The 141919-nt window shown below is 36.3% G+C and overlaps 14 protein-coding genes, 2 non-coding genes and 2 pseudogenes across 27 annotated transcripts; 12 read left to right on the top strand and 6 right to left on the bottom strand.

The window, feature by feature from the left end:
• Positions 1–6886: 6886 nt before the first annotated feature.
• On the bottom strand, positions 6887–9325 carry LOC135150351 ((+)-delta-cadinene synthase isozyme C2-like; annotated as a pseudogene).
• Positions 9326–10006: 681 nt separating this feature from the next.
• Positions 10007–11527, bottom strand: LOC108208206 (oxoglutarate-dependent flavonoid 7-O-demethylase 1). Its single transcript, XM_017378709.2, has 4 exons — positions 11188–11527; positions 10858–11105; positions 10435–10759; positions 10007–10368 (listed from the first exon to the last, which is right to left on the bottom strand). Exons 1-4 carry the CDS (start codon positions 11434–11436, stop codon positions 10126–10128), a joined length of 1065 nt encoding a protein of 354 aa, XP_017234198.2. The 5' UTR covers positions 11437–11527; the 3' UTR covers positions 10007–10125.
• A 7917-nt stretch (positions 11528–19444) lies between these two features.
• LOC108208753 (probable disease resistance RPP8-like protein 2) lies at positions 19445–22739 on the top strand (annotated as a pseudogene).
• Positions 22740–24591: 1852 nt separating this feature from the next.
• Positions 24592–27901, bottom strand: LOC108205749 (putative disease resistance protein At1g50180). Of its 2 annotated transcripts, XM_064086415.1 has the most exons (3): positions 26746–27901; positions 25734–26620; positions 25418–25611 (listed from the first exon to the last, which is right to left on the bottom strand). In XM_064086415.1, the coding sequence occupies exons 1-3, from the start codon at positions 27845–27847 to the stop codon at positions 25561–25563; spliced, it is 2040 nt and encodes a 679-aa protein (XP_063942485.1). In that variant the 5' UTR covers positions 27848–27901; the 3' UTR covers positions 25418–25560. The 2 variants fall into 2 exon arrangements, with proteins under 2 accessions (XP_017231292.1, XP_063942485.1); XM_017375803.2 differs by having other exon boundaries at positions 24592–26620.
• Positions 27902–38927: 11026 nt separating this feature from the next.
• Positions 38928–56699, top strand: LOC108207041 (protein RECOGNITION OF PERONOSPORA PARASITICA 7). Of its 2 annotated transcripts, XM_064086414.1 has the most exons (3): positions 38928–39984; positions 54610–55496; positions 55609–55776. In XM_064086414.1, the coding sequence occupies exons 1-3, from the start codon at positions 38979–38981 to the stop codon at positions 55657–55659; spliced, it is 1944 nt and encodes a 647-aa protein (XP_063942484.1). In that variant the 5' UTR covers positions 38928–38978; the 3' UTR covers positions 55660–55776. The 2 variants fall into 2 exon arrangements, with proteins under 2 accessions (XP_063942484.1, XP_063942483.1); XM_064086413.1 differs by having other exon boundaries at positions 54610–56699.
• A 120-nt stretch (positions 56700–56819) lies between these two features.
• On the bottom strand, positions 56820–60416 carry LOC108207040 (G-type lectin S-receptor-like serine/threonine-protein kinase At4g27290). The gene is made up of 7 exons (XM_017377506.2): positions 58952–60416; positions 58618–58740; positions 58397–58545; positions 58024–58234; positions 57644–57881; positions 57406–57556; positions 56820–57310 (listed from the first exon to the last, which is right to left on the bottom strand). Exons 1-7 carry the CDS (start codon positions 60240–60242, stop codon positions 57011–57013), a joined length of 2463 nt encoding a protein of 820 aa, XP_017232995.1. The 5' UTR covers positions 60243–60416; the 3' UTR covers positions 56820–57010.
• Positions 60417–68953: 8537 nt separating this feature from the next.
• On the top strand, positions 68954–70718 carry LOC108208382 (putative disease resistance protein At1g50180). The gene is made up of 2 exons (XM_017378913.2): positions 68954–70082; positions 70469–70718. Exons 1-2 carry the CDS (start codon positions 69077–69079, stop codon positions 70591–70593), a joined length of 1131 nt encoding a protein of 376 aa, XP_017234402.1. The 5' UTR covers positions 68954–69076; the 3' UTR covers positions 70594–70718.
• Positions 70719–72927: 2209 nt separating this feature from the next.
• Positions 72928–76545, bottom strand: LOC108206033 (2-succinylbenzoate--CoA ligase, chloroplastic/peroxisomal). 2 transcript variants are annotated; one of them, XM_017376197.2, is made up of 10 exons: positions 76225–76545; positions 76064–76136; positions 75370–75535; positions 75162–75260; positions 74985–75082; positions 74629–74822; positions 74319–74446; positions 73686–74068; positions 73362–73576; positions 72928–73283 (listed from the first exon to the last, which is right to left on the bottom strand). In XM_017376197.2, exons 1-10 carry the CDS (start codon positions 76425–76427, stop codon positions 73154–73156), a joined length of 1689 nt encoding a protein of 562 aa, XP_017231686.1. In that variant the 5' UTR covers positions 76428–76545; the 3' UTR covers positions 72928–73153. The 2 variants fall into 2 exon arrangements, with proteins under 2 accessions (XP_017231686.1, XP_017231685.1); XM_017376196.2 differs by having other exon boundaries at positions 75162–75278; positions 76225–76541.
• Positions 76546–81310: 4765 nt separating this feature from the next.
• Positions 81311–83508, top strand: LOC108206573 (pirin-like protein). Its single transcript, XM_017376915.2, has 7 exons — positions 81311–81542; positions 82035–82084; positions 82202–82240; positions 82368–82396; positions 82484–82546; positions 82651–82754; positions 82841–83508. The coding sequence occupies exons 1-7, from the start codon at positions 81313–81315 to the stop codon at positions 83322–83324; spliced, it is 999 nt and encodes a 332-aa protein (XP_017232404.2). The 5' UTR covers positions 81311–81312; the 3' UTR covers positions 83325–83508.
• Positions 83509–87160: 3652 nt separating this feature from the next.
• LOC135150350 (uncharacterized) lies at positions 87161–87922 on the top strand. The gene has a single exon (XM_064086616.1). It carries the CDS (start codon positions 87161–87163, stop codon positions 87920–87922), a length of 762 nt encoding a protein of 253 aa, XP_063942686.1.
• Positions 87923–96855: 8933 nt separating this feature from the next.
• Positions 96856–99408, top strand: LOC135150349 (F-box/kelch-repeat protein At3g23880-like). Its single transcript, XM_064086615.1, has 2 exons — positions 96856–96981; positions 98305–99408. Exons 1-2 carry the CDS (start codon positions 96856–96858, stop codon positions 99406–99408), a joined length of 1230 nt encoding a protein of 409 aa, XP_063942685.1.
• Positions 99409–109113: 9705 nt separating this feature from the next.
• On the top strand, positions 109114–110779 carry LOC135150253 (pirin-like protein). The gene is made up of 7 exons (XM_064086412.1): positions 109114–109232; positions 109446–109495; positions 109594–109632; positions 109756–109784; positions 109876–109938; positions 110047–110150; positions 110231–110779. Exons 1-7 carry the CDS (start codon positions 109114–109116, stop codon positions 110712–110714), a joined length of 888 nt encoding a protein of 295 aa, XP_063942482.1. The 3' UTR covers positions 110715–110779.
• A 3209-nt stretch (positions 110780–113988) lies between these two features.
• LOC108207038 (disease resistance protein RPP8) lies at positions 113989–114948 on the top strand. The gene is made up of 2 exons (XM_017377504.1): positions 113989–114532; positions 114587–114948. The coding sequence occupies exons 1-2, from the start codon at positions 113989–113991 to the stop codon at positions 114946–114948; spliced, it is 906 nt and encodes a 301-aa protein (XP_017232993.1).
• Positions 114949–124015: 9067 nt separating this feature from the next.
• Positions 124016–130956, bottom strand: LOC108209047 (protein CLMP1-like). Of its 9 annotated transcripts, none has more exons than XM_064086410.1 (6): positions 130730–130952; positions 129347–129505; positions 128067–129285; positions 127902–127980; positions 124905–124977; positions 124016–124313 (listed from the first exon to the last, which is right to left on the bottom strand). In XM_064086410.1, the coding sequence occupies exons 3-6, from the start codon at positions 128224–128226 to the stop codon at positions 124293–124295; spliced, it is 333 nt and encodes a 110-aa protein (XP_063942480.1). In that variant the 5' UTR covers positions 128227–129285; positions 129347–129505; positions 130730–130952; the 3' UTR covers positions 124016–124292. The 9 variants fall into 9 exon arrangements, 4 of the variants coding, with proteins under 4 accessions (XP_063942480.1, XP_063942479.1, XP_063942481.1 ...); XM_064086409.1 differs by having other exon boundaries at positions 128067–129280; positions 130730–130951; XR_010288561.1 differs by having other exon boundaries at positions 124905–124990; positions 128067–129505; positions 130730–130950.
• On the top strand, positions 125160–126584 carry LOC108209046 (1-aminocyclopropane-1-carboxylate oxidase). The gene is made up of 4 exons (XM_017379752.2): positions 125160–125295; positions 125403–125629; positions 125710–126043; positions 126116–126584. Exons 1-4 carry the CDS (start codon positions 125191–125193, stop codon positions 126377–126379), a joined length of 930 nt encoding a protein of 309 aa, XP_017235241.1. The 5' UTR covers positions 125160–125190; the 3' UTR covers positions 126380–126584.
• A 1724-nt stretch (positions 130957–132680) lies between the features above and the next one.
• On the top strand, positions 132681–140873 carry LOC108209045 (uncharacterized). The gene is made up of 2 exons (XM_017379751.2): positions 132681–140365; positions 140452–140873. Exon 1 carries the CDS (start codon positions 137944–137946, stop codon positions 139042–139044), a length of 1101 nt encoding a protein of 366 aa, XP_017235240.1. The 5' UTR covers positions 132681–137943; the 3' UTR covers positions 139045–140365; positions 140452–140873.
• On the top strand, positions 132870–132994 carry LOC135150996 (small nucleolar RNA snoR111). Its single transcript, XR_010289449.1, has one exon. It is a non-coding gene; the product is annotated as a small nucleolar RNA snoR111 (small nucleolar RNA).
• LOC135150990 (small nucleolar RNA R24) lies at positions 133718–133810 on the top strand. The gene has a single exon (XR_010289442.1). It is a non-coding gene; the product is annotated as a small nucleolar RNA R24 (small nucleolar RNA).
• Positions 140874–141919: the final 1046 nt, after the last annotated feature.

Here is a 141919-nt window from a genome sequence, read left to right as displayed (position 1 = left end):
CGGTACCGGTTTTCGAGATAACTATCAAAACGGGGCTTTTTAATCAGTCATTAGTATGTGGGTCCCACTGCAATTATTACAAGATAAGGATGAATCAAAATATCTAGTTTCACGTTTATCGAGACAACCAGATAATTATCGATAATTTAAAATACCGAAAAACTCCGCCGGACCGGCTCCGGAACAAACCGTACTCCGGATCGAAAAAGTCAAAACATGAAAAGTGTCCGGAATATTCAAATTAAGCTAAAGGTGAATTTTGTTGAAATTTTCGGGAAGTAAACTCTCGGTACCGTAACAGGTTGACGGTTTTCGTAAAATCAAAATAATTAATAATTAAATGTAATATACGTAATTAAATCCATAAATCAAATATAAAATCATACGACAATACATAAATCGATACGAAAATATCTAAATAAACTATATTTTGTGCTGAGCATATAAAAATTGATATTCCTCAAATTTAATCGAAAATACGTAACTAAATTAATGGAGCAAAAATCAATTAATTCACAAAAATTCACATAATATTTATATAATATTCCTTAATCATTCAAATTTACACGGATAATCCCAGATGTTACATTACAGGTTCAGCAAATTTTATATTATGTCTTACAGGTCCAATTTAGCCAAAGATAATAGCCAACGTTCTTGGAGATGCTCTTAGTAATTATTAATTAAAATTATATATTATATTTATATATTATTTATAATTATGTTATGTATTTTTGTGGCATAATTTACTCAGTTTTTGTTCTAGCACGGTGCAGTTGTGATGCGAATATTCAACCACTCCGCATATACAGTTGAGTTTGGGATTTTAGACAAAAATCGTATAGCACCCGTACCGCGATCACCCTAATTAGGATATCAAATTATAAATATTCTAAATCATGACAATTAATCAAGTGAAGTGAAGAATTTTAAAGATATAAATTTGTTGGTGGGATAGTCATTATATAACTACTAACCAACATACAAGTATTTTCATAATCATATAATAGTTATTGTTATTAAATAAAAAAAAAATCATATAATGATAATCAAATTTTGGTACTGGTATTTTATATTTCTATTCCACTGAAAGTGAGTTTCGCTTATTAACAAAGGTTATAGATTTTTTATAAGTTCGTCTTGTTATGTCATTAAAAAAAATCATATAATGATAATCAAATTTTGGTACTCGTATTTTTTATTTCTATTCCACTAAAAGTGAGTTCCGCTTATTAACAGAGGTAGGGCTGAGCAAACGGTCGGTTCGGTTCAAAACCGAACCGAACCGAAATAACCGAAAACCGAATTGTCAAAATTTTCATAAACCGAACCGAACCGAATTATCTGTTAAACCGAACCGTAACCGAACCGATATATTTCGGTTAATTTGGTTTCGGTTATTTACTTTCTTGATTTTTGAATTTTAAGAAAACAATATTATGAAAAATAAGTAACCTCTTTATTGCAGCAGGATGTCTTTCTGTGTGGTTCGTACTGCTCTATGAATGAAGAAGATTACAGGTGTTTGTGGTGCCAGAAGTTCGGGAAGAGGGAAAATCTCCATGTGTTTTCAAATATTTAAGATTCAGTTTTTAAGAGTATGCGAAGGGGTGAAGGTTTCTTCTCTTGTTTGATTGGATGAAGCAGGATCCAATCAAATAGTTAGAGATGCTTGAAGTCGGCGGTCGGCGAGCACTGTCCGGACTCCGGAGGCCGGAGAGCGTGAGCTTGTAATTAGAGTTGTGTAATGTGTTTGTGTCTCGTGTACGAGTCAGGGGTGCAGGTCTATTAGCGCTATCCATTCACTATTATTTAACTATTTCTATATTATATATAAATATTATAATTTAAAAATAATACACATATATATATTTCGGTTATTTCGGTTATAACCGAATTTATAATTTTAATAACCGAACCGAACCGAATTGTCATTCGGTTAATAACCGAAAACCGAATTAATTAACCGGAATTTTCAAAAAAATAAAAACCGAACCTAACCAGAATTGCACGGTTCGGTTCGGTTATTCGGTTTCGGTTCGGTTTTGCTCAGCCCTAAACAGAGGGTATAGATATTTTATAAGTGCTAAACTTTTATACGAGAAAAATATATTCTTTCCAAATAAATTCCCAGTTTGATTACGTTGTAAAATTTTATGCCAACAAAGTGTGACTGTTTGTTTACTAATATTAGTCATCTGTTTTTAGACGAGCCTCGGTTGTTGCTGAAATTTTCTTTGGTAACTTATTTTATGTGATAGTAGCTGAGCAGGTGAGCATTTTATAATTGATTTCTTTAAGCATGGATTAAAAGAATCTGATACACTTTGACATTCGATTAGTCTTCAATAACAAGCCAAAAGATTAATAATTCTTCTCAAAAAATAGGCAATTTCCTGACAGTTGCTCATGACCTCTTGGTCTAACGGTCTGACGTTTACTCTTTTTACCGGTTGCCGAGGGTTCAGTGTTGAATAATATATGATACCGGACATCGTCTGACACCTTAACATTTAGAAGAATATGACATCATTACATCAAAAATTTGGTAAGTCAACTATGATAAATACTCTCCAGGTCCTTTACCTTTCGACTACATTGTGTTTCAGCTGTCAGAGAAGAAGATATAGGATATCCAATGGCAGAAGCAATTTTGTCAATTGTTGCAGAGCAAGTGGTGACCAAGCTCGTGTGGATGCTGACCTGTAAACTCCGAATCTGAACAGAAATTATGATAATAAACAAAGAAAAATCGTCAACATCTTTGTTATATATACAGCAAAAAGCCTCGCCTCAATCTCATTAAACAACCTTCTTCCTACAGTTCGTTAATTAACAGACTTATACACTTTATTAGTAAGGAACGTCAGATAACAGCGGTTGTTAGCTTGTTCTCATCATTGGACCTGGTGCTTCTCTAATTGTGCATCTGACAAACAGCTCAATTGTTAATATACGAGCTCTATATTTTATTCTGATTTCTATTAGTAATAATAATTCAAATTCAAAGTAACCCTGTACCTTAGCTACCTATTATATAAAGTGATGGTATATATACAATGTTAATTACTACAAAACTTGCAGGTTTTCTCCTCCGATAAGCTTCACTAAATTTCCTAAAAATTTAAAATGTCATCTCTGGAGAGTTCAACCAAGCAAAATGCAGATGATGCAAATCAAGCATCATCTCAACCAAAGATCATGACTAATGAAGTACTTATCGACCCGGTTGCTCAGAGTTTAGAACAAGAGAAGGATGAAACTAAATTGGCGAATCAAGTCATTGAGCCAATGAGCAGAGATAATGAGAAAGAGACACAAACTCTCGAAGAAAATGCAGTGAAGACTAAGAGCACAGAAGTAGCAGAAGATGCGAGGAACCTTACCAGAGATAATTCAGGATTGACAGGGATCCCACTGCTTCATATTACTATTTTGCTGTGGGTATTTACTGTGTTTTCCTTGTGTGAAGTGCTATCGGTTCTGTTAGTCCAAATTTACATATTATTTGCAGACCAGAATTTACATATTCTTCTTTAAGCTTAGCAAATTGTTATTGGCTTCTGTTTGATCATCAGCTTTAATGATCACTGTAACTTTAATTATTATTTTTTTGAAAAGAATCGTATCTACGATCTGAACTATTACACGGAAAAATTAAGCATATAATTTACGACGGAAATGAAATTTCTCTTACCATGACTATGCATAATTAATGTCGAGATTATGTCTTCATCCATTGTATTGGTAATTATTTGAATTATATATAATAATAATATTAAAATAAAGAAAACCTTCTTAGATTATTATTTTGTCGGCAACAAAAATATATATTTTATGTTATGTTGAGACCCAAGAAATTATTAATATTGTGATGATTAAGGTCAGTTTCACTAGGCATGTTAGAACAAGAACTAAAGTACATGCCATCTTCTCTTCATGTTTCTCTCGTTTCCACAATTTCTGAATGAATACAAAAGTAACGTGTATATCATGTATTTTGATAATATATGTATATGCAGGTTACCAGATTTATTTTATAAAAATCGAACGTCAATCCTGCAAGCAACCGTTAGAAATTAAATGGATGAAAAATTATCAAATCTTATATATATATATAAAGGATGACGTGGAGACTCTTAAAACTCTTATTTTATCTTTTCTCAATTTCTAGGGTCTCATATATATTTTCTCTATAAATGGATGCAAATGAGTTGTTGGAGTAAACTTTATTTAGGAGGAAGATCCCCGTAAGGATGAGGTGGAGACTCTCAAAACTCTAATTTTATTTTTTCTTAATTTTAAAGGTCTCTCATCTATTTTCTCGATGAAAATGAGTTCGCTGGTGTAAACTTGATTTAGGAGAATTATGATTGTAATAAGGTAAACATATTTGTCTTTTATAACACTGTAATAAGGTAAACATATTTGTCTTTTATAACGCTGTTAATCATATTTTAACAATCGGTATAAAAATTTGATCTTATTCAACATCTGCAAATAATAGTAGTATATAAAAATAATATTGATCATAACATTTATGGTAAGAGATAATGTTTTCATCATTCACGCAACATAAAAAATTAAACTAACAAAAACTTTCAATCAAATATTTGTGTACGTTGCGTCGCATGCTGAAGTAAATTGGGTAACGGAACACAATCCAAAACATGAAACACTATGTCAAAAATCAGGTCTTCAATTATATGTATATGATATAAGATCACATCGCTATCTCTTAACCTTTAATTTATAATTTATGTAAGGAACAATATGTGTGTGCGTCACTACAATTAAATCGGCTAAAAGCGACCAAGTAAAAGCCACCACGAATAAAAGCTACCACTATTGGTCGTTTTTAATAGAAGTATAAATTTTAATTGACTGAGTAATAAAAGCGACCGTTAATGGTAGCTTTTGTATGTGGTGGCTTTTATTTGGTCGCTTTTAAATACAAAAGCGACCAACAATTTTCAGCGATCGCTTTTAATAATCCGAGTAAAGGTGGGAAAATTCCCGCCAACAAATAATGGTAACTTTTATATGTGGTAGCTTTTATTTTGGTCGCTTTTAAATACAAAAGCGACCAACAATTTTCTGCGATCACTTTTGTTCAGAACATTTCTTATATAATTGCAAATTACATGATTATGTTAAAATGACATGATAAATATTAGTTGCTAATTTTTCTTAGAAGAGAATTATGGCCGCTTTTCAAATTCCACCAATTTTGTAAGGCGGGAAATTCAAAATATAACCAAAAATTTGGAATGATTTAAAGGAATTTATTTTTCAACAAAAGCGACCAGCAAAACAGTAAATTATATATATAAAAGCGACCAAAATCAGTAAAAGCAACCCTCTTAAAAGTGATCAACTCTTTATGGTCGCTTTGACTTAAAAGCGATCAACTCTTTCTGGTCGCTTTGACTTAAAAGCGACCGTATATGGTCGCTTTTACTTAAAAGCGACCAAATTTCGTCGGTAGCTTTTAGTCATTTTTCTTGTAGTGTGTGTGATATTATATGTAAATCACATCCTTATCTCTTAACATTTAATTTATACGAAGGACAACATATATGAGCAATGACGCACATAAGTAAATACATCTAATTTAATATTACAAAACTTTTATAAGTAATGGAAAAGAAATAGACACATTTAATGTAATATCATAAGACTTCATGATTTGTACAAACATATACTTTAATTATCTATAAATATTATTCAAAATATAAAAGATAACACAACAAATATAATTGTAAATTTCACAATATTATTCAGTTTCCAATATTCCAGCATAATTGCTACTCCAAAATTTTTTTTATTCATTTTTAACAAACATTCAATAATCAAAACTCCAAGTTGTTTAATTTTATATGTCCATGAAACACTTTTCTTGCTGATTTATTAGGTGTACTACTCTGGCCATGTACAGCAGACATCTGATATGTTTGTTTTAACTTTTATCATTGATAATAAATTTATTCCAGTTGATAGATGCTATCATGTTATATATTCAATATATCTCTGTCTGCATATGTTTTCGAGGAATCATTTGGTTGGAAAATTCCTTACCTGCTGACAGAACAGACAAACATTCTGCATGAAAAATTCTCAGTGTTTTATAGGAAGTTTTTGCTGACAATCTGCCAAGAGGCAGCTGAGATAGCAGTTTTTTATTCACATTTTTTGTTTAAACTGGCACGCGATGTCGTCAGATCTGTACCATTAATTCTTACTATTGATGAATGATGAGACAGTAGTTAGATTATCACTTAAATTGATAATTTGGATTTAGTGAAAGGCACTGGTATAGTCAGTTGCGGAACCAGATTAGAAAAGAACATTTTGCTAATTTTTCCATATTGATAGGGGTTTAAAATGATTTTTTTACTGATTATTAACTGCATGCTAAAATTTTAAAAAAGAAATTGTATTGAATTTTGAAATTCAACCAGGCTCGAGCCTTGCCTCCTTGGCTTTGCCACTATAAAGAGCTAAAATTTCAACATTTCTGTGAAAGGTATGTTATTATGTGTAGTCACAGATTTCTGCCTCCCCCAATATTCTTATTTATTATGAGCATGAAGTTTATGGGGCAGCGGTCCGCTCTTCAACTTGAAAATGGGTTTCGAGTGAGGGGAATGTCAAGAATACTATATGATCCTGGTAAATGTTCTTCCTAACAACACTGTACTCGCTCATACGGATATAAAAACTAAAATCACGCACATATTCATGGAAACTCATGTTTCTGTGTCCATGACATTATTCTGCTGAAATGACACATAATAAGCCTTACACGAAACATATAACCAATAAAATTTATTAAATGTGCATGGTAGCTCATACTGGTATGGGATCCAGAAGCATAAAGATGATTTTAGGCTTCAAATGATCTTCGGGATGGTTCAGTTCTGTAGCACATTTTAGAGTGATCTGGAAGTCCATCGATGCTGTCAACATCTAACCTGTAACACATAGCTCTTGAAATGATTTAACATGGGATTTTTTTTAAGTCCATTAAGCTTGGAATTTTTCTCCCCATCTGATAATACATGGACATTAATACATTGCGGATCTGTTTATTACCTTTCTATGGGCTCTGGTATATGCATTCAGTCATTGTGCCATATGCATCATAGAGATCATCAGAAATTGATACTGCTACAAGCACTTTTGTGTACATTATTTGGGCCAGTGCATAGCAAGGTTCAAATGAATTGGCCACAGCCCAAAAGTATCCTTCAACTATCCTACTCCGAAACTGGGGAAGTTTCGATTCAAAATCAGTATCAGCCCACCACCTGCAATATTTCAAAGGGAATCTAATCTCAACATCAAATGATAAAGATTCCTGCTTATACAACATTTGCAGCAGATTGTAATCTACTTCCGCAAACTTGATAAGCACATTGTTCCTTGATAGACTGTCCTCGTAGAAATAGATAAAATGCTTAGGTTCGATTCTCAGGATGCCCTTGTGGAGGGGCTGTTCCAAGGCATGCTTCACCTATTTAGCTAATGAACCAGAATCTGAGGACTTTGCAATAGACTTGAGGTGACAAGTTGTGAAATCAAGAGCCTTGTCTAACACAACTTCTCTGTTAGTTCTCAGATGTGCTGCTTCATACAAGCTTGGTAAAGCCAAAGGGTCTTTTGTAATCGATTCACTGAACTTTCAATCAAGTTCTTTGTACCTGTTGAAGATCTCTGATCAATCAGATAGAACAATATTTAGTGCGCGTTTTTTGAGTTCATTAAAAGCTCAAGATTTATAACTTGCAACTTCAAAATTTTGGAACAATAAAACATGTCCATCTCTGTTTTAGTATTTTTTTCAAGGTGCATGGATGGAAAAGATTCACCTCCTTGTCCAAATTAAATTTTAATTGCATCAACACTCAAGTTATAAACATTTGCAATATTCAATATCTGTTCTGGATTACCTGATGTGACGCTATAACCAGGGGCGGATCTAGCGCACAAACTTTAGGGGGCATCAAGCAAACTTACGGAAACACCTATTTATTTTTAAATTTTGCAAAATTTAGAATGATGAAAAAATGTAAAAAGAAATTTAGGGGGGACACGTGCCCCGTGCCTCTTCCTAGATCCGCCCCTGGTTATAACCATGCTGTCTAAAAATCTCAAGCATAGTTCCGTAGTGAATTGATCATACTTTTCATAAGTTTCAAGATTTGCATGAGATTCATGAATCTCTGCTAACAGGTCCTCAATGTAACTGGAAAAATGGTAGCCGACTCCAAAGCGTTCTATTGTATTGATCAGAATCAGTTTATATGTCTAATTTTCGACAGCAGATGCCAGCATTTTCCTTACCTCAATTTTCAGTGCATCATGTTCTTCTGAGTACACTTCCCATAACTATACATGCACGCCGAATTTGAAGGTTTTATACATGTTAGCCAGCATGAAGCACTAAACTTAACGACAATTGAATAGAGAAATTACAGTACCTAATTAGTACCTCGAAATCTCTGGAAATGGAAGTGAAATACTTGGCAAGGGAGATTAGCCTAGTTTTTTTATAAATTAAACTTAACCATTGAGATTCCATTCGGATGAAATAATAAACAAATTTACATTCTTGAACCAAACAAAATTTACCTCAGAGCATCTCCACTGGTATAATGGTTGGCATTCTTGAAAACTGTTGTTGCATCACTGTCGTCTATTCATTTTAAATTCTAGTTTTTTCCCTTCATCTCTAGCAGACCTCAAAGATGCCTGCATCTATGGTTTCACAATATTAAGTTTTATGTAGGCAATTGAGAAATTTCATATTCCGACCACCAGACCAACAAAAGGTATCTAGTTAAGTGTTACAACTATAAAACTGAATGTTGTGCTAATTTCACAGAATTTCCATGAAATTTGAATATTCTTTTTGATGGGATTCTGATTAATGCAGAGCTTTCGGTACTTCATAATTTAAGGTCTTTTATTGTGAAGTGATCATTAAATGGTGCATTAGTCATCTCCATGAAACTAAGTTTATAATCTGCTAATAAGCATTTCTGTCATATGTGTGCAGTGCCCGAAGTCATCCTAAGAATCTGCAGAATGCTCCTTCCCATTCACATTTTTCGGATTATATGGGATTAGTACTCTATTCTTCCGAATATAAAAAAAAAGAAAATACTCTTTAACAAGCCAACATTATAAAAATCACACGAAATCTTTCACTACCTGTGATTGGATGTAGTGTGCAAAGTCCATTTCATCTCACTATCCTTAGAGAACCTTCCTCGTACGTAACAGAGTTAATTAAATGATCAAGTTGTAAACCATCACCCATTAGGCCTTTTTTATACAAACATTTCATCATTCATACTGTCTGGTACTTAACATCATTAGCCTTTTCGTTGTTTGAATTCCTTATGATACTGGAAAAAGTTGTCAATTGTTGTTATCCTGTCTATCTGGCTGATGAATCTACATATGATTTGGCTAGAAAATTTGGCTCCTGTGAAACTCGTTCGTAGGAGAAGCAGATGTACGAAATTTGATTATTAGGCACATTTTTTCAGTTTTAAACGAATAAATGAAATATATGCTTCTCTAAGTTACCTAATCTTGACTATGAGTTGTAAAACACAGTTCCTGTGTGCTTACTGTTCTAATCACTGTTCTCGTATTCAGAAGTAAATTATATACATAATTTGAGAAATACGTGGAGTTGCTAATTCATTTTATCATTGTTGAGAAAAATTATTGTTCAGCTCTAAGCTCATTAGTTACTACGGTTTTTCTATGGTGTGCCCATGGGCACATACTAAGCACTAAAATCTATGAACTTGGATGGTTTTGATTGGTTTACACTTTTTAATAATGGTGGACCCCCTACATTTACAACAACCACATCAATCAAAACCATTCAAATTTATAGATTTTAGTGCTTAGCATGTGCAGATTACAAGATCTCTACCTTTGACTACATTTGTTAATGCCGCGTGAAGCTTGAGTGGAACATGGGAAATTGCGTAAAGCTTATTACAATCTGTTGCAAAGACAATAAGTCTGTTTACATTGTGGAAATTGCAGCAGATTCTTTGTTAGCAATATGTAGGAAATTGCAGGTTTATTCACTGAAGAAGTTTATATTCGTAGAGTGTCTAGATAACATCTCCCAGCAAGCTTCTGTGCAAAATATCCTTTGTAAAAATCTGCAGCGCCAATCCTTTTAAACTTTGCAGGAGCTTGGGACGAGAGTTGGCTTGGTGCAGGACCGAATTCTGCATCTACCTTGGGGTTTAAAAATGTAGCAATCGACATTCTCTCCTTCACTGAGTTGACTACTCCTCTGTGCTCAATGCTACGATAAGTTCCATTAGTTACAACCTACAGATTAAGTCATGTTAGTCCATCCATTTACCAGCAATAAAAATTTGAAATAGTTAATTTTACCTCCAGAACATCTCCGATGTTAATAACAAAGGCAGAAGGCAACGGTTTTATTGGAATCCAAGTACCGTCCTTTCTAATCTGTAGGCCGTCAATTTCATTCAGTTGAAAAAGGATAGTGAAGCCAGTAGCATCGCTGTGGGGCGTGAGCCCTATAACCTGTTCCGGTTGAGGGCATGGAGGATAGTAGTTCATCCTCATTGATTGCATCCCTTCTTCAAAGAGAACTTCCATTTCCTCAGGATTCATTTGAAGAGCTTTGGCCATTAGATTGAGAATATTCATGGCTAGGCTTTTCAATTCCACCGCGTAATCCTCTATTACATTTCTGCATATTTGGTATGGTTTGATGCATGTCGGTTGCTTCATACAGGAGGTAGGAGAAATTACTGCAAAAGCCTTTATAAAAGATAAATATTTTGTTACCTGAATGAATGAGGTAGTTGTGGCAATAAGTGCGGTTTCCTGAGATCAGTAGGAAGGGTGATCATGTAGATCATATCAGCCCAATCAAGCTTTTGCTCCTCCGAGACAACGAAGGCTTGTCCATATCCCTCTATATCTCCATCCAGTTGACCAAACTTTCTCTTCTCTTCAAGTGGCAGCTTAAAGAACTCTACGACCTCTGTTTTCACTTTCTCCAGTAATGAATCGCTAACACCATGGTTTATTAACTACAAAGACGCGTTGTAATCTAGTTTTTTTTTATCAAGTAGCATCCTATAAAAAAATAAATTAATCTTAAACATAGTGTACCTGAAAGAATCCCCACTCTTTGCATGCTTGGTGAAATTTATTGAGCTCAGCGTCCATTAAATCTCCATGAAGTAAGATCTCCATATCAATCACAGGGACTTCAGGTAGATTTGTCGAACTGAGAATTACAGGATCTTGATCAGAATGAATGTATCGTGATGGAACTGTGGCAGATTTTTCCTTGGCCAGTTCTTGTACTGAAGGTACCTGGAGAGACCTACCTAGTTTATCTACTTTCGATGCTTCCATTCTTTCTATCAACTGCTATGACCGCTTTCTTTCTTACTTCCTCGTGTAGCTTGGTATCTTAACAATATGTACCTGCAATGCGCAATCTGAATCGAATATATACACAGGGTCTCGTTCTATTAAAAATTGGAAATTGGTGATTTTAACTGTTGAACTTAGTTTTATATATTCATTTTAAGATTAAAATTATTGAAAACAAATTTACGTCTCCTTTGAACAATTCAAAGTACACCCTGGAGTTGGGCAATTTTAAATTATAACTACAGATTGATAAGCACAGTCAACATATATCTTGTCTAATGAGATTAACTTCATATTCATAATCTGATTGATTAGAGATGTCATCTCTGGAGAGTTCAACTGAGCACGGTGGAGATGATAATGATCAAGCATCATCTCAACCAAAGATCCTAAGTGATGAAAAAATTGATCCGATGGCCAATAGTTTGAAGCCAGAGAAAGATGATACAGAACAGGAAATGTCAGAAACTAAACTGACAAATCAAGTAGTCGAGCCAATGAGCAGAGGTGATGATAAAGAGACGGAAACATTAGAAGAAAATGCAGTGAGGCCTGGTGAACTGAAGACTACGACTAAAGGAGTACCAGATGATGTAAGGAACCTGACTAGAGATGGTTCAATAAATCCATTACCAGAAGTAACAGTATGCTGCCTCTGCTGTACGGTTTTCTCTGGAGCATGTGCATTTCTGCTGTGTCTTCCTTGCTTGGCTGTTGCCATGGTTTGGAGGTGCATTGTGTGATTTGTTTGATTGTGCTAGCAATTATTGTATTTCGTTCTAGAGCTTAAGCTTCTATGCTCTTGTTTGACAACTTTCAGTGCAAGTATTTCTAATCTGATTGATTATTTCCATAACAAAAGATATTTCCTTGAATTAGCATTTTTATTATTCTATGTTCAATTATTGAATGCAAGGATGGTATTCTGAAACAATTTGTTCAAGCGAAACCACAAAATTTAACCAGGGCTCTGCACCTTTTTCTTATCTTGGGCTTATACAAAGGATGGGGATCCTTTGCCTCTTTAATCTCTGATGTAGAGCGTATTGTTGGTATACTAAGCGGCCTTAATCCTTTATAGTATCGTATAAGTAGTTGCTGCAATTCGACTATTTGAGCCCAGAACACACTTACTTGACAAATTAATTGATCATGAATAAATTCTTGAAGATGAAGAGCATAGTAAATCCAATCTTTTTATCAGTGCACAGAATGGATTTCAATGATAATATCTGCATGTCTACTCTTCCCCCTTCCCGTGGCCAAATTTACTTCTCTGTAATAATGTGGGTGTCAATGTGTAGGAATCAGCTGCAATATTCACATTCTGAACTTTATATCTGATTTACTGTTTTTCTGGTAATTTTCACAAGCGCGTCTTACAGTTGCAGCATAAACTTTTATACAAGGAAAAAAATATTGTTTCCAAATAAATTTTCCAGTTTGATCACATTGTAAAATTTTATGACAAAACTGGATTGAAAGAATCTGATACACGTATTTTATGTGATAGTAGCTGAGCAAGTAAGCATTTTATAATTGATTTGTTTAAGCATGGATTAAAAGAATCTGATACACTTGACATCTAATTAGTCTTCAATAACAATCCAAACGATTAAATATATTTTAAATTATAGGTAATTTCCTGATAGTTGCCAATGACCTCTTGGTCTAATGGCCTAACCCTCGCTCTCTTTACGGTTGTCAAGGGTTCAGTGTTGAATAATATATGATACCAGGACTTCCTCTAACACCTTAGAGTTTAGAATAATATGCCATCATTACATCAAAAATCCCGTAAGTCAACTGAGATAACTACTCTCCAGGTCCTTTACGTTTCGAGTACATTGTGTTTCTGTCAGAGAAGAAGATATAAGATTTCCAATGGCAGAAGCAATTTTGTCAACTGTTGCTGCAAGGCTGAGTCATTTATGAACTGAAGAAGCTCATCATGTTCATGGAACAAAAGATAAAATTCAGCAAGTGGTGATCAAGCTCACGTGGATGCGGACCTGTAAACTACCAATCTGAACAGAAATTATATATAAAAAAAAAGACAAATTGTCAACAACTGTATTATATATAGTGCAAAAAAGCCTCACGTCAATCTCATCTAACAACCTTCTTCCTCCAGTTCGTTAATTAACAGACTTGTAAATTTTATTAGTAAGGAACTTCAGATTACTGCGGTTGTTAGCTTTTTTTCGTTGGACCTGATGCTCCTCTAATTGTGCATCTGACAAACAGCTCGATTGTTAATAGATTACGAACTCTATATTTTATTCCGATTTTTTTAGTAATAAAAGTTGATTATTCGCTGTAACAAGACTAAATATGTAACTAAAATGTATTAAAACGAGACGTCGTACCCTGAACAATTTAAAGCACACCCTGGAGCTTAGCTAGCAACTATATAAATGGTTCACAATGTTTATTACTACAAACTCTTCAGGTTTTCTCCTCCGCTTAGCTTCACTAGATTTTCTAAAAATTTAAAATGTCGTCTCTAGAGAGTTCAACCGAGCAAAATGCAGATAATACGAATCAAGCATCATCTCAATCAAAGATCATTACTAATGAAGTACTTATCGACCCGGTTGCTCAGAGTTTGGATCAAGTGAAGGATGAAACTAAATTGGCGAATCAAGTCGTCGGGCCAATGAGCAGAGATAATGAGAAAGAGACAGAAACTTTAAAAAAAGATGCAGTGAAGACTAAGACTGCAGGAGTATCAGAAGACGTGAAGAACCTGACTAGAGATTATTCAGGATTGACCGGAACATATGAAGGATTGTGCTTCATATGTTGTGTTTGGTGTGGGTATCTACTGTGTTTTCCTTGTGCGCAGTGCTATCGGTTCTGTGAGTCCAAATTTCGGTCTGATAATCGATCAGAGTCTGCTTGATTTCTTTGCAGAACAGAACTTACATATTCTTCTTTAAGCTTAGAAAATTGTTATTGGCTTCTGTTTGATCATCAGGTTAATGTTATTGGCTTCTGTCTGATCATCAGGTTAATGACTGTAACTCTAATTGTTATTTTTTTTAAAAGAATCGTAACTACGACTTGAAATTATTACACGGAACAATTAAGCATATAATTTACGACGGAAATAAAATGTCTCTTACCATAACTATGCATTTTATGGCGGAAATCAAAATTCTCTTATCATAACTATGCATAATTAGTGTCTATATTATGTCTTCATCCATAATATTGGTAATTATTTGATTTATATATAATAATATTAAAATAAAGAAAACCTTTTTTGAGCTTATTATTTTGTCGGGAATATTTTTATTTTGGAGTGGATGTAATAGTTTCAACAAATAGGTAATTAGGATTAGGGACAATTATAAAACCATCCAAACCGCCTAAAATGTCCGGCTCCGCAGCACAAGACGTGATTTTTAATTTTCATTGTGCTGTTGTACGTGTTTTGAACTATTCACAAACCACGCGGTGCGGTGCTGTAAGAGATTTGAAATAAACTAGTGCGGTTCAAACCGCACCGTAATATAATAACATATCTAAATTTATGTTATTCATTTTTCTGGTGTGATTTACTCGGTTTTTATGCTAGCTAGCACGGTGGTTGCGATTTGAACATTCAACTAATCCGCATATGTGGTTGGGTTTGCTATTTTAAACAACAATCGTAGCGTCCGCACCGTGATCACCCTAATTAGGATATCGAATTGTAAATATCCTATATCTTGACGATTAATCAAGTGAAGTGAAGAATTATAAGGATATAATTTTATTGATGGGATAGTCGTTATATTACAAAATACTAATTACCAACATGCAAGTATTTTCATAATAGTATAATAATAATTGTTCTTAAATAATAAAATTATATAATGATGATTAAATTTTGGTACTGGTATTTCATATTTCTATTCCACTAAAAATGAGTTTCGCTTATCAACAAAGGGTATAGTTTTGTTATAAGTGCATCATACAACAGTAGGCCTGTAAACGGATCGGATTTGGATCGGATCTAACTGAATCCATATCCCAGTCCATTTGATTTTATCGTATTCGGATCGCATCGGATCAGGAGTCGGATATATTACAAGTCAATCCATATCCGGTCCATTCGGATCGTAAATAATCGGATCGGAGATCCGATCCACTAAAATTTATGAAATGTGGACAATGTATAAACCTTCCATAAAGAAAAAGGAATATTTTCTAGCTATATTAATTCATGAATTTTAACTTAACAAGTACAAAAAGGAACTCATAAAGCAATAAAATAAAGTCTGCAGTTTCATGATATTAACAAAAATGTAACTGAAATTTTTGTTGGCTGTTCCTATAAAACCTTCAACATAGTATGTATCAAATAAATAGAAAAATAATAAATAAATTGCTTGATATTATATTTAGGGTTTTGTCATTTATTATTAGAAATTTTATTTTATATGTAATATATAAATATAATATAATATATTTTATTGTAATGCAATATAATATAACATATATAATATAGCTAAGCATGGTTGAATCGGATCGTTAACACATCAGATTTGACCATATCCATATCTATTTTTTATCGGATCGGATTATTAGCAGATCGGTTTTTTTAATAAGTATCCATATCCATATATTTAACTACGGATCGAATCGGATGAGATCGGATATCCGGTCCATTTACAGACCTATATAGCTGCAACTAACTTTTATACAAGAAAAAATATATTGTTCTCCAAATAAATTTTCATGTTTGATTACGTTGTAAAATTTTATGGTAACAAATTATAACTGTTTGTTCACTAATATTGGAAATGGACCAAGTCATATGTTTTTAGACGAGCCTTGGTTGCTGAAATGATTTTCTTTGGTAACTTATATTCTGTGATAGTAGCTGAGCAGGTAAGCATTTTATAATTGATTTGTTTAAGCATGAATTAAAAGAATCTGGTACACTTTGACATTCAAGTAGTCTTCAATAACAATAATTATTCTAAAAAAATAGGTAATTTCCTGAAAGTTTCCGATGACCTCTTGGTCTAATGGTCTAACTTTTACTTTTTTTACCGGTTGTCGAGGGTTCAATGTTGTGGCATCATTACATCAAAAAATTTGTAAGTCAACTATGATAAGTTGATAACTACTATCCAGGGCCTTTACGTTTCGACTACATTGTCTTTCGGTCAGAGAAGAAGATATAGCCCCTGTTTGGGGGAGAGAAGTAGGAGCAACTTATTGCTCCTGCTTTTCTTGACCCGTTTGTGTAAAGAAGTAAGAAGTCGTGAGAAAGAAGTTGGAAGTAAGAAATGCTAGCTTCTCTTTACAACTTCAACATATTTTCCACACACTTTAACAACTTATAACAATTAATTTACTTCTCACTTCTACTACTGTACTTTATCTTAAGTAAGAAGTCACTTCTTTTAAGCTAACCCAAACAACCACATAGTATTTACAATGGCAGAAGCAATATTGTCAACTGGTTGCAGCAAGGCCGAGTCATTTATTAATCAAAGAAGCTCATCATCGTCATGGAGTAAAAGATAAAATCCAGCAAGTGGTGACCAAGCTCGTGTGGATGCTGACCTGTAAACTACGAATCTGAACAAAAATTATGATAATAAACAAAGACAAATTGTCAACAACTATGTTATATACACAGCAAAGAGCCTCGCCTGACGCCTCAATCTCATTAAACAACCTTCTTCCTACAGTTCGTTAATTTACAGACTTATACACATTATTAGTAAGGAACGTCAGATAACAGCGGTCGTTAGCTTGTTCTCATTGGACGTGGTGCTTCTCTAATTGTGCATCTGACAAACAGCTCAATTGTTAATAGAGTACGAGCTCTATATTTTATTCTGATTTCTATTAGTAATAATAACTGATCATACGTACGCTGTAGCAAGACGAAATATGTAACTTAAATGTATTAAAAAAGGACGTCGTTTGAGCACTAGAAACAAAGTGCGTATACTCTGAACAATTCAAAGTACCCCTGTACCTTAGCTACCTATTATATAAAGTGATGGTTTACAATGTTAATTACTACAAAACTTGCAGGATTTCTCCTCCGATTAGCTTTACTAAATTTTCTAAAACTTTAAAATGTCATCTCTGGAGAGTTCAACCGTGCAAAATTCAGATGATACTAATCAAGCATCATCTCAACCAAAGATCATTACTAATGAAGTACTTATCGACCCGGTTGCTCAGAGTATGGAACAAGAGAACGATGAAACTAAATTGGCGAATCAAGTCGTGGAGCCAATGAGCAGAGATAATGAGAAAGAGACGGAAACTCTCGAAGAAAATGCAGTGAAGACTAAGACTACTGGAGTAGCAAAAGATGTGAAGTCCCTCACTAGAGATGATACAGGATTGGGATTTATAGGAATCTCACTGTGCTTCATGTGTTGTGTTTGCTGTGGGTATGTACTGTGTTTTCCTTGTGTGCAGTGCTTTCGGTTCTGTGGGTCCAAATTTCAGTCTGATAATCGGTCAGATCAGTCTGGTTGATTTCTTTTCCGAACAGGGTTTAAATATTCTTGTTTAAGCTTAGGAAATTGTTATCGCCTTCTGTTTGATCATCAGGTTTAATTTCACTGTTGTCTAAGTTTAATATCAGAATGATTGTAACTGTAATTCATTCTTATGGAAAAGATGGTAACAGTGACTTGAAAATAATTCACCACAAAAAAAAACAAAATTTTCTTTTTTCTTTTACACCCCCGTAAGTACATAATTTACAACGGAAATCCAAATTTTCTTTTTTCTTTTACATATTTTTTGTTAAACCGGTATCCGAGCCAACTTGCGCGCACCTTGACTAATCCAATTAGACATACTAGCACACTCATACCGCCGAGTATGGTGGTCCGCTTACTCCCGAAATGCCTAGGGAATCGAATTCGTAACCTAAAAGTAACTGTCTATATTCAACAAATCAAAATTTTCTTATTATTCAACAAATCAAAATTTTCTCACCATAACTGTGCATAATTAACGTCTACATTCTGTCTTCATCCATGAGATTGGTAATTAGTAAATTTGTATATAATAATGATATGAAGATAAAACCTTCTTTGAATTCATCATTTTGTCAGGAATAAAAATATATTGTTTATGTTATAAAAATATATGAGTTTGTTTAGGTATATATGTAGTTTAACTCGGTGGTTTAGACCAAGAACAGAACCAGAATACATGCTATCTTCTCTTCCAGTAAATGTTTATTGCGTTTGCACGATTAATTTCTGAATGAATGGAATTGTAAGTCATGATCTATGCTATTGACCTTAAGAAGTGATAGGACCGAGTCGCTAGAAGTTAATAAAGTGTTTGAAAAAGAAGTAGAAGTTGCGACAAAAAAACTAGCATGCATTCTCAACTTCATAAAAATGTTTCCACTTATTTACAAACGGGTTAGGAAAAGATGAAGCTAGAAACAAGAAACAACTTATGCTTCTCTTAAACAAACCGATGCTAAATAATAGCATAAGCTATCATCACAATTCGAAAAAAACAAAATAAAAGAGTGATAATATCTCAAACAACCATCATTCATAGTACTCCCTCCGGCCCTTTGATATGTATACGTTTGGATTGGACACGGAGACTAAGAAAAGTGTATAAAGTAATATAAAGTGAGAGGAAAGAGAAGGAAAAGTGAGTAAAGTGATGGGACCCATCAATATATAATTGATAGATTTGTAAAAGTGGATGAAAGTAGTGGGTGGTTGGGATTTTTATATTATAAAAGATTACCATTTTGGGAAGGTTTTGTAATGTATAGAATTGAATGAGACATCCAAAAAAGGAAACTGTATAGAAATCAGAGGGACGGAGGGAGTATTTCATTTTGTGGAGCAGTGGCAGTATACTACACAAAGTCCACTTTCACGTCCATCTCACTAGCAATAATGCCCCTCTACTTGTGGATCTCACATATTTTATTATTGCAACCAGCTCCATTTTTTGCTGTAATTATCAACTTCAATGCCTGTCTGTAAGTACGTAGATAGGGGCATTTTTTAGTATGAATTATTAATGACTTATATCACACGGAGTTTTAATGAAGAATTCCTTTTAAGTAAATTTCCTGCAAAATCTTGAATAATTCTTCATAGCAATAGCAAACGACATTTCTGTGAAATTAGAAGAAAACTTAAGGATTGCAAATGGCGGAAGCAATTGTGTCCATCGTCGTGGGAAGGCTCACTGATTTATTGGACGAAGAAGCTCATCTTCTTGACGGAGTAAAAATTGAAATTCAACAAGTGGTGTCCGAGCTCATTCGGATGAAGACATTCTTACCGCATGCGGTTTCCAGGATACATGTAGATGATATCCGCATTTTGCTTGCGGACGTTCGAGAGCTTGCCTATGATGCTGAGAATGTCGTTGAAAGTTTTCTGGTCACTTCCTCCTCCGCAAGAAGTAGAACGAAAAAAATTAAAATTTTACGAACAAAGATGTCACTCATCTTTGATCGTTTTGGCAAATATAATATCAGGTCTACTTTAAAATCCGAGGAATCGAAAAATTCTAAAAATTCTCCACATGCAACATCCGAAAAGCTAGAGCGGTTTTACTCTCATACTATTTTTGAACCGGACATATTTATTGGAGTTCATGGAGTCGTTGATAGTTTGATTGGGCATTTGGTTGACGGAGGTGATGATTGTTACCCGCTTATTTCTATTTGCGGGATGGGAGGTTTGGGCAAGACAACTCTCGCTCAAAAAATCTACAATCATTCCACAATAAAGAATCACTTTGCGGGTTTAGCTTGGGTTTCCATATCGCAGAAGTGGCAAACAAAGAACGTGTTGCGACGAATTCTTATTTGTCTCACCCCGGAGAAGGAAAAGGAAATTCTTGGTTTTGATGAGGCCAAGCTAGTGAAGAATCTGATACAAGTTCAGGAAAGGAAAAAATGCTTGATAGTCCTTGATGACATTTGGACAAAAGATGCCTGGGATTTGATAAAAGGGGCCTTCACTGCTGAAAAATGCTTAAGCAAATTAATGCTCACAAGTCGCAACGTTGATGTTCCTAAGTATGTACATCCGAAAGGATTTGTTCACGAACCAGGTTGTCTAGATGCAGAACAAAGTTGGGAGCTACTTCGGTTCAAAGCACTTCCTAAAGGAGGAGATGCTCTAGGTAAATTTATTGTGTTTCATCTACTTGATCCTATGAACTGATTTATAAGCATATAAATTAAAAGTTACATTCTATGAAATCAAATGAATTTTTCTGAAATTATGATTTATGATTCCTGATTTTTGTTACAGATATTACTAGAGACGTTAAAAGGATGGAAGAAATGGGGAGAGAAATGGTTGAATATTGTGCGGGTCTTCCACTAGCTATAGTGATGTTGGGGGGAATTCTCGTGACAAAACCTTCCTTGATAGAGTGGGAGAAGGTATATCGTGATACGATGTTGTCTCTAGAAAGGGGCAAAGAACTGGGAGAAGTTTATCAACATCAATTACACGAGGTTTTAGTTTGGAGTTACAATGACTTGCCTCCTCAACTGAAGCCGTGCTTTCTTTATTTAGGTAAATTTAACGAAGATGAATGGATAGAAGTAGAGACTTTATATCAGTTATGGATCGCAGAAGGAATGGTACTGTCAAGTGACAAAAAGAATGGAGAAACAGTGATGCAAGTGGCTGAATCTTACTTGGGGGAACTGGTCCATAGAAGTATGGTTCAAGTGAAATATAAGGATATCGAGTCATCGCTTACAAAGTTTAAGTCTTGTTCTCTTCATGATCTTATGAGAGACCTCTCTCTAAGCCAAGCGAAAGAGGAGGATTTATACAAAGTCATTGATCTTCGTGAAAAAAATCATTCTCATTTAAATGCTTCTGTGGGCTCGAGGGCTGCTGCCACTAAACAGCTTGTTGTTTATTTTGACGAGGAACATACAAGCAAACAATAGCAAATCCCTCCTTTGGCAAGAAAGCCAATCAGCAACGATATCGTTCAATGTTACTATTCAACGAGTTTAAGACCAGAAGTGTGCCACCAGTGTTGTCGTCAGATGTTGCTAATTTTAGGCTACTAAGAGTGTTTGCTTTGGAAGAAGTCCAGTTTGATAAACAAACTGTTTCTGGTACCCTTTTCCGTATTAATCTGGGCAGAGTATTAGGCAGCCTTGTTTACTTGCGGTACCTGAGTGTAAGGAAGACTAATTTATTGCTTTTGCCATCGATACAGAATCTGGTGCTCCTCCAAACACTCAAATTAGACGTACGGAATGATATACTTTTCCCACCATGGCTGTCAAGAAATATTATGGGCAAGCTGGGACGTCTGCGCCATTTGTATCTACCAGATTGGAAAGTTCACAGCCTGGGGAAAAATTCAAAGATGCGCTTTCATGGCTTGAACAAGTTGGAGACACTGGAGAACGTGAATACTCAATGGTGCGAGGTTAAGGATCTGCCCAAATTAACCGGTCTTCAGAAACTGACCTTAAGAGTAGATGATAGTTATGATGATGTGGAGGAGGTGATGAAATGCTTAACAGCTATAGCCTTGTCATCGACTTCATGTCTCCAGTACTTGGTCCTTACTATCAGTCAATGTGATCTAGGGTCGCGAAATGGTCCAGACATCTTGAGGAAGTTGTTGTCAGATCATAGATACAACCTTCAGGAATTAAAAGTAATTGGCCAACTGCCAGAGCTGGCTCAATTATTCGAGCAGCAACAACTTCACGACGCTCCTATTGATCTGTCCTTAATTCATATCACGCGCTTACATCTGATGCTGTCATTCCTAGAAGAAGATCCAATGCCAGTGCTGGAGAAGATTCATACATTGCGGGAGCTACTAATACACAGAAAAGCATTCATGGGGCGTGAACTGGTGTGTTCAGCCACGGGTTTCCCAAAACTTACCCGTCTTGTACTGAGGAATCTTCCCAACTTGGTGAAATGGAGGGTGGAGGAGCACAGCATGCCTGTTCTGTCACATTTGATGATTAGAAACTGTCTGAAGCTTAAGGAGCTTCCAAAAGGAATCAAGTTTCTCCACTCCCTGGAAGAATTACGAGTTGAAGTGATGCCCCCAGATTTCTATGAAAGGCTTAAAGTGGTAAATGGTGCCAAGTATTCCATAGTTGTCGACATTGATTAAACTGTTGTGCTCTGAGATTGCATCCTGTTACAATTTTTTTCTGTAGTTTGGTCTTGACATATGTTTCCAATTACAGAACAGTTCAAATGGTGGAACGTTACACTTTCACTACCATAAACAACTATGCAATAGTCTTGACGCCACTTGTCTAAAGATGGAACTTTACTCGCTTAATATTTGTCTTTTTTGCAGAAGCTGGTTAATGAATTCTATTTAAATTAGCCATTGAGAAAAAACAGATTTCGACCTATCAACTTCGGCTCGGTTTGTAATTGCTGTAGTTTTTTTTTTTGCTAAGTAAATAATTTTATAGATCAAAGATGATTACAAGATAAGGGAAAGTCCCATCATAAACAACTATGCAATAGTATATGTTGCACAGTATTTAAAGGCGGTACATGCTCCAAGATTTAAATTAACTAAATCTAAATATGACTAGTTACAAGAATAACAGGGAATTCAAGGCTAAGGCTAATCAAGTACAGAAGCTACAATAGGATTTTTCAGGATTTCTCTGTGGAATGCAGGTGAGGAATGCATTTTTTTTTCTCTTATTCTACATCTGATATTGATGATTAAGCTCGAGGGGTTGCAACGCATATTTCGGTGGATTTTTGTTTCTTTCAGTCCACCAGATTGCATAGAAGGCAGCAGAAAGATAGAATAGAAATGTCCTTTACCAAGCCATGGTGGCAGATGATATAAACCATGCCTCTTTGAAATCATTGCAGTCCAGATTGACAACCCCAGGGCATGCAAGAAATATGATATGAAAATAGTGGCAATTAACAAATAAGTGAGAATGTGATTCGAGATGAGTAGCACAGAGAATACAAATAAAATCAGTGTTCATCCCAAAGTGCTGCATTCCGTCTTTAGTGAGAAGCATTTCCTAAAATATAAGCCAACAAGTGATAGCACATCTAGGAACACAGAACTTATGCCATATGAAATCAAGTCGCAGATGTGGTTGTTTATTATGGACAATAGTCCTATATATGACAGATATAGTGAAGCTGCATCAAGGTTCCATAACATTTTATCAGAGCCACAAGGTGTGATTGAGCTGCATAAATTTCGAAGTTCTATGACAGATAAGTAGTTGCTATATATCACCCAAATCCCACTAGCCATTGTCAAGCAGAAAATTAACCTCCTCAAGATTATAATATTTAAGGGTTGGCCTGAGGTTATCATCAAACTGGTTAATCAGAGGGTGTTTTTACACCAGGGTCATGCGAAAGAGAGAAGGCACAGTGACAACCAACTTTATAATGGATGTGTTGAAGGGCAAGGGGCCTGATCTGGAGCATTTTTTGCCAGCACCATGAGCACTTTGAAGGAATAGAGGCAGTCTAGAATCTCTTCCTTCACAGCTCATAAGTATATAACCAATCAATCCATAAAGAAGGGACTTTCTTAACTATTCTCCATACTTGAAAGATCACTGATGCATCATTCCATTTGGAAATATTTTTAAAGCCCAACACCCTTCCAATTTTTGATAGCAACAATGCTTCCAAGCAACTTTATGCATGCAGGTTCCTGGATTTACACCCTTCCATAAGAATAGAGATAACAAACTTTGAATTTTCTTTATCACAGTATTAGGAAGGAAGACACAGGAAACACACAACTATTGTATACTAGATAGCACAAATTTGATTAATTGCATTCTGCCAGCCTGACTGAGGAACTTTTGAGGGTCAAAGATCAATTTTCTTGCAAAGTTTAGCGAGCAGAGGTGCACAATGTCTTGAAAGCAGTGGGATAGATATTAAAGGAATGCCCATGTAAATGAAAGGAAAAGTTCCTTAATTAATATCTCAAATTTAGAGCAAAATCTTTAAATTGGGTAGAAACATTTCAAAAGAAGCAGTTGCACTTATCAGTATTTAACTTCAGACCAGTTATGCTGGAAAACATTTGAATTCCGTCCATCAAGAGGCTGAGGGACTCACAATCACCTTTGCAGAAAGAAGAAGATCATATGCAAACGCCAGATGGGTCAGATTTATTTTTATACGCGATAAGTTGTAAACACCAAAACAATTATCCAAATACATCAAATATTAAAAGTCACTTCTAACTAACTTTCCATGTATAAGAAATAAGTACTTATTCTAAATCAAGGCAGACGATGGCCCTTTACTTCGAAGAATGAGGGAAGGTATGTGAGCAACTTTGTAAAACTCAGGTCCTTGTTCTCCGTTTACCTTGCGGACCTTATCACAGAAATCTAAAGGCATTGAGAGTAAAGCCAAAGTTTGAAGGGAACTGAGAGACATTAGTCCATCTGGAAGCTCCTCCATCTTAGAACATCCAAAAATCGTCAACTGAGATAGAAAGGGCATGCTTCCTTTCTCCACCCTCCATTTTACAAAGTTGGGGAGGAACTCAAGTAAAAGATCAGTAAGTTTTGGAAAACCCGTGGCTGAGCATACCATTTCCTCCCCCATAAATGTGAATCCATTCAAATGGAGTTCACGCAGTGTAGAAATCTTCTCAAGTACTGGCATCGGGTCTTCTTTTAGGCACGAGTCCCATAATGTTAAGCGGGTGATACGAATTACAGATACATCCATATGAGTATGAAGAAGTTGTTGTGGTTGCTGCTCAAGTAATAGAGCCAACTCTGGGAGCTTGCCAGCTATTTCTAATTTTTGAAGGTTGAAATTATAATTCCACAACAACTTTCTCAACATATCTTTACTATTATCTAATGTTTGGTTATGTGTAGAAATAAAAAGTTCCAAGTACTGGAGACATGAAGATGATGACAAAGCTAGAGCTGCCAAATTTTCCATCATCTCTTCCATATCGTCACAGATAGCTATGACTTTTAGTTTCTGGAGACGGATTAATGCCACCAGATCCTTAACCTCACACCAAACAGTGTCAAAATTGGCTAGTGTCTCCAACTGGCTCAAACCATTAAACCGTAGCTTGGACTTCTTGCTTGTGCTATGAACTCCTTGTGATGGTAGATACAAATGTCGCAGACGTCCCAACATACTAAGAATATTCATAGACAGCCATGGTGGAAAATAAATATCAAACTGTTTATCAAATATCAGAGTTTCTAGTAGCCTCAACTTTTGTATAGATGGAAAAATTGACAACCGAACATCACTTACCTTGAGATATCTCAAGTAAACAAGGGTACCTAGTACTTTTCCAAGATTAATTCCAGAAGGGGAACAGCAAATATACATATCAGCAGCAACTTCTAAGGATAAAACTCGTAGACGTCTGAAATTGGCAATACGTGACCCAAGTGCTGGCGGCAAACTTCGTGTTCCTAACTCATTGAATAGTGACACTGATCGATACTTTTGCTGATTAAATTTCTTACTAAAGTAAGGATGACTTCTTTTACCTCTATACCCATCATCAAAATGAACTACAAGCTGTCGAGTATTAGAGGGCTTGAAATCTGCCAAAGGACTAAGGTGAAAATCCTTTTTTTCACGAAGATCAATCACTTTGAAAAACTCTTCCGCTTCTGCTTGGGATATGGATAGGTCTCTCATAAGGTCATGAAGAGAACAGGATTTGAAATTTATAAATGATTTCTCATTGTTAAACTTCACTTGAACCATACTCCTGTGAACCAGTTCTCCCAGATAAGATTCAGCTACTTGCATCATTGTTTCCCCTTCTCTTTTGTCGCTGGATAGGACCATCCCTTCCGCGATCCATAACTGATACAAAGTCTCTGCATCTATACTTTCATCTTCACTATATTTTCCTAAATATAGAAAGCATAATTTCAGCTGAGGGGGTAAGTCATTGTAACTCCAATTCAAAACGTAAAGTAATTGACTTTGATATTTTTTTCCCAATCCAGCTTCCCCGCTCTTCAGGGATAAGAGACTATCATTATACACCTTCTCCCACTCTATCAACGAAGGTTTTGTCACAAGAATTCCTCCCAAAGTGACTATAGCAAGTGGAAGACCGCCACAGTTTTTGACCAATTCTCTTCCCAGTTCTTCCATCCTTTTAACATCTCTAGTAATGTCTGTAACACATAAAAGTTACCAATGTACACATACACATAATTTTAACAGAATTAAGATAACCACTTCTAGAATTGTTTTCTTTAAATGTATTCGGCTTCAAGAATTGACTTAATAAATTACATACCTAGACAATCTCCTCCTTTAGGAAGTGCTCTCAACCCAAGTAGCTCCCAACTTTGGTCTGGGCTTAGAAGTACTGGTCGGTGAATGAATCCATTAGGATTTGCGTGCTCAGCAACATCCACATTACGGCTTGTAAGCATTAATCTGCTCCTCGACTTTCCAGCTGGAAATGCTTCTTTTAAAGAATCCCAAGCATCAATTGACCATATGTCATCCAGGACAATCAAGCAATTTTTGCTCTGTTGGATCTGCAGCATATTCTCTACCAGCTTGTCCTTGTCAAAATTGAGGATTTCATTTCTTCTCTCCGGGACAAGACCTATCAGAATCCGCTGCAACACTTGTTTTCTTTGCCACTTCTGCGAAATGGAAACCCAGGCTAAACCCCCAAAGTAAGTCTTGATGGTGGAATGATGGTATATTTTTTCCGCGAGAGTTGTCTTACCCAGACCTCCCATACCACATATAGAGATCAGCCGATAAGCATCTTCACTTTCATTCACCAAATGTCCCACCAAGCGATCAACGTCTTCCTGAAATCCAACAAATATTTCTGGCTCACGAGTCGCGTAAGAGTAAAATCGCTTGAGAGTCCCCGATGCTCCATACGAAGAATCCGATGGTTCCGAAGATTCTGATGTTGATTTAACACGATATTCAACAAAACAATCGAAAATGCGAGACATCTTCATTTCTATCTCTTCGATCTTTTTCGAGTACTTGATTGCTTGCCTTGTCCTGTTTCTTTCACTAGCCGAATAAGCTTTGAGAAGAAAAGTTTCGACAACATGTTCAGCATCATAGGCCAGCTCTCGTACCTCCCCAAGCAAAACGCGGATTTTTTCCTCATCTATCCTCGAATCCGCGTCTCTTAAAAATGTCTTCATCCTCATGAGCTCATTCACCGCTTGTTGAATTTCGTCTCTTAGTCCATGAAGAAATTGAGCTTCTTCTGTCAGTAAATCAGTGAGCCTTCCAACCACAATCGACACGACTGCTTCAGCCATCTCAATTTTTTTAATTTGTATATTCTTTAAGAGAAACCAAGCACAAGTGTAGTTTAAATGTGAAGGGCCTGGAGTGTTGAGATGATCTAAGAGCATCTCCGAGAGACTCGAGGAGGCAGAGGAAAAATGTTGCTCCAAGAGACTCTTAAGAGCAAGTCCAATGCTAGATGTTATATATCTACTGCTATTGCTATAATATAGCACCAAAAAGTGTTTTTTGATGCTAAAATAAAACTTGCACTCCAATGCTAAGTTTTGTAACTAGTTTCAAATTTAACCTAACTCATTAACTTTTACCTAACTTCTATAAATTTTATTAAATATCTCTACAAATATATAACCAAGGATGATGTGGCAACATTCCTTTGGAGTTGAGTTTTTTTACTTTTGATGCTATAATATAGCAATAGAACCAAGTATAGCATTGCATTGGAGTTGCTCTAAGTGACTTTTAAATCACTAAGAGCCTCTTGTTTCTCTCTCCTCTCTCCTCAAAGTTAAGAGCCACCACATTGCTTCTAACTTATTTTTTCACAATAAAAAAATCATTCCCTCCAATTCACCCCATCTTTCCATCTCTTTTGTTATAGTGGAGCCCAATATATGAATAAAATATGAAATAGAGAAGAGATGTCGAGAGTATTGTTGGAGTTTACACTCTTAACTTTGTCCTAAATTGCTAAGAGCCACATTTTTTATATTATATTTAGGAGCCAACAAGGAGGCTCTTGGAGATGCTCTAATATACTCACTTCGTCCCACCAGGTTCTTTACAGTTTCCTTTTTGGGATGTCCCATCCAATTCTTTACATTCCAAAACCCACCAAAAATAGTCAATGGGTCCCACCACTTCCCAACTTTCCTTCATTTTTCACACTACTTTTACTCCCTTCTCACACTACTTTTACTCCACTATCTCTCTTTTATTAATTAAAAATTGACGGGTCCCACCACTTCATCCACTTTTCTTCTTCTTTTCCACTACTTTATACATATTTCTTAACCTCCGTGCTCAAACCAAACGTAAAAAATTGGCTGAGACGGAGGGAGTAGTTGATAAAGTTATCTTGAAACCAAGTTGGGGCTTGGGGGACCAGACCCATGCATGAACAGCGATAATGTGTCGTCCAAGTGAGACTATTTAAAAATTCCAAAACCACTCAAAGTATCACCTAAAAACAGAGTTATCTTCAATAATACCAGAGCCACCGCCGCCAAGCAAGACCTCTGTTTTACAACAGGATTATATTGCACGTAGGATACAATATGTGAATCATACCAACTTAAATTCTTAGCGGGGATGAGCAGAAACCGAATCAAAAAACGTATGAAATCGCATCAAATAAAAATCGAATCATATAAAAATCGTACTGATATTTTTAATTTGGTTTTTGTTTTGGTTTTCAGAAATTTTAAAACCGAATACAAATCGAACCGATCCGAACCGCGTTAATTTCAATATTTATTTATTTATTTATTTTATATATTTAAATATAATATATAAATTATATTTATACAGGTTATTACTTGCCGCCATTATTTTCACAGGTTAAAATTTACATAAGTCACTAGTCTGTATTCCCTCCGTTTCTTTTTTCTTTTCCTGTTTGTGATGTCGGTACTGTTCATAACATGAGACAAATTACTAATTTACATCTAATTTATAAAACTAAATATAATCATGAGTGATCTTGTTAGATTCGTATTCATGAGTACTTTAATACGGTGAAATTTTTATATTTAATGCTACTACGAAATGAAAGATATAAACGATCAAAAATGTGTGTTGGCAAACGTGAAAAGTACAAACAGGAAAAGTATTTAGAGACGGAGGGAGTACCATTTTTAGTACTATATAAGCTAAATTCAGTTGTTCACTGATGAGCGAATTCAAACCAACATGGCTTGCATTCTCACAGCTTGAAATATTCTCAGGCCAACACTCTAGTTTAGTCCCTGATTATGTTCTCAAGGTTTGCGTGTTTCATTCCATCCTTTATTTATGTTGTGTTTGGTTGGGATTAATGGAATGGAATGGAATGAGTAAAAATACTTGAAACTAATAGAGATAGGAAGAAAGTTTTGAAAAAAAATTTAGAAAGTGCAAAATTGCTATGATGGGATTTGAGAAAAATTGAGGATGAGAGAGAATAGATCATTCCATCTCAAATTGAAGGTGTGATATCTGGCACATTATGCAAGGAATGGAATGGAAGAAGGAATGAAATTTCTTAAAATTTGTCCATAATATAGTTCATTTTTCATTCCATTCTTTCCGGAATCATTCACCCCAACCAAACACAACATTACTACCTAAAATTGAGTCATGTATTAACTGTCAGTTTCTGTATCAGATACTTGGTTTCGACATCTGTGTTGATATAATGGTAGGAGATGTAACGAGAAAATGTATCTCTGCCCTCTGGTGGGCAGAACAAGCATGTCACCACCACCTGTATATGAACAGTTGTGACGTCATTAGCATGTGTTTTTAAAATTCAAACTATTCCTATTAGGCTACTGTGTTACACTTGTTGATCTGACAACATTGTATTATTCCTATTACACTTTTAATTTGCTTAAATTCAAATGATTAGCTCAAAATTTAGTTGTGATGCTTTTCTTACTGGTGATCTTTTCACCCTCAAAAGTTCATATCATATGATATTTTAGTTTCTCGAACTTCCACGGTTTGATAATCGAACAACATCATATGAAACCCGAACCGCTCATATTATAAAATGAACCACAACAATGATGCTTGGTTTGGTTTCAGTTTTTAATTTTAGAAGCCGCACTTTTGTGGTCCGGTTACGATTTTAGGGGCGGTTTGGGTTTTGACGGGACTTATAACAAATGCTTATTCCTTATAAATGAGAATTTAATTATAAGTGAAAAGTAATTTTTATTTTTATGTGTTTGGATAAACTTTTTTGTGTTTATAAGTTTTTTGAGTATAAAAAATATTAATATAAAACAAATTATATAAGATTAATTTTTAAAGGTGTCCTCTATATATTTGTAAAATCAAATTTCAAAAGTAAAAATAAGACACTAAAAAAACTAGGATTTTCAACTTTGCAGATTCTAACTTATAAGTCGAGAATCAACTTATAAGTTCGTAAAACTAATAGTACAAACAAGTTGTTTAAGACTTATAATTCCAAAAGTTAGGGTTATAAGCCTGCCAAACACCTCCTTAATATATTTTTCTCAATGTTTTTTTTTCAAGAATAATTTATGTTTGTTATTGGCACTTTAGATAAATTAATGTTTATGTCCCGTTCGTGCTAATTAAACGAGTACAATCAATATTATGTTTTTAGTTCAGGCGAAATATAAATTTAGAAACTTGCTTAATAGCTGGGGTTAAAATATTTCTTCCACCACCAATTATGAGGTTCTTTTTCTTTTTAATAAGAGTGATTGACACTTTGCACCCCTTATGTTTAGGCGCTTTTTCGATTTGGTCTCAAACAATGTTTTTTGGCAGTATACACCCTAAAATTCGAAAAGCGCTTCGCTTTGCACCCCCTTTACCACTCTCCATTTAATTGACCGTTAAGGTTAACAGATGTACCCTTTTCACTTTGCACTCCACAATTTTAATTTTTTTTTCATGAGTATTTTGAGTATTTTTTTTTCACTTTTCCTTCTCCACTATTTCTGGTGCTGCTTGTCCATCTTCCCCCACCAATTCCAGCCATGAATTTTTACTTGATATTGCAATGAAGAAGTCAAAGAATTTATAAGTACACTGCACCACTTGCACATCTGTCAAAGGACCTTTAACAAGGCGATTGGCACCCCTGACAAACTTTCTGTCTGGCGCGGGAAGCATAAATTTCCCAATGGCCAATTCAAATAGAATTCATTAATCAGCTTCTGCAAAAAAGACAAATATTAAGCGAGTAAAGTTCCATCTTTAGACAAGTGTCGTCTAGTGAAAGTGTAACGTCCCACCATTTGAACTGTTCTGTAATTGGAAACATATGTCAAGACCAAACTACAGAAATTTTTTTTAAGAGGATGCAATCTCAGAGCACAACAGTTTAATCAATGTTGACAACTATGGAATACTTGGCACCATTTACCACTTTAAGCCTTTCATAGAAATCTTGAGGCATCACTTCAACTCGTAATTCTTCTAGGGAGTGGAGAAACTTGATTCCTTCTGGAAGCTCCTTCAGCTTCAGACAGTTTCTAATCATCAAATGCGACAGAACATGCATGCTGTGCTCCTCCACCCTCCATTTCACCAAGTTGGGAAGATTCCTCAGTACAAGACGGGTAAGTTTTGGGAATCCCCTGGCTGAACACACCAGTTCGCGCCCCATGAATGCTTTTCTGTGTATTTACAGCTCGCTGTCACGCCCCGATAAAATTCAACCTCTTTTAGTGCGGAACATTCTAGGGAAGGCCGGAAGGGTCCGGAATAATCTAGAATGGTGAAGAACTTGGCGGAATTCTCTAGAAGACGCTCGGGGTCTAAGAAGAGTCTAGAAGATGACGGAACCTTGTGGAGCTTGGTGGAGTCTTCCGGAACCTTCAAGAAGCTTGGGAGTTTCTAGAGCTTTCCTAGGTAGTGCTTGTATATTCTAGAAGGGTAGGTTCTAGAATAGGATTGTGGAGTTAGTGGAATAATCTAGAAGCATGTGGGATGTACATGTTCTAGAATTCTCTCCAAGTGGCGGAGGAGCCTATAAACGGGTGAGACCCCTCATTTGGAGAGGTAGCAAGGAAGTAAGCAAGTGAGATAGAGTGTAAGAGCAAAGTAAGAGCATTCATAGTGAAAGCTAGAGAGCTTGTGAGGGTTGAGTGCTAAACTTTGTAACTAGCAAGGGGCTAATGTGGATCAAGGGGATCCAACTCTTGTAAATTGGGGTTTTACTAATAAAGAAGGGCTTTATTAGTAAGTGTTCTTATTCTTTACTTGTTTATTCCGCTGCACAAGTGTAGGTAACACTTGGGGTAAGGCTGGTCTAGTAGTGCGCAAGGTTGGGCGACGAGTGCTAGACGCCGGCACGATGAGTTTTGAAAGGGTCGAAACTCCAAACCCGTGACAACTTGGTATCAGAGCCAAGTTACGAAGGGCGTAATCTTGGATCGAGGAATGGAGAAAAAGGTTGACGAGGTTCTCTTGGCGTTAGGCGCGGGGTTGGAAAAATTGGAGGCGCGCATGGAGCAAATAGAGAGTAACTTCAAGACCTTGGAAGAACATGTGTTCGAGGAGCTTGGACGAGTTAAAGAGGAGGTCCAAGACATGCGAATGAACGAGGTGGTTCGGGAGGAGCGGATCACTACTTTGGAGAAAACCGTTGTGGATGTGTGCAACATCGTCAAAGAGCAACTAGCTAGGATTCAAACGAGTATGCTTGGTGGAGGACTTGTGGCGCTTGATGCTCAAAGGGCCGAGGTACCTAAACCTAAAGAGTTCAAAGGCGTGAGGGATGCTAAGCTCGTGGAGAACTTCCTTTGGGATGTGGAGAACTACTTCGAGGCAATGGGGTTCACCGAGGAGGCCACAAAGGTAAGAACCGCTACTCGCTATCTTAGTGACAATGCAACTTTGTGGTGGCGTAGGAAGCATGCCGATATGGAGAAGGGTATTTGTCGTATAGACACATGGGGGGAGTTTAAACGGGAACTCAAGAGGCAATTCTACCCCGAAAATGTGGTCTACATGGCAAGGAAGAAGTTGAGGGAGCTCAGGCAAAGGGGCAACATAAGGGACTATGTGAATGAGTTCACTACCTTGATGTTGCAAATCCCGAGCATGACGGATGAAGATTTCCTGTTTTGTTTCGTGGATGGCTTACAAAATTGGGCCAAACATGAGGTGCAGCGAAGGAACGTCAAGGATGTAGATGAAGCTATCACTGTGGCAGAATCCTTGACGGAGTTTCAAAGGGAGTCGTCCAAGCTAGACAAGCTACATGAGGAAAGTGATGAGGGCTCTAGTGAGGATGACGAAGGCTCGAGGAGTGGGAGTCCACGAAGGAGGCGTGATGCGGGGGCATCATCGAACCATGGCCCAAGCGAGGGAAAGCCTAAGGGTCATGGGCCGAAGAGGGGGATGCTATGTATGTAAGGGACCGCATGTGATGGCGAAGTGCCCTAAATTGGGATCGTTGAGTGCGATGCTCCAAAGGGGGGAAGACGAGCCGAGAAGGTTGTCTACTTTGGAGAGAGTGGATGCACCAACGGAGGAACCTAGAGTCACATACCTTGGGAGTTTAAGGATGGTCGAGGAGGACCATGTAGAGGAACCAAGGAAGGCCAAGGGGGCCAAGCATGAAGAGAAGGGCGGCGCACCTAAGGGAAGTCCTAGATCTCCTAGGGGAAACGGAGCTAAGGACAAGGGGCGTGTGTCGCCAAGTAAAAGTGAGCAACGTAGGGGCGTTGCAAAGCGGGAGTCACCTCCAGTATCACCATGCAAGGCCGAGGGTCGGCACAAGGATGTGAAGGAGATACTTGGAGAGCGGCTCGTGAAATTAAAGGGTTTGGAGCCAAGTCGGCAATACTTGGTAAGGTGGAAAGGTGCGGCACCAAGCAAGGCAACATGGGAGTTGGAGCCAACCTTGGAGCAACACCATGAGGCGTTGGAACGCTATTGGGAGGCGACGACGTCGACGAGGATGTCGACAGATTCGGTGGGGGAGAGTGTCACGCCCCGACAAAATTCAACCTCTTTGAGTGCGGAACATTCTAGAGAAGGCCGGAAGGGTCCGGAATAATCTAGAATGGTGAAGAACTTGGCGGAATTCTCTAGAAGACGCTCGGGGTCTAAGAAGAGTCTAAAAGATGACGGAACCTTGTGGAGCTTGGTGGAGTCTTCCGGAACCTTCAAGAAGCTTGGGAGTTTCTAGAGCTTTCCTAGGTAGTGCTTGTATATTCTAGAAGGGTAGGTTCTAGAATAGGATTGTGGAGTTAGTGGAATAATCTAGAAGCATGTGGGATGTACATGTTCTAGAATTCTTTCCAAGTGGTGGAGGAGCCTATAAAAGGGTGAGACCCCTCATTTGGAGAGGTAGCAAAGAAGTAAGCAAGTGAGATAGAGTATAAGAGCAAAGTAAGAGCATTCATAGTGAAAGCTAGAGAGCTTGTGAGGGTTGAGTGCTAAACTTTGTAACTAGCAAGGGGCTAGTGTGGATCAAGGGGATCCAACTCTTGTAAATTGGGGTTTTACTAATAAAGAAGGGCTTTATTAGTAAGTGTTCTTATTCTTTACTTGTTTATTCCACTGCACAAGTATAGGTAACACTTGGGGTAAGGCTGGTCTAGTAGTAACCAATTTTTGGCCTAAATCTTGGTTCAAATTTAGACCCAACCATCTTTTTATTCCAATAATTTGACCTAAATTTTGGTCCAAACTGATATAATAATATTTTATTCTTCTAACTATCTTTATATTATTATTCTAATCTTTTAACAATAATATAAGATTTCATATTAATATTGAACACAATAAATTAATTAAATTAGAAAAATATTACATTTAAACAAAGAAAATTTAAAATTTTACTTAATTAACCACTGTAAAAATTACAAAGATTCAATACTACTCCGAATTAATATATTGTTCCCACAAATACTCAACTAATATATGTCGGAGTGCAATATAAGTTTTTTTATTTTTAATTTTTCGATATCGTCTAAAAAATTGTTGAAATCGAGCATTTTCATCATTCTCAGCCGTCTCGAAAGTAATCTTTGTCTTATGTTTAATGTATTCTTAATTTGAATTATCTTAAGAGTGTTTAATTTTATTATATTTCATAGTTAATATACATAATTATTTCAATAAAATATATTAAATACAATTTATAAGTATTCGATAATTATATTAACATATAATCATTCAATTAACTAAATATAAAAAAAAATAGAAGGTTAATATTATAGTACTAAAAAGATTTAAGCGGGTGAATAGTCGGGCCTAAATTTATAGGTCTTCGCCCGCTTAAATATGAACCAAAATTTAGGCCACTGTTAGGAAGATTTAGACCAAAACTGACCCAAATTTAGACTTTTAGCCCACCGTTGGATTTGCCCCGGTGACACCATCTGATCTGGTGCCGAAGATATCCGTGGTTTGAGTCTTGAAATTCTGACATCGATAAAGATAAACATGTCTTGTACTTATTTACTTGTATCTTTCAGGGAGCTCTGGTATTATATATTGAAGATAACTCTGTTTTTAGGTGATACTTGAGTGGTTTTGGAATTTTTAAATAGTCTCACTTGGACGACACATTATCGCTGTTCATGCATGGGTCTGGTCCCCCAAGTAGAGCCGGCCAAACGGGCGGGTTGGCTCGGCCCGAACCGGCCCGAACCGGCCCGAACCGACATTTAACCCGTTTTTTCACGTGTCGGTTCGAACCGGCACGAACCGGACCGAACCGAGGTTTAACGGCGAGCCGGTGACGGTTCACATATCTTCGATTCGCACACCGTCACGAACCGGCACGCCAAAACCGCTACAAACCGTGTGAACCGAGACCCGCGGTTAACCGCCAACCCGCCACAGCCCGCCAACCCGCATGAACCGCGGTTCCGTAAACCGTGTCCAACGTTCGTCTGCCATTCCTGCACCTCTGCGACTGCAACTGCAAGGCTGCTACTTAGCTTTTTTCACTGAATCACTGCAACCTGCAAACGGCTAGAAGGCCGTTGGAAACTTGGAGACTTAGCGTCCGTTGGAGACAACGGCTAGAAGGCCGACTCCACCTTATAAATACCGACCACGAGATGTTCCTACTCCACCTCCACCTCAGTTCTAAGTTCTAAGTTCTAAACTTTCTCCTTGCTCAAGCTTATAAATTCACCCGCACAGTATTCAAGCTTCTACTCAAACTGCTCAAGCTTTTCCGGCATAAATTCCGGCGAAGTGTAATTATTTTCTGTTAATATTTTCTGTGTTAATTATGGAAGAAGGTCGGGGTACGTTATCCTCTCAAGATTCTACTCAAAGTCCGGTCATGCCGCCGCCCCGAAGACCTCCACCCGTACCGGCTGCTGCACATCCCGGCGACGACGAAGGTATATTCGATTTTTTCATTTTAATTCGATTTTGTTTTAATTTATTTTAGTTTTCAAATTTAAATTATACTTTAATTTGATTTCATTTTAATTATATATTAGTTTTTACATGATTTTGAATAAACTGTTCTGCTGTAATTTATAAACTGTTAGTTTTTGAAATTTGAAAACAAAGAAATTTTTTTCATTATTAAAAATGTAATAATCGTTAGTTTTATAATTTAATTTGATTAAGTTTTTAATTAATGTTCGTTTTTTGTGATTTAGGTGGCAGTGGGGGTGCTAGCAGGAGCGGTGCTAGTGGCACTGGCGCGGCTAGTGGCGGTGTTAGTATTGTTACCACTTTACGTGATTATGAAGAAGATCGACATTTTGGTGACATTATTTATGATATGAAAATGAAATGGATTGAATATTTTACAGAATTCCCATATATTTATGGTATTGCATGCCTACTTGATCCCGGTGTTAGACAAGAAGGTTTAGAAAACATGTTAGAACATTATTATAAGGTGTTAGGAGTTTCATATGATTATGTTTTATATGTTACTAATTGTCTCAATTTATTGCATCGTCTTATAGACTTGTATGTTTCAAGAACTGAAACCGCTATACCACCAAAGACAAGTTCTTCAAATAGATTTAATAGTAAAATGTTAGGAATAATAACAAAAAAACAAAAGGTTAGAATTTCTACTACGTCTGCTCCTGTAGCTTCAGTTTCTACTACTATGCTTAGAGAATTTTTTTCTTATAACTATGAATTAGACGAAGATTTTGAAATATTAACATGGTGGAAATGTCATGAGATACAATTTCCAGTTTTAGCTAAAATTGTAAGGGACATATTAGTAGTCCCTGCCTCTACAATTGCATCGGAGTCGGCTTTTAGTGCAGGTAGAAGAGTTTTAGACGAGAAGAGAACAAGTCTCGCGCCAGATGCGGTAAAGATTTGCGTTTGTAAAAAGGATTGGGACCAAGCTGCTAAAAGACAACAAGGACTAAAAGAAGATGACTCGGACGGTGAAGAAGATCCTTGGATGTTGATGGATACTACGACCGAAGAGGGCAATTCTTCAAATGAACAAGAAGAATAAATGAAAATTTCTTTCGTCATGTATTTCTTTATTTAGTTTGTATAAGCGGTTTGTTCCGTTGAATTTTTTAGAGAGGAGTCCTCTCAAATTATTTGTAAAACCTTTTTCCAATTTATAAAATTTATAAGAGGTACCGCCCTCTTGTTACCATTTATTTATTAGTTTATAATAATTTATTATTAATTAAATTAAACAATTAAATTTTATTGCAAAGTTTAAATCCGTTGCACACTTAAATGAAAAACAAACCACTTGCACTAAAAAACAAAAAAAAAACACAATCATTAACTCACCTACTGTTACTACCAACTAAAGGCTATCTGTACTGCCTAGTGAGTGGCCTGTCTGCTTAAACCGCGGCATGAACCGCCTGAACCGCGACCCGCGTCGAACCGTTTAACCCGCTTAACCGTCAAACCCATACAATCCGTATAAGATGGTTCTGGTTTCCAATTTCTTCAGCCCGGCCCGGAACGGACCGGACCGCCAACCTAGACGGGCCGGTTACGTTTCCACCAGTGACGGTTCAGAAACCGTCTGAACTGGCCCGAACTGCCCCGGCCCGCCCGAATGGCCGGCTCTACCCCGAAGCCCCAACTTGGTTTCAAGATAATCTCAACTATATTAGATCATCTCAACACTCCAGCCTCCAGGCCCTTTACATTTAGAGCAACTCCAGCAGCTTCCCTATTTGGAGTCTTAAACCAAAATATGAGGAATATGGGAAAATAATCCACTCCAACAGTATCCTAGTGATTCCCTAAATCACTAAGATCCACTAGTCATGCCTTATCTTTAGGTAACCTCTCTCCTCTCCTAACTCTTATTTTATAATAAATTTTGAATACAAACATGTTCTCTCTTCACCTATTGCAATAATGGCAACTTTTAATAATAAAATAGTATATAAGGAATGAATATAAGGAATATTGTTGGAGGTGAGAATAGCTATTATTATCTTAAGTCACTAGGATCCAATATTTTATATTATATTTAAGGAATGGGCTAAGATGCTGCTGGAGATGCTCTTAAACCATATTTGTGCTTGGTTTCTCTTAAAGAATATACAAATTGAAAAAATTGAGATGGCTGAAGCAGTCGTGTCAATTGTGGTTGGAAGGCTCACTGATTTACTGACAGAAGAAGCTCAATTTCTTCGTGGACTGAGAGACGAAATTCAACAAGCGGTGAACGAGCTCGTGCGGATGAAGACATTCTTAAGAGATGCGGATTCGAGGATAGATGAAGAAAAAATCCGCATTTTGCTTGCAGAGGTACGAGAGCTGGCCTATGATGCTGAACATGTTGTCGAAACTTTTCTTCTCAAAGCTTATTCGGCTAGTGGAAGAAACAGGACCAGGCAAGCAATCAAGTACTCGAAAAAGATCAAAGAAATAGAAATGAAGATGTCTCGCTTTTTCGATTGTTTTGTTGAATATCGTGTTAAATCAACATCAGAATCTTCGGAACCATCGGATTCTTCGTATGGAGCATCGGGGACTCTCAAGCGATTTTACTCTTACACGACTCGTGAGCCAGAAATATTTGTTGGATTTCAGGAAGATGCTGATGGCTTGGTGGGACATTTGGTGAACGAAAGTGAAGATGCTTATCGGCTGATCTCTATTTGTGGTATGGGAGGTCTGGGTAAGACAACTCTCGCGGAAAAAATATACCATCATTCCACCATCAAGACTTACTTTGGGGGTTTAGCCTGGGTTTCCATTTCGCAGAAGTGGCAAAGAAAACAAGTGTTGCAGCGGATTCTGATAGGTCTTGTCCCGGAGAGAAAAAATGAGATCCTTAATTTTGACAAGGACAAGCTCGTAGAGAATATGCTGCAGATCCAACAAAGCAAAAATTGCTTGATTGTCCTGGATGACATATGGTCAATTGATGCTTGGGATTCTTTAAAAGAAGCATTTCCAGCTGGAAAGTCGAGGAGCAGATTAATGCTTACAAGCCGTAATGTGGATGTTGCTGAGCACGCAAATCCTAATGGATTCATTCACCGACCAGTACTTCTAAGCCCAGACCAAAGTTGGGAGCTACTTCGGTTGAGAGCACTTCCTAAAGGAGGAGATTGTCTAGGTATGTAATTTATTTAAGTTAATTGTACAAGCCGAATACTTGCCTGTTTTAGAACTTGGATTTCATTTGAAATACTGGATTTTTTAAAGGGTTAATTATCTGATTGGGCACTCACTTCACACCAATATATCGTTCGGGACACTCTCGAATTTTCGGTATCATTTGAAACACTGTTTTCAGAAACTGTATCAGTCTTAAAAGTAAAAAGTTAAATTCAAAAACAAATCGACAGTTTAAGAAGTGTTACTTATGGGGATTTAACACAGTAGGCTAATGTAGGTATGATTAATTGAATTTCGGCGTCCAAAAAAATGGCTATATAAGGATTATTAGGTTCTTCATAACCCATATCTTCCACATCAATTTTACCTAGTGTTGTGAGAGGAATTGATACAACACCCCCAGAACCGTGTAGCACAATTATAGGGATATTTGTTACAACTACGAAATTCACGGCTAGCTCTTAGGGGCTACCGTTCACATAAACTAAGAAAACGAATGAGAAACGAGTGTGTTTAAGGGCTGAGCTTGCAAAGAACCAAACAACGAGGCCGGAATTATGGAATTCCGTCCTGCAATCGCCCGGAAATATCTGTCACAAAGGTTACACGTGCCTCTCTTTAGAGTGTAGAACTCGTGAATATGATTCTCGTCCCTTTGCAAGGTGCCTACATACCCTATATTTATAGGGATCAAGCCCATGTAGTTCTCGATTTAGGACTCTGAAGAGATAAGCTCTTATCCCCTCTAGTTTAGGATAAAACAGCCTTCTTTCAGTAGTTATCCAGCGGTATCCCACTCCAAGTAGGTCACTTGAAGCCTTCATCTTGCATGATTATCCGAATTTATATGAATTATCTCCCCTTGGTGGTAATTATCTCCATAATGTACGTATTTATCTCTTAATTCGTAGATAAATAATAGCTGATACACTCCCAATATGTCTCCAATTCGTCCTTCTAGAAACAAAGAAGAAGAGTCCTGCTTGGAGTCTGCCTGCCATTCTGCCCAAGCGGCGGAAGCCCTGCCAGCGGCATCCCCTAGCTGCAGTCCCATAACTGCAAGCCAGGATGCACTTAGTGGTAACCCCTAGCAGCGGTAACCCCTAAAGCGGCTTCAGTTGCAACCCCATTCTGATGGCAGCCTTCATTATGCTTCCAATGCAAGTCCATATACCTTCTTGTACACCTTCAATGATTCACCCACCTATGGTGAAGCCCATTATCCTTAACCAAATGATTCCAATAAGCCCAAGTGAAGCCCAAATAATATGATGGGCTATAAAATAAGCCCAGGGAGATTTTATGGCACAACAACTACCCCCCGGTTCCTTGAAGTATTAAATACGAGAGGAACCTAAGAACGGTAACCCTCAATCAACTAGCTGCAAACCCCTAAATTATGTCAGAGATTAATCGTAAATTATTTCTAAGCTTACGTGGGCGTAGCCCGGTGCAAGAAACAAGAAATAATTCAGACATAATTTCCACACATAATTATAAAACCAATTACATTAATTCAGTATAACCACCGCAAGCCTTGAATATTTGTTCCCAAAGATAATTAAAATTACTCCCCAAATGTCACTGAAATTCCATGATTTTTTGCTCCATCTTTCCAGTTTCCCGCGTGTGTCACGTCAGCTTATGATAAGGCTGATCCCAATTATCTAGGGGTTTAATTTGAATTCAAATTAATTTAAAACCCAACTGAACTCCTAATAATGCGGCTAGTTGTAGAGTTCCAGCTAAACTCTCCCTCTCCACCTGCCTAGCTTCTCCTCGGGAAGCCGTGCATCATCAAGGCTATCTTCACGCCTTTCCAATCCAACCATGCCACCTGGCGCGTGTGTCTCCCACTTACCACTACTATAAATTCATGCCTCCGAAGCCTTGTTTCACTTTTTACTTTTAACTCTCACATCTTCCCTCTTACACTTCCCTCACACTCGAAGCACTTCAGACGCTAGTTTACTCCTTCCGGCGACCCTTCGGCTTTTCTCCGACTTTCAACCAAAGGTATGTTTCTTGACCTCCGGCTTTCCTTTTCGTTACATTCATCCACGTTTGTGGCTAGATGCTTGTATGATCCATGCCTGTCTGCCCCTTTTTCTCTTGACTGTTCACCTCGGTATGCGTGCACACACCCACATTCGCCTGGCTCGATGTTACCATGCCTGATTAAACTGCTAATTTGCCCTGCATGCCAGTTATAGTTAAACATGTACACTCATCCTTTGAATATACACACACCACTGGTTTTAATTGACCCCCATTAGGCCCTGATTGTTTCCCAACTGGGTTATCGCCCTTGATGTTGTCGCATTACTTTGAGGCCATGATCGTAGCCCTAGATTGTAAACCCTAGGTTCCCAATTGCTTCCAGGAGGAACCCCTCTTTCACAATCGAACCCCCTTTTTGTGCCCTTTACCTGCTGTGAATGTATTGTTTGCGTGATTTGCTTGCTATACTTGTTTAGCTGGCATCTTAGGATTATGATTGGGCGTTGATTGTTGTGGTTGAGATTAGGGTTAGGATTAGGCTTCCCGCTCCGGGTCCCTTGTTGGGCTTCCCGAAGAAGATGAACCGTCCTCCGTGGCCTGTGCTACTTCCTGTGAGGGATGTAGCCCTCTTACACTTCAGGGCTTCAACTGAAGCCTTTTCATTCCTTCTTCACCCCCGTAGGGCTCCACCCTTGCAGCCCAGTCTTCCGCAAACCCTTTCTCCTTCTCCCTTTTTGTTTTTCTTTCTCTCGACCTCTCCTCATCTTGCTGTGTCCTTTCGTTAACCCATCCTTTCCTATTGTAGATGTCTCAAGGATCCATGTCCTCACACTCTTCTCAGTCTGCCACCAGCAAGGCTCCCGTTGTTGCGGTTGACACGGGATCCTCCTTTAGCCAGGACCTTCAACCTGCCCGGCCCAGTTTAGGGGTTAGCTCCAGAACCCGCTCCAGGCGCAATTTGGTGGTGAAGGAGCTCAACTGGACAACCTCTGAGTCCAGTAAGGCGGATGGGACCTCGGGCCTCCCGCTGGACCCCGCTGCTGAAGCCCTCGAGGGGAGCCCCGAGGAGGCTGAGCGGGAGGTTGAAGCTTCCGTGGAGGTGATCGAGCCTCCAGCTGTAGTCCTGGCCTGCGAGCATATGGACTCCATCATGACTCCTGTTCGGCTGCAGTCCCTATTGGAGTCCTGCAACCCTGGCTGCACCTTGGGGATCCCGAAGCCAGGAGAGAGGTGTCACCGCTTTGACACCCTCAAGCCAGGCACTGGCTACCCCAAAGCCGTGCTTTCCGCCTAGTTCTTCAGGCTGGGTTTGTCTCTCCCCCTCCATCCTTTCATCCTGGAGGTCTTGGACTTCTATGAGGTCTCCCCCATGCAGCTCACCCCCAACTCTTACCGCATGGCGGTCTGCCTCTACATCCTCTATGACATCCACCATGGGGTGAGGATGTCTGCCTTGGAGTTGGGCTGGTTCTTCCAGCTGAAACTTACCGGCAGGACCCCAGGGTTCTTCTACCTTACTGCCTGGAACACCCATCACAAGAAGGGTATCAAGGGCAACCGCCAGTCGATGTCGGACTGGCAGAAGCTCTTCCTCTACTGCTATGACTGCCCAGTCTACAGGAAGGACTTCAATCTCTCCCCCAGTAAGCCAGCTTTCCCTTAATCCAATGTCTAGTTCAGTCCTTTAGGGTTCCCGTTTAGTCTTCTTATGCTTGTATTTGTTGTAGACATGCCAGTGCAGACTCCTCTGGTGGGAGAGTCCCTTGAGAGGGCCAAGCATGTGTTGGGGCTATCCACCGGGCTAGGTGATGGCTCCAGCCTGCTTACTCCAGAAAATCTGGAGAGGCTCGGTTTTTCCACTACGGTGGTAGACGCATCCCCCGTTGACGAGGGGGGTGCAGATGTGGAGGCGACGGGAAGCCCAGGTTTCCTCCTAGCTTGCACCTTTGAACTTATTTTCCTTATATGATATTTGCTTTATAAATTTCCTTCCTGCGTGCTTTATGATTTTTATGCCATCCGCTATGCTTGCATCTTCCCATATTTCTGTATATGTTTGGATATTGTCTAATTGTTTCTCCTTGTTTCTTTCCACAGATATGGCTGCCAACATCCCCCGGTTCATCAAGCGTTCCACGAAGTACGAGGATCTGTTCGGGGAGGCCTCCGATTCTCAGGCTCCCCTCTCTGCCAAGCCTCTCTCCCAGCTTCCTTCTCCCTCTTTAGAGCAGAAGAAGGCCTCCTCCGGGGGTCGCAAGCGGGACCCCTCCAAAGCTGTCGAGGCGGGGTCTTCAGCTGAAGGCCGCTCCAGCAAGAAGCCCAAGTTGGCCCTGGCACGTAGTTCTCCTGCTCCTTCCTCCACTCAGAAGACTCAGCTCTTTCAGAGGATGCTCTCCGACCAGGTATCTGAGGCCACTATCCGGGAGTGGGATAGGCTTTCCATTGCCGAGGCCACCCGAGACAAGATGGTGGCCAACGCCAAGAGCCTATTCCTTGACCTAAAGATGGGGGAGCACGTCGCCGATACCGCCCGGGTGAATGAAACTATGAGGGCGGACCTAAAGCAGGCCAGGGCTGATCTGGCCTCCGCTGTCAAAGAGAGGGACGCCTTCCGGAAGGCCAACCTCAAGTTCAAGGAGGCGGAGGCCGAGGCCCGGCGGCTGAAGGAGAAGGAGGACATGGTGAGGAAGGGCCTTGAGGAGGAGGTCGACGGCCTGCGGAGGCAGGTTAAGGAGCTGGAGCTGCAGGTGAAAGGCCTTCAGGATGCGGCTGCCACCATGAAGGCTGGGAGGAAGGAGAGGGAGGCCACGATATTTGAGGCGGGGGTTGCCGCGGGAGTGAAAGACTGCGTGAAGTCGGCTTACCGCTTCTTTCCCGACAACGATTGGGCAAAGTTGGGGCCTGACGCTGCGGTGGCCCTAGAGGAAGCAAAGGCTGAGGATGAGGCCGGCATAGATAAGGCCCTGGCTGCTTCTCAGGGTCTTTCCGGTGATGGTGGCGACAAAGGGGTTACGGCTGAAGATCAGCCGAAGCCCGCGGAGCTGGTCTCTGCGGGTCTTGTGGTGACGCCCCCGGAAGGGGTTCCGGCCGTAGCCCCTGCGGTAGCCTCGCAGGATCCCCCAGCCGTTGACGAGAAGGACTCCTCCTCCCCTACTGCTCTTTGACCTCCTTTCCCCCTATTTCAATCAACCCCTTTTAATTACGAATGCTGAATTTGTGCGTGGCGCTTGTCGTCACGAATTGAATATTTTTTTTTTTTTGGATGAGGGTGCGGGCACCTCCGAATGCTCCGCAAGACATTTTTTAGTGCTACAAGGGCCTCCCCCTGTTGGTGTGGGGAGGAATTTCCCTTGTAACTTATTTTATATGTAACTGCTTTCATTTCTTCATTCCTTGCCTTGTATTTCCTTGGATAATTTTGTGTTGGTCGCCTAACTTTTCCATGCAGGTAGAAAGAACGAATATAGGGGATAGCCCTTGTAAGCGTTGTTTGCTTTCTGGGGGGTTATGACCCTTGGGACCTTGTTCTTCAAGGTCGTTTCCTTCTTTGTGAATGTATGTTGATGTATACGTTTGTGTTAACTCCCCAATAGCGTATGTAAAAGCACTTAGTCTTTCCTTGTAATAATCCATTTAAGCACAGTTGAATCTGATCTCACATGTGTGAGAATCTAGGGACACCATTGGACGTAAGCCTTAAAATGACCCCTAGGTGTAAGCCTTTAGAGTAGTCTCCAAGTATAAGTTCTGAGATAATTTTACAACGTAGGCCTTGTAATAATTCCTCCGAATAAGTTCTGAAATAATTCCACGAAGTGAGCTTTTTAGTAATCCCACCAAGTTGGCCTTGTAATAACTTCACCAAGTAATCCTTATGAGCCTGGATAGGTTCTAAACTCGAAAGCCGCGAAAAGCCTTCGGCCTTGAAAGCCTTGATAGGCTTGAAACCTTGAAAGCTTGAAAAGCTTTAGCCTTGAAAGCCTTGATAGGCTCGAAACCTTGAAAGCTTGAAAAGCTTTAGCCTTGAAAGCCTTGATAGGCTTGAAACCTTGAAAGCTTGAAAAGCTTTAGCCTTGAAAGCCTTGATATGCTTGGAACCTTGAAAGCTTGAAAAGCTTAAGCCTTGAAAGCCTTGATAGGCTTGAAACCTTGAAAGCTTGAAAAGCTTTAGCCTTGAAAGCCTTGATAGGCTTGAAACCTCGAAAGCTTGAAAAGCTTTAGCCTTGAAAGCCTTGATAGGCTTGAAACCTTGAAAGCTTGAAAAGCTTTAGCCTTGAAAGCCTTGATAGGCTTGAAACCTCGAAAGCTTGAAAAGCTTTAGCCTTGAAAGCCTTGATAGGCTTGAAACCTCGAAAGCTTGAAAAGCTTTAGCCTTGAAAGCCTTGATAGGCTTGAAACCTTGAAAGCTTGAAAAGCTTTAGCCTTGAAAGCCTTGATAGGCTTGAAACCTTGAAAGCTTGAAAAGCTTTAGCCTTGAAAGCCTTGATAGGCTTGAAACCTTGAAAGCTTGAAAAGCTTTCCTTCCCACCGGTGCAGCCAAGTTATCAAGTTGTGTTTACGAGTTTTAGTGTTTTCGATTCCCAAATTTATTTGAATTTTAAGCCAAATGAGTAATGTTAATGATACGCCTACTACCCCCCGAGTTCTTTAGCATAATTTTAATTATGGTGGAGAACTAGGTGCAATTGAAGCCTTAAATAATTTTTAGAGCATACATGAAGTATCCAATTAACAATCATGGTAAGCAAGCATACACAACATTTTCATAACGGAAAGCTGCGAAATTTTATTGAATCACATGGTAGAAATTGACATAGCATAATATTGGGGGGTGCAACGACACTACCCCCCGAGCGTCCTAGCAAGTAAAGCAAATAGTAGCCTGATAATTTTCCTAAAAGCATGGCGATTACAACTAATAAATCGCCTTTATTTCCTGACCCTTAAGCCGAAGCCTACAGAAATACTACCCGGGTGAAGCTACTGGTAATACCTCTTTAAGTGTTGAGCGTTCCATGCCCGTGGTATGAGTCTTCCATCCATGTCTGTGAGGTGATAGGTACCTTCCCAAAGCACTGTTTTGATGATATATGGGCCTTCCCACTTTGCACCGAAGGCCCCATGAGCGGGAACCCTCATGTTAGGCATCATTTTTCTGAGAACTAGGTCTCCCGTTTTGAGGGGTCGAGCCCTAACTTTCTTATCGAAGTATTTACGGGTCCTCTGTTGATACGCAGCAAGTTTCAACTGAGCCGTATCTCGTACTTCTTCAATCAGATCTAAGTAGAGCCTGTGGTTGACTTCATTATTCTCAGGGTCGTAGTTATCCCTTCGAAAAGATCCTGCTCCAACTTCTACGGGAACCATGGCTTCACACCCGTATGTTAGGGTGAACGGGGTTTCGCCGGTGGTAGACCTTGGAGTGGTATTGTAAGACCACAACACCATGGGAAGTTCCTCCGGACAGCATCCCTTTTTCTCTTCCAGTTTGGCTTTCAGGGTGTGCTTAATAATTTTGTTTACGACCTCCGTTTGACCGTTGCTCTGAGGGTGGCACACCGCGGAGAAGCCTTTCTTTATGCCAAGGTTTTCACAGAAAGTCATCATTTCATTGCTGTCAAATTGTTTCCCATTGTCTGATATGAGCTTGTAGGGAACCCCGTACCGACAGACGATCGCACGACAAACGAAGTCTACCAACTTCCTTGCAGTGATGGAAGCTAGGGGTTCAGCTTCAGCCCATTTAGTAAAGTAATCTACAGCCACGACTGCATATTTCACCCCTCCTTTCCCTTTTGGTAATTCACCAATCAGATCTATACCCCAAACAGCAAACGGCCAGGGGCTTGTCAGGGTCTTCAGGGGTACCGCGGGGCTCTTGTTTGTATTGGAGAACCTTTGGCAACTGTCACAGGCCCTGGCGAAGGCATGAGCATCCTTGTGGAGGGTAGGCCAGTAGTAGCCTTGACGGAGGATTTTGTGAGCGAGGGAGGCACCCCCCGAGTGATTCCCACAGATTCCTTCATGCACCTCGCGCATAATGTATTCACACCTTACCCCAGCAACGCACCTGAGGAGGGGCCGATTGAATCCCCTTTTGTAAAGGATTCCATCATAAATTACATACTGGGCTGCCTTGTACCTCAATTTCCTGGCCTCATCTTTGTCCGTAGGCAGGGTTCCGTTGGCTATGTATTCATGGATTGGGGTTGTCCAGAGGTTAGTCTCATCAGCTTCAACATCCATGACTTCAATTTTGGGGATGCTAGGCTGATGCTGGATTTCGAGGGGGATCACCCCGAGCATGTGTGCATCCCTCTGAGAGCCTAATTTGGCTAAGGCATCAGCATCTGCATTCTCAGACCTTGGTATTTGCTCTAGCTTGATTTCCCTGAATTTCCCAATTAGTTCCTGGGCATACCGCATATAGAGATCGGTGCGGGGACCCCTAGCTTGGAAGCCTCCTCGGATGTGCCAGACTACCAGCATAGAATCACTGTAAACATTCATGTTTTCCACTCTCATTTCCAAGGCCAGCTTCAGGCCAGCTATTAGGGCTTCATACTCCGCGTCGTTGTTAGTGGCGTTGAAGTCGAAATGAATGGAGCTTTGCAGCTTATGGCCTTCCGGACTGACTAAGACAATGCCAGCCCCGGCCCCATTTCCATTCACAGCCCCATCGACGTACAGGTTCCACCAAGGGGAACAATTCTCGGGTATGGCTACTGGAGGCTGGGGTTGAGGTATGCATTCCATCCCTTCGACTTCAAAAGTGGGTGGAAACTCCAAGATGAAGTCAGCTAGCGCTTGCCCCTTTATTGCGGTTCTAGGCTTGTACTCTATGTCAAACTGGCCCAGCTCGACTGCCCATTTCATGATTCTTCCCGAGGCTTCCGGCTTGTGCAAGACCTGTCTGAGAGGGAAGGATGTTCGTACTTCAATCTTGTGAGCCTGAAAGTAAGGCCTTAATTTGCGGGAAGCCAAAATTAGTGCGTAGGCTAACTTCTCCATGTTTGAGTAGCGGGTTTCAGCATCAAGTAATCTCTTGCTCACATAGTATACTGGCTGTTGGGCTTGCTCTTCCTCCTTGATCAGGACAGCGCTAATCGAGAACTCGGAAACCCCTAAGTAAAGGATCAAGGCTTCACCCTCCGTTGGTTTGGCCAACAGGGGCGGGCTTCCGAGTTGCTCTTTCAGCTTCAGGAAAGCAGCCTCACATTCTGTCGTCCATTCAAATTTTTGCCCCTTTTTTATGGCTGCAAAAAATTCTCTGCATTTGTCTGAGGATTTTGAGATGAACCGGTTTAGGGCGGCAACCCGGCCTGTAAGGCATTGCACCTCCTTTACGTTCCTAGGCGACCTCATTTCAATTAAGGCCTTGATTTTCGCAGGGTTAGCTTCGATTCCCCTGTGATTGACAATGAAGCCCAAGAACTTGCCGGATTCAACCCCGAATACGCATTTTTGGGGATTCAACTTCATCCTGTAGTCCCTCAGTATGTCGAACATTTCTGATAAGTGTGTAACATGATCGTAAGCTTCCTTTGATTTTACTAACATGTCATCTACATACACTTCCATAGTTCTTCCAATCTGATCTTTAAACATCTTATTGACCAGCCTCTGATATGTAGCCCCGGCATTTAGTAACCCAAACGGCATGCCTATATAGCAATAAAGCCCCCTGTCAGTGATGAAGGAGGTGTGTTCCTGATCTGGCTCGAACATGGGGATCTGATTGTAGCCCGAGTAGGCGTCCATGAAGCTTAACAGTGCATGCCCCGCAGTGGAATCCACCAATTGGTCAATTCGAGGGAGCGGGAAGCTGTCCTTAGGGCAAGCCTTGTTCAGATCAGTGAAATCTATGCAAGTTCTCCACTTTCCGTTTGGTTTCTTTACCAACACTGGGTTTGCTAGCCATGTGGGGTAAAAAGCTTCTTTCACTAGGCCTGCCTTCAATAGTCGGTCTACCTCTTCTTGAAGAGCGGCAGCCCTTTCCCCGCTAATTGGTCTTCTCTTCTGTCTGACTCCCTTCCTGTCTGGGTCAATATTGAGGTGGTGGCACATGACTTCCGGGTGAATCCCGATCATATCCGAATGGTTCCAAGCGAAGACGTCCAGATTATTCTTTAAGAATGCGGTCAGGGTTTCCCTTAGGTCCGGCCCCAATTGCTTCCCAATTTTTAGTTCTTTAGTGGGGTCGGACTCATCCACCAAGATGGACAGGGTATCCCCGGCTGCTCCAGTCTTCACCTGGGTTTCCGGCATCCTTGGGTCGAGGTCGATCTCAACGGTAACCTCTTTGTTGCCACCCTCTTGGGGTTGCGTACCCAGGATTTCATGAACGGGAAGTCGTGTTCGGTTTCCGAGTTGATAGGTTACCATAGCACTGTTGAAGTCACAAGGTGCCTCGCACTCATTTTCTTGCTTTTTATTTTGGGGTTGCTTTTGATATTCCTCTTCAAAGTCACTGTCAGTAACATCTTCCAGAATCCCTTCAACCAGGGTTTCAGCTGTATCAATATTCTTCATTGGGAGTGCATCCGTGGGTTCAAGCCTTTCATGCACGGCATGCGAGGCTTCTAGATAAGGATCTTCCCCCGGATGTTGTACTATAATCACCATGTTGGAGGTTGCTTTCACAAATTTTATCAAAACCCTTCTCTGAGCCTTGGTTTCGGGTTCCTTTTCTATATCCACTTGCTTGTAACAGCTCTCCGGGATGTCTTCATCCATTTGCTGGGCTTCTTTACAGGCTTTTACTGCAGATTTCAAAGCCTTGCTATAACATTCCCGAGAGTCAGCCTGACATCCTCGTACACATCCTACCCCATTGGGGGTTGGGAACTTCATGGATAAGTGGTATATTGAGGTTACAATCCGCATGTCCCTTAAGATAGGTCTGCCCAGGATCCCGTTATAGGAGATGTCTTCGTTCACTATCATGAACTCTGCAACCTGAGTGACAGCCCGGGGTTCCACTCCAAGGGTGATCGGGAGCCTTACCCTTCCAACAATCTGGACAGCATTCCCCGTGAAACCATACAACTCATTATAGCAAGCCATCATATCTTTATCCGCCATTTTCATTCTTTGGTACGCATTGTAGGCTAAGATATTGACAGAGCTTCCGTTATCGACAAGAAGCCTGTGTACATTGACATTTCCGATCACGGCTGTTACCACCAGGGCGTCGCTATGAGGATGGTGTACCGCGCGCGCATCCCCCTCAGTGAAGGTAATGTCCATAGTCTCCCCTTTGAACATTTTGGGAGGCCTTTCAGACAGATGGCACACATTGGTTAAGGGCGGCCCTCGGGCTTCCCGTACATATCTCTTCATAGCACTGCGTCCCTGGCCTCCCACGAAGGGCCCTCTGATGATCATTCGTACACTACCAGCACGGGTGTTACGGTTGGCTTCCTGGTTATTTGTCCTTTCAGCTTTCTTTTCCTTATATTTCTTAGCCTCTTGGGCTACAAACTCCGTCAGGTATCCTGTTCTGATAAGATCCTCTATGTGGTCTTTAAGATGAACACATTCCGCCGTGTCATGCCCGTTCAAATCGTGGAAAGCACAATATTTTCCCTGATCTTTCTTTCCAGGGGGTCCACTTCGAAAGGGCTTTCGGAAGAGTCTTGCCTTGTCTCCGACCTCAAAAATGTGATCTATAGAAGCTGTCAGTGGTGTGTATTCGTGGTACCTCGCTTCTCTCGTCTTCCTCACTGTCAACCTTGACTTGTCGAAGCCCTGCGTGCTGGTTGCGTTCACTGTAATGGGCGAGGTCTTGCCATCTCGACTCGAGGGCTTTTCACCAGCAGGCTTTACGTAGGGGTTCCTCTTGTAGGTGTTCCTCCTATCTGGGCTGTAAGACCTATCCCTCTTGTTTTTCCAGCTGCTGCGGCTTTCAGACTTTGACTCCTTCTTTAACTTAGCCAGGGATTCCTCGATCACCTTATGGGGTTCAGCTCTAGCAAAGAAGTCAGCTAGGGTTTCAGGCTCCCGCCCTTGCAACTCCTTCCAAAAGTCTGTTCCGGGCCTTACCCCCGCTATCAAGAAGTTCTTCAGGGTTTCCTTTGAAGTTGGCCTAACCCGGGGTACCTCTGCGTTGAAGCGCTTGAAATACTCTCTCAATGTCTCATGTTCCTTTTGCTTAATATTAGCCAGGGTGTTGGCAGGTGGGGCGTAAGTGACGGAAGCCCTGAATTGTCCCACAAACAGTTCGCACATTTTCCTCCAAGAGCTGATGGAATCAGCGGGAAGCCTCTTGAACCAGTGATGAGCGTCATCCCTGAGGGTTGCAGCCAACAAGCGACATTTTGTGAGGTCTGGAATCTGGTAGACCTCCATCTTAGTATCGAACCGGCTAAGATACTCCACGGGATCTGTGGTTCCGTTAAATCGCAGGTCGCCCACCCCCCTGTAGATACGAGGTAGGGGTGACTCCCTAACCTTCTTAGTAAAGGGTGACTTTACGGTAAGCTCGGCTTTCGACTTCTTATCGGCCTTCACCTTCTTTAGGGCTTCCAGCAGTTCTTCCATCTTGCATTTATTATCCCCATCATCAAGTGCAACCTCATAGTCATCATCTAGGGGCTGATCTTTCTTTTTGCTTACTTCATTATCATTGTGCGACCCTGAGCTTTCCTCATCATCATGAATGGAGATAACCTTCGACGGCCTTTGGTTTTTGTCCTTTGACCGAGCTTCAGACACGGGCTTCTCGTGTCGTTGACTGGGAGGAGCCCTATGCTGCGAGCCTTCAGGTCCATCCCCGTTAGGGGCCTTGTTGCCAAGCCTGTGCCGCAAGTCTTGCTCGGTCAGTTTCCTCCCAAGGCGGTCGAACACACTGGCAGCCTGCGAGTGCTCTTTATCATCCATTTCGGGGTTAGCTTCTTTCTCAGGATTACCACCTTCTTTCCTGCCGCCTTCTGCACCGAAATCTAGCTTGGTGGGAGTCACCTTGCTAGCCCTTTTCGACCTTGCTGACTTTCTTTTCAAGGAGGCAATCCTCCTACTCATTCTCTTCATTTTTGCCTTCATCTCCTCGCGGGTCAGTTCTCCGCTTGGAAGATCACTTTCATCCTGCGTAGCGCCTTCCGGCGTCTTGGGGTTTTCATTGTTTTCGGGAATTTCTAACATCTCTCCTATCTAAGATCAGTAATCCCCTCCTTCTAGCGCCAAAAAGTGTTGTGAGAGGAATTGATACAACACCCCCAGAACCGTGTAGCACAATTATAGGGATATTTGTTACAACTACGAAATTCACGGCTAGCTCTTAGGGGCTACCGTTCACATAAACTAAGAAAACGAATGAGAAACGAGTGTGTTTAAGGGCTGAGCTTGCAAAGAACCAAACAACGAGGCCGGAATTATGGAATTCCGTCCTGCAATCGCCCGGAAATATCTGTCACAAAGGTTACACGTGCCTCTCTTTAGAGTGTAGAACTCGTGAATATGATTCTCGTCCCTTTGCAAGGTGCCTACATACCCTATATTTATAGGGATCAAGCCCATGTAGTTCTCGATTTAGGACTCTGAAGAGATAAGCTCTTATCCCCTCTAGTTTAGGATAAAACAGCCTTCTTTCAGTAGTTATCCAGCGGTATCCCACTCCAAGTAGGTCACTTGAAGCCTTCATCTTGCATGATTATCCGAATTTATATGAATTATCTCCCCTTGGTGGTAATTATCTCCATAATGTACGTATTTATCTCTTAATTCGTAGATAAATAATAGCTGATACACTCCCAATATGTCTCCAATTCGTCCTTCTAGAAACAAAGAAGAAGAGTCCTGCTTGGAGTCTGCCTGCCATTCTGCCCAAGCGGCGGAAGCCCTGCCAGCGGCATCCCCTAGCTGCAGTCCCATAACTGCAAGCCAGGATGCACTTAGTGGTAACCCCTAGCAGCGGTAACCCCTAAAGCGGCTTCAGTTGCAACCCCATTCTGATGGCAGCCTTCATTATGCTTCCAATGCAAGTCCATATACCTTCTTGTACACCTTCAATGATTCACTCAGCTATGGTGAAGCCCATTATCCTTAACCAAATGATTCCAATAAGCCCAAGTGAAGCCCAAATAATATGATGGGTTATAAAATAAGCCCAGGGAGATTTTATGGCACAACACCTAGTTTTTGGACGCGGAAATTCAATTAATTGTACCTACATAATCTCTATATCCTACTGTGTTAAAGCCCTATGAGTGACAGTTCTTCAACTGTCGATTTGGTTTCGAATTTAACGTTTCATTCTTAAGACTGATACAATTTCTGAAAACGGTGCTTCAAATGAGACCGAAAATTCGAGAGTGCCCCGGATGATATATTGGTGTGAAGTGAGTGCCCAATTAGATAATTAACCCATTTTTTAAATGACATGTTTGGATACACACAAAAGGTTGGATTTTAATTCCATTTGAAATCCAGGACATTCAAATACTAGTATAAAACTTAGAATTTGACATGACACCTCAAATCATGTCATTTGAAATCCCAAATTTGAAATGAAATACATGCTCCCAAACACAATCTTAGAGATAATAATTCTAGAAGTGATTATCTTATATCTGTTAAAATTATGTGTATGTGTACATTGTTAACTTTAACGTACGTGTTACAGACATTACTAGAGATGTACAAAGGATGGAAGAACTAGGAAGAGAATTGGTCAAAAACTGTGGCGGTCTTCCACTTGCTATAGTCACTTTGGGAGGAATTCTTGTGACAAAACCTTCGTTGATAGAGTGGGAGAAGGTGTATAATGATAGTCTCTTATCCCTGAAGAGCGGGGAAGCTGGATTGGGAAAAAAATATCAAAGTCAATTACTTTACGTTTTGAATTGGAGTTACAATGACTTACCCCCTCAGCTGAAATTATGCTTTCTATATTTAGGAAAATATAGTGAAGATGAAAGTATAGATGCAGAGACTTTGTATCAGTTATGGATCGCGGAAGGGATGGTCCTATCCAGCGACAAAAGAGAAGGGGAAACAATGATGCAAGTAGCTGAATCTTATCTGGGAGAACTGGTTCACAGGAGTATGGTTCAAGTGAAGTTTAACAATGAGAAATCATTTATAAATTTCAAATCCTGTTCTCTTCATGACCTTATGAGAGACCTATCCATATCCCAAGCAGAAGCGGAAGAGTTTTTCAAAGTGATTGATCTTCGTGAAAAAAAGGATTTTCACCTTAGTCCTTTGGCAGATTTCAAGCCCTCTAATACTCGACAGCTTGTAGTTCATTTTGATGATGGGTATAGAGGTAAAAGAAGTCATCCTTACTTTAGTAAGAAATTTAATCAGCAAAAGTATCGATCAGTGTTACTATTCAATGAGTTAGGAACACGAAGTTTGCCACCAGCACTTGGATCATGTATTGCCAATTTCAGATTTGTACGAGTTTTATCTTTAGAAGTTGCTGGTGATGTGTATATTTGTTGTTCTCCTTCTGGAATTAATCTTGGAAAAGTACTAGGTACCCTTGTTTACTTGCGATATCTCAAGGTAAGTGATGTTCGGTTGTCAATTTTTCCATCTATCCAAAAGTTGAGGCTACTAGAAACTCTGATATTTGATATACAATTTGATATTTATTTTCCGCCATGGCTGTCAATAGACATTCTCAGTATGTTGGGACGTCTGCGTCATTTGTATCTACCATCACTAGGAGTTCGTAGCACAAGAAAGAAGTCAAAGCTACGGTTCAATGGTTTGATCCAGTTGGAGACACTAGCCAATTTTGACACTGATTGGTGTGAGGTTAAGGATCTGGTGACATTAATCCGTCTCCAGAAACTAACAGTCAGAACTAGCTGTGACGATATGGAAGAGATGATGGAAAATTTGGCAGCTCTAGCTTTGTCATCATCTTCATGTCTCCAGTACTTGGAACTTTATATTTCTACACGTAACCAAACGTTAGACAATAGTAAAGATATGTTGAGAAAGTTGTTGTGGAATTATAATTTCAACCTGCAAAAATTAGAAATAGCTGGCAAGCTCCCAGAGTTGGCTCTATTACTTGAGCAGCAACCGCAACAACTTCTTCATACTCATATGGATGTATCTGTAATTCGTATCACCCGCTTAACATTATGGGAGTCGTGCCTAGAAGAAGACCCGATGCCAGTACTTGAGAAGATTGCTACACTGCGTGAACTCTATTTACATATATTCACATTTATAGGGGAGGAAATGGTATGCTCAGCCACGGGCTTTCCAAAACTTACTGATCTTTCACTTGAGTTCTTCCCCAACTTTGTAAAATGGAGAGTGGAGAAAGGAAGCATGCCCTTTCTATCCCAGTTGATGATTTTTGCATGTTCTAAGATGGAGGAGCTTCCAGATGGACTAATGTCTCTCAGTTCCCTTCAAACTTTGGCTTTACTCTCAATGCCTTCAGATTTCTGTGATATGGTCCGCAAGGTAAACGGAGAACAAGGAGCTGAGTTTTACAAAGTTGCTTACATACCTTCCCTCACCATTGATAGAGAATAATTTTATTCTTATCTTTCATAATTTTTGAATGTATATTGTAATCATAATTCACATGAACCCTAGCTTGATTATATATTAATGAGCTGTACTGTACAAAAATGTGTTCATATTACATGTAATGGCATTTATAGATTGCCTGCAAAGATTCATTTTGCATTTATATATATGAAATTGTAACACAAGCTAAATGATATTGATTCGCAGTTAAAACAATTAAATAAAATTAGCTGCAGATAGAGTTAATCCTGCAATGAGAAATGTTTTAATATCTGACATTTCTCAGAACAGGATATGTGTATACACTATACAACAGATGTGGAGAAGTCTAAGTTATTGATTATAATTTACTAGTTCAAGAATTAGGAGGAAAGGTAAAAAAATTATTACATGTCTTAGTACAGATTTGGTTGATATTTATACCAACAAAAATCTCCTAGTTTTTTCTCAACTGAGAGCAAAGGAAAACATATAACTGTTGAGAAAATTTCCCTTTATAAAGTCACAAATTTAGCTACCTTGTACTATCTGGGGCCAAAATCCGAAAGACTTATACTATTAGTTGTCCATGTTTTTGTTAACGGATCTGTCATACTGTCTGAAGATTTGAAATTGTAGGCACCAGGCCGTGTAGGCCTTGGGAGTTCACTCTCGGAAGTCATCATGGACACCACGTATGACATGCTTGGTCTGTCTTCTGGATAAGTGTTGACGCATAATAAGCCTATCTGTATTGCTCGAAATGCTTCAGACTTATCATGTGACTCCAGAGTTTTGCTATCAAAGAGTTCAGAAAGCTTTCCCTCTTCATAAAGAGTCCAGGCCTGCACAATTTACGTAGGGGTGAGTGGATATCAAATCATCAGAAATCTTTGTACAAGCATTATGTGGAATGAAACTATGGAGTCCTGGAACTTACATAACTAAGAAGATTAGGGCTATACTCAGAATGATAGTAACGCCCCATTTTCTTCCCAGTAACTATCTCTAGAACAAGTACGCCAAAGCTATACACATCGGATTTAACAGAAAATGTTCCGTCAAGTGCATACTCAGGGGACATATAACCGCTGCAGGAGCAATAATAAAATAAGAAAAATAAAGCAGTTATTCTGAATTTGAAGTAATAAAATAGGAGGATTGATTATAGTTCTTACAATGTCCCAACTACTCTAGTAGTATTTGCTTGAGTTTCACTTCCTGTAAAAGTTTTGGCCATGCCAAAGTCTGATATTCTTGGATTCATTTCATGATCAAGTAGAACATTACTAGCTTTAAGATCTCTATGTATGATTCGTAATCTTGAGTCCTGATGAAGATAGAGAAGCCCCCTGGCAATTCCGCAAATAATGTTCTGACGCATTGGCCAATCTAGGGTCTTGCTTAGTTCCGGGTCTGCAAAATTTGTCCACACCAGTCATTGTAATATTTTGAGATCAAATTTTTAACTGAAATCAAACAAATTATACTAATCCAGGATTTAGAGTAAAAACTGAATCTGAATGAAAATTAGTCAACCATGTTGAGTAGGGCATACCAAAGAGAATGGCATCTAAACTTTTGTTGGGCATGTACTCATAGATCAACATCATTTCACCTTCCTCAATGCAACATCCTAAAAGCCTCACAAGGTTTCGATGCTGAAGTTTGGCTATTACTGAAACTTCATTCTTGAACTCATCGAGTCCTTGTGTTGATTGTTTTGACAGCCTCTTCACCGCGATTTCTTGGCCATCCTCCAAGGTACCCTGCAACAATTGTTTGATAATGTCAAGATTGAGTTCTCTGGTGAAATAAATTTGATTGAACACAATTACTTAAATAATACCTTCAAATACTTCAGTAAAATAATACTATCATAATGTAAGATATTCTCTTAGATCAATGTTTTAGTAACAGGAGATTCTTACCTTATACACGGGTCCAAAGCCGCCCTCACCAAGCTTATTGCTTAAAGAGAAGTTCATGGTGGCTCTGGCTATGATAACGAAGTCAAACATAGGCAAATCTAACTCCTCCCTCTTATTATCACGTACGGAACCTTTCACGTCTGTTATCCCTGCTAAGTGAAGGTAATTCTTACTACTTCGCCATATTAATTATTAGACAACAAGTATGTCAGAGGGCATACCTTTTTTTCTCAGCAGTCTGTTTCTGCGCACACATTTCAGGAATACGCCTAGCAATATTGCTACCATTACTGCTACCAAAGGAACGATAACTTTTACTGTCCTCTTTGTTCTTGAACTCGCATCTATAGAGAAAAACTACCATGTTAGAAGATGACTCAATTTATCAAATGGAGCACTTTTGTTCGATAAAATGCTATTTTACTTGGAAAATTTTTTAAGGTTCAGATTTGTAGACAGAAAGCGTTAGTGATGAGATGCCAACAATGAGTCAGTGACTTTATTTTTCTTGGAAGTAATAAGTATGTACAAACTTTGAATATGATGTAATGTTACCTGAAGCAGCAGCTTTTACAAAAAACGGGAGCCCAGGTCCATCGTAATCTCTGATATCATACAGATCATTGAACCATAACATGCATCCCATTCCGCCTTGTCTGACATCTATATTTGAGTAAGCTGTGCAAGAGCAATTATTTAAGCACGCGGTCTTACATTGCTGAAGGTCCATGCTGGTGTTATAAGTTGAATTCCGCGTGTCAGGCATTTTGCCATGAATAAATTGAAAAAATGTGTCTCCTTTTCCGCAGCTGAAAGGAGTCTTTCTCACACAACCTTCTGACCAATTTCCCAACTTCCAATTTTTTGGATCTTTCGGTTCATATCCTTTCAGACAGCTACATTCTCTGTCACCCCCTGCCCCTGCTTTACTGCCTTCACAACTACCATATGCACCACAAAGTGCATATCTCTCACAGATATCTTGCTGTGAGTTGAGATTACTTGCCCAAATTTTCTGCTTATCATTCCATGATAAAATTTGGGAAACTCCTTCTGAAGACAGCACGAGGCGCACAACAACAGGACTATTCGGGACACTGTACCTGTAATAGATCTCCTCCTTATTCAAAGCAGAATCTGGAATAAAACTCTGATCAGGCTGAAAAAATCTCAGCCCACTAAACTCTACATTATCCCATGGTCCAATTCTGAATATCACATTGGAATGGTTGTAGCCAATCAACTGTGGATACCCATTATTGTTAATCCCAAAGCGGAAATTGCCTGGAGCCGGATCATCAGGACTTTTCCACGAAGTGAGGTATCGTTCCAGGCCCTTCTTGAAGTCGAAACCAATCTTCTGTGTAGGCAGAAGATGGTCTACAGGATGATCAAAGCTCTGCCAAAAAAAATTTGTAGGGTCCCCATCATTTCTATTCCTGATGACAAGATTTCCAGTATCATACAATTGCGCCACAGTCGTGTTGTCCCCCACAGATCCTGTCGAGTTTGCTGACCAGATCACACTTCCTGTTCCATCAGAAAGTACTAAGCTTCCAATTGAATTTACGCTTAGTACCCCTGACGTATCCGTCAGAGGAGTCTCGCGATTAGCCACCCATACTACCACCCTTGGTAAAATTTTCATGTACCATATTCCCAAGTACCGATTCTTGGACCTTCCAGGGCTGAAAAATCCCATTTGGAAGACTTCACCACTCGAGTCGATGGTGTCATTACCATCATCCGTGACCTTCTGATCTACGGAGATAATGTCCACAGCAGTAGACCTTAACAAGATGAAACAGAATGCAAAGAAAAAGAGAATGAGTTTAGTGTTTGCCATTGAAATGTAAACCTTCAATGCTTTCTAGGCTTACTTATGTGCATTCGAAATTCGAAGTCAATGTGAAAAAATTCTGAGCACGTATACTAATCTCTTTCTGCATAATTTAAAGAACTGTAAGATTGAATAAGCACGTAGCTCTCATTGAATCAGTTTGTTACTTAAATATTCGAGATTTCGCGGTGGAAGATATCTCAGCACGTTAACAACTAAGTCCTTGTATCTGGAGATTTATCTGCTGACAATTTTTTAGTGCAGATAAATATTTACCTTGACTTGAGGATTTTTTATTCTTCAGTTTTTGTGAATGTTAAGTAAAGCTGTCCTGTAACATTCTTGAGTAAAGATGAACTATTCTTCATAATGGAACCAACTATCTGTATCTGATCCCTAGTGGCACCTTTGTGGAAGATACTTGATATGGTATGTACTTGATCTTCCAGCACATTTGCCAATATTTGTGGAATCAAATCCATTGGCCACTTTTATCAATATTGTTGAATACATTTTTTTTTGAGAAATATTGTTGAATACATTAATAATGCACAACCATAAAACCGCTAATTAAAGTAATCTGATCGAAAATAATTATATTGAACAAAAAATTTTATAGTCGAATTTAGTAATTGATAATTTTGATCGGTTAAATATGACCGAGCATGACCACATAAATGTTATCGTTATCTTCGACATGACCTCTTCAATATTGTTGGAATTAGTCTTTTTTAACTCGAAAAGTCAAAGTTGGCCAAAATTTGAATTTGAGTCTAATAATTCAATTTTTGGCTAATTTTAAAAGCGGCAGGCATCAAAGCTGGAATGTTTAAACTTAATCGGCATCAAATACGGCCGGCATTAAAGTTAGAATGTTCAAAAGTGGTCGGCATCAAATTTTGCCACACTGTCGTCGAAAATAATCCAAATCGCTTTTGTCCTCTCTTTTTTTGATTAATGACATGATTTGACAAATAAGTAATAATACTTCTTGGTACAAAATCAGTTTTCAATGAATAAAGAGTGTTAAATATATAACACAACTTAACTAAACACTTTCTTCTAATATCTTCAGAAAAATTTAATTTAACAATTCTTAAATTTTAATTTTTACTAAAGAATTATATATTGGGGGAGACACTTGTATATTTTGTTTAAAAGACCTGCATGTGTAATTTATATGTCATCCATGCATGTCGTGACAGTGTGACACATCAAAGAAATGTAGCATTATTAAAACAAGACGCATGTCATGGTGGATTAGTTAATGTAGGAACCGAGACATGTTCTCATATCATCTTCTGTAAGATGATACTTTATTAGTAGATTAGTTAAGTGGTCTCTTTATGAAGCTAGGGGGTTTCTCAGAAAGCTCTTCAAGATATTAAAATGGAACTTAAATTGAGTACTATAGCCACTTCATTCTTGATCTAGGTTGTCTGGAGAACGAAAAGTAGAGAATAAAAGTAGGAACTCGGGCCTGTATATCAAGCACCTTTCATATTGGTTTTTGTAAATGTTGATAATGTCTTCAATTGGTGGTTAACAATAGTTGATAAAATTATATGTTAAATTTGACTCAAACTAATCATCAATTGACTTAATTTGATCATAACCGTAGACTCAAAAATTAAAATTATCCGGAATTGAAAAATGATAACTAAGGAGGGTAGCTTATTTAGGACTTCAATATAGTTACTAAAACATGGTATTTGGCTAACGGAATAATGGTAAAATGTGTCTTTGATTCTTCCTATTTTTGAGGTTTTGAAGAATCAAAATCAGATTTTGTCATGATTCCGTGAGTCAAATAGCAAATTTTAATAACTATATTAATTGAACCCCAAAACAAGCTCTACCCGCCTATGTCATCATTTTCAATTTTAGGTAATTTCAATTTCAATTTTAAAGGAATGATCAAATTAAGTTAATTGATCCTCAGTTTGAGTCAAATTTGCAATGAGTGAATTATTTGAATTCTTTAAACGCAATCAGTCATCTACCTGATATTTAACCCTTTGATGTAACGATATCTCTCTCACGGAATATGGGTGGTTTTGTAGTTACTTTCAAGCTTTTTTTATGTTTTTTAAATAAAGATTATTATAAAAGACTTAATGGCCTTTTAACCCTCGAAGTTTGGATAGATGTTCCGATGCGGCCTCAATGTTTAAAATCGTTCGATTCAACCCTTAAAATTTCACTATTGTACTTTTAGTCTTTTTTTCAAATAACGGTATATAACGGAGGGTAAACTTGACAATTCATATTTAGGGTAAAGTTTGGGTGTACTTTTCAACCTCTAATGTATACATCTCGTTCCTTTTAAACCCTAATGAATACATTAAAATACACTAGATGTTATTTTTAACCCTCGATGTTTAATGCCCCTTTTAACCCTCACGTGTGAAATGTCAATTTTGTTCACCCCGTTATATACTGGTATATGCCGCTATAAGAGCTAAAGCTGCATTCGAAAAACTTGAAAGGTTGAATCGAACGATTTTAAACATCAAGGCCGCATCGGAACTTTTATCCAAACCTTGAGTGCTAAAAGGTCATTAAGCCTTATTAAAATTGTATGGTTCGGCGGTGAAAAGAGTACTCCCTCTGTCCCAGTCAATTGTATACGTTTCTTTTTCACTGCTCGACACGCTTTTTAAGGCGCTTATAAAACATAGTTCTACAACTTATTTTTAAGATTTTCTTTTTTTGTATAAAAGTATAAATGTTATACTTTTATACATAAAAAGAAAATCTTAAAAATAATTTATAGAACTATATTATATTGAAGCATTAAAGTCCGTGCCGCGCCCCCGTCCCCCAATGTATACTATTGATTGGGACGGAGGGAGTAGTTTTCAGTAACAGTTAGTGGCCACAATATTGCTGCCTTTCACGGCTAACTTTGTCGAGATACGGTTGCACAAACCTTTTTAACTAGGGGATAAGCCATTTTGGCTATGGGAACAAAATCCAGTTATCTGCAGTGCAAATGCGAACCAGCAAAGGTTGTTTATAGCTTGACTAAGAGCATCTCTAAGAGGCTCTCCATATGAGCTCCTAAGAGCATCTCCAATAGGCTCTTAAATAGGCTCTTAACTCAAGATATGAAGAAGATGATTAAAAATTGAGCTCCAAGAGATTCTTAGTGGCTCCTAAAAAGCTTAAGAGCCTCTTCTCTCCTCTATTTTAAGAGCCATGTAGTGGCTATTAACTTGTTTTTAATAATAAAAAATTCATTCCCTCCACTACATGAATTTGAATCTTTGACATAATGGGGTTAGATATGAATAAAATATACAATAGGGAGAGGATATAGAGAGCATTGTTGGAATTGTCACTCTTAAAATTACACTATATTACTAAGAACCATATTTTTTATATTATATTTAGGAGTCTACTAGGAGACTCTTGGAGATGCTCTAAGTGAAAATAAAGAGTATTTGGTTAAAGAGAGCTCCAAGAGACTTTTTATAAAATTAAGAGTTTCTTCTCTCTCCTCTCTTTTAGGAGTTTCAACATGGCTCTTAAGAGCAAGTCCAATAGTGTCCTAGCAAATGCCTTATAAAAGACTAGTGACTGGCTAAGAGTCGCATTATTAATATTATTTTTAAGAGCCACTTAAAAGACTCTTGGAGATGCTCTAAGGTATCAACATGTCGTAAGTCATAGCTATGCGGCCAACGCCAGGAGTTCTGTAGGATTATTTACTGTTTACAGTGAGTTCTATCAATATTCGATGACAATGAGTATTTAAACTTAATTGTAAGTAGCCAATGCAGTTCCAAAAACTTCAGATTTTATCAACCAGTTTCTGCAATTCATCTAAAATTCCACTTCCCCTGAAACCGTTTGAATCAGATTTCTTCAAATATTAACGAAATGAAACATTTCAAAAACCGTTGTCAGTCATTGAGTCTTTTTCTATTGTAAAGGCCCCAAACCCCGTGCATACACATGTGCTAATGAAATACTATGAAAGAGTAAAATCTGTCCCTCTCCACCATCTCTTATCGGGTTGTGAACTCTGCATGCTTAATTTATTGCAGAGCCCTCCTGTGTGCTCAGGGTTACATGCTAATAGAATTATATCAAATTGATGAATATAGCCCGAGGTCATAGTGCATCTGACAACAAGTTGACAACATTTCACCTCAATTGTCATGTCATTTGCGCAAAATTTTGTACATGTAGCACTAGGGGTGAGCAAAACCAAACCGAACCGTACAATTTCGATTCGGTTTGGTTTCGATTTTTTCAAAAATTCGGTTATTTCGGTTTTTAGGCTTGAACCGGAAATAATATCGGTTTGGTTCGGTTTTTGATATATTATTTCGGTTTAAACTGAAATAACTGAAAAAAAATTACATATAAAATATATATATCGACAGTGATTCAGGTGAGAACATTTTGTTTGTGAGAACAGTGAAAACAATCGTCTTGCACTTCTTAGAAAGTGCACAACAATTGTTTTGAAAAAATTTCACATTTTGAATATATATTATTCAGCAGCAGAACAATAGTGTTCTTAGTATTCTCACGCTAAAAACTGTTCTGCACGACCTTATGTTATATAGTATATTACTAGGTGATAAGCCGCGCGTTGCGGCGACTTATAAAAATTATATTAATGATTTAATATTAATATTTGTAGAATAAAATAATTTTATGGCTGTTTATAAAAGGTATATTAATGGTTCAAAATTAATATTTGTAGGATAAAGTAAATTTTATATTATAAAAATTGCAAACTAGACTATAATTTATGGTGAAAAAATGAAAATAAATTTGTACGTGCAATTAACAATTTAAAGTACGATGAATTTTAATTTTATTTGTGTTTTTTTTTAAAGTAAATATGTTCTTACATTGTCACCTCCCTCCAATTTTTTTGGATTGATTGTGCACAAAAACATCTAACTTAAATCCATGAGATATTGGTCTATAACTGTCCTTGCTTGTAACAACCTTTATTTTTTAATACTGTATAAACAGCCTTCACTTAAAAGTTGCTTGAACGAAGCAAACAGATAATGCATGAATAAATTTTTCCTGTATACAAAGTAAATCATGTAAAAATTAACAACAACAAATATGTCCAATGAACAAAACAAATATTATAAAAGAATAACCAACAAACATACATTACTAATAGTTAATTTATTGATATCATCCATCAATATCATGTCAAGACTATATTCTTTTCTAGTGTTTGGATTTGTCGACTCCCACATAGCAGTCTATAACTACCTTTGCTTGCAATAACCTTTATTTTTTTAATATTGTCTTAACCTTCACTTATCGTTGCAGAAGAACTGCACCACCGAGTTAGAAATTGAGCAAAAGAACTATCACCGGAGAGAGGTAGGGTTGTGGTATTGATAGGGGAGGTTGTGTTTAGGTGATCAAAAACCCTACAATCTAGAGGGATATATATAAGTGCATATAGGTGTAGAGCGACTTGTGTGCTACTCTTTCCCATAATTAAATAATCTGAAACAAAATCAGATTAAAATTTTCAAGCTATTATATTCCATAAATAATCTGAAAAAAATAAGATTCTGACCCCTACTTCTAATATACTCCAAACTAAAAAAGGTAGTTCTAATTTTTTATATTTTTCATCCAGAAATTCCAGAAAATTAGAAAAATAGAACGGAGCGATGTGAGAGGCGCCACATACACGCCCCTCGCTTCTCCATAAATAATCTGAAACAAAATCAGATTCTGACCCTTGCTTCTAATATAATCGAAACTAGCTAAAAAGGGTAGTTCTAATTTTTTATATTTTTCATCCAAAAATTTCAGAAAATTAGTAAAATTAGTAAAATAGAACGGAGCGATGTGAGAGGCGTCACATATACGCCCCTCGTTTTCTCTTTATACAAGTATATTGATCATTTCCATTAAGTATTTAAGACGGTACCCCTAAATACCTAATTGTTGAAGAGCCCCTGGAGTAGATACATGCACATTACTGTAAAAACTACATCTTACGAGGTGAATTCGATTGGATTCTAAGGGGTGTATTGGATTGTGATTTTAAAACTTTTTTTTTTGCATTCATGAAATTTGAGGATATTCGATTGGGATTATTTAAAATCTATTAAAATCTTGAAGTATTCAATTGGGATTATTTAAAATCTATTAAAATCTTGAAGTATTCAATTGGGATTTTAAATTATGCTAAAAATGTGGTGGTATTCAATTGGGATTTTAAATTATGTTTTAAAATCCGAGGCTATTCAATTGGGATTGTTTAAAATCCATTAAAATCTAAAGGTATTCAAATGTTAATGGATTTTTTTTTGTATTTCATGAAATGATGGATTTTGTGGCATTATTCAGTGTATTTTAAGTTTTTTGAAATCCCACCAAAATCAATGGGATTTTGAAGCATCGTGCTTAAATCCTATCAACTCTGTTAAAATCCAAAGACTAAAAACAATTCATTAAAATCTCAATCGAATACACTCCGTTTTTAATCGAATATCCTCAGATTTCATTAAAGAAAAAAAAATACTTTAAAATCTCAATTTAATACACCCTTCTTAGCCTGTTACACTAACACCACCCTCTCACACTAACACGACGGTCGACGGGGGACGAATCTTAGCCTTTGTCTCCAGGTTTGCTTTCAGTATCTTCCAGCTGTTCATTAATCATCAATATCTTTTGACTTCTGAGCTTCTATGTGAGAGCTTATGATTTTGAGATTAATTAGCTAATGATTTTCCTATATTGGATTACATAAATTATGTACTTATCTTATTGTCATCTCTTTAAAAATTTTAAAATTTTTGATTTTTTCAAACCAAAACCGAACCTAAATAATTTTGTTGTTTCAGTTCGGTTTAGTACAGTAGTTCGGTTCCATTTAAAAAAAGTTCAATTCAATTTTCGGTTGTTTTCAAACGAACCGGCCGAATAACCTTCTTCTAACACTTTCATGCTTTAGAATGGCTGGTTACTTACCTTGATACCAAAACTCAATTTAGCACTCTCCCCCTTTTGTTTAATTTTATTATATGTTTGTCTGTTTTACTGTTTATGTGAGCTATCTAGTCTGGTTTGTTCACGATTGAGGAGTGTTGAATAATATTGTGAAGCCCCCAAACCCATATTTTGTGGATTCAGGTTGTCACACCAACTCTGACATACCTGTAATTCACACTGACTCTCGCTTCACAAGTCCAGGGCCGATCGTCTTAGTACAACATCGTCTAAATACTTATTACTTACATATATCTTAACTAGATTACAGTTCTTCAAATATTAACAAAATGAAACATTTCAAAAACCGTTGTCCGTGTCAATTTAGGGATGGCAATCGGGTCAGATCGGGTCGGGTTTCATGAAATCCATATCCAATCCGTTATATTTCGGATCGGATCGGGTTCGGGTTTGGATATTAAAATGTAAAATCCAAATCCAATCCGTCGGGTTTTTTCGGGTTTCGGATCGGATTCGGGTTTCAACCGGATATCTTAAAAAATTTAAAAATTATAAACCTGTCTGAACTATGATTATTAAGTATTTTTTTTTCAAAATTAAGATTATTGGATTGGATTCTATTGGTTTAAATTAGAATAATATAAACTTAAACCATATTAATTTTCATTATTACCAATATACAATATATTTTATACAATATATTATTAATGATGAAGTATTTGTCTTAAATAGAAACCCTTATTCCTTTGACCTAGTCTATTGATATTGAGAGTATTATATTACATTCATCCAAATAATTAAATATAAATATGTTATATATATAAACACACACATTCATATTAAATTATTTATAATATATATATATATATAATATTCGGGTTTTTTTCGGGTTTCGGGTTCGGATCGGGTTCGGATAGGATTTCGGGTTTCGGATCGGGTTTCGGATCGGTAGAGGTCATATCCATATCCAAATCCAAAAAATTTCGGGTACAAAAATCAAATCCATATCCAAATCCAAATCCAAAAATTCGGGTTCGGTATATCCAAAAATTCGGGTTTCGGATCGGGTATCCGTCGGATCGGATTATTTTGCCATCCCTACGTGTCATTGAGTCTTTTTCTATTGTAAAGGCCCCAAACCCCATGCATACACATGTGCTAATGAGTTATATGAAATAGTAAAATCTGACCCTCTCCACCATCTTCATATCGGGTAGTGAACTCAGCATGCTTAATTTATTGCAGAGTGCTCAGCATTTCTGTGTGCTTGCGGGTTACTGAGCTTTACTCCAAAACCCATGTTCTAATATGACAAATTGTCAGTGGAGCTACTACATGCTAATAGTATCATGGTAAAACCTCCTTCTAAAACGTTTTTTAGATTGACTGGTTACTTAACATGACACCAGAGCTCAGTAATTTCTAACGAATAAAGTTTATTTGGTAAAATAGAGAACTCTTGTAGTGTCCTTTTGTTTGATTTAGTTATATGTTTGTCTGTCTGTGTTGCTTGTCTTGTCTAGTTTGTTCACGATTGAGATGGAGTGTTAAATAACATGATCTTGGTAAATCATCTTTCTAACACCTTAATATTTTAGATGAAACAGTAATCTAGTTTTAAATGTGGTGATAAAATAAAGCATTATTGTAATGCGTGTATGGTGTACCACATGAGAAGATGACTGTTAATTTTCAAAAAGAATAAATATTACAGTGAACTTAATACCCTGGATGTTTTTACATGTTAACATCTACCTTTACAAAGTAAAATAATACTCTTGAAATACTCTAGGCAGTGACCTTGGTTTTACAACTAGTCGACAGGCTCTTTACTTTTCAGCTGGATTTGTGGTTTTTCCAAAGAAGTTCATACAGGAATCTAAATGGCTGAAGCAGTTGTGTCAAGTGCTGTAGGAAGGCTCACTGATTTATTGATTGATGAAGCTCAACTTCTTCTTGTGGTAAAAGATGAAATTGAACAAGTGGTGACCGAGCTCAGGCGGATGATGACATTCTTAAGAGATGCTGATTCAAGGATAGATGAAGACAATGTCCGAAACTTGCTTGCAGGTGTACGAGAGCTGGCCTATGATGCTGAACATGTCGTTGAAACTTTTGTCCTTAAAGCTTCATTCTCTGGGAAAACAATTCAGTGGATAACCAAATTTAAGTTTTCAAGAAATATCAAAGAATTACAAAGACAGATGTCTCTCCTCTTCACAAACTTTCACGATTTTAATATCAAATCAACATTAGAATCCCATGAATTATCAAGTTCCTTGTACAGAACAGCAGGAAGGCTAAAACGATTTTGCTCTTACACTACTGTTGAACCAGAGTTATTTGTTGGATTTCACAAAGATGTTGATAGCTTGGTGGGACATTTGGTGGATGAAAGTGATGATTGTCACCGGCTTATATCTATTTGTGGAATGGGCGGTCTTGGTAAGACGACTCTAGCTCAAAAAATCTACAATCATTCCACCATCAAGACTTACTTTTCTGGTTTAGCCTGGGTTACCATTTCGCAGAAGTGGCAAACAAAACTTGTGTTGCAGCGGATTCTTATATGCCTCGTCCCTGAGAAGAAAAGGGAAATTCTTGAATCAGACAATGACAAGCTAGTGGAGGATCTCCTCCAAATCCAGCAACAGAGAAAATGCTTGATAGTGCTTGATGACATATGGTCAGCTGATGCTTGGGATTCCTTGAAAGCAGCCCTGAAAGTTGAAAATTCCGTGAGCAAATTACTTCTCACAAGCCGAAGCATTGATGTTGCTACTTATGTAAATCCCAAAGGCTACATTCACCGACCAGAATTTTTAAGTCAAGAACAAAGTTGGGAGCTACTTCAGTTGAAAGCCCTAATTCCAAGAGGAGATTATCTAGGTAAGTAACAACTTTCATCGATTATGTTTAATCTACTATATGCTAGTTACATGTAACATTTCAAGGACAAGTCTTAATATAAGATCTGATGCAGCTTCAGCTGATTTGGTCCCATGTGAAGTCAACATTATTGAATTTTAATTTCCAATGTACTCTTAAACTGCATTGATATACAGACCTGTGTCGATAAATGTTTTAAAAGCAAGTTTTCATGATCTTAAACTTGTAATTACACAGTTTTTGCAAAGCTTTCTTACTGGGAGTGCGACTTGTAATGAGGAATGTGGATGGATATATATATCATCTCAATGAAAGTCAAAGCAGACTATTTCAATGTGTTTTTTATACTCTTGCCTATATAAATCACGGTTTCTTTTATTTTATAGACATCAGGGATATTAAAAAGATGGAAGAACTAGGAAGAGAAATGGTTAGAAGTTGTGCCGGTCTTCCATTAGCCATAATGGTTCTGGGCGGAATTCTTGTGACAAAACCATCTCTTATAGAGTAGGAGAAGGTATATCGTGATAGTATGGCATCCATCAGGAGGGGAAGTGGATTAGGAGAAAATCATCAAAGGATAGTATTTGACGTTTTACGTTGGAGTTACAATGACTTACCCCCTCAACTGAAACCATGCTTTCTATATTTAGCAAAATTTAAAGAAGACGAACAGATAAAGACAAAGACTTTATATCAAATTTGGATAGCTGAAGGTATGGTATTGTCAAGTGACAAGAGAGAAGGAGAAACAATGATGCAAGTAGCTGAATCTTATATGGCAGAACTGGTCCATAAGAGCATGGTTCAAGTGATATTTAATCGAGATTTGTTGCCAAGAAAGTTCAAATCTTGTTCTCTTCATGACCTTATGAGAGACCTCGCTCTATCACAGGCAAAACTGGAAGGTCTCTTTGAAGTTATTGATTTTCGGGAAGAAAAGAAACCTCATCTAAATCCGTTTGTGGGCTCAAAATTTGGGTACACTCGCCAAGTTGTAGCTCTTTTTGATGATGCATATATAGGCAAAAAGGCTAATTCTTACTTTGTCAAGAAAACCAAACAACAACGTTATCGATCAATGGTAATATTCAATGATTTTAGCAGGTTTGTGCCTACAGCACTACGGTCACATATTGCCAATTTCAGATGTCTGAGAGTCTTCTCATTGGAAGAAGTTCGACTTCATCATGATAGTCTTCCAGGTTTGCTTTTTCTAGTTTCTACTTAATCTTGGAAGAGTATTAGGCAGCCTTGTTTGCTTGCGATATCTTAGTTTACAGAATACTACTCTAACGACCTTTCCATCTATACAAAAGTTGGTGCTACTGCAAACTCTAAGATTAGACTGCTACAATCATATGATTAATTTTTATCCATGGCGGCCAGTGAGTATTCTAAAAAGTATGAGACATCTGCGACATTTGTATTTACCATCTAGAATCCTCCGGCTAAAGAAATCAAAACTACAGAGCAAGTTACTAAGTTAGAGACATTGGAGAATTTTGATAGCGATTGGTGTGAGGTTATGGATTTACCGAAATTAATCAGTCTTCAGAGATTAATGCTGGTACCTATCGCGAAGTTGAAGAAATGATAAATTACTTATCAATGATGGCCATATCCATATCATCCTGTCTTGCTTACTTGGACCTTGCTACTTTAATAAATGATAGCGGGTTACAAAATTGTCAAGATATCTCGAGACAGATTCTGGGGAATCAGAATTACAAGCTTCAGAAATTAACAGTAGACGGCCAGCTGCCAGAGTTGGCACATTTGCAGCATTTCTGCTTCCCCATTTTTTTAAATTTACGTAGACATCGGAGAATTTTGATAGTGATTGTTCAGATGTCAAGGATCTACCGAAATTAATCAGTGTCAAGAAACCAATGCTAACAGTTGAAATTACCTATGTGAAAGTTGGAGATATGAAGAATTACTTATCAGTGATAGCCTTGTCCTCGTCTACATGTCTTTAGGCCATATTTATTTGAAAGGATTATAATCCCAGCACAACTACATTATTTTCTTTAAGTTTAAGGGATTACAATCCCATGGGATTGTATTCCAGTCACTTCTTTTTATTTATTTCCATGGGATTATAGCACCTTCTGAGAGCATGTATTATAATCCCATTGAAATGAATCAAAACGTGAATGGAATACAATCCATGAGATTGTTATCCCTTAAATTTAAAGAAAATGATATTGTTATGCCGAGATTATAATCCCTCCATACAAACATGGCCTTAGTACCTGGATGGTTGGTCCTTGCTATTGATATACATGATAAACAGTAATTAGAAATCTCGAGAAAGCAATATACTCTAAAACTGTCAAAGTAATTGCCACTAGGAATCAAATCACTTTTGCAGAAACACAAAATCCGTCGTTTCTTCATCCTTATCAGGTGCTTCATTGTCTGTGTGTGTTCAAAAATTGCAAGGAGCTGGTGATTACAGAAGCTCGAGGAGATCCTTTGAGATTCAGCTGTCCTCCAAGAGAAAGCTGGATTTGTTAATAGAGATGTAACTCAAGCTACACAGTGGGAAGAGATATTTCTTGACTATTGTTAATGACAAGTCTAGAAATTGTTGGTTGTATTTAATGAAAAATAATTATGATTTTGTAACCTGCTTTCAAGCTTTTTGTAACTCTGTTTGAACTCAATTTAAAACAAAAATAGAGAGTATTAGATCTGACAATGCTCCTGAATTCCTAGACCAAAATTGGGTGATGTTTTACACATCAAAGAGTATATTCCATTAAAATTTTCTTTCACCGTAAATTCGTTGCGGGTTCAGCCTGGGTCTGCCGTTCGCAAAACTGGCAAACAGAACATGTGTTGCATCAATAACTGACTCATTTCTAATGTTTGAATTTGTACAGAATTGCCATGTGTTTAAACCATGATCATTGGACCTAAGAAGGGACCAAGGACAGTGGTTTTGCTACATTGAAACTGAAGTTTAATGCCGAAGAGAAGAAAATTCCTTGTTGGATGCAGGACTCTTTCTTTGTTGCTTAATGCCCTATCAGACTTCGCCTAGCTGAGACATTTCGATACCCTTACAGTCTGCATGGAAAAATCTGCGTATGAGATATAACTTCTGATCTTACTTGCTCCCTTCTTAATTTTCCGGTAGTTGTTAATGGAAATGGTTTCTTCCATAAGATACAATATTTAGGAACTTTGAACCTGTGGAAAGTTGTACATTACTTAGTAGCGTAAATATATATACAAATGTCAACCACAGTGTAAGTTCTAGAGAGATACCCTGTTAAATTGTTTTCTTTGCAGAAGTTCTGAAGTATCTGACTGGTAAGGCATCGATCATCGTCTTTAGCTGACAGTTTTGAACTATAATCGGACCATGTCCAGGTAGGTTTTGGTTGAATGCAAGCAACTACTATTTCTGTGAAGCGGGAGTCTGGGAGTCCAACAACAACAGCGCCAGCAACGCCAGGATGCTTTGACACGACAGCTTCTACCTAAAATCATTAATAACAAATGAACTAGGAGCAGTTAAGCATCTCATCATGTCTTTTAGTTCCATTCATGCATCAAAAATAGAAGTGAAAATGAAAATACTGTGCTTGCCTCTTCAGGGTAAACATTCTCCCCACCGCTCTTGATCCTGTCATTTGTCCGCCCAATGAGCCAGACATTTCCATCGTTGTCTAGTCTCCCTATGTCACCTGTATCAAACCAATCTCCATTACCAGGAACAGGCTTTTCGGTTGGTATTTGGCCCCAATAACCAAGCATCATATGGGGACCCCTTATTAAAATTAGTCCAGCATGAGAAACATCTTCAGAGTTTATCTTTAGTTCAACATGTGGAGCAGTCTTTCCAACACAGACGCCCCGTGGTTCATGGAACTCCGGTCTTGTTTCTCCCTTCATTAAGGACTGGTCACAATTTTCTTTTGCTGAATCGTAGAGGGTCATAAAGGTGAGAGAAGAACATGCCTCTGTCATCCCTGCAAACAGAACTTTCATAACTCAGATACAAGACAAGTATGGTTTTCGTCTGGATGATGTTAAATTTAATACTACTGTATGGATACGGACACTTAGTGAGGATCTAGAGCACCATGCTGATTTATAAAGTAACATAATTATCAGTTGACAAGAACAGGATTCTACTTAAGGACCTAAAATTAACTATTTTCCTTGGGCTGAGAACATCTGATCGATCTATATTATCTAGAGAACTAGACAATAACTCACCATAAGCAGAGACAATTTTTGATCTTGGAAAAATTTGAATTGCATCTTTAAGTAGCTCAGCTGATAGGCTCCCGCCTCCATTTAAGATTTTCTTTATTGATTGTAAACTGTCCTTTGCTTCTTTCGTCCTGCCAGAAGCTTCCGATATGACCATAAATACAATCAACACAAGTGTGGAAATTAATAATGTCCAGTTAGGAGAAGGAGAAAGTAGTAGATGAAAAATTTATAATAAAACATCATTTTTTATATAAAAATCTCCAATTTCATCTTAATTTCTTAAAGTCTTCATTGCTTATTATCTACATACCTGATTACAGAGACCATGTCAGAGAGCATTGCAGGGACGGTTATCAGGGAAGTCACTCCATGTTGGTCGATGGCTTCAAGAGCTAACCTAGCTTCAAACTTGGGTATCAAAACATGACAGCCACCTACCATTAGCATCGCCAAGGCTGATGATAATCCTCCAATGTGGCACAATGGAGCAGTATGCAGATATACCTGCAATTAAACAACAGTCTCATTTTTCTTTGTCTATGTATATTAGTTAAGCAACATTCACAAAATCATTTTAATCAATCTGATTTGATCTTATCTTCTCCTAAAGAATAACGATTACTTCAAATCTTATTTTGCCATGAAAGTGAAAAATAATAGACATACATCATTCTCACCGTAACCAACAGCTGCTATTTTTGCCAGGGATTGTACTGTAAAAGCTGAATGGCTTAAAGTGACTCCTTTTGGCCTTCCAGTGGTTCCTATATGCAGGGACCAAGATTCAAATTTTTACATAGAGGGCAAAGCCAAAAATTTAAAAGAACTGTACGAATAACTTACCTGAAGTGAAGCATATTATGGCAGCACCATCAGGTCCCCAGACGTAATTTAGTGATTGTGATTTCACGCATAACTTCTTAAGCATTTCAGTAGTTAAAACTGGAAAATAAGGCACCCCTAAGTACAATGTTAAGTATACAAGTAAAAACTTTGCATTTGCATCGGGACAGAATCCATATTTATGTTGAGCTTAGATTAAGATAACTACCATTTGCAGTGATGTCAAGCTCTACTGGATGCTCCATCAGAACATGCCAACTTATAGAAGAGATTGTATCAACTCGAAATTTTGAGTGCCAATAACCAGAATTCACATCTGTTACCAGTAAAATCGGTCTCACAACTTCCATTGCTGATTTTGCCTCTGCCAAGCTCTATACCAAGAAAAAAGCTATTACAAAAAACTACAACAAGATAATTCACTTAAAATTCTAAACTGTTCTTCATTTCGTGTACACTGGAATCGTAGACAAAATTGAACATCATTATTCTATATAATGGGGGTGTTTGGGCGGGCTTAAAATCCGGGTTTCTAGATTTATAAGTTAGAAGCACTTATTCTTACCGTTTGTGTAAATAGTCAAAAAATACTTATAAGAAGTTGAGAATAATAGCTTTTGTTTCATGGTTTAAACTTATTTCCCTAACACTTTAATCACTTATAACTCTTAACTTGGTTATAACTTCTCCTTCACTTTTTTACTTTAAACAAGAATCACTTATTTTAAATTCACTCAAACAGCCCCCATAATGGAAACAAGTTTAGGACCATGCTTTAAGAAAAAACTCCAAGTCATCTACCATCTTACGTTACAGGTTATCTTAAGACCTCTAGGTGTCAGGAGGATCACTAACACGATCTTATATTATATCGTAACACAAATATTATATGATAAACATACCCATCTGTAATTAAAAGGAGCACAGATTCCTCCAACATAGGTAACTGCCAGTAACCATTCCAAATACAAATCACTGAAACACAAATTTAAAATAAAATAAAAATCATATTACACAATCTCGAAACTCGAAAATTATTTTAGCATTCATAACACATGCATACCTATTAAGTGCAGAAATGGCAACAACATCCCCAGGCTTAAGACCAACAACTTCAACAAGTCCACCAGCCAAACTAAGAACATCTGCAACAAATTTCTCTCCGGTTTTACGTCGAGTTTCGGTGATCGTCACCGTGGCATTGTGACGGAGAGTTGAAATGCGGGTCAGGCATTGACAAATATGAGCTTGTGAGTAAATACTCATCCCCGAATTTTGTATGTTTTACATGAAAACCTGAGAGTTTAAAGAAGAAAAAGAGGTTTGAAAGAAACAGAGTATCTGCAGAGTGAGTGATGAGAGTTTAAGCCAGCGATACTGTGTTATCTTATCCATTCTCTACTAAAATTTTAGTATTTTATTTTATTTTTCTTTCTTCATAAGATTAGTCCTTTTAATTATATTTGATTTGTTCTTTATAGACACCCCTTATCTATTTACATGTAATTTTAAGTAAGTTGACGGTAGAAATTATTATTTTTACCAATTTTTATGTATTAAGAAGATCATATTATGTATAATAACAATTGTGCAATATTTATTTATTTTTGTCATACATATTTTGCAATAATTTGATTGCGGTTCAAGGTTCCTAAAATGAAAGTGATATTCATAAAATCCGAACCACATATAGATCCCAGTTTATATAGCGTGCACCACATATTTGAGTTTTAATATTTATTTAGAATCTTTTTAATATTTAATTTCTTATAGAGATAATTTTTAAATCGATTTTCAAATCCAGGTGACTGATGTACTTGAAATTAATCATAAAAGTTATACTACATCAATTCTCGGCAAGGATGTAATCACGACTATCGAATTTCTAATTTGAAAATAATTTTGCACGACACGAAGACATCATAGAAGTCATACTCGCACAGTGTATACTCCTCCGTTCTTAAATAATAGTCGCTTTGACTTTATGCACGTAATTTGAATTGTACAAAAAATATACTTCTACGTATTATTTTTCAAATTTTCTTTTTCTGAATAAAAGTTTGACATCTATATTTTTATTAAAAAAACAAATTTAAAAAATAACGTGTAGAAATACGTTTTTATTGTACCTCAAAATACGTACAAAAAATCAAAACAACTAATAAAAAGGAACGGAAGGAGTATAATCGTAGGAGAGTAAAATTTGCAACTACCAGGACTCACCTCTGTTCTCGAAGACATCAACAAAGCCATGTATAAGAGCGTAGGACCTTTGTTTGTGATGATATATGTGTTGAATTGGAGTAGACTCAAGAAATCCCCAAATTTTAGCAGCTCTTCTTGCCGAATTGATGATTAAAGGTCATGTTCTGTAGTTGTGGGAAGACTCAGTTTAATATATTTGTGTCTGATTTTATTATTTTAGTTGATTATAGTTCACTATTTATTTAAACAACGCCATGTTTCGGTCAAACATCTTAAACAAAAAAAAATTTGTGTTGACACGATACTCTTTTTATTGAACCAAATACAATTTTTTTAAAAGGTTGAATATGATTTTTGCCTTTAGGGATTCACTAATAAATTAGAGAATGTTTCTTTCCGTTTTCATAATTTTTACATAATTAAAATAATTCACACGTTTTAATGCTATTATAAATCTGTTTTAAATTTTTGTCATGTGTGAAGTTACATGTGAAAAGAACATCTAGAAAAAGAAATTATAATCCCGCTCGCGGAGCGCGGGGAAAAAAACACTAATATGAAGTATGAAATATTAATAACAAAATAGACGGACTATATAAAAGATAATGTTCTAGACTTGTCAAAAGAAAAAAGAAAGACGAGATTAAATGATGAGATATCAGTTGTTAACAATAAATCTTGGCGTACATACTAATTCACTACTAACTCACTACCTGATTTGTTTCACAGTTATCATTTTTTTGCTGTATTTTGATAACTCCTTGTTTTCATTTCAGCCAAATTTTCACTTTCTTTTTTTCTTTTTTCTTTTTTTTTTGATGGAGACAAATTTTCACTTTCAACTTCATCTAAAAAAATTACCTAAATTTTAAGTTTACAAGATATTTATCGACCATAATATAATTATATTTCAGTATATAATATATACTTATATAAAATATTTTTTCTTTCATGATTACATATTAAATTTATCTTGTATCATGTGTCAAAAATTATTCTTAAAATTTAACATTATTTAACTAGAAAAATATATGTACGTTTTTTTTTGAAAGTATATGTACGTTTTTATTAATAAAAAAAATCTGATAAATAAATTACTTAAATAATAAGAAAATAAAAAATAACTAAAACACAAAAAATTTATCATCGTATATAAAAATATGATATATAACATCTGATTTAAAATATACAATAATTAAGATGATTGTTCTTCACTGCATAGTTGTACAGGGAAAAGAATACAGAATGATACACATAAAAGCATAGGAAAGCAGAGCTGTAGGCCTATAGCTGATTTTTCCTTCTTTCACTATTTAAGTAATTTATTTATTAGATTTTTTTATTAATAAAAGCGTACATATATTTTTCTAGTTAAATAATATTAAATTTTGTAAATAATTTTGACACACGATACAAGATAAATTTAATATTTAATCATGAAAGGCAAAATATAATTTTACATAAATTATATATTTTTACTAAAATATAATTATATTACCGTCGATAAATATGCTGTAAAGTCAAAAATTTATAGGAGAATTTTTTAAGATAAAGTTGAAAGTGAAAATTTGGCTGACACTAAAAATAAGAAGTTATTAAAATAGATGAAAAATGATAACTGAATGTGAAAAAGTGAGAATGGATGTGAAACAAGTGAAAAAGTGGGTCACGTGTTTATCCTAAAAATTAGGTAGTGAGTTAGTAGTGAATTAGTATGTACGCCAAGATTTATTGCAGTTGTTAAAAGGATGAATTGAATGAGTAAATGTAAACGAACACCTAAATACACGAATTAAGCAATCATCATCATATGGTTAGCATGACATGATGCTCCATCATCAACCTATGGTTAGCATGACATGGCGCGTCTTTTATCCTTGGCCAGTTTATTTTAACGGTTTTTCTAGTGTGTTCCCACGGACACACACTAAGCACCAAATTTTATAGGTTTGATAGATTTTGATTGGCTCCTCCTTCTCTATAATGATGGATCTCCTGCAAATTCACCAACCACACCAATAAAAATTCACCAAACTGCTTAGCATGCGCACATGAGCACACACTAGACAAACCCTTATTTTAAACATTTGTGAATTGTGAAGTCGAAGCATGAGTGTTTAGAAATAATGGACAACCCACAACAGTTGACCAAGCTTTTCGCATCCGCATAAACACTGAAATATAAAGATCTCAACTAAGTATTGCTCACGTGGGACCACATGCCAATCTGCCATTATTTTTATAAAATTGTTTATTTCTTTTTTGCTACTCCCTCCATTTCAATTTATATGTTCACTTTCAAAAAAAAAATTTGTTTCAAATTACTTGTCAACTTCAACTTTCAATGCAAAATCATATTTCCAAAGTCAATTCTACTCCACATATCTCTTATTTATATTTCCTAGATCAATCTCACTCCACATATTTTGATCATTTAATGCAATAAATTTGTGAACAACCACTTTTCTTAAACTATGTGTTTTTTTTAAAGTGGACATTTAATTTGAAACGGAGGGAGTAATTAACACGAGATAGTTTATTAATGGTTTCAATCGTGTTCCGAGATTTTAAATTCGTCATTTTAATAAAAAGATTATTATAAATTTAAATTGATTAATAAAATAAAACCAAGATATTTAATTATTTTTATAGCTCGAATTAGTAAGATAATTAACAATTAACATTCTTACTGTTTTCTAAATTATTGTTATTTCACCATGGTGATCTACATAGTTATAAATGAGTAACATTACCCAATAATTTTATTTTAACTAATTATCATTTTAATTTTACATTAATAAATATCTTTTCAATCTTTAAACGGCCTTTCATAATATGAGTCCAACGAAAAATACAATCCAAATCAAAATTTTGGATAATAAAGAAAGAAAGAAAGACATGAAACATAGAAGTAAGCAAATGGGCCTTCATCATGATTACCTTTACCTGACGTCACAAATGATTGGTCTAGAGCCACCAGGACCCACTAAACTCTCCTCCCGGCTTTCACATGGGCCCACAGATATAATATGCGAATTGACCTCTTTGTTTTAAAAGAATTTCACCTTTTAGCCGCACCTTATTATTTCATGATAACAATCACAATTGTCACCTTAATGGATACTCCTTTAACATACTCTTCCAACAATATTTGGCTGTTTTAAAATATAAGTTATTTGATTTTTGGTGTGTATTAGATAAAATTATTATTTCAGTATTTTATTATTTTAACAAAAATATATGATTAATATCATAATTCAAAAAAAATAAATTTTAAAAACAACAATTATAATCAAACAGTCAAACGACTTGAAAGTGTATATTAAAAAGTCAAAAGATCTATGTTTCAAAACTGAGGGAGTAGTAATTATAACCCGACAATAGTCAAATTAAATATTAAGTATCTCTAGATTTTTCTATTTTATAATTTGTTTATATTTTTTTTCAGATCGTAATTAGTAATATTTAACTATTTTACTCACAATAATAACAATGAAACGAATTTAAGATTTAGGATTTAACATTCCCCATTTTTAATAACCACTAAGATCTTTGTATAAATATACATCATTCAATTAAAATCAACTAATAGTTTATTAGATTAATTGGAAAAAGAATTTGACACGAGATTAGGTACACGTAAATAAATCATTATTTACAATTGTTAACTGTCTTAAATTAAGATTAATCTTAACAATTCTTTTTTCAAATGAGGTTCGAAATTGTTAAACAATGCGACGAGAACCAGAACAAATTTAGTGAAAATAGTCAAAGAAAACAAAAAGATTAAATAAAAGGAAATTTAAGAAAAATAAAAATCCTATATAAAACGCAAACAAAGGGGCGTGCAGCCCGACATCATACCCACGTCATAATTACACTAACGTGACGTCACAAAATATTGGTCAATTTTAGATCACAAGCATCCGCAACATCTATAAATAAGATGGGAGATCAACAGAAAGTCAGCCACATATCATACAAACACAATACCCACATGCTTTCAAACATATTTAACAGAGCAGTTGCAATATTTCCAAGAACACACAGAGTTACAATGTCTTCTGCATCAGGCCAAGCCTCTGTTTTTGAGGAACCAAGAATTGTGGTCAAGAAGCTTCTAGCAAGAGCTCAGAGGGAAGGTGATGGTGCTGTTGTTAGGAGAAGCATCGGAAGGTAGAAACCGAGTTGAACCGATTTCCGACTTTTAAAACCATGATTTTTCTTGTTTTCTAATTAAGTGCTTGTTTGCTTAAAAGTAACATCTGCTTTTTTTACCCGTTTGTGTAAAAGAGCCGGAAATACTTATGAAAAGTTGAGAATATTAGCTTTTCCTTCGTGGGTCTAGTTCTTTTCCAAACTGTTTAATAACTGATAAGTTTTAACTTGCTTTTTACTTCCTTCGCGGGTCTAGTTTTTTTCCAAACTGTTTAATAACTGATAAGTTTTAACTTGCTTTTTACTTCTATTTTACTTCTTTGATTTAAGCAAGAAGTCACTTATCAATAGATTATCTCATTGTGTTTGAATATTTTTAATTGGATATGTTTTCTTATATCTTTTGTCATATCTGCTCTGCCCCCCCTTGTCTAATTAATAATTTTCTTGGTCATTTTGGAGTTCTTGTATGTTTGGCCTTTTTACCATTTTGTGCCATTTGTTTGACAGACATGAGTTGAAGTACTTGGATCCTTTCCTCATGCTGGATGAATTTACTGGTATAACATATGAACACGACTACCTCCGCCCCAATTTATATGAGTCGTTTATGGTTATTACTTTTAGTTATATTCTGTTTTGACACAAAACCTTTGCAATATTTTTTTTTTTTGCAGTTACACCTCCTGCTGGATTTCCAGATCATCCCCACAGAGGTTTGTACATCTATAAATTTCTCAGCTGCTTATCTTTGTAAATGTACACAGTTCTTTGTTTTCCAAATACGTTGTAGTCTTTAGATTCTAATGTTGTAACTTTTTTGTTAATGTTTTTTTTTTCCAGGATTTGAGACTGTAACATATATGCTGCAGGTACATTACCATACAATTATCAAATATTTAGATGGATGTTGTGATTTTAAGACAGTGATGACTTACAGAACTTGTTTCTTAAATTAGGGAGCATTTACACATCAAGATTTCGCGGGGCATAAGGGCACAATTGGAGCAGGGGATGTCCAGGTATTAAACAAATTAGTATTTTGAATCTTGATGAATTCAGACCGAAAGAAATTGCTGCAAATTAAGATAAAAATGTGAATTGCTAAACTGTATGTTGATTGCAGTGGATGACAGCGGGAAGAGGGATAGTTCATTCGGAGATGCCTGTTGGAGAGGGACTCCAAACCGGCCTGCAACTATGGATCAATCTTTCATCCAAGGACAAAATGTAAGAAAGTGTTATATTTTATTGAATTATAAATAACGACAAGACTTTTCTTTTCTCTAACTTGTTTTTGGCTTTTCAAATTGCAGGGTTGAACCTAATTATCAAGAACTGCTAAGTGATGACATTAAAAGGGTTGAAACTGATGGCGTTGAAGTGAAGATCATAGCAGGAGAATCAATGGGAGTCGAGTCCCCAGTTTACACGCGAACACCAACAATGTTTCTTGATTTCACCCTCCAGTCCAAAGCCCAAGTGAACCAAAAAATCCCCGAATCTTGGAACTCATTTGTCTATGTCATTGAAGGAGAAGGCGTTTTCGGGTCATTGGACTCATCACCTGTACCTGCTCACCATGTCTTGGTGTTAAGTCCTGGTGATGGTTTGAGCGTATGGAACAAGTCCTCTAAGGCCCTGAGGTTCGCGCTCATTGGGGGCGAGCCACTGAATGAGCCAGTGGCTCGATATGGTCCTTTTGTGATGAATACACATGAAGAAATTGATCAGACTATACAAGACTATCAGCATTGCAAGAATGGCTTTGAAATGGCTAAGTATTGGAAGTCTCAATAGTGTAAGAACACAAAGTTTATGGCCAACTAAATTTTTTTCTGTCACCATCCAAGCAACAACTAATAAAGTTATACTTATGGGATCAAGATTTCAGGTTTCTAGAAACTTGAATGGGTTGCTTTGAAGCTACATGACTTGCTTGTTTTAGTCACTTACTTTCAAATTTATTTTTTATTTGCTCTCACTTTTTTTTTAGTCAACATCATGATAAATTCAGCCGAAACAAAATGGAAGATATTTGTTGAAACAAAATCCAAATATATCATATGATATATTTAATGATTATATTGTTGATAAAAGATTTCATGTTCCTAGGATTGTAAACTAAAAATTTAGCTGTTGCAGCTGTTTAAAACAAATCAAATTATTATTAGTTAAATTATCTTAAACAAACTTTAGGACAACAGTAAATCGATATACTTAAATGAAAGATATTATATCATGTATATATAAGTTTATATAGTTGACTCTCACAAATAAAATTTAATATTTCACTTATCAACGCACCACGCTAAATAATAAAGAGGCAGGACAAATATAGGAGTTGTTTGGCTGGGCTTAAAAGCCCGGCTTCTGAGTTTATAAATTAGAAGCACTTATTCGTACCGGTTTTATAAAAAGTCAAGAAGATCTTAATTTGAGAATGATTTGTTTCACGACTTTTACTTTTTTCCCAAATATTTTAATTCCTTATAAAACTTAAGTTACTTCTAACTCTTGCTCCGTTTTTTACTTTAACTAATAAACACTTATTTTAAACTCACTCAAACGACCCCATAATGGGCTCCCTCACATTTGTAACCAGTTTGTTCGATCTCTTTTAAAAAACAACCAGTTTTTTTTTCGTGTTTTCAAAACTAACCAGTCTGATTGTTTTGAGTTTGGGCGACCCAAACAGAAATTTTGATAGAGCATAGGGCGCCCTTGCCATGGGCGACACCTGCTTCATGTTTTGGGAATATGGGTTGCCCTATGCATGGGCGACCTTGCCTTATTTTAAAAAAAAAAATCAATAATCGGCATATTCTTATATATTATTTATATTATTATATTTTATAATATTATATTATATAATGATATAGTATTATAAAATTATTTTATATTAATTATGAAATATAATATTATAGATTGTAATATTTAAATATTTAAGCTCATATTTAAATTCATACAATTTAATTAATTTTTACCTTTTGGTGCTTGTTTTATTATTGTTAATCCGAAAACGTCATGTAAAATCTTGTTCCGAATGCATTTGACCAAACACAACAAAGTTTATTCATAAAGGATAGTAAAACAACAAAAATACGACTTAAACTAAAAAGCCGAAAACAATCACGACGCTACTACAGACCACTTATTCGTCATTGGACATTACACCACCAGAATAATAATCCGGACTGATGACCAATGCAAGGTATTGTTGTTCCTTAAACCAGTCCCCTTCTTCCCGAAACATCCTAGCATCATCGTATAGACTCTGACGATGCAGTCGCAGATTCATGCGATTCTCCTCTTCTCTCGCTCTGAAGAGGGCGACCTCCATCTGCTGCGGCGTTCTTCGAGGCATAGTACGAGCCCTTTGTTTAGGAATTGGAATCCCAGCTAATACACAACGTTCCCTGCACACTTCAAGCGTACGCACACGCCACTCCCACTCATGCAACATGGTGGTAATCGACTTAGGGGAGTAGCGTAAATTAGGGTTTAAAGAGTACCTAAAGTCATCATCACACCACTATTTTCTACCCATGGCAACAAACAGATCACATGGTGTGTAATTCATGATTTATGATGACCTATATCTTGTGCGAGTTCTATGGTTGTGTGTGCATTGTGCATATTGTATGTGAACCTATTTATAGGCATAGCATAACATTGCAACGAAATAATGATGATATTCACATGATCAACAGTAGCTCATAATGCAGAGGTTCACATGATCAACAGTAGTTCATAAAGTGCAGCTTGACAAAACACTGCAAAAGAAAAAGGCTGCATGATAGAATATATTTTTATATATATTCTATATGATTTTATTCTCATATTTAATTATATTTTGCACTGATTTGGATATTTATTTAATATATTTTAATGTTTTATTGTAGGAAATAAAGAATTTCAAGTTGAGAAGGATTTGGAGATATATTAACTATTTTGGAGCTAATTTCTATTAAAATTCGGATTAATTGGGTTCTACCCGATTTCTGCACTGTTTGGCCCATAACTTGAGTTCTATATGTCGGATTGGGACGATCTTACAGCCCACGCGAAGCTCTTGGAATTTCCTTTTATTTAGAAGTGGTCCAGTAAGCAAAGTCCAACTGGAAAAGCCCGAAAACAGAGCAGAAAAGAAAGCTGCGAATTTTGAGAGAGAATCCTTGTTGGTTTTGGAGTTCTATTTTGTATATTGATTTAAAATATTAGAAAGACTTTTATTATAGAAATAGGATCAGATTTTATGAGGAGAAGATTACTACTCCCTCCGTCCCAGTCATTTGTATACAAATGGCTGGGACACGGAGACCAAGAAATAGTGTAAGAAAAGAGTAAAGTTAGATGAAAAATGGGTGTAGTGGTGAGACCCATTTATATTTAATAATAGATTTGAGATAGTGGAGTAAAGTAGTGGGTGTAATAGTGTTTATATTATTATAGAATGGAGATAGTGGAAGAAAGTAGTTGATGTAATGATGTTTTATATTATAAAAATTTACTACTTTTGGAATGTATACAATTGATGGGACGTCCCAAAAAGGAAACTGTATACAATTCATTGGGACGGATGGAGTATTAGAATAGACATTAGTTACAGAGGGTTAGGTTTTTCTTCTCATCTCTCCATACTTTGTTCTAGACATTATTTTCTCCATTAATAGAAGCTTTGAGGTATTTTTTGATCATCTCTTGTTTATTTGTTAATGTTTTATATGGCTCTCTTCACTATTCTTGTTGCTTCTACTTTCATTACTATGTGCGAGTAGTTTCATTCTAGGACAGAAGGGGAGCCATGTTTGCACCATTATAATGCTTTATTTTCATTAATGGTTTAATGGGTAACGTGTAATTCTAGTCTATATGTCTTGATGTTTGATCTGTGTAATTGGCCAATATCATAGATTGATTGTATGCAAATAGGAGTACAAGATCGAGAGATGTACTTACTAGAGGCACACATAAAATTAGCGGGACTGAAATTGAGTGCGAGAGTATCAATGGATTCCTGAGAGTGTTAATGCTTGAGAGAGATTAACAATTGCTCTAATTACATGACTTGTTGAATTATTATATGAATAGCTAGTTTTGGTGTAAGCATGGTGAACCCGAATCGTCCTAGACTTTAGTTAATTGATATAAATCATCTTCATATTGCATTATTTAGTTAGTAAAAAATCTTAAATATTCGTCTGTCTTGTGAAACAATTTGTGATAATCGGATTAAGATTCTTGAAACTTGTCTCCCTGTGGATTCGACCCGTACTTGCTAGTCTCTGTTTACAACAGGCACCGTGCACTTGCGGTAGATATAAATTTACACATCACTGCATTAGAAATAAAGTTTCTCACTTTAAAGATTACTGACTCAGTTTACAGAAGCCACATTTTCATACTGCAACTCTATAAATTAGAGTGCACCCTGCCAAACCATAGCATGCATTTAAAGAAAAGATTCACATGAGCACAGTTAAAGGACTTGTCAATTCCAGAATTATTATCATATCCTAAAATAAATTCAGCTCAACAATAATCCATTGGCCTATAAATAGGTCCTTCATTATGGTTGATACACATACATTCAACCAAACAAACACATAATTCATTCATCAATTAAGCTGAAAATGGATAAGGGCAAAGCACCAATGACCCCCGGCTACGAAAAACACCTGAAACAACAACAAGAGAGAAGACAACCGGAGCTATTGTTGGGAGGGATGCGCAACAACCGAAACAACCAAAAATCTGAAGCAGCTCTTAAAATCAAACCACCACCGGTCGTGCAACAAAAGCGTCGCCCACCTATGGGACGGATGCCCACGAATCGGCATCCAGGGGGGGCTCAAATGAGCCCGAGAGAGGAGATCCTACAAGAGAAACATCGCCAGGCTCAACATGAACATGAGGCGAAGAAGTGGAATGTTCACTTCTGTAAAATGCGCAAGTATATTAATAGGAGAATTAGAAGGGGCAAAGATTGGGTGTGGACGGAGGAGGAGGTTGAAATCGAGAAGAAAAAATTTCCTGAAGTTTGCAAACTCTATTCTCGACGACATCGTGAGATGGGTATCCTATTTTCTGATGATCGCTGGGATCAATGTGCAGATGAAATCGATAGAGAATGCGCCGCATTGCGGGCTAAACTTGAGGCACGTGAGGAAGCTGAATTTTGGGAGGAGTGGGGAGATGTGCCCAATATAAATTATAACTGCCGTCAACTACAAATGCCTACCCCAGTGACCGCTGATGATGATGAAGATGAAGATGGTGATGATGATGATGATGGTGGAGATGATGATGATGATGATGATGATGATGATGATGATGATAATGGTGGTGGTGGAGGAGATGATGATGAGTATTATGTCGACATCACTCAGGATTGAGAACATTGATCAAATCAAACTTATGTCATGTTCTCATTTTAATCAAATGTAATTTTATTTTTAGTTTATGTAATGTTTTACTATCCTTTAAGTTTATGTAATGTCCTTTATGAATAAACTTTTTTGTGTTTTGTCAGTGGGAGAATATATTAATTGACGAATTCGGATTAACAATAATAAAAAACAAGCACTAAAAAGAAAAATACAGATTACACAGAGGGGTCAACATTGTACAATGGACATTTTCTGCTACGTCTAGTGTGTCCTTCTTGCTTGCAGCGGCCACATTTGTGACCTGTACGGGAACTGTCCATCTCTGTTCGTATTCTGACGGATTGACCCCTTTCTCCTCGTTTCTGCCTTCTCTTTCGCAAAGCCTCATTGGGTACCACAGTTCCTAACATTCGCCATTCCACTAACAAATCAATATTCCAATACCCAGTTGCTGGTAATGGATATATCATTGGCTCCCACAATTTCAACAAAGTGTTGTTGTAGTGGAAGGGCCACTGTCTCCAGTTTAAATGATTGTGGTTGCAAGCAGCAATCAAATGTGAACATGGCAGGTGGTGGCAAGCCCGTTTCCCGCAAGTGCATGTACGCTTATTTATGTCAACCACCTGTGTGTTCCCGCCCTTATTAATCCCTTTAAACCTGTACCTTTGTGTCTTTACGGAGAACAAACCGGTTCCTCAATTAAACGTTTCGACCCGGTGCCCGTTCGATTTGACTGCAATCTTTTCCAACTGATTTCTCGTCCTAAGACAAAGTTCATGACCTTCGCTCATGCCCTCAAACACTGCGTTCCACTCCTTGTTGAACGTCCTAACAGTTTTATAAAACAAGAATTCAATCATTGCGCTCACAGGTAGGTAGCGAGCCACGCGCAAGTTACCATTAAAGCTCTCCGAGATGTTTGTGGTGGCTTGGCCGTAACGAGCGTGGCATGTGTCATGACAAATTGTCCAGAGGGCAGGATTTATCCCCTGCAGCCACCTCAAGCCTTGAGGAGAAATCTCCCCAATCTTCTTCATGTAGGCATCATGTTTCCTAATATGTGGCGTACGGCCGGCTAGCCACATGTACATCTTCAGCTCCTTTCCAGGGTATGCCTTGGAGAAGTTGCTCCTAACATGATGGAGGCTGAATCTGTGAACGCCTAGAGGCGGGGTAAAACCACTCCGTTCGTCATTCATCGCAGCAAGGATCCCCGTGGCATGGTCAGATATAATACAAACCCCATGTCTATCTCGTCATACATGTCTTCGTAAAAGACGTAGAAACCAAGATCAATTTTCTGTTGTTTCCTCATCAACTAGGGCGAAGCATATGGGATATTGGTGGTTATTAGAGTCGACTCCCACCGCTACAAGCAACTTCCCATTATACTTGCCCTTAAGAAATGTACCATCAATGGAAATCACTGGCCGTGCGTACTTTCAACCATCAATCATTGCTTTCAAGCACTAAAATGCACGAACAAATGTCGATTGCCCCCTCTCGATATGATGTGGAACAACCTCAACCACAACTACACTTTCGGCATTTGTACTGGCCATAACGTTAAGGAACCGAGGGAGCTCGTTGTAGGTTGTCTTCTAGCTACCATAAACGCTCTCCATGGCGGCCATCTTCCCCCTCCATGCTTTCATGTAACTGACCAAATGCTGGTACTCATCATTGACCATTGTGATGATGTTGCTTACCTTCAATTGAGGGGTCTAGGACACCTGTTGAAACAAAACATATTAACATTAACGATGAATAATAAACGAAAATAGTCTTTGTACGACTTACGTAGGGAGCAACCACATAGCCAATCATTTTTGCGGAAATTTTGCGGTGGTCCTGCGTCGACCTATCTAGTAGGCATGTGTGATTCTCTAGACATTTAGTTATTTGAAAAAGACCATGGGACTTCTTTTTCGCGGCCCTTAGCTTCCATTTGCAGTTGTAAACCACACATTTTGCTTTGTAGACCTGCGGGGTGCTTTTCTCTACGATGTAGTTCCGATCATTCCTTATGTCAGTGAAGAAGTGGCAGCATTATCTCATCGTTCAACCATTCACCATTGAAACTGATCAGCAAAGCTTAAAGTATGTGCTGGAAGACAAATTGGTAACTCCTTTTCAGCAGAAATGGCTATCGAAGTTGGCTGGGTTTGACTACATAATTGAGTATCGAAGTGGGAATGAGAACAAAGTGGCAGATGCACTTTCTCGACTTCCAGGCCCTCAGTTATCAGCAATGACTGTCCTTAATATTTCTTCAAATTTGATAGTAGAGATAGCTGCAAATTGGCAAACAAATCCCCACATTCAACAACTGCTAACGGAGTTGCAAGCAAACCCTGCTTCTCACTCCAAATATACATGGGATGGACAGCACTTGAAACGTAAAGGGAAATTGATGGTGGGTGACGACGAGGAAATTAAGCAGAAAATATTCAAGTGGATGCACGACTCAAGTCAGGGAGGTCATTCGGGTATCGAGGCAACATATCAAAAGATTAAGTCCTGTTTCTTTTGGAAAGGAATGAAGAAGGCTACCACAGCTTATGTCAAGAAATGTATCACTTGCCAAAAGTGCAAATATGACCATGCAGCATACCCTGGGCTATTACAGCCACTCCCAGTGCCTTACATGGTTTGGGAAGCTATCACTATGGATTTTATCGAGGGCCTTCCTCGTTCTCAAGGCAAAGAAGTCATACTGGTGGTGATTGATCGCTTGAGCAAATACGCTCATTTCATTGCACTATCACATCCCTACACATGAAAGTTGCACAGGCATTCCTCGACAATGTGTACAAGTTGCATGGATTTCCTTCATCAATTATATCGAACAGAGACAAGGTTTTTATCAGCCAGTTTTGGAAAGAATTTGTACAGCTACAGGGGGTGCAGCACAACTTATCTACAGCATACCATCCGCAAACGGACGGTCAATCCGAGGTCTTAAACAGGTGCCTCGAGTCATATCTTAGGTGTATGTGCCACGAGAATCCACAAGAATGGGCAAAATGGCTTTCTCTCGCTGAATTCTGGTATAATACTACTTATCACTCAGCCACAAAAATGACACCATACGAAGTAATGTATGGCCAACCTCCTCCCATATATAAACCTTACATAGCAGGCTCATGTGTGGTGGATACAATTGATAGGAGTCTTCAACAGAGGGAGAGGCTGATCGCAACTTTGAAAGAAAATCTGGCCAGGGCCCAGAACAGAATGACTCAACTGGCGAACAAGAAAAGATCGGACAGACAATTTGAGATCATCAAGAAGGTGGGACAAGTGGCCTATACTTTATATGTGAAGCTCAAACCTTACCGTCAACACTCAGTAGCTCATCGTGAACATCAAAAGTTCGCTGCAAAATATTATGGACCATATGAGATCATCAAGAAGGTGGGACAAGTGGCCTATACTTTGAAACTGCCAGCAACCGCAAGAATTCACCCGACTTTCCATGTCTCGATGCTCAAACAACATGTAGGTCTTATTCCTAACATGCCAGACAACATAGAATCTCCAGCGTGGACCGATGAAACAGAGAAAGCTCCTGTGAAAGTGGTGGAAATTAGAACTGTTAAAAGAAGGAATCACGCAGTAGTACAATGGTTAGTTCAATGGGACGCTATGATGCTGGGGGAGGCAACCTGGGAAGATGCTGAGCATATAATGAAGATACACCCAGCTTTTGATCCTTGGGGTCAAGGATCTTTTCAGGTAGGGAGTATTGATACAGATGGAGGAATTAGAGCCAATGAAGAGCTGACAGGTGGAGCTGGGACAGGTGAAATGGCAAAAATAAAGGTGGTAGAAGAGACAAATGGAGGCAACGGCACTGGCAGTCACACAAGGAATCTGGGAGCACATGGACCATTGGAAAACGACACCTGTCCTTTATTCATATAATATCAGTGTAATAGAGTTTGTTAGGAAATGATTGGTGTTTTCTATAAAGCCAAGAAGAATGTATGGAAGAGACAGCTTATGAAATATCAACTCTATTATCACCACTCTTCTCTCCCTTTTCTCAGATCTACTTTATTGTCTAGCCTTATTTCTCGAGATAGCATTTCTCCATTGTTGCTTGTCTCCTGAGTAAGACTAAGTGTCACCTCCATTCTTGTATAAGAGTCTGGTGATGTTTGCTCTGTTCTTCATATTTGCATCTTTATATTTTTTCTGTTTTGATTAACTTGTATCATCGGGGCGTCGCTGGCGACCTTCCACCGCCCAGAAACACTTCAAACTTTCCAAATTTATCAAATAACATCCCAGGAACTCATTTACACATTCCATTCTTGCAAAACCATGGCCAATAGGCCGGAAAATGGAAGAGAAAGCGGCGGCACCGCCTCTCTTTCCGGAATCCGGCGAGTTTATCTCGCCTCCTTTGGACAAATTAATGCCACCAATCGATTCCTCATTCAATACTCTACTTATATATACAAAGCATACCTGCCCAGACTCAGTAAATCAAGATTCCGATTAAAAGCTTGAGTTTTCCGGCGAGGAAACTCAAGAACACCAAGAAACTCACATCAAGAATTAAACTGACCTTTCTTTATGATGCCGAACTCCAAATTCAACATATAATATACCAAAACGACGAGAAAAACATGCACTACAACATGGAATCATCAAATCACATAAACGGAATCGTTTGCAAAAATTCATAATTTAAAATTATATAATTCAAATTTTGTAAAATTAATATAAAATCACCTGTTGAATCTGCACTTAAACGACTGATTGTACTAGATTCTACGCGTCAAGAGCTTCGTTTTGATTATTCATACGCCTCCATCGGATTCCAATAACGCCTTCAAATCATTGTTTGATTACGAAGAACACGAAGAACACAGTTCGGTTTCTCTCGGTATTCGTGTAGAGAAACTGGTGAAAATGATTTACGGTTGAAAATAAGGTATAGAAAGGACTATTTATATTTATGAATAATTGGTACCCCTTTGGATCGTTTATGACATGAAAATACGATATTTAATAGCTTTATAATAGTAAAGCGGGGTCCAATCGGTACCGGTTTTCGAGATAATAATCAAAAGGGGGCTTTTTAACTCAATCATTGGTCTGCGGGTCCCATTTGCACGTATTTCAATAAAAAGTAATATAATAATCAAAATATCTGGCTTTCACGTATATCGAGACATACCAGATAATTATCAACAATTAAAATACCCGAAAAACTCCGCCGGACCGACTCCGGGGAAAACAATACTCCGGATCGAAAAAGTCAAAACACGAAAAGTGTCCGGAATATTCAAATTAGGCAAAAGGTGAGCTTTGTTGAAACTTTCGGGAAGAAAAATCGTTACACCGTTACGAGTGGACGGTTTTCAGAAAAATCAAATAATTAACAATTAAATATAAATATATGCAATTAAATCCATAAATCGATTATAAAATCATATAACAATCCATAAATCGATATGAAAATATCCAAATAAACTATATTTTCTCCTGAGCATATAAAAATTCAAATCTCTCAAATACGAACACATATGAGCAGTCAACCCAATAAATCAGATAACATAAAATTCACAAAATTTCATATATTAATCACATAATATTCATAAATAATTACAAGTACTTATACAAACAAATCCATCAATATCACATAACCATGTAACACATACATTCACATAATAATCAACTAGAATTTTCAAAAATAATATATGAAACTCATTTTTAGAAATATAATAATATATTTCTTAGCACTTTCAAAAGTTTCAAAAACCTTAATCAGATTGTCTTCCATGAACATTAGCATAAGAGTTTTTGTCGCAAATTTGTCATTGCTCGTGCTCCCTTTTTTGAGCATCAGTAGGACTTTCTCCCAAAATCGGGCCATCCTTCTCAATAGCAATTTCCAAATTATCATGGACCAAGCCATACCTGATTTTACGGCTCCACATATCATAATTAGTGCCATTCAACCTCTCGATCTTTGCCAATTCGGAAGCAATCAATTTGCTCGTTATTTCGAATCTATTCACCAAAACTAAGATATATTAAATTACACAAGCCACACCAATATTAAAAAAAACTTGAAAATGACGAGAGAGGGAAAAAAAATAACAAACATATTTATATGCAATGGCCTATGACCAATTTAAAAACAAATAAAATTGCCGTTGAATTAAAAAAAAACTATCAAGCTACACACAAAAAGACACTCAAAAGCATTAAGCACAAAAAAAATAAATTACACATTCAAATCCCATCAATGTCATTTATTTTTATTAAAAATGCACACAGCAGTCGGCAGCTTTACTTTGTTGTACGTTAGACTCTGACTAACTTGCAAGCAAATGACAAGGAGCTGCTTTGAACTTGGGTTGGGCTGCTCGTGATTAACACTCCAATATCTCACTAATTTAAATTAAGATAACCATCTTTTATTAAACCAAAAAGAGGTCAACCCAATTTGAGTTACTCAATTTTAATATCAACACACCAGATTTTAACTCACAAAAACATATTAAAAAATTACCGCCAGCAATTTTACTAATAAAAATCAAAGAGAACAGGCTATAAATAGGAAGATAGCATGCATGTGGATCATTGCTGAACAAATAAAACTGGAACATATTATAAGTAAAAACTGGATAAAAAAAACTGCGTAAAGTGCACGAGAGTAAATAATAAAAAAATAAGACACTCTCTCAGACATGTGCACAAGGACCAAAGGAGTGGGCCAGCTGACAAGGACAAAAATGTGTATACGACAGAGAAAAATTGTTTGAAGCAAAATGGGATACAAAAAGGGCATATAACAAGCATATGGCAGTATGAACACATAAACAATATATAAAGTGACCGAGAAAACAGAACATATGTTTAAAGTGTTCTGCAGAAGCAACTGGCAACTATTAAATGGAAAGACACAGGCATTGTCCGGCTCTGATACTAATGTTAGAACCTGAGAATATATGTGTGTGTGTATATATATATATATATATATATATATATATATATATATATATATATATATACTTACTCACTAATATAGATAGGAAGAAATAGAGGGGTTCCGATGATAACTAGAACAAGCTATTTCTTTTGTGTGCTTATTCCCTGAGATTGAACTGACTATTTATAGGCTTTCTTAGTATCATCTCCACCCCTAGAAAATATATAATTGCCCCTTGATTCCATCCATGTAGTTAATAAAAAGATTGTAACTCCTACAATTGTCACTCATACAATAAATATTGTAACATCAATATTTAAATACATTAATAATTAGATTTGTAACATACAATCCACATATTTCACAAATCCTTTAAAATTAATTCTTTATATATTTACTAATTAATCAACATTACAACTGGATATACTCTGTATTTTCCATTTGAGGTAATAGGACTTCATCAAGGTTCGTTATTAAGCCCTTCGCTTTTCAGAATTGCTTTATATGTGATTACACATAACGTTAAAGCTCATGTGCCTTGGTGTATGCTTTTTGTTGATGATATTGGCTTAATCGCTGAGTCTCGGAACGAGGTGAATGTAAAACTAGAACAGTGGCGTACATCGTTGGAGGGTTATGGATTGCGTTTGAGCTGTTCGAAATCTAAGTACCTCTGTACCAATTTCAGCGAGGAGATCCAGAGGAGGCTGTAGTTGTATGTCACACGGAGGTCCGTGTACCACAAACTAATACATTTAAATACTTGGGTTCTATCATTCAAGGTAATGGTGATATTTTTGCGGATGTGACGCACCGTATTTCGACAGGATGGCTTCGTTGGACGGCTCCTACTAGTGTGTTGTGTGATAAAAGTGTACCTTATAAGTTCTATAGAGTAGCAATCAGACCGTCATTACTATAAGGTTCTGAGTGCTGGCTTGAGAAAGGCTGAGGAGCGTTGGCTAGAGACAACGGAAATGCATATGTTGCATTGGAGTGTGCTAACACTATGATATATCATATACCTAATGTTACTATTCGACGCCTTTTAGGTGTTGAGTCTATCTCTAAAAAAAATAAGGGAGGGGAGTTTATGTTGGTATGGATACGTTCGACGCAAATGTAACTTGCCCCGGTCATAAGAGTTGAACACATATTGGTTCGGGGTAAGAGAAAGATAGGTCGGCCTCGTCGGACGTGGGCTGATCAATTAAGTTTGGACATGGGTGCTGTAAATCTCATGGGTGATATGACATTAGATAGGAATGATTGGATACGATGTATTAGAGTAGTTGTGTCTCGATCTCGTGGCATACATAGGTTTTGAGTGTTATGGTGTTATGTTTTCCAGAACAGTTTCAGATTATTGATGGACAGATGCATTAGCGACAAAGAGGTTTTTCAGGGTTATGGCGGTATGCTTTGATGAAAAGTTTCAGATCATTCGTTGACAGATGAATTCGCGATAAAGGTTAGTCCCATGTGTTCGAACCGTGGGCCAAGATACTATTTACATATATCTCACACAATACCTTTGTCTTGCACTAAGTCGGGGGTCTTCACGGAAACAGCTTCCTTACTCTTTAGAGTTGGGGCATGGTCTGCGTACATTTTACTCTCCCCAAACCCTGCTCTAAGCTGGACATACTGGGTCTATTTGGTTTGATTTGGTTTATATACTTAATTTCAGATCTGGATATTATGCAAAAGAATTATAAACCAATAAAACCCAGATCTAATATTTTTGGATTAGATCTTGTTGAGTACCTTGTTATCAAGGTTGTGCGCATCTTTTTGGGATGTTAGTGTGTGCCCATATTTTTGGAATGTCAGTGTGTGATGTTTTGTTATTCTTGTGTCTCTATCTGTGTTTCGGTTATCATTCGAAAAAAGATTTATATGGTAATTTAGGAGATCTATAAGACTTGCATCGATTTGGGAACGATGGTGGATATCGCAAGAGCTCAGCTTTCACAACAAAAAAATGTTCATATTTTGGGGGACATTTGGTGCTCCGGTACCAGTTGATTTGACTGATGGTTCTGAACATTGGGCTACAGACGATGCTTATGTGAAGGTCAATTACGATACTACCAGTTTCACATCTCATGTAGGTTCGATTTCTCGAGATATCGTTGTAATACCTTTTAGATTAAAGAATATAAATATTCTATATGTTGAGCGATCTGAAAATAAAACGACTATTTATTTAATTCGTTCTTTGTTTCACAATTTGTAGTTGAGAGTTCGGGATTTGTCCGGTTGGGTTTCAATATCCGTCTTGTTAAGCATTTCCTCGTAATAAAATTATTTGTTTGTCAAAAAAATAAAAAAATAAAAAATAAATCAAAAGAATTATAAAAATGACGAGGCAGTTACAACTTACAAATCCCTCAAAATTTTATACATAAACGGATTGGCATTTGAAGTGTGACCCAAGTCCAATCCGAGAGATCCGATTCATTAAAAATCCCTATTCACAAATATTGCTTCTTAGTCTGAACTAGGGCTGAGCAAAACCGAACCAAACCGAACTAACCGAACCGAACCGTCCGAATTCGGTCCGGTTTGGTTTGGATTTTTCTAAAACTCCGGTTAGTTCGGTTTTCGGTTATAACCGAACTAAAAGTTCGGTTCGGTCCGGTTTTTGAAACACAAAATTTCGGTTTAACCAAAATAACCGAAGTTTTTTATACATATATTTTTAAATTATATTTATAATTTATATACATTACTTATGATTATTCTGATGTCTAAACTAAAGATTCTAACCTTAAAGCCCATCTCATCTGTAAGCACTCATCACACCACCAGCGCCTCGCGCCATCACCAAGAATCCAAGACCGACGACACCACCATCTGTACTGACCTGTACTTGTGTTTTGCTGCCTTTGCTGCTTATTTGCTTATTTGCTTATACTCTGTTTTGGGTTCTGTTCCGTTCTGATGCATTGCATTCTGTAGTTTACTAGTAGTAATTCCATTGAATGGTCGCAACTCCCTTGGTGGTTTATATTTTCTGGTGAAATTGATAGTCTCTTTGTGCTGATTTTTTTTTTTATATAAAGTTCGGTTTTAACCGAACCGAACCGAAAAAACCGAAGTAATTTCGGTTCGGTTCGGTTCGGTTTGAAACACAAGTACGGTTCGGTTCGGTTTCGGAAAATATTAAAGTTCGGTTTTCGGTTATTTCGGTTCGGTTCGGTTTGAAACACAAGTACGGTTCGGTTCGGTTTCGGAAAATATTAAAGTTCGGTTTTCGGTTATTTCGGTTCGGTTCGGTTTTCGACCGAACCGACCGTTTGCTCAGCCCTAGTCTGAACTGAATCACATCTCTAGTCCTTTATTATAATCCAGCATGTATTGTCTATTTACATTCGTGATATTCTACGTAACACTGTTAATATCAACCAGGTTTTTCTCACAATCACAGGATGATAATACTATGATCTGTGAATCATCAGGCAGGCAGACATGCATGGATGATCTGCCTGAAGAACTTTTCATCGAAGTTCTTTTACGACTACCGGTGAAATCTCTCCTCCGTTTCAAAGTAGTATGCAAGGCATGGAGATCTCACATCTTGAACCGAAAATTCGTAGAACGGCATAACGTGCGCACCACGGCAAACCCTGGCAATGACTATTTTATCGCACACAATTCTTGTTCGGATTATAATAAATTTTGTGCTATTAGTAGAAATTCTCTGCATAAGCCTATTGGTTTAAATCTGCCTATAGCTGCTTCTGTTAGCGGTGACGAATGTAGCGTTGTTGGATCATGCAATGGCTTGATTTGCCTTGATTACAAACGAGGCATTCGAAGGCACACAACAAGTCGAAATCGGACAACTAATGTGTATCTTTGGAATCCGGCTACTGGAAAAGTGAAGGACCTACGTAGATACAGCATTGATATTTCTGCGTGTTACGATGATTTTTGTGTTTCTTTAGGGTTTGGTTTTGAACTTGCTAGCCGTGACTACAAGGTTTTGAGGATTGTAAGAAATAAGAAGTCCTCTGTAACTCGAGTCGAGGTGTACTCGTTGAAAAAGAATTCCTGGAAGGAAATCGCGGTGGAGTTAAAGTATAGACTGTGGACATTTGTTTATCCAGCGTTTGTGAAGGGATCGCTTTATTGGGATTTAAATGAGCGGAATTTGCTTTTGTTTGATGTGCAAAATGAGGAATTTTGCACAATTTTATTACCTCCAGATTCTTGGTGCGGCGTGCGTGAAGTTTTTGAGTTAAAGGAATCTGTTGCATTTGCTAATCTTTTTGATCTTCGCAGCAAAGACATCGCCATATGGACACTAGACGAAAACAGTTGTTGGATTCAGAAGTGGAGTATCAGAAAACCATTCGACAGAGGAAGTTCAATAGTCGGATATCTGAAGACAGGTGAATACGTTGGACGCAATAGGTATGATGATTTAGTCTTGTATGACTTCGCGAGTGAAGCAATAAAACCCATTGAACCTAAAATGCACACACTTGGAGTATACAATTATAGTGAGAGTCTTGTATTTCTGAATTAACAAGCTGCAGTTTTTCGACGAAAGGGTAATACAGGTATCCTTGTGACTTGTTTTTTCCTAACCGTTTAGATAATTTTTAATTCATTGGCTTCCCCAATTTTCAATGTTTAAAGTTCAGTTCTTTGGTAAGGACTGTGGCTTTTTTCCTTGACATTTTTGCTTAATTAATACTGACTTAACAGAACTATATATTGTCTTTTGAATGCTGAATTATACAAATCATTAAATTTTCATTTATAACTTTTTCATGTATACTACTCTTGTTAAATTTGTACAGTAGTATAGCAACAGGGTATGAAAACAAGAATTATTACTAGAAATTCCCTATGATCATAAATTTGTTCCTTACTAGCCTTTGATTAGAGACAGTAATCTAGGATAAGGTACATCATAAAGTCCAGGTCCTTGGAATACAGGTACGTAGACTTCATAGAAGCATTGTCGGACACTTAAGCTAAGTCCCAGAGTCTGCTTGTGAGAGAGTTATATGTTGCAGAAACATGAACTTTATTCAGTTATCTGTTACTAATCTCGGTTTGAAGAGTCTCGATGAGAATAGCTTACGTTTCAACAAGATTAATTTGCCTTGGCATTGCTATCTGGTGGTAGTGTGTAATTAACATGTTCTAGAGTCTGATTACTAGATACATCACCCTGTAGATAATCAACTTAGTTTAAAAGAAGTGACTTCTTGCTTCAACTAAAGAAGTGGAGTAGAAGTGAGAAGCAAGTTAATACTTGTAAGTTATAAAACTGTTTGGAAAAGAAGTAGAAGTCGTGAATGGAAAGCAGATCCTTTATATCTACCAATTGTAGGGAAAAGCTGCATCCTATTTTAAATTGATTTACTGAAGTACTCGATAGGTATGTTATTGTTGTTACTTCAATACATGAAAGTTACATGTTTAAGAATGAGAGGTATTACAATTATGCATTAATTAAGAGGGTAAGTTAAATTTTATGTTATTACTTATCTTACTTTTTAACTCCAGAGACTCAACTCTGGTTTAGGTTTGCTCTATATATTACATCTTGAAGGTTAAAAAAAATGTTTTCTTTAGTTTTTGATCCAGGTTTTAAAATTTGGCATCAAGTTCAAAGTAGAAGAAGTCATGCAGGATTTGTTTATTCGGTTCGATTATTATCTACTGGATTAGCAGTTGCGCATTAGGTACACCATTTTTTTTACAATGTTGAACTATTATTAAGTTCAATATAGGAACAAATACCACCGTAAGAACTTCAATGTTGTTTTTATTCAGTGTACTATGCAGTTGAATTCAGAGTTTATATGTACTAGAATATATGTTTGATTTGGTTTTAAGTTTTTCTGCACCTCGATCATGGCCACCGGGTTTGAAGTAATAACTCGGAGTAATTTTAATTTATTTTTACTGATTCTGAATGAAAATTATGTGCAAGTAAAAGTAAAAAAGAATAGAGATCACAATGAGAATACCTTGTCATGCTCGATGCTCGATTCCTTATTTTTAAGTTTTTTTTTTTCAAAAAAAATTTGTAAATTACAGATTGTGCCACTCCCACACCCCACGTATCCTCATCGCTGCCTCCACCGATACGCCACGTGGCGTATCCCGTGTGTATCCCACCGCACTCCGACGCACCCCCAAGTATCCCCTACGCAGTTCTTCTCCCATATGGAGTATCCCTGCTTTCTAGCTTGTGAGTTATAATAAGAGGTCCTGCTCCGATGATTGTAAGATTGGACGAGCTGATAGGCCTATATGGTATTCTGCAGTATCCAATTATGACCTTTCCTGCTGATTAGTATTTTGAGTAGCCACTGGGATCTTATTGTGGTTTATGGTATTTTGTTGGCAGACGAGTTGGAATTTCCTATGAGACCTTTTTGTTGGACTGTTCAGGATCTAGCTCTTTAGAGGCTGGATGTTAAGCAACTCTCCTTTAAAGCAGTGAAATTGTTAGAGAAATGGACCACCAAAATCTTATATAAAGATCGTTTTGTTTACTCAGAGGAAGTCACTTATTGCTAGTAGGTAAAGAGTTACTTATGAAAGAAGTAATTTTTAATTTATCTATATGGATAAATTTATGGGAATTTAACAACTGTACTGCTTTTTAACATTATTATTGCAAAAATACTGTAACCTTCTGATCCTTTTAATTATACGAATTCTTCTCTAAAAACATTTAGAAGTTTGCATTAATTCTACCTATACCTATACAAAGCCGGAGGAATGGGGTTTGAGTCGGCCTTTTTGGAATTACTCGTAACAAAACAAAGTCTATCTCATACATCCATTTTCTCTCAATCTTTGTCACGGCGGAGAAACACTACAACAGCGAACGGCGGTGGTTGGCTCTTGATTTCATTATCCTCTCTCTTTCCCTTTTCTCACATTCTTTCTCTCTATCTCTCTCTCTTGTTAATTGAGCATCTGCTTTTAATTGATTTCACAGCATAAGGTGGAGAAGTTTGGCAATGGTGGAGGAATGGCGGTGGTTGGAGGTGACGTTGTTTAGTTAATGGATGTGGTGATGTATGTGAGGCGGATCCTAGCTCTGATTAAGGTGAAGTTGCAGCTCTTTGTGATCGTTTTTAATTGGTTACTTTTAGTTGATTTTATGGTTATTTTTAGTTGATTTCATACTTATATTAGAATTGGCCTCGCAGGGGCACTCACATTCATTTTTCGCTAATTGCAACCATTTGCAACTTATTATGCAAATAACTATAATTTTGAATAGATTTTTTCAAAGTTGCATTTGTGTTTGCATACAGGGTTGTTAACAGTTGCAGATCATATGCAACCACCGTATTTTTGCAAATTTTTATTAAAATATACTCCCTCTGTCCCATTTTAACTGATGTTTGACTTTTTAACACGTATATTGAGGTGTAAAAAAATAATATCTAAACTCAATAAAAAATTTCAATTCTTATATCAAATAAAAGTTTAGACTCTAAACTTTTATTTGATATAAATTTTATAAAAAATAATCATGTTTAGATGTCATTTTTTTAACATCTTAAAATACGTGTAAAAAAGTCAAAATCAGTTAAAATGGGACGGAGGCAGTAGTATTTTTGCAATTTGTTTTAAAAAGTGACAATCTTTTTGCGAAAAAAAAAAAATTAGACTTGGGTATTCATGAAAAAAAACCTTAAATTTATTGATGATTTATGACTTATTAGATATAAAAGTAATTATTTGATTATAAAACAAGCGTAAAAAGCCAAGGTAAGCACGACCCGTGATTATAATATTTTTGTTCACCAAATGTTTAATTATATTATTTTTTATAAATGATATTTTAAAGTATATTAATTATTTATATTTTTGGTGAAAATTTTATTTAGTACATATTAAAATATTTCACTGATGTCGTATGGCTTTTGAATAATGAATTGATTCCTTTTTATCAAAAAAAAAATCACTAAAAATATTAACAGATAACACATATTTGATTCACTTATATCTATAACTTTCAAATATTACAAAAATCTACTTCTATATATTAAATGGCAACCAGGGCAAAATGAGCCAAAAAAATGATAGTGAAATATCCATTATACCCTTATGTTATATGTAATTACAAAATTACCAAGTGGTGTGTCATTTATTATATTTAAAATACTAAGTGTTAGTAATTAATACATTTGCATTTTAATTACACTTATTTATGACCACTCATTATAAGAGCAAGTCCAATGCAATGCTATATGAGGTGCTATTTCTATAATATAGCATCATTTGTAGAACTTGACACTCCAATGCAATGTTATATGAGATGCTAAAATAGAAAAATATTATACTTGGTTCTAAATATAGAACCAAGCATAGATGTAGCTATAATTGCCACATAGGCACTGCAAGTGGGAATTTGGAGGGAAATGAATATAAAAACAATTTTGATTTAACTTTTTATACTTGTGTTCATATTTTACATCTCTTTGGGTTCTATTTTAAAATCATGCATCGGAGCATGAAAGTTCTTTTAGTATCGAAATGTACTTTTTGATTTCATATTATAGCAATAGCTACATTTATTTTAGATTTAGCACTGGACTTGCTCTAAAGGAATTATAATAATAAATGTTAATGTTGCTATTTATTTTACACAAAATAAATTTATGTGAGTTGGAGTTGGGATATATGATTAAACTCTCATGTAAACTCCACAATCATAATTATTAAATTGAGATATCTTGGTTCTCATTTTCTTTAAAAAAATATAAAAAATTTTACACGTGCAGTTATCTCAAATTATTTTCGATTTAACTTAATGTCAATTCTAATATAGTAATTAATTAGCTCTCATACTTTTTGCGGAATGGTTTTGTTCCCGAATCTTATTTTTAATTACATGTATGTATATGTGTATGTATGTATTTACGTACGTACATATGTACGTACGTACATCTTATTTTTTAATGTATAATCCACATTGCTCCGATTTTGACTCGAGTTATGTCAAACTTTAGGCTAAATATCAAGTTAGCATTCAAAGCACGGGTACTCGACCAAGTTATCGATCAAGTTGGTCGATTTTAAACAACATACTTTAACAGTCGACTATTAAACAAATAATCATATATAAATTATTAAAAAAATAGTATGCTAAATATCAACAAACATCCATTGATAAGATAATAATTGAATAGTTGATAATTGATCGACCGACTTATAATTAATGTATCATTAACCTATAATTGATGGATAGTTATTCTAACATAATAATGAGTAAGATTAGTAAGATACATATACAGAGGGAGATTAGTAGAGAGGGAGGGAAAAAGGCCTACTAAATATTATATTTATCTTTGTTAAAAGACGGTATTATATAAATATCTTTTCATATGTACATGTCTCTCGGTGTTCGATCTTATATCTCTTTGATAATCATAGCATATGAACATATTAATAAATTTTAACTATTTTATCATGGATTGATTATACAATTCATGTGAATCATGCTTATTTTTACCATTTACATACACATTCTATTGTGTTTTAGTTAAATAACATATTGAAAAATGATTGTGTAAACTTCTTTCATGTGCGAATTCTATTATGCCAATTCGAATTATATGAAAATTTGTTTGTCATGTTGAATCAATTATCATGGATATTATTAGTTTATTTTAAAAAAATATTTAAAAATCAAATAAAATTGATATATTAAAAATCCAAATTTAAATATTAATCAAAATAAATAATATAAAATCAATTTATAAATGACCAGCCCGTGCCTCGCACGGGCTTCTACGCTAGTATTATTCTTAAAACTTATCTATTATAATAGCCAATAAATTAGATAAAAGTGTGGACGTTTTGTAACCTACAATACCATCCAAACCGATTTCATTAAACGGCAGCTCCACTGCATAAATCTCCACTTATATTTCATTACTCGGTGCATTATCATTCAAGTCGATTCCATCAAAAATAGTACCACTACATAAATCTCCATTTATATTTCATTTCTTGCCATTTCTTGCCGGGAAGCATACTTTGTTGGTAATAAGTAGAAAATTTGTTCCAACATTTGGAATATTGTGTATATAAATCATAAATTTGTTTACAGGTCACAGAGATTAAAGATTAATAAATGATAGTTCAAGCACCGAAATTAATATGTATGGGATACATGTTAGAAAAATAAAAAGTTCACAAAAATCACTAAACTTGGGAAAATTATAGTAAGTCACTGATAAATATATAATACTTATTATCTGTAACCATATTTGATAACTGAAAAATGTATAATATTAATTATCTATGATCATATTTGGAGTAACTAAAATTAATAAAACGGCAAATTACTAAGACTTCATAATCTTTTTAAATTGCTCAGAAGTCACAAAAATATTATCTATTATTGAACTTGGTTATATCTTCTCGTCTCGATACAAATCCATTGTGCGGCTCAAATCAGCTACTAAGGGGTCATTTGTTTCTCGACGGGTAAAAATTCTAGATGATTACAATTCTGAATGGCTGAATTTTAAATCATTTGTTAAATTGGAATTATATTTTCTGGATGACTAAACTTTTGTAATTTAATTTATATCATATTTATGATGTTTTAAAATAACAATAATTTAAAACTAAGAAATCATTCATTTAACATGAAAGAATTTATAACACAAACTATAATTAATTATCTTTGTATTTTAGTTATTTTAAAATTCTATTTGAAAGATTATTTCTCTATTAAACGCGACCCATTATAATATATATTAGCATATAAATTACTTATACTTTGTTAAGAAAAAATTACATATTTATATTATTAATATTATGATTATAAATATAATTTAATTAATGAATAAAGTGTTATTATAGCAAACATCTGATAGTACACACTACACACAGCTACAGAAGCCCAATGTATGAACCATCCACTTACGTTAATTAGCTCCCGTCGTCCAATAAAATTTTTGTCGTCCAGCTTGCTTATAATGTAAACAATCTGGATGATAAACATTTTTGTGGTTAAGATATTTTTGACTCATTCACCTATTAACAAATCAAACAAGTTTGAATGAATTATCAGAATATTAAGTGTTTGGTTCCTACTTTACATCACTCGCGTTGAGATTTAAACCAACAAAGGTTCAACATCAGTAGATTTTAAAACAACTCCTCGGATTATTTTTGGAGCAAAGTTAGTTAAAGCAAAGAATCATTATACAGAAAATTAGAAAGCATTTAGGGGCCGTTTGGTTTGATTCAGAAAAACTGAATGAAATTCAAAAAAGAAACAAAGGAAAGGAAATGAATGATACTGAATTGTATTATCTGTTTGGTTTTGATCTGGAAACGGAATGAAAAATTATATGATTATCTTTATATTTGATTTTCAGAGATTAAATAATATCAAAAGACTCAAATATATTTATGTTTACAGTAATATAATTTATTTATGTTTTTCATATTTTTATACAATTTATTATTTAAAAATGTCATTAATGTTTTAAATACCTTGACTTATAAATTATATCATAATTATTTTTAATACATAAAATCTAAATTAAATTTATTTTTGATTTTCAAAGATATTTTACATGTTACTTTTTTATTTTAATGAATTCTGAAATACATTATAAACGAAAATGAAAAAAATGAAAGGCAAAAGGAAATACCAGGTGGGGGTGGGGAATGGAATATGGAGGATTTTGAGTTAACCTAAAACTAAAAAAAAAAAAAAAAGACAGGGAATGATAATTTTTTCAAAACAAACACCAACAAAGGGAATCAGACTTTTTGTTTATCTTTCGCTTTGTTAAATACCCTCAACCAAACAGCCCCTTGAGATATTAAAGAAGACCCACATATCTAAAGAAAAGTATAATTTTTTTTAAGAGTTAATTGCAATTGGCACCCCTTTGGTTTCGGCTTATTGCACATTGCACCTAATAGTTTTGGAAAATACACTTTGCATCCCCAGACTTTTAACCCGTAGACACTTTGCACCCTTTCCGTTAAATTTTGCCGTTACCGTTAACTTTTGCAGGGGCATTTTGGGAAATGTAATTATATTTAATTAAAATTAGATCTTTATTTAAATTTTTTGACCATCTAAACGATATTTTTCAGAAAAACTTAAAGAACGAAAGTTGTAGAGAATAAAATGATCTTCTTAGAACTATAAGGTTCAAAATTTTCGTAATTCTTTTTATAATTATTATTAAAAAATTCAAAAATTAGCAAGCTTGTAAAAATGAACAATCGTTTTTGAATAATTATTTAAATTTTGAACCTTATTGTTTTAAAAAGATCTTTTTATTCTCTACAACTTTCGTTCTTTAAGTTTTTCTGAGAAATATCGTTTAGATGGTCAAAAAAATTAAATAAAAATCTGATTTTAATTAAATATAATTAAATTTATCAAAATGCCCCTACAAAAGCTAACGGTAACGGCAGAAATTAACGAAAAGGGTGCAAAGTGTCTACGAGTTAAAAGTCTGGGATTGCAAAGTGTATTTTCCAAAACTATTAGGTGCAATGTGCAATAAGCCGAAACCAAAGGGGTGCCAATTGCAATTAACTCTTTTTTTAAGAACACTCGTGTCACACGAGTAATAAACGGCTCAGGGCTCAATGTCTCTGTCTTTACATTTTCTTTTCAACAATGTCCTTTGCAATTATTTACATTTCCAAACTATCAAATATAGAAAAATCTTATATTATAAAAATTAGCAACATTTAATACTCTATTATACTCACTTTATACATTAAATTTAACACAACTAACAATTCTAGGTATTTCCGTCGTAAATTTAGCGTCCCGCTTTTTTCGTCGTAAGATATCCATCGTAAATACTCAGAATTATTGTATTGGGATATCATTCTATCTTACCTCTACTCACTTTTCTAACTTAATTTATTCATTTTTCCTCATCTTTGTGCTAAGTTCAAATATAAGCATTATAAGCATTTGAATGAAACGGAAGGAACACATATACCATGATGTAATATTTTATTTTTTTTAAGTCAGCCTCTCAAAAATTGGAAACAATTCCAAAACCAAACCAATCCAAATCTAACAAATAAAATGGATCAATAGATATATAGGCTATTCATTTCAATGCACAAAATTCAGATATATGTCAATGAAAACTCGAACAAAACAGAATGACACAAATTGATGGTCTGCAAACCATTACTCCAAGTCTCCAACGTTAACATGGAACCTTTGAGTGATAACTTAAACTTAGGCGCTGTTTCGGTGAGATCAAAATAAGTGTTTCTTACTTAAAATAAAGAAGTGAAGTATAAGTTAGAAGCAAATGAAGACTTATAAGTGGTTAAGATCTTTGGAAAAGAAGCAGAAGTCATGAAAGAAAAATTGGTATTCTCATCTTCTTATAAATACTTCTTGACTTTTTATACAAACGGTACGAATAAATACTTTTAATTTATAAATTTGGTTTTTAAGCCCGGCCAAACACCTCCTTAGGTGACGTTAGCCACTAATCAAATTTTCGAAAGCATATTGTTGGCGCGAATATGTGATGAAGCGATAGTTATCAGCTTTCAGAGCCGTTATTTTCTTCAACTTTCTAATCTCTAATTTTTCTCGCAACCACAATTTCTTGCAAGATTTGTTACTGCTTTCTCCCATCCTCAAATTCTCAGAAAATATTTACACGCATCGCGAACTCTCTTAGTGTTATATTAAAATATCCAAAAAACTGATTCTCATCTTTGATAAGTAGATTTCCGGGACGATATATCCAAATACCGTCACAAGATCACGTTATTCTCAATATTTTTCGGATATATTCGTCAACGTACTCGTTTAACGTACCAAACTTGCATAACTATGTTTATAATAGTATAGAAAAATATCTCAACGCCATATGCACTTCGGAAAAAAATGAAAATCTTAACATCATCGCAAAATTTTATAATTCTCCCCACTGTTTCGCATACTTTTCTTTGCGTTTTCTAAATAATCGTTGTTTTAACTTATAAACCTGCATGATTATAATTAAATTAAGTGAGATTTATATTTAACATTTTGAAATAATTATCGTTTTAATATGCTAACCGTCGTAACGATATTCAAAATAATAGTGCCGGTTACTCGATAGCTAGCTTACCATATCAAAATACTCAACAACTTCTATATAAGAAGGAAGATGAATAAATAGTCAGCCACATATACACATATTTGCAGTACTCTGTGTCTTCTGCATTTGATAGAGTTATAATGTCTTCTGCATCAGGTCAAGCCTCTGTTTTTGTGAAACCAAGAATTGTGGTCAACAAGTTTTTAGCCAGGCCTCAAAGGGAAGGAGTGGGTGCTGTTGTTAGAAGAAGCATTGGAAGGTATTATATTTGTCATAAATCTAATGTCAATATTTCATATGCGTACCTGCACAGTGACAGAATCAGGATTCCGAAATAGTCATTTATAAAATACTAGTTTTTCCTGGTCATTGCTCTTTTTTTTTTATGAATTTGTTCATATTTGGTGTATACAAATTCTGAAAAGCAAGTCTGAACACTTTATTTGTCCATTTTGTTCCATTTGTATAACAGGCCTGAACTGAAGTCCTTGGATCCTTTCCTCTTGCTGGATGAATTTACTGGTACATGATATTTTTTTAATTATTACTACTTGCTAAGTATTACTTTTAGTTTTACTCTGCTCAGACACATAAAATATTTGCATGAACTTTTTTTGCAGTTTCACCTCCTGCTGGATTTCCTGATCATCCCCACAGAGGTTTGTAACTCTATGAAATTCTCAGCTGCTTCCCACTGTCATATTACACAGTTCTTTTCGTCTTACGTTGTAGTCTTCGGATTCTAATGTTGTAATTCTTGTTAATGTTTTTTCTTTTTGCAGGATTTGAGACTGTAACATATATGCTGCAGGTACATTACCATACAATTTCCATATATTTAGATCGAACCTTGAATTTAAAAGATAATGATGGCTTACAAAACTTAATTACTTCTTACACAGGGAGAATTCACTCATCAAGATTTCGCAGGGCATAAAGGCACTATTCGAGCAGGGGATGTCCAGGTATTAAGCTTTTTTGAATTCTGCACTCACTAGAATTTTGACAACTGAATTCTGACAAAATGAAAGAGTTGGAAACTGCGTAGTGCTGAGCTGATATTTCGATTGCAGTGGATGACAGCGGGAAGAGGGATAGTTCATTCGGAAATGCCTGTAGGAGAAGGAGTTCACACAGGTCTGCAACTATGGATCAACCTCTCATCAAAGGACAAAATGTAAGAATGTGTCATAACTGAATTTTAGACAGACAATACTTGTCTTTTCTCTAACTTTTTTTTGGTTATTCAAATTGTAGGGTCGAACCTAATTATCAAGAAATGCTAAGTGATGACATCAAAAGGGTTGAAATTGATGGCGTTGAAGTGAAAATCATAGCAGGAGAATCTATGGGAGTTGAGTCGCCAGTGTACACGCGAACCCCAACAATGTTTCTTGATTTCACCCTAAAGTCCAACTCTGAAGTGAACCAGAAAATACCTGAATCTTGGAACTCCTTCGTCTATGTCATTGAAGGAGAAGGCATTTTTGGGTCGTTGGACTCACCACCTGTATCTGCTCACCATGTTTTGGTGTTAAGTCCTGGTGATAGTTTGAGCGTATGGAACAAGTCCTCAAACGCCCTTAGGTTCGTGCTCATTGGGGGTGAACTGCTGAATGAACCAGTGGCTCGACATGGTCCTTTTGTGATGAATACACATGAAGAGATTGACCAGACTATAGAAGACTATGACCATTGTAAGAATGGATTTGAAATGGCCAAGAACTGGACATCTGAATAGTGTAAGGACTCAATATTGAGATCATAACCATTTTTTTTTGTCACCATCCAAGAATAAGGGTGTACTGTGGGATCAAAGCTCTCAGGCTTCTACAAGCTTTGAATGGTTTGATACTGTACTCATAAAATTATGATGTAAAATTTCTTTGAAGCATAATGACTGAGTTTGTTTTGGTCACTCGATTTTATTTTATCATTTTAGTCATCATCCAAGGCCAGATCTAGGAGCGGTCCAAGCAGGGCGATCGCCCTGGACCTAAAATTTACCTGACATATATGCTATTTATAATACGAAATGCAGGTCTCTTGTAAAAGTGAATTATAGAAGAAATATGGTCAAGCTGCTCCTACAGGACTAACACCAATTTCACAGCCGGCTAAATCTTCCATTACAGGATGGCTCGACTTTTTATCATTAGAACATATCCAACCCTGAAGAGGACAAGAGTTTCATCACTTATAATAGTGACCTAGAGTATGATAATTTGTTTCACCAATATTTCGCCTAGGTATGAATTTGAATCATCTTAGATTTTTGGGGAAATAAATTTAAAAGTCCCTGGATTGTTTTATTGTCTGGGTCCCTGAAATTATAATTCCAATATCCGGGTCGCTTACGTTTTCAGTTTTCTTGTTTGAGTCCTTCCGTTAACTGGGATTTTAATGGACGTTAGAATCTCGATGACGTGACAGAATTGTTAACACATGTATATGAATTTTATTTAATAGGTCCTTGAACTATTAGTAGTAATTGTTAGTTTTGTGGCTTTGACTTAGCCATGTATTATGAATTAACCTATAAAATAGGTTTACGTTAAACAAAATAAACAAAATGAGCGCACTATCTGATAAATTGATAAGTGGCTACGTGAGAGGCTGTTGCTGAAAGGACGGAAAGGAGGTTGTGAATAACCTCAATAAATAGCTGACGCACAAGCTTCAGAAGAACACAACAAAAATACAGAATACAATCTTCTTGGAGTCCTGAAAGCAAATACATATATCTGGTTTACATTTATATTCACTTGTGTGGTGTTCAATCTTCTTTCAGTAATTCTTATTTGAGTCCTTTCAGTGACTTAAAATTTATTATGTATTAAGATACTAACATTTAATCGGCTTAAAAGGTATTCAATCTTTAGTACAACTTAAGTTTTTTAATTCGTAATTATTTTAGACGTCTAATAGATAATATTATGTTTGACACTAATTGGAATTCTTGCAAAATTAATATTAATAGTTATTTGACAAATTAATATTGAATTGTAACAAAGCTTTTAAGTTAAATAAATTCAAAATTGATTTTTTATTAGATTTTTTGACAATGTCTTGTGCCACGTCATCGAGATTCTAATTCTCAGTTAACGGAGGGACTTCAATAAGAAAACTAAAAACGTAAGTGACCTGGATATTGGCATCTTTATTTCAGGGACCTAGACAATAAAACACCGATAGTTCAGGGACTTTTAAATTAATTTTCCCTAGATTTTTTTAAGAAGAAATATTCGATTGAGAGCCCAAAACTTCAATTTCACTTTAGGCCATCGTATATATGCTACAGAATGGCCCTATCATCATCAAGGCCATAGTAATGTCCGCTGCAACTAAATAATATTAGATTGCGTTCGGGATTCGGGAACATGTATTTCATTTCAAATGACATGATTTGAGATGTTATTTCAAATTCTCAGTTTTATATCAGTATTTCAATGTTGTGGATTTTAAATGAAATCTAAATTCAGTTTTTTATGCTATCCAAATTTTTCGTTTGATCAAATTCAGGATTTCAAATGAAATCTAAGTTTCCAAATTTGATAATATTGTAAGAATGGTGCATGGTGATTTACGGGAGAATAATGGATAATGTAGTATGAATCTATCAGACATAAAAAAATTGAAGTTTTAGGTGTTGCCACAGACGGATCTAGGATTTTAACTAGTGGGCGGCAAAAAGATGAAGGGAAAAATTTGTCTCAATCAAAGTTAAACATAAACTACAAAACCTCTCTAAACAATTCTGCTTTTTTATTTTCTATAAAAGCTTAGGTATATATGCTAAGCACAACAAATTGAACAAAAATGAAACTAAATAATAAAACAGATGACAGCAAGTGTGAATTGAACATGTCAGGGGACATAGAGGTTTGAAAAAAATGCTTCAGACCCTCCACCATGCGGGCTAGACTTTGCATATACCTTACCAATTCATACTGCAAATGCAGATATTTTAGAAGTCAAGTACCCCCACTGCCCTCATGCTAACTCCGTCCCTCGGTGTTGCTATCTACCTAAAAATTCTTAGAGAAACACAGACGGCAAAAGAGGAGAGGTAAGGAAAGAAGTGAAGATTTATATGTGAAGTTCAGTTCTTTTAGATGGTTTTTCATTCATTAAATTCTCCAATTCAGAATTTGCAAAGTCAGTTATTTGGTAAAGACCTGTGGCTTCTTAAAGAATCTATATATCTGCTTTCGAATGCTGAATTATAGGAATCATTTAATTTTCTAATATAAATTGTTCGTTTTCATTCGTATAACCTTAGATACCAGGTTACCTATCAGATATTGATGCACAAATACTACCCTTGTTAACCTTCGTGCAGTATAGCATGGACTAAGAAAACTATAAATCAAATATTATTTCATGAATATAAATTCATTTTATTCAAATATATGTCCATGGGTACATTTCCATGTTTAAAGGCAAAATTTTAATATAATGCTTATTTATTTAATTTAATTTAAATTATTCCCGCCGGACTATAATTTTCTCGGGACACTTCATATAAAATATCTGTCCACTTATTTGTCATCACACGCTTGCTTAGTACCTCTCGATTAATCCTTGACATCATAAACAGAATGTCTCAATTGATCCACTTATTTGACATCAAATGTGCTTTAAGCCAGCATATACTGCATTGTTTTTATCTACACAAAAAATTCGGCATGATAAGTTGCATCATGCATATCCATGCAGGTAGGAAGATAGTTCATGTCTGATTGGTTTATTTTCTGTAGTCTGAAATTGTACAATCTGTTATCATCAAATACTTGCTTTCATATTCATTAGCTTTTCTAATTAAATTTCACTGCTAATATCGTAGAAATGGCAGAGGCAGTAGTCTCATTTGCTATGCAAAGACTTGGAGAGTTGTTAATCTCTGAAGCTAACCTTTTACATGGAATAAGCGACCAAATTAATGAGAATGTTTCTTAGAAGAGGCTGATAAGAAACAGAATCGAGACAAGAGAGTACGAAAGTGGGTGGCAGAAATGAGAGAACTTGCATTTAAAGTTGAAGATGTTCTTGAGACTTTTGCATTGGAAGTCATGGCCAAGAAACAAAAATCAGGCTTCAAGGAGAATTTACTTAGATTTGCTTGCATCTTGGATGTAGGGGTTAGCCGTCATAATATTGCTACGGAGATCAATACTATAAAAGCTGAGCTAGCTAATCTCACTGCAAGACTCCAAACATATGGTGTTACAGAAGGTCTGAAAGAAGGAGAAACCTCACTTTCAGTAGTTGACCTGAAAAGCCGGAGGACCTATTCTCATGATGTTGAAAAAGATTTTGTCGGGATGGAGAGTAAAATAGAGAAACTGGTCTCTCATTTGAAGAATGAAGATAGTGGTTGTGAAGTTGTCTCAATCTGCAGTATGGTATCCTGCACTTATATTTCTTTCGATATATTGAATTTGAAACAAAACAATAGTTGGATCCTTGTTTGCAGCAAAAAAGGAGATGGAAGGAATATGGTTAAGAGATGCAAAGGTTTACCACTAGCTATTTCGACATTAGGAGGACTTCTCAGAGGCAAGTTGTTGAGAGAGTAGGAGATAATAAACCAAGATATTTCTTTTTACTTAGCCAAGGGTCACAGTGTAGCTGATGATGATGAGTACCACAATTCGATGCAGATTTTCGGGTTGAGTTATGATAGTTTACCTCCTCGTTTGAGACATTGTTTTCTTTGTTTTGCTAATTATAAGGAGGATGAAATAATCAAGACCAAGGGACTTTACCTGTATTGGATTGCAGAAGGTTTGATATCAGTGGAAGATAAAGCGGAAGGGGAGATGATGTTGGATGTAGCCGAACGCTATTTGGATGAATTAGTACATCGAAGTCCTGTTCAAATCGAACCATGTACAACAGAAGGACAAGGAGAGTATTGGTTGAAGTACAGAAAATGTGGTGTTCATGATCTTATCCGGGACTTATGCTTGTAGAAGGTTAAGGAGGAAAAATTCATCAATATTATTCATTTACAGCATGAACCTGTCCATGAATCCAAAGCAAGCATAGTACACAGATTGTGTATCCATTCGTATGATGATGGGGATGTGTCAAAGTTAAGACATTATAATCGACATGTGCTTTCACATGTCAGGTCTCTTTTCATTTGCACTGGTACCTTTGGAGTTTGGCCAGACGATATACTTGTCCTCGAAAAATTTAAGCTGCTGAGAGTTTTGACAGCGGACTCGTATAATTTTATAAGCAAAATATGAGAAGCATATTAGAGCTAATTTACTTGAAATATTTATGTTTACGTGACTGTGAGCTGGATGATATTCCAACATCGATTGGTAACCTGAGAAATTTGGAAACTCTTGATCTAAGGGTGAGAGGTCGTCATACATTTCCAATTGTTTTGTGGAAGCTAAAACACTTAAAGCACTTGTACCTTCCACATGATTTGGATAATATAGTTGAGAAGTTGAGATTTCAAGGGTTAAGTGATTTGGGGGGGGGGGGGGATAATAAGAGTTGAAGACAACCTCACAGAATATTATTGATTTCATAAAATGCAGGGAATTGCGCCACGCATATCTTTATATTGATTGAGAAGGGAGAGGTCTCTGTTTGGTTTCATTGTTAGAATGTTGTTTTATCGATTTTTTTAAGTATATGCACTCGTATATGCAAATTTCCGGAAGAGTACTTCCACACTCACTTCTCTAGGCATCTCATTGAGCTAATTTTGAAGGATTGTAGAATTGAGGAAGACCCGATGATATTACTTGAAAAACTTCCCAACTTGCACGATCTCTCTTTTTGTGAGAACGCGTATTTGGGAGAAGAGATGGTATGTTCAGCTACGGGATTCCCACAACTTGACTGTTTATGTCTTGACGGTTTGCACGGCTTGAAGAAGTTGAGTTTTCATGAAGGAACCATGCCAAATATCAATAAAATCTTCATTTATGATTCCGAAAATCTGGAGATGCTTCCCGAAGGGCTAACACACCTCACTACTCTGGAATTCATAGCTTTTGCTCTCATGCCTACTACATTCGAAAACAAGATCAAAGTAATAGATGGTGTAAAACGTGTAGAAAGCGGAGAAGAAGGTGAGTATGCATACATTCTTGATCACACGAAAATAATATTTGGTTAAGCTAAAGATGAGCGCTTAAACTGTCCTTTGTATTTATTTTATAACAACATTCAGATTGCAGTTTATAAATAGTAAATTTCTTCGAGGAGAAAGTATCAATAGTTTGGTCAATTTGACAATCAAGCCGATTCTGTTAAAAAAACATGAAGATTCAATTTCAATTTAAACGGTGAAAATGGACGGCATATAACTCGACTTTGCTTTCATTTAGTATGTGAAGTAAGAAATGTTGCACAATTGTATTGCCTGTTAAGACTTGAAGAATCAGTTGCAATTATAGATGCCTACCTAAGTGAAATCATCAACATATGGACACTAAATGATGAGAATTGTTGGATTACGAAGTTAACTATAAAAAGTCCACACCTCATAAGTTCAAATATACACGACTGGGTTTCTAAGTTAGTCGGAAGTTTAAAGACAGGGGAATTCATTGGGCGTATTTCTAATCATGAATTAGCCTTGTATGACGCTGTGACTGAGGAAATAAAACCCATTCAACCTCAAATGCACAATCTAAGAACTTTTGTGTTTGGTTGGGGTGAATGATTCCGGAAGGAATGGAATGCAAATGAACTATCTTATGGACAACTTTTAAGAAATTTCATTCATTCGTCCATTCCATTCCTTACATCATGTGGTAGATATCACATCTTCAATTTGAGATGGAATGCTCCATTCTCTCATATCCTCAATTTCTTCTCAAATCTCATCATAGCAATTTTGCACTCCCTCAAATTTTTTTCAAAACTTTCTTCCTATCTCTATTAGTTTCAAGTATTTCTACTCATTCCATTCCATTCTATTCCATTCTCCCCAACCAAACACAACATAATTATAGCAAGAGTTTAGTCGATTGGAACTACCACGCTGCAGGTTTCTGAAGAAAGGGTGAAGACACGTATCGCTGTGACCTTTTTCCCTAAGCTTTTGCATATTTTTTTAACTCAATGATATCAATGTCTACAGCTGTGTATTCATAAAACTCTGCAACAGGGATGATTACTGATGATGAACACTAGTGAAGTACAAACAGCTAAGTGTACTCAAACAAAATAACTAAAACCCGACAAAATCCGGGTTTCTGAAATAAATTTATCCGATCACTTTCAAGTGAAGTTTATTGGTTGATCATTGGTTGTTATTAATCACTTCTGCTAGCAGCCACCGGACAGTGTGGGCAAGTGCAGGGCAATAAAAATTTAAGCATTAAACAAACCTCTGGAGAAAAGCTTGTCGAGATGAGTACTTCTTATAGCTAAAATGATGAAACCATGTGAGTTATACTTGTTAATGCAAGATATAAGAGCAGTAGATCTGTGTGTTTCCTGTACATGCAGTCCAAATTCTGTCATTTCATTCATATCGGATTTTTGTCATCCCAAAACAAAGAGATGGAAATGAGAAGAAGAGAGTTACCAACAGATTTTGAATCGTAATAACAGATCGGATAGATCATAGATAGGATTCTGAGGCCTGTGGCTGTGAAAGGTTCTACTGTAATGTTAGTCAAGCCTGGGAGGATTTAATCTCCAGGCCCAGCAGATTTGAGTCTGCTAAATATATGTGATCTTTTTTTCTTTAAAACGGAGTGTTAATCAAATAATAATAAGTCATACCGTATCTATACTATTGATAATTGAATCGAATAAACAGTAAATTGTAATTGTTTTGAATCGAATAAATAGTAAATTGTAATTGTTTGTTTCATTAAGAGACAGTTAAACCATATTTTGAAGATAATTTATATACAAATACAAGTACTCACTTCATATATAATCGTTGAATTACTAGTACCCTACTCACACCTAGATGGAACTATAATTTGAGCTATCGACCAGAATTGCGATTCCATATAAAATGTTCCCACTAAATCAAGACATCCGCTTAAAATCAAGAAGCGAGAACAACATGAAAATACAAGTTGGAAACCGAAATAAAAACAAATTGAAAACAAATAAAAATCAAAAAACTCAGATTTGATAGTCAAAACCACAAGACATGTAGATATGTAGATAAGCTCCGCTTGAATCGAAGAAAAAAGTAAATCGAAAGCTTCGACAACATCAGATCGAGAAAACAAATCAAACCTAGTCAAAAGGATAAAAATCCTTTTCCTAGAAGGAAGATTATTGAAGGAAATAAATCAAATAATTCAAATAAAACAAATAGAAGGGATCGGGGCTTTTCTTTTATTCAGATGGAAGTCCGTCGGTTACGGAGTTTAAGAGGGAGGAGAGAAAAACAGAATCTAAATATATGTGATCTTAGAGCATCTCCAACGGCGTTGGCTATAATCGTTGGCTAAATTGGACCTGTAAGACATTATGTAAAATTTGTTGAACCTGTAATCCATTTTGCTTCAATGGTACTGGCTATATTGGTTGGCTATAATTTAAAAACAGTATGTTATTAATATTTTAAATTGTTAAAATAGAATATATCAGTTCAATATGGTAATAAATGATGTACAATCTTCCTACAGATTTTCTTACAGACCTGTAGAGGTTCGACAAATTTAGCCATCCATAGGAGGTTGGCTAAATTTATAGACAACAGGTGAGCATGGTTGGAGTTGAGTTTTTGGAGCTGTTGGCTAATTTTTTTTTATTTTAAGTAAGCCAACTCACCTTTTAGCCACGGACTTTAGATGGTTGGAGATGCTCTTAAGAATCAAATTTGGAATCCTTCTTGACAAGTTGATACCAGATATAAAACACATGACAGAAAAGAATGAGAATACTTTAATTAATAGTGTACTTCATAAATGTTGATCAAATATTTAAAGTAAGATCTTCAAGCTTCTATAATTAATAAAAAATTAAAAGTTTTAGGTTAATTAATCATTGAATGTATAGCATGTCATGCAGAGTTCTTGGTTCCTGTTCTTTTATCACTTCACTATGTCTCCAGCTGTCTGTTCATAGAATTCTGCAAGAGGGATGCTTATTAATGAACACTAGTGAAGCACAAACAGCAAACTGTGATCACACTTAATAGCTAAAAACCCGACAAAATCCGGTTTCTGAATAAATTTATCCCATAACTTTGATGAATTAGCATGTGAGTAAAGCTTATTGGTTGATCATTGGTTGTTATCAATCATTTTGCTGCCTAAATCACTGCTTAAAAGCGCGATACCAGCCACCAGACAATGTGGCTAAGGGTAGGGCAATGAGAATTCTATCGTTAAAAAAACCGCGATAAAGAGCTTGTGTAGATGGAGTTCTTATAGCTAACATGATGAAACCATGTGAGTTATACTTGTTAATGCAAGTGATAGTAGAATACTGGTAAGATTAAGAAGCATGCTAATTCATATAGTATTAAAAGGGAATTAAAGTGGATCCATCAATAGTTAACTAGTACTCAATTGTACTGAAACTTGCCAATTCATACAATCTTAAAAGGGATTTAAAGTGCATGAATTGAATTCTTAAATCAATAACCAAGTAAGAAGATACAGCTGATCACCAGTACTCTCCCAATCTTTTGTAAAATAATCGAGGTTGGTTGTCTAGACCTTAGGGGAAATCATGATTACGCCACCCAACTTGCGATTCTTGGATATATTATTTTGTTTGCTCAAATTCTTCTTCAAATCTATGAGAGAATGCAGGGCTCTAGAGAACTGAAGAAGCAGAAGCTTCAAGTGAGGGGATGCAAGAAGGCCTTGTGCTGCAGCTGCAGGCTTAGTGTGTCGTCATCAGACGAAGGGGAAAGCGTGAATTCAAGTCGGTTTGCTACGATATCAAGTGTAGCACATGCCATGGTTCAAGAAAAGCTGGATCAGATGATACGAGAAAGGAGGGAAGCAAGGCATGAAGAGAAAAGGAAAGCTAGACGTGACGGGACTAAGTTTGTGCTAATGGTGGCCGCTGAAAAGTCATCTTATGATCCTCGAGAAGATTTTAGAAGATCCATGATGGAGATGATTACGGCTAATAGGATTTTTGAGACGAGAGATTTAAGAAGTCTGTTAAATTACTATGTGTCGATGAATTCTGAAGAATATAGAGGCCTTATACTCGAGGTGTTCCATGAGGTTTGCACTTATATGTTCTTAAAATGTAAATATCACTCATGAGAATGTAAATCTGTTAGCAGATAAATTATCAATATAGACTATTATTTAGTTTCATTCGATCATCAGAAACGAAGGAAAAACGAGTCAGGAAGAAGAAAAAAGAACCTGGATTGTCTTAGAAGTCAAAATTCGATATTTTAAACAAAACATACAAGTATTTCAGTAGAGAAGTTAGTAATCAGTGTTTTATCAGAATATTGAATTTGGTCCATATCAACATTAGGTTTCAAATTCTAGATTTTTTCCTTCTGGTATAGGTTTGCGTAACAGAGCAACTCTTAATGCCAGAAAATTTAGAGAATTTTTCTTTTTGGCACATTCAGGCCTAAGACGGAGCTCGGCAGAATAAGGTGCAGTACTGCCAACAATGTCATAGACAGGTTTTCGGGTTATCTAAAGTTCTGCGTAGATTCTTAATAAAAATTTTAAGCAGAAACGATGAAACTCCATGCAATCTATAGAAACAGCGTCCGTTAATCTTTTCATCAGGTCTGTGAAAACCTATGCATTTGTTAACTGTTTAACAATCTCATACTTATGTTCTAGTTTGAGCTAAACCTCAGATTAATGAGCAAGATAGCATAATTCTGAGGACTTCACACATTTTTCCTAGTTCGAGAAATGCTTATACTTTGTAGAACACACCACTTTCTATTTATCAGAACCGAAAAAAAAAAATGCAACTTCTTTCTAATTGATCAGGGCATTTCTGAAACTCAATATTCCCCTAAGTTATGTTCTTGTCAGTATGATTTCTCCATCTCCATTGAGATGCAAATCTCTAGATCTAGGACGTATGTGGTCGAAACTTGAAAACCAAGATCCTGCATTCCTGATCAGAATGTTGAACTTGATTGAATTGGTCTTAGAGCAAGAACACTAAAGGGCCATGATCATTAAACTGCAGAAGTAGATGATGTTGTGCTACATCAATCCAGGCATGCTGGTTGGCCTGCATATTTATGAGCCTTCAAGGTTTCTGGGCCTTTCTCCCATATTATAAATCAAAAACATTTAAACCAAATACCAAACATAGATTGAGGTATCAAAGGATTTCTAAAGGAGTGGTTATGTAAAATTAATATATCCATAAATATATAGTTGGACATTAAAATCAAGTACCGTTCTAAATTTACTCTTCAACCGCAAAAGCGAGAGAGTTCAATAAAAGATGAAGCAGTACCGACTTATTCTTCAACCGCAAAAACAATAACCCCGAGAGTCCGGAAACCTCTAACATATGTCCTACAATGCTGAATGTTTTAAGCACAACCATGCTTCAAACATATCCACAACATGAGTGTCTGTCCAATAAATTACACAGACTTATCAGCTACAATAATTTGACAATTCCCTGCTTTCCATTTAGAGAAGAGACCATATTATTGCTGCACAGGTTTACAAGCATGAGACACTACTACCACATAAATTACACAGAAAAAACATATACATGCATTATTGTGAAGAGATATGCACAAACTGGTTATTATATGATTGCTACTTGTAGTTGTCTACAATAGATGTAGAGGGCCAAGAGACATTTATATGCATTGAAATGGCAAGTAACAGTTATAAAGAAAGGAGATGAAATACATAGAACCTGAACTAGATCCGACATATGACATGTGTTTGGTCCCTCTGCATTTATCACTAGCTTTTTTTTCAAGCCTATCACTAATTTACTTGAAAAACTTCTTTGATAATAATATTTTGTCGTAAAATCATATTACTTTTATCATGCAACTTTAGATGTTATGATTTTGTGATTTAAGTTATTGTTTTTTCTAGGGATAATTAATTTATACGTCTTTGAACTTTGGTCCATTTTTGATTCGCATCTTTGAACTAAGTTTGTCAATTTATGCATCCTCAAACTTTGTAAATTTCCAATTAAGGTCCTTCCGTCAGTTTTTGACTAACAGAAGTTAGTCAATTAGGGTTTTTAATTTGAGGGTTTTCGATTCGTTCATGGATTGATGAAATTGATGGTATGGGAAGTTTCGGGAGATCAAACCGAACAGATTAATGTAGGTTTCAATGATGGAGGATTGCCGGAATGGTGGCAATGTCTCCGCCGGCCGGAAAATGGCCATTGATTCCGGCCATCATTCCGGCAATCCTCCGCCATTGAAACCTACATGAATCTCTTCGGTTTGACCTCCCGAAACTTCCCATACCATCAATTTCAACAATCCATTAACGAGTCGAAAACCCCCAAATTCAAAACCCTAATTACTAACTTCTGTTAGTCAAAAACTGACGGAGGGACCTGAATTGGAAATTTACAAAGTTTGAGGATGCATAAATTGACAAACTTAGTTCAAGGATGCGAATCAAAAATGGACCAAAATTCAAGGACGTATAAATTAATTATCCCTTTTTTCTAATAAAAACATATAATCAAAAATAAATCAAAATTAATAATTTTTATTAGAAAATTCAATTTCTTGACGAAACAAAAATGACATATATTAATAAAAATGAGTGTGCTAGTAGCCTAACTGGATTAGTCGAGGTGCGCGCAAGTTGATCCGGACACCGGTTTAAGAAAAAAAAAATACAGACAGAAAAATATACAGGTTGGAGGGAGTGGGATTAAAATGGATGCTCTGTTCACTGTTCTTGTATCCTTTCCGGAAACTACATCCTTGGAGGGAGGAAGAAAGACCATAACTATAGGGCTATGACACTTGTTGAAACAAGCTTGTCCGTTAAAACAACACTCTACTTGTCGATTCTATGATGTCGGTCAAGGTGGGGGTTCAGTTACCACATCACTAATATACTGGTAATTGTTAATTTAAATAAGTTTGTTTACCAGAATAATTTTATGTTTTACGTTTTCTGTTTTTCTGTTTTTTGATGTTTTAATTTTTCACACACATATTTAGATGTTTTCACTGAAAATTATATAAGTAAAAAATAAAAAATATTCCCACCTTCCCTTTTACATGTTTCTTTTGAAAAATTATGCATCTTAAGAAAAATTAGTTGAGTATTTGGTTTCTTTGTCTACCCCTAATAAATGCACTGTATTAAATTAATTTATGCATGTACGTGTGACAGTTAAACATGAAAACTTATATTCAAAATGTATTATTTGGGAAAACATTCAAAATTTTGTTTTGAAAAGAGAATTGTGACAAGTATTTTGGGATAATTTCCTTTTTTTCAAAAGAAACATATAAAAGGAGACGAATGAAGTAATATTTATTATTCTTACGATGCACAATATATAGATTAGTACTATTGCATGTTGGACATGACTTTTTCTGGGCTTATTTATGAAAAGAAGTACATGTAATTTTACTTTTTTTTAAAATAATTTTTTATTTTTTACTATACAACAATTACAAGTTAGCATTCCCAACTGTTTTAAAAAATATATTTTTTCAAAAAAGCACCGAAAAGACCAATAATTACAGGGTAGAATTCTCTATTTTTTTCATAATCCCACTCATTTTACACTTTAACAGAAATGAAAGATGTCAGTTCATCTGTCACTTCCTAAAAACATTCTATTTGCATGCGCGATTCGTTGATTAAAACAAAACTACAGCTGTATGAACTCTTTTTCAATAAAACCATTAGTAGAATAACAAAGATCTAAACTTATTGTTTTATTGTTAGAAAAATATTCGAAATATCTACTTTACTGTTATTATATTATTCCTTAATAAAATATCCTACTTCAAAAAAAAAAAAAAATCCTACTTCATCATTATTTTATATGATATATGATTGGTTGAACTCGTTTAACTTATCTTATTTTACAATAATGTGTCGTTTATTTTTGTAAAAAAATATATAAACGAATATCATATGTCTAGAAATAAATAAATACTTATTTTTGCGGACCAGATATATTAAACTTTTACAATTACTTAATTTACAAACAACAATGTATAAATATAAATTTTTTGCCAGAAATTCTTATTTTACATTTAGCCAAATGGGGCGTTAAGTGAATACCAACTGCCCATTGGCTTTTACCAACTTTTGTGAGAATGTTTGGCACCACCCTATTCTTTTGCCATGCTTCACCAGATAATGATGTGTGACCAACTTTTTCTTGCACTTTTTTTTCAACTCAGGTGTAGACATACCTGCAGAATTGCAGATTGTACACATTAATATTCAATATACAATTATGGGTCACGCTCAGTGTAGAATAGTTTTTAACGTGAACACCGAAAATATTACTGTTTTGCTCGAGAACAATACAACATTCAAAAAATTTCAAAATTTCAAAATTATAAAAATTATTGTTCTGCTCTTTCTAAGAAGTGCAGAACAACTGTTCTTAACTGAATCACTGCCATACAATTATAGTAGCTTAATGAAGATTAGGTATCAGACTCTGCCGACAGGAAATAACAAATTTATGGACTGATGAACTGTATTTATATCGAATAAAATGTTTTCCTGCAATTATAACAAATTTATCCGAAACTCGAAACATAAATGAAAAGGATCAGTACATAATCCATACCATAAAAGAATGGTCATCTATATTGAGACAAGTTGTTATGCATCTCTGTGTGTGTGATATGTCTGTCTCTGTCTGTATTTATTAATTTTCATAGAAATATCAAGAACTTAAAGCAATGTCAATTTTATGTGTCTGTATGCATTTAATAATTTTATGGATATATTAAAAAAATTAGTAGTGTCAATTTCACATACAAGTCCATTACCTGGAATAGTGTAAGCCTCATAAAATTTTGCAGGGGTCCATGGAAATGTGAGCACATACTTGTTCCACTAGTCCTGTTCCTTAATTCTGCAGTTAGAATATGGATATAATATTAACAAAATTTCTACTCGAAATAGTAATTATCCTTCGAATTACCAAACTTCTATTATTCAACATTTTTCCAGAATAAGGCCTATAAATTGTCCTCAAAGATCACATCTTTCAGCAGTACACTCCACATACAGAGTCAGAGAGAAAGAGGGAATAGTGAGAAGAGAGAAAGAGGCATGGCGACATTTCCAATCATCGATATGGAGAAGCTTAATGGTCAAGACAGGGCTGTAACAATGGAAAGGATCAAGGATGCTTGCGAGAACTGGGGCTTTTTTGAGGTAAAACACACATAGACATGAATTATGAATATACTAATTTTTGTAAATTTGTCAGTATGATCTGAAACTGTATACATTGAGTTAATACTTTTGTTGTGATAAAATAGTTGGTGAATCATGGGATATCTATTGAGCTAATGGACACTGTGGAGAGGCTGACTAAAGAACACTACAAGAAGTGCATGGAACAAAGGTTCAAAGAAATGGTGGCAAGTAAAGGGTTAGAAGCTGTTCAGAACGAAATTGATGATTTGGACTGGGAAAGCACTTTTTTCCTCAGCCATCTTCCTCATTCCAACATGTTGGACATTCCTGATCTTGTGGAAGACTACAGGTAAAACACAAGCACAATGAAAGAGCTTTCGTAGTATGACTTTAAGGAATGAAATTAAGATGATAACTTTCGGTCAACAGGAAGGCAATGAGGGACTTTGCAGCAGGAATAGAGAAACTAGCCGAGGAACTTTTGGACTTGTTATGCGAGAATCTCGGGTTAGAGAAAGGCTACCTGAAGAAAGCATTTTATGGATCCAAGGGTCCTACTTTTGGAACAAAGGTGAGCAACTATCCTCCATGTCCTAAGCCAGACCTTATTAAAGGCCTTCGTGCCCACACCGACGCTGGAGGTATCATCCTTCTCTTCCAGGATGACCAAGTCAGCGGCCTCCAGCTCCTCAAGGATGGAGAATGGATTGATGTTCCACCTATGCGCCACTCCATTGTTATCAACATCGGGGACCAGCTTGAGGTACGTAGTCATCTAATGCACATCAAAGAGACTTTCATTGAACAACATATCAAAATCTTGATGATTGTGCAGGTGATCACAAATGGGAAATACAAGAGTGTGATGCATAGAGTGATTGCTCAGACCGATGGGAACAGAATGTCATTAGCGTCATTCTATAATCCAGGTGGTGATGCAGTAATCTATCCAGCACCAGAATTGCTAGAGAAAGAAGAAAAAGCAAAAGCATACCCTAAATTTGTATTTCAGGATTATATGAAGCTGTACGCTGGTCTAAAGTTTCAAGAGAAGGAGCCTAGGTTTGAAGCCATGAAAGCCATGGAAATTGCAACTTGAGAATGTTACCCAAGTTCCCAACAGTGTGTGTGTGGCTGCCTCTATCAGCCATAATGTCAAAAGAATGTTATTTACGTGTGTTTTAAGGTATTCAGTGGAAGGTTTGTCTAATAAGAAGGAAAATCTATAGTGTCCAGTGCTGTGTGACTTTTTTTATGTTTTAATCAGTGTTACGATTTGTCTAAGTGATGTGGACATTGATTCATCCTTTCTCTTACTAATGTTGTCAAAGACTGGATAATAAATAAAAGGTGTGGAGAAAGACATAAAAAATTTTGGCTTCTTAATATTATTACGACAGAACTAGATACATTCAGGTATTAACTATGAAGTCCCCCTAATCTGCCACATATCTGTGACAGGCCATTCTAGATACTAGTACTGTAGTACAGTACATATTCTAAGCTATCTATAAAGTATTCTTTAAACCTTATTGCCATCTTGTGATAAACTTAAGTATTTGTTCCAACTTTGCACATTACTCAAAAGGCCAGGCTTTATAGAAACAACCTCTCTGCTTACTTGCACATAACTGTATGTATTATGGGCATGTTTTATTTAATTTACAAAAAGCACATTATTGGAGGATTACCTACCCAATCTTCTCTAGGGTAAAAAAAGGGATGTGATAGAGTAATTAGTGAATGCCAGTCACAGTTACAGGTGAAAGGTCCAATCTTGATTTACCCTACCAGCAAAGGCTTCTCAATTCACTGTTGTAATTATAGCCATCTACAGGAGGAAAATTTGTACACAGTGGAAGTATACATGTCAGATATACAGCTTCTTTATTCCTTTATCCCTGTTTTATACGCTAATCACAAATCCCACCTCAAAAGAACCAGTATTTCTTTACAGACATAAATATGTGACGTGCAGAAATAAGAATATTCTAGGATGACGACACCACTACCCACTAAAAATCAGTCTACTAAACCATATGTGATTTGTAAAGTTTCATGTCCAAGATATAAAAAGACATAGTTCCATAGCATTTCACAATAAAATTAGAATTGTTCTACCACTTCACAAATACTAAATGTTTTGAAGAAACAATTTCTAGGACATTAATATTCCATCAGTTTGAGGAGGACGTAATTTTAAGACTGCTTGAGTGATAACACTGAAAACTCGGGGATCAATCATGATCCCACTATCTCGGAACAACACACACTATCACAAGTCCCAACCACTTAAACCAAGATTAATGATGAAATGATCAGAAATAAACCTTTATATATGTGGACATACATATTGTGATGCACATAAATTAAAGGGAAGAAGCATAGTGACATGCCATAGATTGAGTAGTACAAACAATTGGAATTTTTTTTATGGAAAGTGCAATGATGTATAACATATCAAGCCACCAATCAAGAAATAGTCTTAAATGTAACAGGAGCTCAATAAACTATCACAAAAACACTTTCAATATTTGAAGAATGGTTTAAATTATTGGGGAAGGAGTACCTAAAACTATATGATTATTAATTGATAAGTGAAAATTAGGTAACCTACTAACCTTTTTAGTGTTTCTTCCTTGATAGCAAGAAGGCTCAAGGACTCATACTTCTTCAAATGAAGTAAAGCTACCTTGTTCCCTAGTTAACATCAAGATGAAATGACAAAAAGCTTGAGTATCTTTTTTAGTTTGTACCTTTAGTTTCAATGTATTTCTTCCCGTTACCTTCTACAGCATCCAAATTCAAGCATTGATATTTCAGCAAGATTGAAATTTTAGCCTTAGAAGTTCCATCAAGTTTTAATCGCTCAAGAGCAGGGCCCAAATTTTTATTCCAATCCATCATACCTAATTTGCATTCAACCGGAGATAGCTTAAAAAGCATGTTACCCCAAAATAGATGTATTTGTGATCGTATCAATGGTGCTTGTTCTGCAGCTTCGGATGAAATTTTCCTTTTAGGGCTCACCGATCACCTTCACTACTGCTTACTTGCTTCCTCTTTCTTTTTATCAAATTTTTTTCAAGCCGAAACGAGGATTCTTTGAAAATCTTTGCCTCTTTGCATCTCCGGCTTCTCCCACATTCAGTGGCAGATTGCATTTTCTCCGTTCTGTTATTAAACATTTTTAGTTTCTGTTGGATCCCAGTTTAAGAGGTCTTCTTTTTCGTAAGAAAAGATGACCTGTGAAGTTTTGTCATTTGAACTTATTCCTGATCACCAACTTACTCAAAAAAGTCTGGTTTAATCAAAAGTGCATCTTCATACTTCTGGCTAGCTAAAGAATCTGTATCCTAAAGCAGTTGGAAGTGTGTTGCAACCATATTCTTTGCAGAAAAATCATCGATTGGTAGATTCTCCATCGCTTCACAAACATGAACATATCTCAAGTTGAGGTAAACCTAAAGCAGCCACTTCTCAAAATTTCAAAGCAGCCTTATCATATTTTGTTCTTCTTCACTTGTCACTGTTTCCTCAAGGCCTCAGCACATAGATCCATTCCAAGCTCATGAAGGTCAATATAATCACCAGGATCTCCAGAACAAACGAGCAAGCTCAAAGAGCCGATCTTTTATCTCCACTCCCTTGCCCTTTGGATAGTGATAGCTTCTTTTCAGGAACAGCCTTTTCTAGTTTTACTATCAGTCTCAGCTTCCACAGTTGCAAAGAAGGTATCACGCAGTGAAGACTCACTCTATTCCTCCTCTGGCTCTTGTTCTGAACTAATCTCACAGTACAAAGGAGTCACTATTATTTTTCAGGCTCTTTTTCCCACAGGCTGTCAAGACCATAAATAAGTTTCAATTGTAGTCTCCAAATGCACTAGAAGGTTTCCCATATGTTGTCTAGGATACGGATGATAATGATATCGATTCCTTCTGGTTATTACCAACCAGATTAACACTGGATTTAGAGGAGCCATAAATTGGATTTGAGGCTGCACTAAAGATAAATTATCAGACTTAATAACCGCTAAAGAAGATCAGCTGTTTCTGTAGCTTACTTCTTTGGCATTGGCCGTGTTGCAAAGATCCGCAAGCGATGGGCGGCTCTGAAGATCCCGCTGACCCTCTTGCCAAGTCCCTAGAAACATCGTCAGCCACTGAGAAATTTCCAAAGCATCACCATGATTCGGATCAGCACCCAACAATGTTTAGACATCCTGCAAAGCCACATCATACTTCACTATTCCCTGACACACAAAAGACCTTCCCAAAAGTGCCTAGCCTATATCCTTGATTACTAATTCAGTTAAGAGGCCTCTACCAACAAGGAAAAAAGTGAATTATTTTTTTCGTCAAATTTTAGGAAAATCAGAATATTTGTTCTATGTCTTGCGTATGTATATAGAATCCAAATTTTTTACCTTCTATACTCCCTTATACTTGGATTTAATACTAATAAAAGTTTGAATTCAAATACATTATTAATCATAATTATTGAATTGAATTCTTAATAAAATAAGATATCTTTATCTTTAAAAATAATAACAGGTACAAATAGTAAATTGAGGTATTCTTTGTATGACAACTTTCGACTTTCCCTCTGTTTTGGTGCCTTTAGTGGGCTTGATATTTCCGGTAATGGCAATGGTACATACTGCGGTTAGACTTGAAATGCGTAACCTGAAACCACATTCTGCAATCACAGCCTCATAATTTATCAGCTTCGTTTGCATCAAACAAGTGGCCTTATTACTACATTAAAGAACTTGATTCCCAGGTGCATCTTAGGGCTAAGTTCAAGTGCATTACCATATTATTCAAAAGCACCCACGTATATTTTAAGCTCAAAATCTTTTTATTTCCCTCTTCTTTAAGCTCAGATGCCAGTCCAAAGAATCAAAGATGCCATTCTTTTCAGCTAAAACTTGTCCTGGTTTCCATTAAAATGACCCATGTATATATAATCCCCAACAAACAACCCCCAAATCAAGATTATTAAATTCAAGAAACTAAGAAGATTAGAACTTTATAGGGTTAATTAACTAAAGATTATTTCTTTAACATGAACTTTCATATGATGAAGTGAAAGAGCAATACAGAGATAAAGATTACTTACAAATACAAAAGATTGAAACATTATTGAGTTAATTAACTAAAGATTATTAAATTAAGAAATTAGAAAGATTGAAACTTTATAGAATTAATAACCTAAAGAATAGTTCTTTAACATAAGTTTTCATATAAAGAAGTGAGCAATATTAACATATAGATACCAATGCAAAAGACTGAAACATTATAGAGTTAATTAAGAAAAGATTATTAAATCAAGAAACTAAAACAATTACAACTTCGTAGAGTTAATTAATTAAAGATTAGTTCCTTAACATGAATTTGCATAATATGAAGTAAACAAGAGCAATACAGAGGTAATGATCACTTACAAGTGCAAAACATTGATACTTTTTGCAGATTGAGAGGCTGTGTGATTTACACTTTCATGACCCTCTACCTAGCTGAAGCCATGGCTGAATTATATGAAATTGCCAAGAAAAGTGCTATCTGGGGAAAAAAGTTGGAAACCATAGAAGAAGGAACTATGAACATGAAAATCATTCCAATAATTGTAAATAATTTATTGATAAAAATATGTTTGGTCAGAAAATAAATATACTCCCTCTATTTGAGAAAAAGTGTTTTCGGAGAGTGATTTATACATGTAATGTACCGTATTAAACACATGTAAGAGTTAGAGTTGGTTTGGGGTGAATTTAAAATAAATATTTATTATTTAAAATAAAAATATAAATTTGAAATATAAGTGATAAAATTATTTGTGAAAAAATACAAAGTATAAAAACAAACTAATCTTAAAGTTAGGGAAGATAAAGAAATATTCTGTCCGTTTCATTTTAGTTGTCACATTTGGTTTTGTGCAGGTTAAATTGACTAAAGTTGATTGAAAATTATTAATATTTTATTAGTTGACAAAATAAAAATAACATGTCACCAGAAATAAATTTTAATCTACTTTAAGATGTATTTTTCAGTTTTTTAAAATAATGAGTGAGTGACTTATAATCTTTGGTCAAAACTTAGTCAATTTGACCAACAAAAATAGACATGTGATAACTAAAATGGGACGAAAGAAGTACTACCTGAGCGAGCCGACCAAATGGACTTTTTCAAAATTTGACATTTCCAAAACAAAATAGAATCATAAATATTATTTTATCACATTTTTATTTTAAAATTGAAATAATACATTTGTAAAAATAAATAGAGATATTCCATTGAGTACCATTATACTTTTGGCTTTTTCGTCTGATACCACATGACCTTTTAAACTCCCGTGTGGCATCACTGAACTATTGACTTTGTACCGTATATGTCCTTTCATCAGACAAAACGTTAGTAGGCCGTCAAAAAAATATTTTAGTTAAATTAGAAAATAGAAAAAACTAATATAAAACGTAATACATATTTAAACATATAAATGAAAACAAAACAAAATTAAATTGAGTAAACAAAGGAAAAAAGAGAAGGAAATGAGGAACGGTGGCCGTGTGTTAAGTAAGTGGTGTGGAGGGTTGAGGTCTTGTCCTGAACAAGTGGCGCTCGGATAGGTGGGAGATGACGACAAGGGTAGTGATGATGTATCGAGATTTAGTGGTCGGGGATGGCGGGAGAAAGGTTCGAGGGAATGTGCTCGGTGATGGTCAATTGTTTTGGGAGTTGATTTTGGTGGCAGAAGGACGACAGTGTTAGACAGTGGTGTGGTTGAAGGAATGGAGTTGCAAAATTACAAGAGTAATAAAGAGGGATGATGTGGATATAAATGGGTGTATGTTTATATCTGTATGTATGTAATTAGAGATTGTGTTAGTGTAAATCGAAGGTGGCGGCATCAGATCGTAGTGGCGGAGGAAGGTTAGGGTTCGAAGGGGTAAGAAATATCCTAATTTCCTTCACCTTTTCTTATAACTTTTCTTTTAACCTATTTTTTTTTTGAATTTAACTGTGTAACTAACATTTGTTTAATAGAATGCTATGTTATCAAACGGAATAGCCAAAAGTACAATTATACTAAATGAAATTTCCCAAATATAAGTATGAAAAAGTAATATATTTATATATGTATTTTTTTATCTGTGAAAATATATGTAAAGGTATTGCAAAACTTGAAGTCGGAGATAAAGAGTATGGTTCTAAAAATATATAGATATATTATGAATAAAATTTTAAAGATAATATGACGTCGAAATTTAGAGAAAAAAAATTAGTGACCATTCGAGGAGGGGTATATTGGTAAGTGCACAATAAAAGAAGATTTAGGGTTTGCAAGAAGCCTATATAAACAATCACAAACCATCAACCACCTCCAAGTCTCCTATACATCAAGCTTCTGTAAAAAGAGGCCGCAAAAAAAAAACCAAATTCCAACTCTAAACCAAAAAAGAAGATTTCTCTATCTGTTTGTGTTTCTCTATGCATGTTTCTACTGTTATTATCACTTATTGCCATCCTTTGTTAAGTGATTACGCGATTTTTAAGTTTAAATATATGTTTATCCTCTGTTTTGTTAATACAAAATAAAGAGAAACCTGATTCTCTTTGTTTCGAGAAACCAGAGGCACAGTAAAGATGGCAAGATATCGTTTCATTCGTCAGCTCATTAGATTGGCGTTTTGATTGTTGCTTGTCCACAAGTTCCTTTTAAATTTATATTTGTTTTATAAATTTACGAGTGTGCAGATGATGATTAAAAATTCTTCACTTTGAACCTACTGGTGTGATTGATTTGCTTCAATCATCCCCTGAGGATCATTTATTGTTGTCTGATGATGCACTCTTCGAATACATGGAATTATCGGAATAAGTGCATTGCACAGGTTATAAGCTAGTTTCTGATATTTTAGCGTAGGCTCTATACATAGAGTCAACAGCAGGCGTTTATTTGGTAACGGTCTGACTGCCGCTTGGAGCCTAGATTAATATACCGGCTTAAGACCCATTGAATATTTTTGTTGTTCTGTGACACAATGTGCTGGTTATATTTTTTTTTTTTTTGATAATTTAGGTTTATATGCCTTAGGAATGAAAATATGTTTAAATACTTTTCTGGGTACTCAGAGTCGAATCTGGGTCTTCCCGAGACAACAGAGGATAAACATATCCCTAATTGTGCTCGTGCTGGTTATATTTTTGATTTTGAAATCATTTGATAATCTGAAATTTTTAGTAATGAGCTTGTTTAACTCCCCGGCATACTTAAAACGGGTACTTTTTGGATTGAATAAGAAGTTGCCTTTTGCACGGTGCCGATATTAAGACTATTGATCACGATTGGAGGAATTAGTTTTATTTGAACAATGGCTTCCTCTAAATTTGAAGTAGCGATATTTTGTAAGGTGAGATTGTGATTTTGTAAAATTGCAGTGATGAGGCTGTTAACATATAAGTTGAACCAACTCTGTGTTGGTTCATCCATGAAATACCTTTGTTACGCTTGGCTTCTGAGCTTTTTCTAATGATATTAGCTTGATAATTTTTCTTTTGACATTTTATGATGATTTGCTTTCAGTATGGTAGTCATTCAAGGTTCAGATTGGGTGTGTTTGGTCCGGCTTAAAAAGCCCGGTTTCAGAGTTTATAAATTAGAAGTATTTATTTGTACAATGTGTAAAAAATCACATATAAGTGTTAACATGTTTCTAACATTTGTTTGATGAATCTGCTTATAAATGTTAACATGTTTTCAACTTTTATTTCACTTCAAACTTTAAACAATGAGCATTTATTTTAAATTAATTCAAACGGTCTTAATATTTTATTTGTATTTTTGTAGCATTGTGTTGGATATTGTTCCCTTTTGATAATTTTCTCAAGTACTTGAATATCATGACATGATAGATTACCTCTAACATATACCAGAGCAAGAGACTTGCAATTGGAAAACCAAAACAAGCATTTTCTTCAGGACAAGTCCCTTTGCGCTTGCTGCAACAAGCATTTTCTTCAGGACAAGTCCCTTTGCGCTTGCTGCGGGCGCAAACAAAAATCTTTGCAAGTTAAAGAACCAATTTGCTCCAATCTTACAAAACTAGCAAGCAGGGCAAGATTATCAGCATGTTACATATTTGTGCCGTATAAACGTGACTAGCATATTAGATTAAATTATATTTTTATTTATTATATTTTTAAGGTTTGATTTTAATTTAATTGAATTTTTAATTCTATTATACCTACAAATCTACGTGATTGATTCGTAATTTAATTACATAATCAATTTAAAAATTATTTCATTTTCAGAATTATTTATAATATTTAATATTAAATTAAATATATTTTATAATAATAATTTTATCAATTTAAAATATTAAAAATAATATAACATCAATGAATTTAGAGATATCTCCACTTGATAGAGGTTGAAATAATTTTTAATAAAAGAATTACTAAAGCTCAGAAATATAAAAGCCCAGTTAATAAAAAGCTGAAATATTAATTAATTTCATAATTAATTAATATGAGATAAAAAAAAGGTGTTATTTTACATCAACTGTGAGAAAGATTGTAGAGGGGGGGTTGAAATAATTAAAACAGAAAAACACCAAGTACTAAAAATACGGGTGGATTGAATGATCCACTCATGAAATTTTTTATATTGAAGAATCTGTGGATTGATGACAATTCGTACAGCCGCTGGTTAATCACTTGAATGGTTTCTAACTCTCAAATTTTTCTCTCAAGTATTCGAACACATTCAACTGATGATACTAACTTGGTTATATACTCCAAATTTTACAAAACTTTTTAACTAGAATACAAATTATGCACTCTAATCTAAACTATGCTGCACATTTTTGTCTTATGCATGCTTTCTGTGTTGTCTTCATCTTTGACCATCATCTTGATTTGATCCAGATTGCATTGCATGAGATAAGAATGTTTCTGGTTCTTCTTTATTGTCCTAATCAGGCTTCCATGTCTATTTTAGTGTAATTCGATCCAATAAACAGCTTCTGGCCTTCTCTGTAGATAATAGCAAAATGAGCTTTTAAAGCCTCATCTGTAGAATCTTTGTAGCTCTTGATTTCTTGGCCCAGAAGCTTGTATTCACTTTTGTCAGGCCTGGCTGGAGGAAAATAGATTGAGCTTGAATTTTTGCCAGGCCTTGAATAACCACAGCTGTTAGGAGATAGGATGGCCTTGAATTCATTCAGGCTGGATGGCTCACCTTTCTCTTTCTTTGAAGGAATAACAATCTCAGGTGTGATTACCCTGAGAATTGTTGTTGTGGTTGGAAAAGAGGTTGGAAGTTGTGGCTGTAGATGTTGACTTTGAAGAATGTTTTGCCAACAACTGGTCTAACCTCTCCCTTATTGAATCCCTTTTGCTCCTTGCTTTGAGCTCATTTACAGTGAAATAGGGAGGTGGAATTCTTGCTACCAACTCTGCAGGTGATGGTAAGGGTGCTTTCTCCCCCTTTTTGTTTTCATCAAGTGCAGGTGGTCTAGGTACATTGAAACCTGATGCCATGAGAAGATGCTGTAGAAGATCAGTTTGAATTCTTTGGTGTTGCAGCATCTCATGCATCCTTGCATCCAGAACATTTACTCTATCCTCCAGAGTATCTAACTTACTTTCCAGCTTAAAATAACCACCAACCTTCTGACCCTTATACCGCCGCTACTCATCGGTTCCTCATCTAGCGGAACATGCCGCCCGACCACCTTAGTCGGGAAGACTTTCGACACAAGCCGTCCAAGACCTCCAATCGTAGTTCTGGAGCCTCCCACATCACACAATTTCAGCCTACAACCCTGGAATCAACTTCTTAACTATCGGCTTGGATACCACTCATCTCTGGTATGAAATGCGATTTCTCAAGCACATGTTGATCATAATATGTCTTAAGTTTGACACATTTCTGTCATCATGGGAATGGATACACAATCTGCATACTATGTTTGCTTTGGATTCATGGACAGGTTCATGTTGCAAGTGAATAACGTTGGTGAATTTTTCCTCCATAGCCTTAGACAAGCATAAGTCCCGGATAAGACCATGAACACGACATTTGTACTTCATCCAGTAATCTCTTTCTGTTTTAGTTGGTTTGAATTGAACAAGATTTCGATGTACTAATTCATCCAGATAGCATTCCACTACATCTATTTTGTTTCAAAATTCACTCCATGGTTGATAGTACGGAGAACAACATGAGTGAGAGTTTTAATAGCTGGATACTCAGGGCCAGGCAGGCACGGAGCCATACTGGGGGCAATGGGGGTACTTGCCCCCAGCAGGCTTCTTAGTGTTTAGTATTTTCAATATAAAATATTTCAAAATTTAAGGCTTGCCCCCACGGTTCAAGCATAGGACATTCAGTTAATTAACCAGGGTTTGATTCCCTCTTGCACCAGTTTGTTTGCAGGCCCAGCACGTGCTGATCAAAAACAGAAGAGAAAATAAAAATAGCAAACCCCCCTGTCCTAGCTCAAATCAAAAGAACTCTTGACTCTCAATTGTTGTTGCCTCTTTTATCTATATTAAGGTTAGTAACTCTAATTTCATTTTTTTCATATCATTTTTAGATTGTCGCCTTGTTGGTATATTATTGAATTTATATGTTGAATTTGTAGTGGATAATAGGTTTGAGATAATCAAGATATACTTGCCTTTTTCTATATTAAATTGTGAAATGCTTGGTTCTAATTAAAAACTCATATTTGATGAATTTTAGGGTTTGAACATAATTAGCTATGGACAAGTTTCTTGTTAGGAGAACACCATTTGTTGTTGAACAACCAATTAATAATGATCCTAATACAAGAGATGAGCCGCGTCCTTCAAAACAACCTCGTATAGAAATTGATTTAAATAATCTTTTATCGGATCCCGGGTTAAGAAAAAACATTCTCGAATATCATCCAAATGATCAAGATCAGATACGAAGATTTTATCTTCAAAAAGGACCTTGTCAACCAAAGGATCATGATTTTCCACAAAGAATAATTGGATTGATATTGAGACGATTTGTTCCTTTTTAGTTTGATGATTATAGCGCTTGGTTGGAATATAGTACTTCAAAAGATGCGGCATTTTGTCTATGTTGTTATCTATATAAATCGAAGATTGGAGAAAAACCAAGTGGAGATAGTTTTACCATTGATGGATTTACAAATTGGAAAAAGAAAGAGAGATTTGATTCTCATGTTCGAAAACATAATAGTGCTCATAATCTTGCTTGGAAGAAATGTCAAGACTTGATGAATCAAGAACAACACATTGAAGTAGCCTTTGAGACACATTCAACTCAAGCTCGAAAAGAATACTGAATGCGTCTAACGGCAACAATTGATTGTATTCTATTTCTTTTACATCAAGGACTAGCTTTTTGAGGAAATGATGAGTCTCCGGATTCGGTTAATCAAAGAAAATTTCTACAATTATTAAAGTTTCTTTCCGAGCATGATGAAACAATTAAAAAAGTTATTTTAGAAAATGCTCCGGGTAACTCCAAGCTTACCGCTCCTTAAATTCAAAAGGATATAGTACATGTTGCTTCCGGGAAACTACTAAAGCTATCATTAATGATGAATTATTTTCAATCTTAATTGATGAATCTCGTGATATAGGGGTGAAGGAGCAAATGGCTATGATATTACGTTATGTGAATTCAAAAGGATGTGTAATTGAGCGCTTTCTTGGTATTGTAAATGTAAGTGATACAACTTCCTTATCACTTAAGTTGGCAATGGAAGGACTTTTTTCAAAGTATGATTTAAGTATATCAAGTTTACGTGGGCAAGGCTATGACAGAGCAAGTAATATGCGTGGTGAGTTTAATGGATTAATAGCATTAATCTTGAAAGAGAATCCTTCCGCATATTATGTCAATTGTTTTGCTCATCAATTACAATTGGCCTTAGTTGTCGTGGTAAAAAATCATTCTTGTGTTGCTTTGTTGTTTAATGTGGTTTCTAACTTATCAATTATTGTGGGCGCTTCTCGCAAGAGAAGAGATCTTCTACGTGAGACACAATATAATAAAGTTATTGAAGCAATACAAAACAGAGACATTCAAAGTGGTACGGGTTCGCATCAAGAAAGTTCTCTTCAACGACCCGGGGATACACGATGGAGTTCTCATTATGTTTCCTTAGTAAGCTTGATCACTATGTTTTCTTCAATTATTTATGTGCTTGATGTGATTGTCGAGGATGGTACGAATTCGGAACAAAACGGCCAAGCTTGTGCTTTACTTGCTCTAATACAATCATTTGAGTTTGTTTTTGACTTACATTTGATGAAAAGGTTATTGGCACTAACAAATGATTTGTCACAAGCATTGCAAATAAAAGATCAAGATATCATCAATGCAATAGGCTTGGTCAAGATTTCCAAGCAACGACTCCAAGAAATGAGAGATTGCGGGTGGGATTCTTTGCTTATTGAAGTGTCTTCTTTTTGTGAGAAAAATAATATCAATGTCCCAAAGATGGATGAAAAGTTTGTGGATAAAGGAAGATCACGAAGAAATTCTCAAAATATTATGAACTTGCATCATTATAAAGTGGAGTCCTTTTTTATCACCGTTGACATGCAACTTCGAGAACTAAACAACCGTTTCACGGAGACAAATTCAGAGTTACTTCTTTGCATCGCTTGTTTAAATCCTATGGACTCTTTCGCGGCATTTGATAAGCAAAAATTGATTCGGCTTGCTCAATTCTATCCTTATGAATTTTAAAGGGTTCAAATTGCTATACTTGAAGATCAATTGGAAACTTATATTTTTGATATGAGATCCGACAATCGATTCCCAAAATTTCAAGGCATTGGTGATCTTTCCAAGACTTTAGTTGAAACAAGGAAGAATGTTCTCTATCCTCTAGTTTATTTGTTAGTGAAATTAGCTCTAAGTTTTCCGGTTGCAACGGCATCGGTAGAACGAGTATTTTCGGCTATGAATTTGGTGAAGACTGGACCACATAATCGTTTAGGAGATACTTTTTAAAATGATTGTTTAGTTTCCTATATTGAGAGGGAAATTTTTGATAGCATTGATAATGAGACAATCATTCAAGGCTCTCAAAATATGAATTCTTGTAGGGAACAATTATGAAATGTATTGAATATAATATTATTATATTTTGATATTATATACTCTGCCTCCATGACGTTAAAATCCTAGATAAGTCCCTCGGGCCAGGTATATGTCTCTAATGGAAATGTTAATTGAGATACATGATTTGCTGATGACCCAGATGCATGATAAAAGAGATGCTATGAAGAATTTTGATTGCATAATTGTTCCTAAAATGAAAAAAAAAATATTAGATGAGGCTATAAAAGATAGTGTAGGTTTTAGTGTTTTGTGGGATGGAAGGGATAAATATGTAGTCAAAGGAATGAGACTTCTTGTGAAGTAAGTTTTAATAACAGAACTTGCTCATGTAGGGTGTGGGAATTAACTGGTGTACCTTGTTGTCATGGTGTCACAGCTATCCAACATTCTAGACAAAACCGAGTTGATTTTGTAGCTCACTGGTTCACCAAAGAAACTTATATGAAATGTTATTCAAATTGTATTGAAGTTATTAGAGGGGAAGAATTTTGGGATGATGTGATTGGTGATAATGTTTTACCACCTTTAATGGTGAAAAAACTTAATGGCGGGCCAAAAAATTATGGGAGGAGGGAGGGATGCGAAAGAGGGAGAGGGACTGTTTGTGGTGGAAAATATAAAAGAATGAGTTACGCAGGCAGAGTAATGCATTGTGGATACTGTAGAAAAGAGGGTCACAAAATTAATGTTGTCCTGGTAAGCCTCATGATTATGTGCCTTCAAAGAAGGGTGGAAAGAAGGGAGACCAAAGAAGGTGATGATTGAACAGTTTGATGAGACACAGGTTGAACTTCAGCTACAGCAAAAAGAGGATGCAACTGGTGAAGATTTGATGATGGTAGAACTGCTATATCAAATGGAAAATGCAGCTGATACACAAAATGAGTCAGTACCTATTTTATATGATGATGTTGAGATGCAACCAACAGCTACAATGCTACTTGTGAGTTTTAATATTTTTTTATAAGTTTACATTAATTCTGCTCATTAAAGTGTACATGTGCTCTAATATATTTTGTATATCTGTAGATGCCTACACCTGGAACTACAACTCCACTCAATGTTGTTGTAGAAAAAATAAAAAAAGGGAGGAAAGCATGTGGTGCAAGTCAGTTGTCTAATTCACAAACAGGGACAAAAAGAAGTGGGAGACTCTTAAAGAAAGTGCAAAAGTTCACACCTCCAAGAACAGTTAGAAAATGAATTTCATTTTCTATTCTAAAGCAATAGTAGTTTATTAATGTCTGATCATGTTACAAGCTTATTTAAGCCTCGTATTTAAAGTGGAACAAGTACATATGGTCATGAAACTGGACAAATTTTGGGTCCCCCAGAGACTACAGTGACATTTGCTCTAGTTTAGTGTTGTCCCCAACGTAGGCTTTTTGTTCATTAACAGTGTGCCTCCTGTCATGTCACTCTCTTTGTTCATTAAATCATGTTTTCCAATCTACAGGATATTAGATCCATGCAAAATAATTAAAGACTTCTGTATTAAGTAGTTATTATTTCGTTTAATTTTTTCAGCATGCATATTTTTTGCTTAATTTATAAAATATGTTTTCGATTTTTATCACATTGTTTTGCCTTTAAATGTGATTGTAGGATTTAGTAGTGATTAAAAAGAAAAAAATAAACTAAACAATGTTAGGCTTGGGCCAGATCTAACTAAATCATGTACTGCCATGTAGATTTACCGTAAGTCCCGTTAGTTGATTTAATAAAAATTTAGTTAAATTATTTGATTGCAAGTAAAAGCTGGTTAAGTAAGTTAAATGCAAGCTTTTTGAGTTTAGTTATCCACTTGCAAGTTGAAGTCCAGTTTAGTAATGATCAAGTCATTTTACCCGTTAGCATTTTACGTAGTTCTGCATTCATCAAATAGTGAACATCATTATTTCTTTTATTGCAAGTAATATAGTTCATCATTAGTGGGAGCTACAACTTGTACAGTTTGAGCTCGTTTATATTCAATGGAGATTACGCAGTTGTAGTATAGATGTGTGTTTAGCAGATAGAATTTACAGTAAAATAGTTGCAATTAACACATTACAAAGCGTGCAACATAGAAAGTGGACGGTTTTTACATTCTTTTACTAGTATTTATAAAGGGAATATAAGAAACGCACTAAAAAATTTGTAATTTATTTGTCTCGTGAAATTAATATCTATTATTCTATCAACCCTATGACTTGTCATTCTTTCTTTTTTTAATTAAAAGATGCATATGACCCACTGATACAAGGAATTTAGTCATAAATTCAAATAAGTTACTGAAGGAAGGCATCTTTTCTTAAAAGCCATTTTTGTAGCTTATAGGGTGAAATACACGTATTTTATATACTCAGTGGTGGGTGGATTAAAGTTGAGTTTGCTCTATTTGGTACAAAAAAAATGTTTTAATAAAAATATGAGCCAAGGGATCGTAGATGAGGTAAACCTATTTGTTAATTATGATTGTGCTTATATGCTTGTACATGTACTTAGATGCTTAGCT

This window comes from Daucus carota, chromosome 2, assembly GCF_001625215.2.
Source record: "Daucus carota subsp. sativus chromosome 2, DH1 v3.0, whole genome shotgun sequence".
NCBI classification, from domain to species: domain Eukaryota; kingdom Viridiplantae; phylum Streptophyta; class Magnoliopsida; order Apiales; family Apiaceae; genus Daucus; species Daucus carota.
The sequence above is the reverse complement of the archived record's forward strand: the minus strand, read 5'-3'. Positions and strand labels throughout refer to the sequence as shown.

What these genes read in the sequence shown, in the direction of transcription:
- LOC108208206 (XM_017378709.2), bottom strand. Translation starts at nt 11,436, where the DNA reads ATGGAAGCATCGAAAGTAGATAAACTAGGTAGGTCTCTCCAGGTACCT. An exon ending in AAGAGTGGGGATTCTTTCAG is followed by an intron (nt 11,106 to 11,187) that starts GTACACTATGTT and finishes GCGTCTTTGTAG; the next exon opens with TTAATAAACCATGGTGTTAG. An exon ending in ACATCGGAGATGTTCTGGAG is followed by an intron (nt 10,369 to 10,434) that starts GTAAAATTAACT and finishes CTTAATCTGTAG; the next exon opens with GTTGTAACTAATGGAACTTA.
- LOC108205749 (XM_017375803.2), bottom strand. Translation starts at nt 27,847, where the DNA reads ATGCTCTTAGATCATCTCAACACTCCAGGCCCTTCACATTTAAACTAC. An exon ending in TAAAGGAGGAGATTGTCTAG is followed by an intron (nt 26,621 to 26,745) that starts GTATGTAATTTA and finishes TATGTGTTACAG; the next exon opens with ACATTACTAGAGATGTTAAA.
- LOC108207041 (XM_064086413.1), top strand. Translation starts at nt 38,979, where the DNA reads ATGGCTGAAGCAGTCGTGTCAATTGTGGTTGGAAGGCTCACTGATTTA. An exon ending in TAAAGGAGGAGATTGTCTAG is followed by an intron (nt 39,985 to 54,609) that starts GTATGTAATTTA and finishes TACGTGTTACAG; the next exon opens with ACATTACTAGAGATGTACAA.
- LOC108207040 (XM_017377506.2), bottom strand. Translation starts at nt 60,242, where the DNA reads ATGGCAAACACTAAACTCATTCTCTTTTTCTTTGCATTCTGTTTCATC. An exon ending in CAGACTGCTGAGAAAAAAAG is followed by an intron (nt 58,546 to 58,617) that starts GTATGCCCTCTG and finishes TTCACTTAGCAG; the next exon opens with GGATAACAGACGTGAAAGGT. An exon ending in ACTAGAGTAGTTGGGACATT is followed by an intron (nt 57,557 to 57,643) that starts GTAAGAACTATA and finishes TTGCTCCTGCAG; the next exon opens with CGGTTATATGTCCCCTGAGT.
- LOC108208382 (XM_017378913.2), top strand. Translation starts at nt 69,077, where the DNA reads ATGGCTGAAGCAGTTGTGTCAAGTGCTGTAGGAAGGCTCACTGATTTA. An exon ending in TCCAAGAGGAGATTATCTAG is followed by an intron (nt 70,083 to 70,468) that starts GTAAGTAACAAC and finishes TTTATTTTATAG; the next exon opens with ACATCAGGGATATTAAAAAG.
- LOC108206033 (XM_017376196.2), bottom strand. Translation starts at nt 76,427, where the DNA reads ATGAGTATTTACTCACAAGCTCATATTTGTCAATGCCTGACCCGCATT. An exon ending in GACATGGTCTCTGTAATCAG is followed by an intron (nt 74,447 to 74,628) that starts GTATGTAGATAA and finishes AGCTTCTGGCAG; the next exon opens with GACGAAAGAAGCAAAGGACA. An exon ending in AGAATGTTTACCCTGAAGAG is followed by an intron (nt 73,577 to 73,685) that starts GCAAGCACAGTA and finishes TAATGATTTTAG; the next exon opens with GTAGAAGCTGTCGTGTCAAA.
- LOC108206573 (XM_017376915.2), top strand. Translation starts at nt 81,313, where the DNA reads ATGGGAGATCAACAGAAAGTCAGCCACATATCATACAAACACAATACC. An exon ending in CATGCTGGATGAATTTACTG is followed by an intron (nt 82,085 to 82,201) that starts GTATAACATATG and finishes TTTTTTTTGCAG; the next exon opens with TTACACCTCCTGCTGGATTT. An exon ending in TCCAGATCATCCCCACAGAG is followed by an intron (nt 82,241 to 82,367) that starts GTTTGTACATCT and finishes TTTTTTTTCCAG; the next exon opens with GATTTGAGACTGTAACATAT.
- LOC135150350 (XM_064086616.1), top strand. Translation starts at nt 87,161, where the DNA reads ATGGATAAGGGCAAAGCACCAATGACCCCCGGCTACGAAAAACACCTG.
- LOC135150349 (XM_064086615.1), top strand. Translation starts at nt 96,856, where the DNA reads ATGTTCATATTTTGGGGGACATTTGGTGCTCCGGTACCAGTTGATTTG. An exon ending in CTACCAGTTTCACATCTCAT is followed by an intron (nt 96,982 to 98,304) that starts GTAGGTTCGATT and finishes TCACAATCACAG; the next exon opens with GATGATAATACTATGATCTG.
- LOC135150253 (XM_064086412.1), top strand. Translation starts at nt 109,114, where the DNA reads ATGTCTTCTGCATCAGGTCAAGCCTCTGTTTTTGTGAAACCAAGAATT. An exon ending in CTTGCTGGATGAATTTACTG is followed by an intron (nt 109,496 to 109,593) that starts GTACATGATATT and finishes CTTTTTTTGCAG; the next exon opens with TTTCACCTCCTGCTGGATTT. An exon ending in TCCTGATCATCCCCACAGAG is followed by an intron (nt 109,633 to 109,755) that starts GTTTGTAACTCT and finishes TTCTTTTTGCAG; the next exon opens with GATTTGAGACTGTAACATAT.
- LOC108207038 (XM_017377504.1), top strand. Translation starts at nt 113,989, where the DNA reads ATGAGAGAACTTGCATTTAAAGTTGAAGATGTTCTTGAGACTTTTGCA. An exon ending in ATTAGGAGGACTTCTCAGAG is followed by an intron (nt 114,533 to 114,586) that starts GCAAGTTGTTGA and finishes CTTTTTACTTAG; the next exon opens with CCAAGGGTCACAGTGTAGCT.
- LOC108209046 (XM_017379752.2), top strand. Translation starts at nt 125,191, where the DNA reads ATGGCGACATTTCCAATCATCGATATGGAGAAGCTTAATGGTCAAGAC. An exon ending in AGAACTGGGGCTTTTTTGAG is followed by an intron (nt 125,296 to 125,402) that starts GTAAAACACACA and finishes GTGATAAAATAG; the next exon opens with TTGGTGAATCATGGGATATC. An exon ending in GATCTTGTGGAAGACTACAG is followed by an intron (nt 125,630 to 125,709) that starts GTAAAACACAAG and finishes TTCGGTCAACAG; the next exon opens with GAAGGCAATGAGGGACTTTG.
- LOC108209047 (XM_064086411.1), bottom strand. Translation starts at nt 128,226, where the DNA reads ATGCTTTTTAAGCTATCTCCGGTTGAATGCAAATTAGGTATGATGGAT. An exon ending in AAGGAAGAAACACTAAAAAG is followed by an intron (nt 124,978 to 127,901) that starts GTTAGTAGGTTA and finishes ATTAAGGAACAG; the next exon opens with GACTAGTGGAACAAGTATGT. An exon ending in TGAGGCTTACACTATTCCAG is followed by an intron (nt 124,314 to 124,904) that starts GTAATGGACTTG and finishes GCAATTCTGCAG; the next exon opens with GTATGTCTACACCTGAGTTG.
- LOC108209045 (XM_017379751.2), top strand. Translation starts at nt 137,944, where the DNA reads ATGGCTATGATATTACGTTATGTGAATTCAAAAGGATGTGTAATTGAG.